The sequence below is a fragment of the Cynocephalus volans genome, chromosome 1, assembly GCF_027409185.1.
Source record: "Cynocephalus volans isolate mCynVol1 chromosome 1, mCynVol1.pri, whole genome shotgun sequence".
NCBI classification, from domain to species: Eukaryota; Metazoa; Chordata; class Mammalia; order Dermoptera; family Cynocephalidae; genus Cynocephalus; species Cynocephalus volans.
In genome coordinates, this window is record NC_084460.1 from 90,847,885 (window position 1) to 90,992,063 (window position 144,179).

Below are 144,179 nucleotides of genomic sequence, written 5' to 3' on the forward strand. Positions count from 1 at the left end.
TTCTTGTGATATAGATCTACACTGTAGAAATGAAAAAAAAAAAAAAAAAAAAAAACTATGTAGATTCACTCTAAGAAAGCCTAAAACAAAAGCCTTCACAGTCTAAGGGATATAAAGCAATGATTTCACTGCCTGGCAGAAAAACTGTTAAGACGAAGAAAAATCAAGACTTCCTATAACATATTATCCATAATATTTAGTATGTAATTAAAACTTACTAGACATGTGAGGAAACAAGAAAATATAATTTATATTAAAAAAGAAACAAGTTAATAGAAAACCAGATGCCACATGTATTGGAATTAACAGACAAGAACATCAATATAACCATGATAAATATGTGAAATAATTTACCAGAAAATAATAAATATAATGGTGAATATATAAGGAATTTGAGGAGAGATACAAAATATTTTTTAAAAGTACCAAACGAATCTTAAAACTGAAAATGCACAATATTTGAATTAAAGGCATTGGATTGGACTGATAGCAGACAAGACATTACAGAGAAAAAAAAATCAGTGTACCTGAAGATCAGTTAATACAAACTAACTAATCTGAAGCACAATGTGATGGTTAATATAGGTGTCAATTTGACTAGATTAAGGGATTCCTAGATAACTGATAAGAATTATTTCTGGGTGTGTTTATGAGCATGTTTCCCTAGGAGATTAGTGTGATTCAGCGAACTAAGTAGGAAAAATCTGCCCTCAATGTGGGCAAGCACCGTCCAATTGGTTGGGTGCCTGGATAGAACAAAAAGGCAGAGGAAAAGCAATTTTGCTCTTTCTCTTTCCTGGATCTGGGTCACCCTTCTTCTTCTGCCCCTGGATATTAGAACTCTGGGTTCTCCTGCTGTTGGGCTCTAGAACTTGCACCAGCAGCCCTCCGTGTTCTCAGGCCTTGTGCTTTGAACTTAGAATTAGACCACTGGCTTCCCTGGTTCTGAGGCCTTAAAACTTGGATTGAGCCATGCTACTAGGATCTGTGGTTTGCCAGCTTGCAAAAGATCTATTGTGGGACTTCTAGCCTACATAATCACATAATCCAATCTCCTAATAAATCCGCTATCTTCTATCTATCTATCTATCTATCTATCTATCTATCTATCTATCTATCTATCTATCTATCTATCTATCTATCTATGCTACTGGTTCTGTTCTCTGGAGAACCTTAATACACACAAATAGAAAAAAAAGATTGAAAGAAGTAAACAGATCCTCATTACTTAGGAGATAATAAAAAGACTAAAAAACATGGTATCTCAGAAGGAGAAGAGAAAATAAGGGGAAAAATATAAACACTGGCTAAAAATTTCAAAGGTTTTTAAAACGTCAACCCACACATCCAAGAAGAAAGAAAATCTCGAGCTGCATAAATACAATGAAATCTATGCCAGGTTACAGCATAGTCAAACTACTAAAAATCAGATATACAGAGAACATCTTGAAAGCAGCCATTAAAAACAAAGAGGAAGAAGCACAATTGCACAATAAACGAGACAGCTAATTTCTCAGCAAAAGTAATGGAAGAAAGAAGGCAATGAAATGACATTTTAAAAGTGCTTCAAAACCACAACAACAAAAAAGACAAAGCAACAACAACAACAACAAAAAACCCATTTACTTCAAATTTTGTATGCAATGAAATAATCCCTCAAAAATGAAACCAAAACAAAAAAACTTTCAGACGACTGACCAGCTGTATAGGAACCACTACAGAAAGTGAATCAGGTGGGAGAAAATGAGATTAGAAATAACTGTGATCTATAAGTGCTTGCATGCAGTTTATATGAAGTGGTATGATATTAATTCAAGATAGATGAGAAATTACAAAAGCATCCTGTAATCTCTAAAGTAGCCACCATGAAACTAATTGAAAGAGTTACTAAAATGCCATATAGGAGACCAATGGAATGGTAAAAATACGCTATTATTTTATTTTATTTTTGTGACACACAACTGAAATTTCAGTCATTTATTTCAGCCAGTTCATAACCCTAAATAATGTTAATGCCATTCTCCCAATTTCTAAAACTCTGATATGCTCAAGAAATATTGTTCAATAAGTGAATGAATAGAATGAATGAATATATGGGAGCAAAGAAAATGTTCAATATGTGAATAACCTAAAATAATTTGGAAAATTGTTTTTTTATTAAAACATATTGATTATACATATTCATGGAGTACAGAGTGGAATATCAATACCTGTGTACAATATGTGATGATCAAACTAGGATAATTAGTCTATTCATCATTACAAAACATAATCATTCTTTGTGAACCTTTACCAATCTCTTGCTAAACCCCATCCTTCTCCCCCTTTCCCACCTCTTGTAACCACAGTTCTGTTCTCTCCCAGTGAAAGTTCAATGTATCATTGTAATTGTTATATCTTTCTTTCTTTCTTTTTTATTTATTTTTTAGCTCCCACACATGAATGAGGACATGCGGTATTTCTTTTTCTGTGCCTGGCTTATTTCACTTAACATAATTTTCTCCAAGTGCATCCACGTTGCTGCAAATGACAGAATTTCATTCTTATTTATGGCTAAGTAGTTTTCCATTGTGTATATACACCACATTTTCCCTGTGGAGTCATCCATCAATAAACATTTAAGTTGGTTCCATCTGTTGGCTACTGTAAATAGATCTGTGTTAAGGAGTGCAGGTATGCCTTTGACATGATTTCCATTCCTTAGAGTATGCACCCAGCAGTGGGATTTCTGGATCATACGGCAGTTCTATCTGCAGCTGTTTGAGGAATATCCATATTATTTCCCATGATGGCTGTACAAATTTACAGTGCCACCAACAGTGTGGGAGTGTTCCCCTTTCTCCACATCCTCACCAGCACAGATTATTCTATGCCTTTTTGATAATAGTCAGTCTCGCAAGGGTGAGATGATATGGCATTGTGGTTTTGATTTGCATTTCCCTGGTGCTTAGTGATGTTGCACATTTTTACGTGTATCTGTTGGCCATTTTTGTATCTTCCTTTCAGAAATGCCTATTCAGCTCCTTTGCCCGTTTTTTAATCAGGTTGCTAGTTTGTTTCACTGTTAACTTGTTTGAGTTCCTTGTATATTCAGGATATTAATCCCTTGTCAGATGCATAGCTTGCAAATATTTTCCTTATTCTGTAGGTTGTGTTTTCATTCTGTTAATTGTTTCCTTTGCTGTGCAGAAGCTTTTTAGTTTGATATAATCCCTTTTGTTTATTTTTTTCTTTGCTACCTGTCTGTGCTTTTCTGGTATTTTTCACAAAGTTTTTGTCTGATCCTGTATCCTGAAGTGTTTCTCCTATTTTTTCTTCTAGGAGTTTTACAGTTTCAGGTCTTATATTTAAGTCTTTAACCCATTTTGAGTTGATTTTGGTGTGTGACAATATGAATGGGTCTAGTTTCATTTTTCTACACATGGATGTCTGGTTTTCCCAGCACCATTTATTGAGGAAGCTCTCCTTTCCCCATTGTAAGTTCTTTTTGCTTTTGCCAAAGATTGGTCAGCTGTAAGTGTTTGGATTCATGTCTTGGTTCTCTATTCTGTTTCATTGGTCAATGTGTGTATTTTTATGCTAGCACCATGCTGTTTTGATCAATTCAGCTTTGTAGTATAATTTGAAGTCATAATGTAATGCCTCCAGCTTTACTTATGTATCTATTTTTGTTCAGGATTTCTTTGACTACTCAGGGTCTTTTGTTGCCCCTTATGAATGTTAGGATTGTTTTTTCTATTTCTGTAAAGAATGTCATTGATATTTTGGTGGGGATTGCATTGAATATGTAGATCACTTTAGGTAGTATGGACATTCTCACATTGTTAATTATTCCAATCTATGAGCATGGAATGTCTTTCCATCTTTTTAGGTCCTTTTTAATTTCTTTCAGTGGTACTTTGTAGTTTTCATTGTAAAGGTCTTTTACCTCCTGGGTTAAATTTATTCCTAGGTATTTTATTTTGGGGGTAACTATTGTGCATGTGTTTGCTTTTTTGATTGCCTTTTCTGCTAGTTCATTGTTGGAGTATAAAAACAGTACTAATTTTTGCATGTTCATTTTGTATCCTACATCTTTACTGAAATCATTTATCGGTTCTAAGAGCTTTTTGGTAGAATCATTAGGTTTTTCTATATATAGGATCATGTCATCTGCTTTAGATTTTTCTACATATAGGATGACATCTGCAAACAGGGACAATTTGACTTCATCTTTTCCAGTTTGGATGCCCTTTATTTATTTTTCTTGCCTGATTTCTCTGGTTAATATTTCCAGTACTACGTTAAATGGGAGTGGTGAGAGTAGGCGTCCTTGTCTTCTTACTGTTCTTAAAGGAAAAGTTTTCAACTTTTTGTCATCCAGGATAATGTTGGTGGTGGGTTTATCATATATGGCTTTTATTGTATTGAGACATTTTTGTTTTATACCTAATTTGTTGGCAGTCATTATCATGCAGAAATGCTCAATTTTGTTAAATGCTTTTTCTGCATCTACTGAAATAATCATATGGTTTTTGTACTTGATTTCATTGATGTGGTATATCAGATTTATTGGCTTTTGTATGTTGAACCGTCCTGTGTCCCTGGGATGAATCCCACTTGATTGTGATGTATAATCTTTTTGATGTGTTGCTGAGCAGAACTAAATGAAATAGAGACTAAAAAATGATACAAGCGTCAGTGAAACAAAAAGTTGGTTTCTTTGAGAAGATAAACAAAATAGACTAACCATTAGTTAGACTAACAACAACAACAAAAAAGACTGAAGACCAAAATAACAAAAATCACGAATGAAAAGTGTACATTACAACCGATACTACAGAAATACAAAGAATCACTAGAGACTATTATGAACATCTCTATGCGAACAAATTTGAAAACCTGCAGGAAATGGACAAATTTCTGGACACATACAAACTACCAAGACTAAACGAAGAAGAAATTAAAAAATCTGAACAGAACAATAATGAACAATTTGATGGGGGCAGTAATCAGCAGTGTCCCAACAAAGAAAGGCCCAGGACCAGATTGCTTTACTGCTGAATTCTACCAAACCTTTAAAGAAAAATTAATACCAATTTTCTTCAAACTATTCCAAAAAATTGAAACAGAGGCCATTCTCCCAAACTCATTCCATGAGTCCAGCATCACCCTGTTACCAAAATTAGACAAATATATAGCAAAAAAAAAAAAAAAAAGAAAGAATACTTAACAAAATACTAGCAAACTCCCTATCACTTTAAAAGAAGGCAGCAACAATGGAACAATGGAACAAAGAAAGGAGATTTTAAAAATGAAAGGCAAATAATAAGAAGGTCTAATTAAATCCAAATATATCAAAAATTATTTTAAATATAAATTCACTTAATGATCCATAAGATCACAGATTGTCAAATTGGAAAAGTAAGGCAGACTTGTTTATGTGCATTTACAAGACATGCATCTTAAATATGAAAACATAGGAAACTAGAGAGTAAAAAATATAGGAAAATGTACACTATGTAAACACAGAGCTTAATAAAGCTGGCATGGCTATACTAATACTAGATAAAGGATAATTCACTACATGGGATGTTACCAGGTATTAGGACCATTCTTAATGTTATGAAGCAATTTAACAATATAATCTAAAAATGTTAAACTTGTATATAACTAATAATAGAGCTCCAACAAAACGTTAAGCAGTAACTGGCTAGGGAGAACTAAAGAAATACACAATTATTGTTGGAGAAACACACTGTATAATTTTATTTTCATAAATTTCTAAAGCATCAAATACTAATCTAGTCTGAGACAAATCTTGGTAGTGGTTGCCTTTGGTGAGGATTTGACTGTAAGGAGACAAATGTTATTTTCTTCAGGTGATGAAAATTTTTTTTGTCTTTGAGTGGTTGTTTCACAGGTGTATACGTTTATCACACTTCTCAGGCTATACACTTAAATCTGTGCATTTCATTGCATGTAACTCTGTCTGAACAATACTTCAAACCACTGCCCAGTATTCTACATAATACCCTTTAGTCTCTCACAAAGTTTAATACTGTAGTATCTATATATTATTATGCATTATTTCCCCCATTGAAATTTTAGGGTCTTGCCTGATTTACTTATTTACTTTTGCAAGTCTTTGGTGCCTTGCCCAATTCAGATAATCAATAAATGTTAATTGAGTAAAGAAAATTACTATAAATATGAACTATAAGAAAAAAATGAACATTTTAAATGTAATTAACTTCATTTTGGAATGTGGAATGGGGTTTGGCAAATTATGGCCCACAGACTAAATTCAGCCGTTTTTGTACGACCCATAAGATGGGAATGGTTTTTACATCTTAATTGGGAAAAAAAAGCAAAAGAAGAAATTGTTTTATGACGCAAAAAAGCATGAAATTCCAACATCAGAGTCCATAAGTAAGGTTTTATTAGAATACAGGATAGTTGAAAATAGAAGGATGAAAAGGGATATACCATGCCAGCACTGTGCATGATGAAGTTGATATGGTTATACAAGTGTTATATTTACAAGGAGAACTGATGAAGTTACAAGTTAAATGTGCTGTTGTCCGTGCTGGGAAAGGGCCCAGGAATCTGGATGGTAATAAACCCTCAAGCCCTCTGTAACAAAACCTGCTGTGGTATAATTAGAATAACAAAATAATTCCTAGTCATGGCCCATACAAATACTCAGCAATTTCATAAGATACAAAGTAACAGATGGGGGTCAAACAGAATTAGTAAGAGGCAATATAAGTGATTATGTAGGCTACAGGAGTGGACACAATTTGGAAGGCTGTGAGATAAGGAGAAAACTGGTTTCTGCCTACACAGTTTTAGCAGCTTTGCAAAGACGAGATTTATAAATACTTTATAAATTAAAGAAATTAACTACAGCATCACTAAACTGAAAGTACCACCTACACCACTTGCACAGTTTTCTATTAATAGCACTTGAAACATTAGCTGCCAAGGCCCTGGAATAAATTATTACGGAATTAGAGCTTGCAGAGATAAGTTATTACCTCTCATATGCACATTGCTTGTAGAAAGAAAATGCCATATTTGGAGTCAATGTCGTGTAGTGTCCAAAAGCTATGCACAGTAACAATGACATGAGAGCTTAGACTTATAGCCTTATTAATGTTTTATAGAAACATGGTGGAGAAGATAAAATGGATAATAATTTCAATAAGATGAGACAGTTCTTCTATACTTCTTGATTCCTTTTTTTGGTTTCACATCTACTTCTAAGAGTACAAGCAGGCATTCCTTGCTTTAGGAGAAACTCATTATTCCACAGCATTATTTATTAAGAAGGGAATAAATTCAGTGTTAATTACATGAAAGATTATTGTTAGAAAATGTTGAGGTCCATACATAAAAAGTTTTTATGTATCTACAAAGTAGGGTAAAAGAAAGTTTAAGATCAGGATCATCCATCTATAATTAATATATAATGATTATAATTCTTTACTGAGAAATAAACCAATTGTGAAATGCTTAATCAACAACAACAACAACAACAACAACAACAAAACACAGAAAATTTATTACTGGAATAGACTATAAGAGTATTTCACAATTCACAAAGGTGTCATGTGTCCAGGCCTGAGGAAAATAAGTGAAACCGCCAATGTGATTGCCACCAGGGCTTTTTCTTCAATTATCACTTTGTCCTCCGTTCTTCTTCAGTCTTACTGCTGACCAACTTCCTCTCAAAGCTGAAAAAGGCTGCCTTTAGATTTCAGGTTTAGACTTCTTCATTGTAAAGGGGGACAGTAATAGAGATTACATGTCTAGAATCCTTGCTAAGGAATTATTTGGCCCAGTTTGTGTCAGTTGGGGATCACCCCTCGACTGACCAAACAGGCCCTGCAGCCCGGCTACTGTGTCCAGAGGCCCAGACCTCCTGTTCTCATCTGACTCACTAGGAACTCACTACTCAAACCAGAAAATATGATGCTACTGCCAAGTTCACATTGTAATAGCTGTCAAAAAAATTCCCTTATTCATAATATAAGAATGTTTTGTTTACCTTGTGTCAAATGATAAGTAGTACACACATTGGTCTCTGCCCCCAGTCCCTGGCAAACAGATGCTAAAACCTTTGTAAATTCCTGAGCAAGAGGGGTACTGGGAGAATCTTTCATCATAGTATTTGGTCTTTGACCCTGGTTCCTGACACAGTGCCTATATACCTTGGAAGTTCCTGAGTGATAGGAGCATATTTGGTTCTAATGAGGTGTGATTCTTGGTGGGCTTCTGGATGAGAGCTGATTACCAGAAAGACCAAACCATGATTTTAAGCTTGGAGCCCCCATTTTCTGGAGAGGAGACAGGGGCTGAAAATGGAATTAATAATTGATCATGCCTACATGATGAAGCCTCTATAAAAATCCCTGAATTATAGGGTTCTCAGAGCTTCTGGGTGGGCAAACACATCTGTATGCTGGGAGGATGGCACGACCCAACTCCATGCGGACAGAAGTTCCTGGACCTGGGATCCTCCCAGACCTCACCATGTTAATATGTATTCTGGCTGTTAATATGTATTCTTTATTATATCCTTTACTAATAAGCTAGTAAATGTGTTTCCCTGAGTTTGTGAGCCATCCTAGCAAACTGATTAAACCTGAGGAGGTGGTTGTGGAAACCCCAATTTAGAGCCAGATGGTCAGAAGTAAAGATGACAACCTACTACTTGTGACTGGCACCTGAAGTGGGGGCAGTTTTGTGGGACTGAACCCTCAACCTGTGAGATTGGACACTATCTGCAGGAAGATTGTGTCAGCATTGAATGATAGGACATCTAGCAAGTGTCTTTTGGAAACTCTTGTGTCAGAAGTATTGTGCTGAGTGGCATATGAGTAGGGAATGCACACTGTTGTTTTCCCTTTCTGTATACATCCTGGATATGACTTTATAGAATTGCTGAGCAGAAAAATTAAATTACGTATGTTTAATGAATACTTGCAATTTTTTGGTGTAAATCATATGAACTTCATTTCAATATTTAGAGAATTCCTATATGGTTTTTGTTGAGAAGCTAAGCTCCACCCATACACTATAAAAGCTGAAAAATGATAGATTCTTAACGTTTAGAGTCTCCCTAACACATCAGCATGAATATATGACCTAAGTGGGCCAGTAAGAAGCATCCACCAGGAACTGTGCATCACAAGGTAGAGTTACCTTGGGATACAGTAAACTCATTTTGGTGGTGGACCATGACAGCCTAGGTAGTTTTGTCACCATGACCTCATCCTAGACACTGGTAGGTAGCAGTGGTGCCTGTGGCAGTACCCAGGGTCTGTTACACTGCGTCTTCACTGACTAGGTTTAATGATCCTGGTAATTACCTTGGTCCTTGCTTCCATTCATTCCATTCATTCTTGTTAGGCTTCCTGGTGCTTTTTTCTATGCTCTTCTATTGAAACATGTAAACTCAATAGATTTTCATTGATTTATTTTTTTCTGCTCAGGCAGTAAAGGTTTAGTTCCACCTGGTTTGGTATCTGTTGTTTACAACTTCAAACTCTAATTAATGTAAATTGTGAAAGTGCTCTTAAAATGCAATTCATTAACGTTGACTAACTTTCATTTATAGCCCTCAATCCACCAACATGGAAAGACAATGAGAAAATAACAATAAAAAGATGAGCTTAATATGAGCTCAGATCCTATTAATATTAACATCTAGCTGCATTTGTCAGAATTCATTAAAAGGAGCATTAAAAATTTATGCATTCAATTTTATGCAAAATTTACCTCAAAAACTACAATGACAAAAAGCACTGAAACCAAGTATTGAACTCTAGTTAAGAATATGCATGTTGAAGTATGTGTAAGGATATACACTGATGCTTGGACATTTTTTTGGAAGTGCATCAGAAACTAAGACAGATGAATTGATGGTTAGAGGGATGTTTCGTTAAGTATAGATGTATAGATACGTGATAAAGTAAGTACAGTAAAATGTTAATTGCAGAACTGACAGTGTATATATGAATGTTTACTGTACAATTATTCCAACTTTTCTGTATATTTGAAAACTGTCCTAATGAAATTTTGGAAAAAATTAACACCTAGTAAATCAGCACCACCTAAGATGAAGCATGCATTCTCAGTACACTTCTATGCACTTAACAATCTAGAAGACTCTTTATTCTTACTACTTTCATGGTAGTATTTTGTATTGCTTTAAACTCATTTAACTTTGGAGTATCAAAGTATCTAGTTCAATGTGTACCTTGTTCACTATTTATAGTGGGTAATACTAAATGTTCCTTTCAAGTTTGAATTCCATGATAAATAGATATATATTTTAGAAACACAGAAGTGCAAAAATTTGAAATGTAAATTATGGGTATACTCACTACTTTGAGATATTGTACATTCTTCTAGAATTTGTCTTAATAAATTCCCTTTTAAAAGTTGAAGAGACTAAAGCAAACATATGGGAGGCATGTATTATCTTTGTCATTTAATTAATCTGGCCAGAAACCCTGCTTCTTAAAATTCAAATTTATCTTTTCCCACCTGTACTTTATCATGACACATATTTGTTTTTATCCTTCAGATTTCTCATTGACCTATTCTATGGCTATTTTATGTTTTATTGATTTTCTCAGCTAGTACAGTATTATACATGCACTTTATAATACAATAGTATTGGATTGTACTGTCTCAATAGCTTAGGCACTGAGATGTTTATCAAGTGTTGACTAATAGGCACCATTATGAATAGTGCCACAAAAATGATATAAAGGAAATAAAACTTATTTTGAGAAATGTTAAATAGGATGTTTTGCTGAATGATTTAGATAGGTAACTTCTCTGAGCTCCCATTTTCTAACCTTAAAAGCTTTAAGAGGATTAAAATAAAATACTTGCAGCACCTCGGCCAATGCCTGGCATATGCTCAGAAATCTATGTGATAATTACTGTTAGTGTATTATTTTTGATTTGCACATTAGCATATTGACACATTAAAATGTGCAGAAAAGTTTTGTCTTCAAAAGAAATTATAACATTTCCCCATAAATATTTTTCACATTATTGATATTTTTATTAAGCCCTTTTTCATTGATAATGCAGCTGTAACTTCAGCTTAGACAAGTTCTCATGTCAAAAACAAATATTTTTGAGTCTCAGGGAGATATTTATTATTTAAGAATCTAAGATGATGATTTGGATTCTTCTAACGTTTTGGATTCTTCAATAAGATGTCATTCCTTTACCTTTTTACTGGACTAGTGACACTGGTATTCCAATTGTACAAGGAAGTAAAGGCTTTGTTCCTCAAATTATACAAGATTATTATTATTATTTTTTAATTAAAGTTTTCCCTTTTGTCATGTAACAGCCATTACTGATCTTTTCTAATCATTTGTAAAATTCTTGCTTTCCATCAGTGTTTGCTTTATTTTTTCAATCACAAAGAAGAGTGAATGATACAATAATTTTGCTGTCTTCCTTATTTAATGGAATTTTCTTTCCAACCCACTTTGTGTGAGTCAACTGACATGTGGCAAGTACTGGCCTCACAGATGGATCAGTAATGGCAATCACACAATTGCTGAGTTTTGCAACACAGGTGCTTGGATTGGCTTTGCTTGCCTACAGCAATATACAGATTTCTGGCATTCCGCCATGGTTGTAAAAAGAAGCAGAGAGAGCATACACTCATTCAGTTGGCGCCCATCCTTCTCCACAAAGGGTCCTACAGTCAAGTCAGACTCACTGCCATCTTTGCATCTTAGTCCCTGAATCACTGTCAGATTCTTGACCCATATTGGCAACTTGAGAGGAAACTATTTTGGTTTAATTACACATGTTTAAATTTAGTGTGGAAATAATGTCTTTTATACAATGTCTACTACCAACAAAGGAGTGGAAAGTGAGAAAACTTGAAGACAGTACTTCTACTTCTCCATCTAAAATGAAATGTTTCTACAATAAAAATACATTTAAGAAAAGGTTTGGCTTTATAAAAAGCCACATTTTTGCCATTACTTTTCAAATCATACATTTATTTTTCCAACTATTCCTTTGTCCTTTCTACTTGAAGAGGTACCTGGAGAGAGTGATTACCATTTATATATGTCAGAAGATCTGAAAATACTGCTTGTGAACTGTTTTCAGCATGCATGCTTATGAACGTTTTTAGTGAGAATTTATGAACAGAGCTAGTTTCCAGAAACACTAAAATAAATTAGATATAGACTCACCCTTAAGAACTCATGGTAGAGCTGGTGAAAATGTCAGTGTGATGCCTTCTACTAAAAACTATGAACAGAGTGAAATAATACTGCTGGGCAGAAGAGATTGTGCATGAAAAGGAACACAGAAAGCTACGGAAGGAAACTGGTGTTTCTATCACTTCATTAGGAAAGTATGCAGATATAAGTAGCTTGGACAAAGAAAAATAGAATAGCAGTTTGCTTTGGAAGACTGAATTTATGTACGTTTGTTGGGATTAACTAGAGCTGTGGTTGGAGAGATAATCTTGGATCAGAATTGAAGATCTAACAACATATCCTAAGTAGTATGGGGTTTATTTTAGTATAAGCAATGTAAATTATAATCATGTTCAAAACAGAACACTTGAATTCCACCCTCAAACAACAAATTTGTTCCACTTCCTGGGCTTTCCCATCTCAGCTTCCCTCTCTCATCTCAGGGCAATATGCTGAGTTAATCAAACTAAAAATCTCAGTCATTCTCTAAGACTCATTTTCTTCACTCCCCATATTCAACACATTAAAAAGCTCTTGTGATTTCATCTCCAAAGCATATTCTATTTTCTTATCTGAACCTTTACTACTGCTATTATCTTTCAAGCCACAATCATTCAAGCCCATATCATTTGTTGTCTATGTTATTTCAACAGCCTTATTGGTCTCCCTGTTTTTACTAGCCTCTCACTGGCCTCCCTGCTCCTGCTGGGACTGCCTTTCCCAGGAATCTATTTGGCACATAGCAGTCAGAGTGATCTTTTCAAATCAGATTATGTCATCTCCGTGCTTATTATCATCCTAATAGTTCTCCATTAAACTTAGAATAAAATGCAAAGGCCTAAGGAACATATAAGACCCTACATGGCTCAACTTCATTTCCTGCGGCTCTTCCTACCATTTTTAAACTCCATTTTTTTCCTTGAATACAATGAACTTATTTTTGCTTTGGGGTTTTTACTCTAGCCTAGAATGCTCTTCCTCTGATCTTCACACGGCATGTCGTTTTCATCTCAGATTTAAGTATCACTGACTACGGGACCCTTTATGACCTGCCACGCTAAAGGCAGGCATAAACTATCACAGCAACGTAAGATCTGAGTAGCTGGAAATTTAAAAAGAACTGCAAAAAAATTGTCAAAAACCAATAAATGAAATACACCAACTCAAAAAAAAAAAAAAAGAAAGAAAGAAAGAAGTAACATGAGCCAGAATGTAAAGCAAGGCATTTCTTTATTGAGAAAGTCTTTCTCTATATCAAAAAATGTCAACTGTACTACAGTATCTTATGTGTAAGAGTCATACTTGCTTTACTCAGAAGCTACAGAAGCCAGTATGGTAAAAATTCTGCTAAGAGGCAGATCTATTTTGATCAGAAAACAGATCTGATAATGTGCCAAAGAATCTAGGCATGATATTCTGACTTTTTTGCCCTTTGTTACTCCTTCCCCTTATATCTTATCAATGGGGAAAAGAAGGAAATATGTATGGATAACATGAGGTTAAAGAAATTCTGTCATGGTATGGTTATGATTCCAAAATTTTGGTGCTTTTTTCCCTTTAACTTATGAGAGGGGTGAAAGGAATGGATATTAGGCAGGTCCTTGTGTTCCAACATTCTAGGATGTAGATACATTCAGATATTGATTGAAGTGAACTATAAGTGGCTATTTTAACATTCCTTTATAGAAATAAAAGAATATAAGTTGTATCTTCATTTAAGGAGTCCTATTGACTATTTTTCTTCCCTGCAAAAGAATCCATGCCTTGGTTGAGATCCCAGAGTTTTACACCACAGAACTTGGAAAAGCCATTTTGGCCTGGAAATGTTAAGGGCAGGTGTTACCAGTTTTTGAAGAATTCTTGCCAAATGCATAATTTTAAGTAGCACAGCTGTCATGGGTCTTCCAAGATTAGTTAGCAGCAAAATAATTCTACAAGCAAGTTGAAGGTATTAACATGTTGGATAGAGCCATTTAGCATTATCCATTATAATGCTGAACAATACCTGCCAAAAGCAACAGTATGAGTATTCAGTTATTGACACATTTTTTCCCCTAGTAATACTTAAACAACAGGTTTGGGTGCCTTTTTAAAATTAAAGTTTATGATTTGTTTTGAATAGGTAGTATATGCACGTGCTACAAAGTAAAAAGGCACTCAAAGACAGAACACGAGAAATCATTCTCAGTCCCACATCTGTATCACAGACATCCAGCTCCCTCCCCAGAGGCACACACTTCTGTACTTTTTAAATGTGTTCCTCCAGAGGCAATCTATGCAGATTTGAGCAAAAAAATCCCCATGTATATTGTTTTTTAAATAGAAATCATAATATATCTATAATATGCTGCCATTGATTTTTCTAATTAAAACAATCGTAGAGATTTTCTACATTAGCACATAAAGAGTTACTTCATCTAACAGCAACATAATATTCCATTCTAGGAATGAACCAAATTAACGTTAATTCTTTCCTATTGGTTGATATTTTTGGTTGTTTTCTAATCTTTCTGAGAAAAAAAATAATTTTTAAAAGTCTGGTAGCATTCCAAGGACATGCGTAATACCCTAAAGATTTTTTCCCCTCAGAAATAATGCTTTTTTAAGATTTATAAATAAAAACTTAAATAGTTAAATAGCTTCCTCTACACACACAGTTGCCCCGTATAGTCTAGTCTCCAACGAGCCATAGTGATGCTTCCATCACTCTGTAAAGTGTGTTAACATGACCGCATTAGTCATCTGATCAAAGCTGTTCAATGGCTTCCAATCTGCTCCTCTCTCACTCCCTGACCTCATCACCTACCACTCTCCATTGTTTCCTTGATTCCTCCAGAAGCATATGCCTCCTTGCTGTTTTTCCTAAACACTGTTAATAAGGAGAAAGCATCCCCAGGGCCTTCTTGTTTATTCTTCTGCCTGAAGTGCTCTTCCCCTAGATGCTTGCATGGCTTGCTGCCTTACTTCCTTGAGCTTTGGCTGACATATCATCTGTTAATATAGCAGATAGGTCTTGCCCCACTGTAAATCTCCATTTCCTTACTCTGCCACATTTTGTTTGTAGCCCTGACTTTATGTAATTAGATAGTTCTTTGTCTTTTGTCTTACTGTGTATTCCATACCAGGAGAAGGTGAGCTCCACGAGAGCAGAAGCTTTTCGTTTTGAACATAGCTGTATCTCCAGTGTCTGAAACTATACATGAAAAATAATAATGATAGCTGCTAAATGATAAATAAATTATCCTAAGACATATTTTTAAAAATATGTATGTATATATAAATATACATATGCATTTTATATACAGTTGATTGACCCTTAAACACCATGGGTTTGAACTGTGCAAGTCCACTTACACCAGATTTTTTTTAATACATATATAAATAGCTACTTAACAGTAGACTACTAGTAGATTATTAGTAGATAATTAGTTAAGTTTTGGGAGAGTTAAAAGTTACAAGTGGATTTTTAAATGTGCCTTGGGGGGGGGAGTCAGAGTTCCTAACCCCAGCATTGTCCAAAGGTCAACTGAATGTATGAGAGTACTTCAAAAAGTTCATGGAAATATTTGTACTATCTTTCAATCTTATTTTTCTATGAACTTTCTTACTTTTTACTAAGTACCTTAGTATGGATGTCTGTGTATATATACGTATTATACATATACATATATGTGCATTGTATACATTTATGTAATTTGATGAAATACAAAAATTTATTAATATGTTTATATGGAAATACTCTGAAAAAGTAGAGGTTATCTCTGGTTTATATGATTCCAATTTTTTTTCTTTTTAAATATTTGTAAGAGTTTTTTTTCAATGGACACATTTTTTAGGATTTATACTATTAGCATTGTTTTTCTTTTTACAGATAAATAAAGCAGAAAAAGAGAGAACAATTAACTTATATGAATATATAGCCATCAAATTGTTTTGAAGATGGAGGGCCTCTGGTACCATCTTCTTATATGGAGAAAAGGAGTCCTCCTCTAAGGCTCCTTTTAAAAGTCTGTTTAGTAGGAGTAACTTAAGTGGGAAAATTTCCCAAAAGATTCACTACTGGATTTATTTAGATAAGATTAAAGTTAGACTCACTTTACTAAAATTGGTACCTTATGCACTGGAGTGCTAATAGTGATAAATCAGTTTTCATTAGGACGTTAGTATAAAATCGTTTGAATTTTTGTTCCTCTATGGGATAATGACAGTTAAAAAGAGTCTGAAATGACCGTTAGTTTAAAGAGATCTTAGAAAAATAATGTTTTTCAGGCACTGAAAAATACACGTGAAATGGCGGAATTCCATATGGCAGTGCCAAGCAATGATCAAGAGCCATAGGTGCTTTGGGATTTGAGGCTTTCCTTGGTAGCCTTTTATCCACTGTAAGGTAAGTAAATGGCTGCCTCTAGCTGGCTGCTATGCCAGATGAACTGAGGGGAATGGCAGGGTACTCACTATTTGTCACTGAAAGCTTCCAAAATCTGAAAAGGGGAGAAAGAGTGTTCTGTTAGAATACTCACTTAATATTTTGCACATAACTTCAAAGGAACAACTCCAAGGGAGTTTATTAAAATTTTAGCTTTCATGGTTATGTGAAAATGTTAATTCACTTACCAAAGAGAATATTATGCACACATTCGTTTTAAAATTGAAATGCCATAGCAGATGTTAGCATTTGAGTTTTTCATTCACTTATTACCTCGCACAAAGATAGTAACTTCAAAATCATCATATTACAATGTTGTAAAACAAAGATAGCACATTTCGATGAAAGAAAATCAGGGAGATGTCTTTAAAAGCAGTGGGAGAGAAAGCATTCTTTAGGACTTAAAATGTTTTGTGCCTGGGGCTATAGACTAAAGACACCACGTTTTCATTGATGTGAAAAACAACAGCTAAACGAAATTCTGTGCATTTTGAAACTCAGACTCTTTTGGGAACCCTCTTTAAGAATAATAATAACATAAAATTACAAATATAAAATTATATACATTGCCTTCAAAGTGGTCCTTGCAAGCTTAAGTTATATTACCTTCATGATAAATCTTTCTCTGGGAGAATGTTATTTTCTAGGGCCTGTCCCCGAAAGCCTAAGAATAATGAAAATGTGTAAGATGTAAGTGTAATCCTTTCAACCACCAGTGACTCGTAGACCACAACACAACAGAAAGATTTCTAGCTATTCCTTTGCACTAATAGAAAAATTATAAAAAGAAAAAAAAAAAAAAAGTAGGAGAAGAGGGAAGAAAGGAAAAGAAAGAAACTCTATATGCAAAATAAAAACATCCATTTGTTCAGAGTCAGAAAAACAATATGAACACAAAAACTTAAATTTGATGTAGAAGGGAAAAAGGAAAAAAACAAAACAAAACAAACAGTAAAACCCTCTGAAGACATTAAGAAATACCAAAAAATGAAAAATGCCAAGAACTTGAGATTAACACAGGTATGCAAATTATTATCTGCCTGGGGTCTAAGGGACAGCAGGAAAAGATTGTCGAAAAATTAGGTACTCAACACTTCTTATAAATTCACGTTCTGCTACCTACTTCATTAGATTGTCAAGGGAATCACTATTTCTGAAGGAATTCTGCTGCAGGCAAGTATTTTTATTTTCTGATATGGTAATATAAAATTGGTAGAATTTAGAGGTGCCCTAGGCACTTTGAGAAGTGTTGGATTTGGGTTACTGTCAAAGTAAAAGTTGCTCTAGACAAAGTTAAACAGGCAAGGAAGACTTTATTTAAGACTATTGCAGTAAGAAAGAGGAAAGAGACTGACCTCAACTCCACTGAAACAAAAGATAAGAGGTTTTTAAGTGCTGATGTGAACTAGTGAAAAACTGCTGGAGGACATTAAGGAGAATATTGATCAACAGAATGGAATGTGTTGAGCACATTAAGTTATTCCTAAGTTTCCAAATGTTTTTCTCTGTTGATTGGGCCATCTGTGTTTGGTAGTTGGTGCTCATGGAAGTTAGGCTCTTACCTCCTCACTTAAACTGGAAGATGGGGGCACTATTTCTTTCAATGTTTACGTTTCAAAGTGTTGGTTCCCAGGTTCATGAGAAAGACTTAATATCCTTGGTAATAAAACTGGCAAGAGGCTGGGAGAATATTTACATACATTTCAAAGAGGCAGATCCACAGGGCAGCTCATTAGGGAAAAAAAATAAAAAAAGAACAAATGTTCAGAGAAAGTACTAACAATTGCAAGTTTTCTAAAGTAACTGATCTAAGAAAAGAGAAGTCAAGGGCTGGGAGGGAAAAAAAAAAAAAAGAAACTTTCTAAATTTTAGGCCAGTTGAGGGGAAAGTTAAGGCTATCTTGATCAAGGCCAATAATTTTGAATCTGTAGTCCAGAATTGCCTTAGATATATCAGTAACATTCTTTTGTTTTGTTTTAATTTTCTCATTCAAAAATTGGGATTGGCTATCATAGATAGATAGATTGATTATCTTTGCACATTCGCTTCAACAATTTTAGACTGTTTAACATTCTTAAAAATATGTTTACACTTTATTCTCCAGAGACTTCTTTGATAGGTTTTTTTTTTTTTTTTCCTCTTCTTTTCCCTGAACTGTTGAGGGAAATCAAAAACAATAAAAGAAAATGAAAGTTCTCAGTCCAGGAAAACAAGGTGATAGAATAATCGCCTCAAGCAAAAAACTTCTGGCAATACTTTCGAGATCACAAACAATTCTTAATACTCATCTACTTAGTTCAATAATCATTAAGTAATTAATATTAACAACATCTCTTTATGAACCTGTTTCGGATGACTTGTATTTGTGAGCATTCACTAGACAGTCAATACTCTTTACAGAAGTACAATGGAAAATAGGAATTAAAATTAGAAATAATATCCTGAAAAGATAACTTTCTACTGTAGCAGTCTTGGAGAAAAAGCATACAACCCAAATTTATTATTAGCATTCAGTAATCTTTGTTACAGTTTCTTGCTCAGAGAAAAAGTTAGTTGCTAGATATTAGTAACAAGTACATTTCTTTCTTACATAAAATTGCAGGTTTTATTGTTATCTGTTCATGAGTACTAAAACAGTATGAATATTTCCCCAGTTCTGTAAATTCACCATCTAGAATGGTTCATTGGTTCTCAAACTTTGTTGCACATTGGAACCAATTAGGAATCATAAAGAAATACTGATTCCTGTCTCTCACTCTCACATTGTGATTTAATCAGTAGGGGGTGTGGCATAGATATCGGAAATTTTAATAACTTCTTAGTTGTTTCTAATATGTATGTAACAAAGTTTGGGAACTACTGACCTAGGATTTATAATTTCTTCTCTAGGGAAAACATTGCCCTTTTTAAACCGGTCAAGACAGACTATGCTGCCATAGAAAAGTAGATCAGCGGTTCTTCACCTGATGAAATCAGAATCGCCTAGGAAACTTAACACTGATGTTTAGGCTCTATTCCCTGAGATCCTAGCTTATTTAACCCAGTGTGCAGCAATCCTAAATTATCCGCAGGGATTCTAATGTATAGTTAAAGTTAGAGGTCGAGAATCACTGAGTTAAATGCCCCATATATTTAAGTGAAATTATTTGTTGTGTAATCTGCAATTCCCTGTCTCAACACTCTTCTACCCTGTAACCCTCAAGTGCGTAGACAACCCACCTGGATAAATTCAGTTTCAAGTGACTGCAGTGTCTCCCTTCCCTCCACCCGTCTTCCACCCACCACTTTCCTCCTCTTTCTCCTACTTTTTTCTCATATTTTCTCGTGGATCCCCAAAGATTCACAATGCCATTTTCTTCCTGCACAGTAGAACTGAACTCCACGGTGTCTTATCCTTCCATTTATCCACTCAATCAACAAGCACCAAAAACACTGCAAGCAGCTGCTAACTGGGGACCCAAGGATGGATCTCACAAAATAGAGACATTGACAGTTGATTGCTTCGAAATTAGTGTTTTTTTTTTTCTTTCCATCTTTAGGTAAGCATAAAAGATTAAACGAAGCTAAGAAAATGGACAATGTCTGTAGGAGAAATCAGCCTTCTTTTGGTGAGATATATGAGTTTTTGTGTTGTGTATATAGGGCTATTTGTATTAGAATTCACCTCTGAAATCATTATACCACTTCTGTTGCCTTATTATCTCACCTATTGGTAACTCTAACAATATAATTTTAGACAAGGGACATGAGAAATTAAGGTAAACTACTGCATGGAATATGGGTACAACTATTGAATGAAATTTTTTTCTTCTTTTTCTTTTCCCTTCCTTCCTTCCTTCCCACCTTCTTCATTTTCTTTCTTCTCTTTCTTTACTTTCCAGAAATTGTGAATGTTGTTCACATGTGGATGTAGTAGCAGACTTGTAGTGTGGCGATGTGGAAGTTTTATCATTTCTGCTCCTGCAAACCTGTAATACCTTCTCCATGTTTTGTTTAACAATATTTTTTACTCAATTACTGCCAATATAATTGATCTAATATTTCTCTCATGAATTATTGTGACTAAAATGCTTTCCAATTACAGCCGCATTTACCACGATGTATCAAGTGACTATTGTTTTATCACAATTTGCCCTAACATAATATGTAATATATGTTGTTTTAAATATTATTTATATATTATGTGTGTATACACAATAAATGTTTATGTAACATATTTTTTGTATTATTTTACATTACTTTTAAAGCTTAACTAGATGACCCTCATATGTCCATCATGCATTCTCCCTTTCTAGTACTGAAAAACCTCTAATTTTTTTCCCCCTGTGGAGCCATCTAGTGAGTTTCTTCTCTGCTCTGCCTAGCTGGACATTTATAGGCTCCTGTATGTATAAATGTATGTTAGCATGCATGTACATGTGTCTGTATGTGTGTATTTTTAAGTCTGGTGGGTTTGGCTATATTCTTTGGCAGTCTGAAGGTTTCACTGAGATTGTATTGGTAAATAGGACTTTTGGTTTACATTTACATTAAGTACATTTGGTCAAAAACGTTGATTTCTTATTTTTCTGACCATCCTCATTTAAAAATGAACTCTTTATAAAAAGAACACTTTTGTTGAATTCAGTATGGCTACAGCTGCAAAAGGACATTTTACTAATTAAATTTGTCACCCTTCCTCAGCAATGTCAGAAAGTTTCCATTTATTAGAATATTAGGTTAAAAATGTCACAGCTGAAGTTATGTTAAGATTTATTCATAAAATTTAGTTTCAGATTGGCCAAAAATGAATTACCTTATCTTTAAAAATTATACCTTTCATGCTGATAATATTCTGCAGCCAATTTTTGGAAAAATAAAACTAACTATAATAGTATTATTGTTAAGGTGTGTGACTTGTTACCTTAATCCTTATAAATATTACATGAACACCAAACCGTAAAGGAAAATCACTTATCAGTACTTTAGTAATTGATCAAACTAAACATTGTGACACTGGTTGGACTTACTACATTTGTTCTGTTGTAACTTTAGACACTATTATCTATTATAGTTTTGAGAAATATACTTAAAAATGTTACCCAAATTAGGTGATGGCCCTGGTAGCTTTGGGTATTTATGCTTAGATAGTATCTCCCCACACTCTGCCCTATTGGAAGGGTTTTATGTCATTTGGGTGTTTTAATACTTACACACTATTAACATTTCAGTTGCACAAACCCTTTTTCATCTGTGGACCTGCCAAAGTACAAATCTCCAAGGAGGAGTCAGAGATATTGGTTTCTACTTCTTCTTCTCTTGGCTTGGGGGTCCATGAATCAGACTCCTCCATCTAAACTGCTCTTTAAATGGCAATCACAGGCAATCACAGCAAGTGAAACATATAGACTATTATATACATTTTTTGTTATTGTTGTTTTAAAGTCTCAACCTAGTTTCCTGCATTGGTGCTGGATACAATAGATTCACGTTAGTTTATTTACAGAACAAACATGGAGCGGTTTCGGTGTTTACTAACACTTCTTGTTGCATTTGGATAAATGCTTCAGAGTAAGTCAGTGAGTATCTAGGGTATAATACAAGAACGAACCAATTGTTTGTTCAAGGTGAGACAAAGTGGTCCATGAGATCTTTTCATTACTGGGACTTGTCATATGAGGCAGGTTTACAAGTGTTCTACAAACCTTGTTATGTTTTCCTAATTATTGATCTTGCCAAGTGGATTTTTATAGGGACTTCAGAGCTGTTGAACAGGTATCATACTTTTGTTTCAAACGTCAGAGGATTCTATATGAAAAGAAGGTTCAAATGATTCAGAGAAATATACTGGACTCCTGGATAAATGGCACCTGATACCAAGATGGTTGTATAGAATAAAAAGCTAATAATTCATCTATCATTTGTGTCGTTTCTTCTCAGGATGAGGGATGAAATAGAAAGCAAAAATTTCCATTTACAGTAGCACTTAAGTGATATCAAAACCACCTCGGCTTTTATCACTCTGATTGAGGATAGTGGACACACTGGATCTAACTGCAGACACGTTTATGAGCAATGAGTGATGGGACTTACAGGCCCACTTTGTCCTGTCCTGCATGCTAGCTTTCAATGCTTAATTAGCATAACCAACATGAACTCACCTTTTCTGGAACTGAAGATCCCCTGACTTCTTCTTCCCTTTAGAGAACTACTCAGTGAATATTCACTGGTATGTGTTCCCTTGTCAGCCATGTCAGTAAATACAGCTTTGTAATTTTTAAATTGTGAAAATAATATAGTTTGTCTGCAGAAAGTATAAATGTTTTTTCCTGAAACTGAACAATTTTCCAATTAAAATCTTAATGTTTGTAGGTGCAGGCAAGTGTTCCCCCAACTCAGATAATACATGAATTCTGAGTGTAGACTTCTGCTCATCCAACTTTTTTATTTTAAGTCACAGTAAGGGTAATTTACATTTGTACATGTTTAGGGAGAGTTGGGAATGGAGGGGTTGAGGAAGAGCAAAAGTTGAAAGAATAAAAAATATAATTTGAGGACTATAAGCATACATATTTTTAAACATACGTAATAGAAATAATCATATCCTTTTGTACTTTGTCTCTTGGTAGCAACGTTTTGTTTCTATCATAAAGTGTTTCCAAGTGGCTGAGGCTCTTCTAAGATTCTCTCTTGACTTTATATAAAAAACAGAGGGGGACAATTATTTTCTGGGTTATTTTAATATCTCATATTGACATTAAATTCATAAACTGATTAGAATAAATATTTTAAACTGAGTATTCAGTGTTTCATGATTTAATTCATTTTAAAAAGATACGTTTTTTAGAAGTGGTAATGGAAATACACATGTGACTAAAAACAGAATACTGGTAATTTAGAGAAAAGAATCTTCATGTTATTCAGGAAAGAGAGAGATTAAAGCAGCACATCTTTTTAATGTGCATATAATTAATTGTAAAACTTTATTTTGTGAAATTTAATTAAACGTGTTCCAGGCATTTGGACTTTGAAATGCTAAGTAAAATACTAAGTGCAAGATATGAGGAATCGATATTATCCTTCTGGCATTTTTGTTTCAGTGATATAATAGCTTTCTTAGTAGGTGTGTAAGAGAGCTACTGATATTTTTGCCTTGGTCTACAGGAAAACGAACATTCTGTAAAGGGTAAATCTATTAATTAGAGACCCGCACAGTGTTCCTTCTTGCTGGTGTAATCGTTAAATTGATTTTTCCAGTCCATCATGTAATTGCTCCAGCGATGGAATCCTGCTTTCCAGTCTTGTTCTGCTTCATCGATATTTCCTGTAAAACATGGAATAAGCTGTATTAATCTAAATTCTTATCTCTGTTTACATTAATTGAAAAATAATTTTGATTACGGATGCCATTTTCTCCAAATACACTGCACAGAATTTTTTTAGTCTTCATTATTATCAGATTCTCTCTCTAACTGAAATGCTTTTAATAAAACTTGTATACATTATATGAAAATGTTGAAAATGTAAATAATATGTACGTGTAAAATATATACGAAGTTTAAGAATATATAAAATAAAAAATAAGTTTATATATTATATTACATCAAATTATATCACATTACATATATTAGTTTTGGTTTCTAAGAAGATATATAGATATTAGTCTCTTTTCTTGAACTCTTTTTACATAAAAATCTCAGTGCATCTCATATAGACATATAATTATACAGCAGAGTATTATTTCTGATGAAAATGTACATATATAAATATTAATGCATAAGAATAACTTTGTAATGTCATTTCATATAGATTTTACAATATATTTTTAATTGTAAAAAATATCTAGTCATCATTACAACCAGGTACTCTGTGAAAGCAGTTTATTTATTGCTTTGTGGAATAAAAAGACCAAGACGATCTCTGCTTTCAAGTAGTTTACAAAGTATTTGTATGTGTCAGGGAGAGGAGTGTTTATCACAGAAACAATGTGAGGCACCGAACCCAAAAATGTCCATGTTCTACAGAAAACGCGATTTATAGAAAGTATATTATTTAAAAAAATAAACTTTGTGAAGAGTAGAAACTCTTAAATTATAAACTTTTAAATCTATATATGTTCTTGATATAAATAGATATGATAAGAGTAGAAGAAGGAAAATTGTTTCGATCTATAAGCATTTTATACATTTGTGGTTCTTTTATAAAACTTTTTGGATATTAAGCTATAGTCACCAAATTAAAAACAAAATTTTAAGTTATTTCAATTATCCTGAAAATAGGGACTGACAAATTTTTTTAATATGTACTTTTCCATTAGAAACCTTTAAAATTAATTATAACTTTGTAAGACATTAATTTGGTGAACACAATTCAGTGATTTATTTTTAGTTTATATGACAATCAAAATATTTAAAATATTTGTATGGCCTTAAAAAATCCCTTGTAATGTAGGATATATTTAGGTTTGAAATATTCATAATGCTTGGACATTGGACAAATATTTGAGAATTTATATAAAATGTAAAAATGGCTTTAAAAAGGTCCATGACTATAATTTTTTTGTGAATAATAGAACTTTTCTAAAGCGTCAAAAAACATTAGACATGGAAGGAGAGTGTTAAATATACTAAATGATCTATTTTTATGCTTTTTAAAAATGATAATTACATGCCATTTTAAATGTTATTTACACAAAATAAGGACTCTAAAGTTCAGAAAGAATAAAATTTTTTATAACGAATAAATTATTGGTAATTTAGAATTTAGACCATGAATTTTAATACTTATAGAAAAGTTATGAGATCTGATTTTTCTTTTCTTGTTCATGGAATGATACCAAATCCATCAATTCATATTAATGTAAATTTATTTCCCTATGTGTCATAATCAAATGTCAATAAAATTTTGTGCTTTGAAATCTTTTTAGTGCACAAATACTCTGTAACCCTGAGTACTTTTTTCTTTAGAAGTACTGAGCATTGATTGAAATAATAAAATATGAAATATTTAATTATTTTCAGCAGAATCCAGATGAAGTGAACACACCGTATTATTAAGATAATAAAAGCTTTGAGTCCAGGGAATAAATCAAAACCAAAATTGGAAATTTTTCTCCTCCCCCTCTTTCTCTTCTTCTTCTTCTCTTTCTTTCTTTCTTTCTTTCTTTCTTTTTTTCTTTTCTCATTTCTTATTGGCTTGTTTATTGCTAAGAGGATAAAATCCAGTAACAAGTCAACATTTCCATTTTTTCAGCATCAGCAATGTTAGTGATAAAACCATGTAACTTAAATGGGCTGGCATATCACAAACAAAAAATTTAGGGCTGGTCAATCACAAACAAGGATTAAACATGATTTAGTGAATTTTGATTTATTTCAAATTGGGGAGAGGAAAGGCCATTGTAGTGAACAATGTGTTTATTCTATAGTTGATCAATTTGAAAGTTATATCTTAAAATAATCAGGCTGCTCAATCAATTTGAGTTTCCCAGATTGCAATCTTAACCAAACTGCAAGATTTTAACTAAATCTACATTTGTTAAGGGCATCAACATATATTTCATATGAACTTAGAGGCATCAAGGAAGAATATTCCTGCCTTGAGATGTTTCTCTGCAAGACCAATGGTTTCTCTAAGCCCACAAATGTACAGATGATAGCAACATTAATCATCATTTCCTAAGTGTAAGTATTCCTTGTAATAAATGAAAAAAATACTAAAATTTTGAATGATTGAGAGAAAAAAGGGAATTATATTTACTTAACCTTGCTAATAAAAAATAATATTTTTCAAAATGTGTTGCTATATTAACCACTCCCCCCAAAAACTCATTACATTTGAATTTATAAAATAAGAAACTATATAATCTATTTTTATAATATAAAAATTTATTCCAAAATTTAAAATTATAACATAGATATAAGCTAAAAAATTCTCATACTTAAGATACTATGTGAATACTTATAACGTGTGTGAATAGATATATAGAGTTTTTTTTAAAAAATCCCTCTATATCAAATCCATGTGTGCAAAGAAAAAGCAAACTTGCAAGTGCAGATATTTTAGAAGAAAAAGCAAAGAAATATATACATATTTGCAAACTTTTGGGATATTTCAAATTTGCATTCAGAGGCAAATTTGATGTTGAATACTTTTACACTGAAACAGGAAAAAGCACTTTTAGAATAATTTAAAGAATAAATAAAATAAGTAAAATTAAAGTATAAAATATAAATAAATAAAATAAATCTGAGAAGCTAGCATATTCCTGATACAATCCAACAAACATAGCTACTTAGACAAATGGTATTACCTCAGAAATACAATTACTATGTTGGTGCCATATAATACTCTTACAAACTCTAAAGAGGGAGACTAGGTAGAAAAACTCTCTTGTATGCAATGAAAACTAGTACATTTATGAATCGATAACCAGAACATGTCAATCTCGCTTTAAAATTACTAAATGGCTTTGCTTAAGACAGAATTTAAATTCCTTAACATTACACACAAGACACTTCATCTCCGGTTCCTGCTTATCTGGCTTCTCTCAAATTTGCCTTCGTGTTAAGATAACAGTGCAGATATCTTCTCTTCTTAAAAGCTTTCCATGGCTCCAGACTGTAACTCTACCACCTTACTGTGAGTGGACCCTGCCATTTTCTTTTGTGTATCTGCAAGTGCATTTCCTAGGACACGATAGCACAGCATAGGCTCTGTAAAGGTTTATCAAATTAATTGATAAAAAAATGAAAAAAAGGGAAAAATCATATTTTTACTAGGTATTTTGGTATACATCTGATAACATGTCCTAAAAAAATGCTCAGAAATTAGTCAGCTGCTAACTACCTACAAAAGATAATCCACTCCAAACCACTGCAAATGTCTAGTTGTTTAGAAATTATTTTCCTCTTCCCAGTTTTTATATATTCAGTGGTAATTGATATTAGGAAAATTTCTTTTTTATTTCCATTAATAATCATTTTGCATTAGTTTTATATTAGTTTTTTTTAAAATGTCAATTTCAAAAGCAACACTCTTCCTCTACCCACTCACCCCTATCCCCTAAAAAATCAATTACTTACATTTGCTTCAACAAAAATGTTAAGTGATATTTTGGTGAGCGAGTTATACCAGCATTACTTATATTTGTGTAATTTTGACATTATTATTAATCTCATACTATGGTACAAATTCATTTTGTACTCTGCAGGGAAAGAACTGTTTAAAAATCCTGTAAAGAAACAATGGCTAAGTAAGCAAGAATAAAGTTAAATTTTGGCAGATTATTTTTATTATTAAGTGATATAAAAATAATAAATAAAGGAGTTTTTATTTATTTATTTTTTAATTGCCTAATGGTAGAATGGCACATACACACAGAAAAGATAAATACGTATGACAGAATATGCATAAATAAATTTAACTTAACTCATATGTTGGCCTGAGTATTACTTGAGAAAAGGGTAATTATTTATATGTAGGCTACCAATTTTAATATAATTTTTAAGGTATAGTAAAGAATATAAGTCTACTAAGAGGCTAGAGGATCTACATATAAATATGAATAATGTAATATATATATGCTCTTTGATACACATGACCTACTAATTTCTTGTTATTTTTATTATTTTCACCTTCCTATGTCTGGATTAAATAAATTTTTAATTTCATTTTTAACCCACTTGTTTTATGAGTGATTTAACTACTTTAAAATTATTTCAAATAGCATACAGTCTTTTCCTGAATGTACAACAGAACAACTTGTTTTGAGTTTGGGGAAATTATAAAAGAAAAAAATCTTTCTTTTTTTTTTTTTTTTTCTTGGTGATTCACAAGGGAAAGGTAAGGGAATAGTCATGGTAGGCAGTATATGAAAATGTAAGTTTATAAACATATTGACATAACTTTCCTGGTTTACTTTCTGTGCGATCTTTGGTTTGTACACATTATCTCCTTTGGGGAAAAAATCGGGTTTTCTTTCCCATGAAAAGAATAATAATAATAAAGATTTTTTATTTTTTTTTTTAAATATCTTGCCAATAAGAAAGAGTGAGCAAATCTTCCACATAGCTGAGTCTAGTTGGTCAAGACTGAAGAATTAAGAGATAATGTCTGTTTGGGCAGCTTTAACAAAATATCAAAATCTGGGTTGCTTATAAACAATGGAAATTTATTTCTTGCATTTCTGAAGGTTAAGAAGTACAAGATCAAGGCACCAGCAGATTTGGTGTCTGATGGGGCCAACTTCCTAGTTCGTAGACGGTGGCCTCATTTCTGTGTCCTCATATGGACAAGCAAGGGAGTCCTCTTTGGCCTTTTTTATAAAGGCATTAATCCCGTTGATGAAGGATCTGTCACCTTCAGAGAACTTCACCTTCTATATCATCACCTTGAGGATAAGGATTTTAATATCGGCATTTTAGGGGGAAACAAACATTCAGACCATAGCAGGAGAGAACACTAAGAGAGGTGAATCAATCCCAAATTGCTAATGGAGGTGAAGTTAGAAGAGAATAAATTGATTTTGAATTGTGTGGAGTATCATAATGAAAAAAAACACTATAATTCGTGTATTTGAGAGTTCATTGAAAATCACTTCTTTCTCCATCACACGCTTATTTCCCTGTTTGTTGACCAGTTATTGAAATAATCAGGGAATGCATAATTCTTTACGCAGTAGATCACAAACCTATTCGTTGTTATAATTTTGAGTGTAGGGCGAGAGAGTACAGTGAACTACTGTAAAGTCAGGCTTAGGCTTTGTGAAGACTTCATATATTTTAAAGTTAAACAAACACTGTAGCTAATTTGATTTATCAAGCTACCCCCAAATCTGCTGTTTGTTTTCTTTTGCTTTTAATTGGAAATGGAGAATTTAAACATAGTGAGACAGGAAAGGTAGTTTGATTTTTTTTCTCCCAATCATCTTTCCACTCTCTCATCTTTGGTTGCCAGTCTTGCTAACTGATTAGCAAATAGCATCAAATGATTCTCCAAAGTGACCAGTCTAAAGGGTATCTGGGCTCTCACATTGATATGTGGTCATCTTTAGTTTCGGCAAGCAACAATGTTCCATAATTTATTACAAGGACAGTGAAGAAACCACTGGATCTAATGTTTTTCCTTATTGGGATGATGCAAAAGTCAATTTTTTTTTCTTTAAATAAAAGTACTCTTTCATTTTTAGTGAAAAAAATATTGATGTCATCAACAATGAATGGGTCATTTCCCTATTTCCCTTTCTTTTTCCAAATAAGTAGGAAATACTTTGTGTACAGTTTCATTCTTAGTGAAAATCTGAATTTGATAACATTTTTTATGAATATTGTGTATTTTATTTCTTGCAGATGCTTGCAATAACAGCACAGGCATGGGCTGAAGTATATTATGAAAGTTAGGTGGTGGAATTTGTGTGTTTAAACAAGTCTTAAGAATCATTTTATTTAAGAATATTTATTGCTCAAATATAAACTGATGTTGAAGTGGTACTTAAAAAGCTTATTTGGCTTCCATCTAGAGTAAGGTAAACATTTCTCCTCTTTCGAAAGCCAGCCAGTAGTTATTCTTTGGAATTTTCCTTTACTTGTAAACCTGGCTAAAAAATAATTCTACAAAACCTTCAGTCCAGGTCATCTGAATAATCCCGATTTTCAAAACTCTAAAGCTGAAAACATTAGCAGTTTTGTGACTTGAAAAATATAAGGTTTGACAAGAAAATGTGTTATTAATCTTTTTAATCTCTCTACATTATTTATTTATAAATCCTTAAAACATGTAACTTTAAACTGGTTTTGTTTGTTTAAATAAAACAATTTTTGATTATTAACGAATACATTATTGATGTTGCAACAATCATACCACGCATTTACTTTAAAATTTATAAAATGTATTTAATTTGAAAATTTGGGGGGAATTATTTGAAAATAAATAGTGCCAAAATATAAAATTATGTTTTCAAAACACATTGAACCTAGCCCTAAGCATGGTACTAACCCAGAGCAAGGTGTAGTATTTCCATAGAGCTCAGCTTTGCTTGAGCTAGGAAGTTGTTCATCGTTGTGTAGGAAGGAGCAGCAGCTGGCCAGAAAGTATGGAATTTATTTATTCAATCTGCTTTATGGCAGGTAAGCATTTAGAGACAGAGATTTTAGCAGCGTATCTTCAAATATTTCTGGTATTCATATTTTGTTGTATCAACGAATACATTAAAATAAATTGCATGTGTTTGAACCAGAACTACTTAGTTTGGCTTATAATAAATGTTATTTAAAATCATCCCCTTATCTTCCCTCAAATTATGACCCTCTCACTTAAAAATATTGTAAATAAAGATTAAGAATCTGTAGTCTGTAATATGTTAAATGGTATCTCTTTGGGTATGTTGGCAGATTAAATAAGTTACCTCATTGTTATTCACACTCAGAGGACACAAGGACAGCACTGTTGTTCTGCCAAGGGATGCAAAAGCTCATCTCTGGATATACATTATGTCACAGAACATTTGGTAATGCACAGAGCATTGGTATATCAGAAACATCTCCAAAACAGATGGAGTACATAAAATATAATTTTGTTGAGTAATGTCAGATAATCAAAAGGCATCTTAAACCATCAAATACAGCTCTGAGATGGCCATATTTGCCTGAAACTAACCTCCAACTTCTCAAAACAAGAAACTGAAAACATCTACTATTTTCTGATATCTAACATGTAGCCTGAAAATTGCAAAGTGTGCTATGATGAGCAGAAGGGCAACCTCTAAAGGGACTCGCCAGAGATATGTCTGATGGTTGAAAGTTAATTATTTTTATTTGAAAAATAAAAGTAGAAAATAGACTTGAGAAACCATCTGGATTACAAACAGCTGGGCATTTAAAAACTAGGCAGTGAGTTGGATATGGATGCCAGTTTTCTCACAGAAGATCAAAGTAAAATGATATATATTTGACCACTCAAGTTGATGAAAATATTTTCTTAATAATGAATATTGAAATAATATGATAATTTGAACCATTTTTTCTGGTATTTTCTTATATACTTGTAAACAATCACATCCTGAAATATGAGTTAATAAATTACTGTTTCTTATATTATGTAATTTATATATTATATATGTGTTAGATAAATATTTCCAAGCTCAGAATATTTAGAAATATTTGGATTGTGTTAAATATGTAAATTTTGGATTTTTTCCTCTCTAGAAATTAAGTGTTCTACTATTTATCAATAAATTTATTTTTTATCTATTTTATTTACTTGTTTTTATTTCTACACATTGTTTAGTTTATATATTTATTTATTCATTTATCCACTAATTAATTCCACAAAGATTGACTGAATTGCAAGTAGGGTCCCATTTTAGTTCTCCAGCTAGACTTCATGCTTCTCTAGAGGGAAATTTATATTTTAGTTTTCTTTATTTAACTAATAAAGTTCTGCTCATACAGTAAATGCTCAAAATATATCTAAACCTTCCAGAAGAAAGTTGTTAAAATAGTGTACACATTGTAGTCAAGTAACTGTAACGTCAAAGGTAAGTATTTAACACCATTACCATGCTTTGATTAGTATACTTTTTCCTCCTTTTACATAATTAACAACCTATTAATTAATCAAACACTAATAAAAACACACACACACACACCTGTCATTTCCAAGACTTTGGGAAAAAATAGTGTCCAGAATCGACACTGTTGAGCTCGTAGTTTAGTGTATATTCTTGGTGACTCAGTATTCAGGGTTAGATACTTTTGTTCAGTGCTTTTGAAGACTGGCCATCTTGTGCTATTGGTCTGGATCCCATTCGGATTTCTAAGTAATTAAACAGAGACATTATAGTTCTTTGAAATCATTGTTCGATAAAAAAGAATATTTTTCTACAAAACTGCTAACAAGAGCTTTTAAACAGTCAGAAAAACATTTGGATATGTATTGATGATGTCAAATGTAAGTAAACTGGGTTGACTGCTTTTATTACCTTGAAGCACTATGATAAAAATTGCAGGGATTAAACTAAAAAATGAATTATTACATGTATATCTGTTTAACATACAGGAAGAAAAAAATATTGTCTAGCTCAGTAAACTATTTCTTCATTCAAACTTAAGCATACTCAAACGGGCAGTGTTAACTTTTCTTTCCTTCTCTTCCTTTGTTCCGGGCGCAATGTTTTTACAATGAACAATTGATACTATCCACTCAAGATCTCTCGCATCTATTTCATTCTATATATTCTTATCAATACTGCTTGAGTATGGGACTGATTACACATCCCTTTATTATGTAATAACTTCACTACTTTAGGAAACTGCTTTCAGTCTCACTTTTAAGTTCATATTACATTCTCATAGACCCGCTCGCTAATTTTCCAAGCTTATTTTCAGACATTCTTTTCACGAACCAACCAATAGAAATTAGAGACACTTCCCTAGTAATTTCCTCCTCTATGCCACTTACTTGTCTTTGCTCCAGCTATTACTTCTGCTTCGCATGACTTTATTCCCCATCTGATGGGTCCTAAGCCCATTCAGAACCTTCATATTATCTTTTTTTTTTTTTTTTTTTGCTATTTCCCATATTTATAATTGTGAATTTTAAATCAAAAGCTATTGATTCTATTTCTTAGATATTTATAGTTTTGGGTTCATTACACCTTTATAGCAGTCAATAATATGTTATTACCAAGGCCACACAAACAGAAACTCAGAGCTATTTAAAGTGGCACTATGACGTCAGTCACCGGCAATTCTATAGATTTCCCTTTAATATATCTTTATTTTATATTTTTAAAGATATATTGTAACGTAAACTGATCTAGGCTCTAGAAATATAAATATTTAGTAATATAAATATAAGTATGAGAGACTTAGTTTCCCTTGGGGAGCTTTTAAGCAAGAACATCCATGAAAACAAAGAACCAGTGATGTATGATAGCTACACCACGTCTAAACAAAGGGGCACTGATTGTCAGAAGAGGGAGCGTTCACTACATGCTTGAAAAGAAATCACCTGAAGAAATAGGATTCCGACTGAAGTAAAGAGAGGAAATAAAGAACTGAACCAGAAAGAAAAGTCGGGAAAACTAGAGAAAGCAAACAGAATTAACACAGACATAAAAAATGAGTCTGTTTTTCAGTTCAAATAATGATGGAAAAAAAACTAGTTCTCTTGTATTCTAGGATAGAGTTACTCCAATAGTACCCCCTTCTATCCTAGAATATAAGATATTAGTCTTATCAATTAAGATTTGACGGCCTAGGAAAATGGTTTAGACTTTAGCTTGTAGGCATGTACTACTCTCGAGGGAGTTTCAACTAAATGGTTATTCTGGACATAATATTTTAGAAATAGTGACCTGAAGGTGGTATTTGTGGTATTTAGAATAATCAGGAAACCTATAAAGGAGCCCCAGCTACTCCTACCATAAACAAAGAGTAAAGTGATATGAATAAGTAATTATTTCAAATGCATTCTATGATTAAGTAAAATCATATAAGACAAACTCCAGTTTAACTTTTCTAAAAGTTCAGCACACAAAATTCTTCATTATTCAGATAGCTTCTGTAGATTATTAATAGATAGAAATTTGGTAGTTTTATTAGCAGATAAAAGGTTTTTTGTTGTTGTTGTTTGTTTTAGTTTTGATTTGTTTTGCCAAAAGTCTCTGTAGAGTTTGGAAAGAGAAGCAGACATTCATTCAGCCTGGTTATCTAGAGGCAGATTTGGTCACCAAGAATTTGTATTGAATAAGCACCATAAATTCATATTTTGTCATAGAAGCAGGCATAATCAACCATGAATTCAGGAGCTTTAGAGACAAATAGCTTCCTGATGGACTGGTTGATTTTATGTAGGAATTGGATGATTTAATAAGAATTATTAATAACAAGAGCTATTCGAGCTAAACCAATATTATAGCAGGAGTGAAATCTCCTGCTTTCGGGTACTATTTGAGAGAGGTCAAGAAGAAAATTTCTCCAGATCACAGATGGTACACTTGTCTAGGTGAATTATGTCGTCTTTTCTTTTCTTGTAAAGCTTTAGAAACTAACAAGTACAGCTGCTAGAAGCTGGATATTAAACCAGGAGAACAATTCATTGGTCTGATTCGGTACAGCAATTCTTATGTTTCTAAAATGACCACTTTCTTTCTAATTTCACTCTAATTAACTTATGGCACCCTTTTAACTGCACGTTCATTTCTGGCTTCTGCAAATGGTGACTTAAACAGAGCTGACTCGTACTTGAGTTCCAGACCAAAGTACTAATGGCACTGCCAGTGTTCATTTAACAAACTTTGTTGTATGAAATAACTCATGACATTCCAAATTATAATTCAGAGATTAAAAAAAAAAAAATTCCTTTGGCTTTGGATGCAGATATAGTTTGCAAAAATGACTGAAAAATAGCTATTGAAATGATGGAGTATTTTATTCTATAATTTGAAGAAATCTCCAAAGACTAAAACTTAACAAGAGATACATTTCTCTTCCCATCTGTATCAATTAAAATCTTCGTGATATACAACATATTTCCCAGATGCACAATTCTGAAGCACTATGCAATTCTGATCTTAAAATTATAAGATAAATTTAAACATCTTGACTTTGCTTTTTCTGAGAAACATTTTCTGTTCTTATCACAAAATAAAAACTTCAAAGTGTTAATACCTAAAATCCCTCATTAAACAGAGAAGCATATGCTGTGTTTTTACTATCAGCTTCTTTTTCTACTTTGTGGTATACCAAAATGGTCTAAGATAATCCATTACAGTTTTATTTTAACGTAGAGTTAAAAGATTTTAAGAAAGATTACTTAACCAAAAAAGTCAAAGTCCTAACATCTGTGTTACAGAAAATTACCTGCTTGTAATTAATATTTAGCATTTTATTAACAGATTAAAGAAAAAGACATTAATTGACTCAGGATGCCCTGATATAAAAAAGAAGTATGCATTTAGGTTTTTGAATAAAGATTTTGGGGGGATTATAGAATCTCCGTCTTGCCTTTCTCGTCCTAACACAGGAACAAAGATTCTCCTTGATTAAGAATTTGAAGGCAGTTATTTCTAAGTAAGCTGTAGAGTGATTTTTAAAGTGAATACATTTCAATATGCTTTAAAATATAGTAAAATGAAGCCATGGTTAGTAGTTATAAATTGAAAGGCCAGCTAAAATATTTCACTATCATAAGAGAATGGAAGGGAAACAGTTTATGGCGGATAATTTTAAAATATGCAAATATTCATAAATTCATATTCCATGTCAGGTTACAATTAAATACAGTTTTATTTTAATTTAATGAATAGAGGGGCTATAACAGAATATAAATTTAGAAAACACTTTCCTTTATTCATCCAACCAATATTTATTGATTATATATTACGTCAGACATTATTTGAGTCTCAGGAGATTCAAAAACGGCAAAGCAGAAATTCCTGCACCTTGCAATTTTCATTGTATGAGAAAAATAGACAAAAAAGAAGATCAATAAAAAGTGTGGCTCATGAAATTTAAGGAAAGAAGCCGTCTCTGTAATATAAAAGTGCAGGTGAAGCAGTAAGTACTGATATAGAAGCTGCAGCAAGTGATCTGGGAGATCTAGCTAAGATCATTGATGAAGGCGGACAAACTACGCAACAGACTTTTAATGTAGATGAAACAGCCAAATATTGGAAAAAGATAACAACTAGAACTTTCATGGCTAGAGAGGAGACATCAATGCCTGGCTTCAAAGCTTCAAAGGACAGTCTGACTTTCCATTAGGGACATGCAGCTGGTGATTTTAAGTTGAGGGCAACGCTCATTTACCATTCCGAAATTCCTAGTGCCCTTTAGAATTATGCTAAATCTACTCTGCCTGTGCTCTATAAATGGAAGAACAAAACCTGGATGATAGAACATATGTTTATAGCATGGTTTACTAAATATTTTAAGCCCACTGTTGAGGACTACTACTCAGAAAAAAGGATTCCTGTGGAAACGTTACTGCTCATCGACAATGCACCTAGTCACCCAAGAGCTCTGATGGAGAAGTACAAGAAGATAAAGTTGTTTTCATGCCTGATACCATTTTGCAGCCCATGGATCAAGGAGTAATTTTGTCATTCAAGTCTTATGATTTAAGAAATACATTTCATACGGCTGTAGCTGCTATAGACAGTGATTCCTCTGATGGACCTGGGCAAAGTAAATTGAAAACCTTCTGGAAAGAATTTACTCCTCCAGATGCTATTTAGAACATCTGTGATTCATGGGAGGAGGTCAAAATATCAACATTAACAGGAGCTTGAAAAAAGTTGATTCCAACCCTCATGGGTGACTTTGAGAGGTTGAAGACTTCAGTGGAGGAAGTAACTGCAGATGTGATGCAAACAGCAAGAGAACTAGAATTAGAAGTGGAACCTGAAGATGTGACTGAATTGCTTCAATCTCATGATAAAACAACAGGTGCAAACATATGCCATCTACCGTAAGTGAATCATTGTGCAGTATATGTACATATTGAAACAACACACTGTATACCACAAATATGTACAGGTAAATGTCAAGATAAAAAAATAAGTAAAAAAAAAATATTTAATGGATGAGGATTTGCTTCTTATGAATGAGCAAAGAAAGTGGTTTCTTGAGATGGAATCTTCTCCTAGTGAAGATGCTGTGAACATTGTTAAAATGATAACAAAGTATTTAGAATATGACATAAACTTAGCTGATAAAGCAGTTGCAGGTTTTGGGAGAATTTATTCCAGTTTTGAAAGAAGTTCTACTGTGGGTAAAATGATGTCAAACAGCATCTCAGGCTACAAAGAAACCTTTTGTGAAAGGAAGAGTTGATTTATGGGGCAAACTTCATTGTTGCCTTACTTTAAAAAATTGCCACAGCCACTCCAACCTTTAGCAATAAATATCCTGATCCATCAGTGGCTATTAACATAGAGGCAAGACCCTCTACCAGCAAAAATAATTATGACTTGCTGAAGACTTGATCGTTAACATTTTTTAGCAATAAATTATTTTAAAATTAAGGTATTACCTTTTTTTAGACATAATGCCATTGCACATTTAATAGACCACAGTATAGTGTAAACATAACTTCTATATGTACTAGGAAACCAAAAAATAGGTATGACTCACTTTATTTAGATACTTGCTTTATTGTGGTGGTCTGAAACAGAATCTGCAATATCTCCAAGTACAAGCTGTATTTCACAGATGATAATTTCTCCATTTTTAGGAAAGTCAATATTCTGAGCTAAATAATGTAAAATTCTGCAGCTATTTACTGTAGCCATCAGATCCCCAGAGACAATTTTAACTTGTGCTTCATATATAAACTATTTTTATCATGATAGCTTAATATTCAAATAAAAATAATTGATAACATAGCATATAACCTGTGCCCAATGGGCCCACATTTAAGAAAATAGATGTGCAGATTTAATATTCTTAGGAAAAATTAGACACCAATTGAGCAAAAAAGATAATACAAAGGAGCTATTCATTTATTATCATTATTAGTAGTGGTAGCAGCAAATAAAAATGTTCACAAGTTGCTTCTGTTATTCTGACATATTTATATGAAAGACAGACAAAGCAATTTTCACGTAGTAAAAAATTTGCTCTGTATTTAAGCATTAAATAAATTTCAAAGTAGGTTTTGATTCCTTGTAGAAGAATTTTCTTTGACTAAAATATATTTATAAATTTGACCAAGTTCCATTATAGATGTCACTTAATTGATCAAAAATCTGTGCAGACTTTGAAACCAAAGGTCATTTTCTTATATTAAATAAATTAATTGTAACATTTATTCTTAATTGTATTCTCAACTAAAATCAGTTTAATATCCACTAAATTGTATTAAAGCAATTTAGCAACTCCATCAATGCATTACCAATAATTCAATCATACTGGATCCATTTTAATCCACATGGCAATATACTAGGTTGATTGATTAGTTTTATAAAACTTCTTATCCTGAACTTCATAGTTTTCTACAGGCTGCAAAGATGAATCTTTAAAGGCAAATGAAATCCTTGAAATAAGTTTTTCTTTTGATACATACAAACGTACGCATACTGTCTTAGTTTGTTTAAGTTGCTATAATGGAATAGTGGGTGGCTTATAAACAACAGAAATTTATTTCTCACAATTTTGGAGGCTGGGAAATCCAAGATCAAGGTGCCGGCTGATTTGGTATCTGCTGAGTGCCCACTTTCTTTGTTTTTACAGACAGCGATCTTCTCTCTGTGTCCTTACATGGCAGAAAGGGGAAGGGAGTTCTTTCAGGTCTCTGATATAAGGGCAGTAATACCATCCATGAGGGTCCCACCTTCATGATCTAATCACCTTTCAAATACTTCTCTTCCTAATACCATCACATTAGAAATCAGAATTTCAACGTATGAGTTTTACAGGGACACAAACTTTCAGTCTATAGAACACACAAACACACATATATGTATATTTGTATATGTATTCTGCAACTTGAATATTCGGGATAACAAAAACAATTGAACAAATATCAATTGTATTAAAAATTAACATCTCATAATTTCATACTAATGCTACTCACTATAACAGTGCTAAGTTATGTAAAGATGAATTATATTTTGACCTTCAGAGCAATCACATCTTATTTATTTCTTTATGCTTAACACCTATCATAAGCCTGATCAAGAAGTATATGTTCAAAAAATGTTGAAATAAGAACTAAGTAAATAGTCTTCAGATCTTTGGATGCATTTTGGATCAATTTATTATCAGTTAGGAAATATTAATCTTCACAGTATGAAAAGAGAGAAATTTGCTTTATTCTCATGGGTTGAGAAAAAAAAGTCTTGTGAATATTACTATTCTAAGATTAAAAACTTGGAAAATCACATTGATTCTCCAAGCACCCTGAAGTAGTAATGCATTTGATGTCAATGTTCTAATCAGCTGGTAAGGAGTCATTATACACATGAGTTTCTCTTAAGTCTGCTTACAAACTGATTTTCACAAGGCCCACTTATGTTCTCCATCTTGACTTGCTATAGTTTGTTAGGAAAGTTTTTATGATCATACTATTTTCCTTCTGGCTATAATGAGGGTGAAAAAATAGTTACCAAAGCAATACAGACTCTATAATAATGCAGTTGTGCACCGACAATTTTTATAGGTAGATTATTTGCAATTTAGATTTTATTTAATGCAAATATGTAAATCTAGTTCATTTTTGTTATTTGCTTCCTCCCATCTCCTGATGTTTCTATTGCAAACTGTGGAAATGAGAGATATAATTTTTAAAAAACAATTCTCAAGATTCATTAGTTAGTTTCCTTTTTAGTTAAACATTAAGGTTTGTTCTACTAAGCAGGAATCTAGGTACTCAGAAGAACAGGATTGTAATAACACACCTTAGAAATGTGCAATAATTCAGAAATTCACTAATGATGACTTCTTGGATCTAAATACATGGTGCAAGTAGAGCCCATGGTCAAGTTGGTTATTAAATTTTTACGTTTCATCATTTCTAACTAGTGGATTGGAATACATTCTGAACTTCACAGAGAAATAGCAACATAGACTTTTATGAGAAAAAGAAGAGAGTAGAAAAAAAGAGAAGAGAAGAATCCCAAAGTAAATATGTAAGTGTACAATCTTGTTACCAAAGTTGATCAAAAGGCTAAAGACATCAATGTGCTAAACTTTCCAGGAAGGAAAAGAAAAAGACAGATGAAGGCTTATTTTTACTCATCATTAATAAAGAGAATAAATTATATTTCAGTTAAATAAATATTAAGAAGATGAGATATATTTAACTGCAGATCAATTTCTAACTTTAAGAATAATTAGTGGCTGTAGTAAGTGGAGTCATGCAGAATATGGGATGAGGTTTCAGCACTAGCAATAAGCAAAGGCCAATTATGATATAATGTAGCTAGATATGTGCTATGAAAGTAGATGCTTCATAAGTAAGAAAGAAACATTTGGTCTGAAAGATGGGAAAAAACCAATAAAGCAGTAATCCCTGGTGTCAGAAAACTTATCTCACTGTAATAATTATATATATAATTATGTAGGTGCAAATATTATTTATTGTTTAAGTAATATTATTTTTTATCTAAACTAGCACCTAACAAAGAGCCTTGAACAGTTTGTCAATCAGTGTTGTTGAACTCAATTATATTTAAAAATTAATGTATCACAAAATGCCTTCAACACACACAAACATGTTGCTATTTTTAATCCAAATCTAAATCTTCCAAACTAATTTTCACTATTGCTGAGATGTAGGTTTTTTCCTTTTATCATAAATCTATAACTGGGAATCAGGTGCCTACATTAAAGCATATTTTATGTATTTTGTTAGAACATTTAAATCTTAATTAGTATTTAAAAGAGGTTTGTGTACTTAACTCACTCGCCTAAATACTTCACTAAAGTGGTTGGATAGAGTCATGAAAATAAATTGATTCCCAGTGCACAGTTCTCTTTTAGTAATTAGGTTGCACTGCACATCCTCAGTTGTTCATCAGCTGAAAGGGCAAAGGTTTTCCAGACAAAAGATCTCTAAGATCTTTAGTATATTGTTGGTATGATGGATGAACAAAGCCTTCATGGTCTGAAAGATTATTCTTTTTTCTTTCCACTGCATTGTTTGGACAGTGGGGTTTGTGTAATTAGCTGGGAGTTAAAGAGAAATACCAGGCAATGTTTAGCTTCCTCCAGATCTCTAGAACATGAACTGGGCTGAATACTAGATCAATTTAAAAAGAATCAGAAAATTTTCCTTCCTCCCTCTCTTCCTTGTTCCCTTCTTTGCTTCTTTCCTTCCATGTTTCATTTTTCATTATCTTGGCAAGTACATCCAAATGTCTTACCTAACTTCTAAGTGTGAAGATGCATTATATGTATACCTATTTTGTTTACTAGTGACAGCAAAGCAACTGCTATCATTTGGATGCAATCATGAGTCCCAGAGGAGCTACAGCTCAATGGTCTGTAGAAAGTTCAAATGAACTTTCACATAATGGTACTGGGACATTTATTTTAATAAGGGGGCAAACTTGGCATTAATTATGGATAAGAAAATAATCCCAAACTTGAAACAAATTAGATTTTCTTTTGAGTCTTCCAAATTCTATCAGTTTTGCTCTCATTCATGTCTGTTTGCTCTAGTCTGTGCCATAAAGTTGATGGCAGTAAGCCCACAGTTTCAGGAATGAGCCTAGGAAATGCCAAGAAAAAGCCCTGAAAACTTAGTTTTGTAGTAGCATATATGAATCTTAAAATAGCTCGATTTTAAGGGAATATTTGAATATTAGAAAGGACTTGGGAAAACAAATGCTCTAAAAAATTATATAAAACCTTAATTATTGTGATTTTTTAATGGGCAGTTTGAGCATATCCAGTAATTCTTCTTGAATTCAGTTATTTTATTTATAGCACTATCCAGTGACAGTCCCTATACTTGACTAATCACTTCCATTAGACTATAAAGCTTCATAAGAACACATAACATGCCTTTTATGTTCACTCCTGTAGCTGATCATAGAGTCAGTGCTCAATAAAAGGCTGCTTGGTAAATGTTTTACCTACCAGAGGACTTGTTCAAGTACATAAAGCATTAGACTTATTGTAGTAGAATGAATCTTTAAAGTGATCTGAATTAAACTGAATACAATTATAAATTACAGCCTGTCTTTTAAAATAAAAGAACACAATTTTTTTTCTCTCCTAAACAACTGATATGATATATTAAGGTTATTTGAAATCTGTTTCAGAGGTTCATGAATGAATAAGAACAACATATTTTGACAAACCTTTATTGGAAACATTGCATCTATTAGAAACTGGTGTAAACATTTTCTGTGTGGTAACTCAGTTAATCTTCACAATAATTCTTTGAAGGAAGTAAATTTATTATTCAGATTTTATAGATGTACAGAGATTGACTTGTCCAAGATCACAAAACTAGAATGGACAAGTTAGACTTCAAACTCAGAAGGGTGAATTCAGTGATCTCAAAGTCCACAATCCCCAAAGCATAAGTCTGATGTTTTTATGGTTTTAACTACATGCCTCAATACGAACATCTAAAGATTATAATACTCTTTCCTAATCAAAAGCAGTCTTATCCAGTTTTTGAAAACTAGATTATATAGTTGCATACAGTACTAAAAATGAGGTTGCTATGGGTCAAATGTATCCCCTAATGAATTGTGAAAATTATGTCCTCCATTCATGGATTAATGAGTTATCATGGGAGTGGAACAGTAGCCACATATAAGAAGCACATGAAAGAGCTCTTTCTTATGCCATTCTCGCCATGTGATACCCTGCATTGCCACAGGACTCTGTAGGGAGTCCCCACAAAGAAGAAGCCCGTCACCTGGACCATGGACTTCCTAGCCCCCAAAACTGTAAAAAATAAATTTCATTTTGCTATAAATTACCCAGATTTAGGTATTATGTTATAAGCAGCAGAATACAAAAAATTTGTACCAAGAAGTGGGGTGTTGCTCATAACAAATACCTGAAAATGTGGAAGAAGCTTTGGGACTGGGTATTGCAGAGAGGCTAGAAGAATTTGGAGGCACAGGATAGCAAACACCTAGTTTCTGTTGAGGTCTTAGAAGACAAGAGGGCCAGGGAACATTTGCTTAAGTGTTGGTGACCAGAGTGCTGATAGAAATATGGACAGTAAAGGATATTCTGAGATCTCAGTTTGTAAACATGAAGGAACTTATTGGAAACTGGGCAAAGATCACCTTTATTACGAACTAGGAAAGAACTTGGCTGAATTGTGTCCATACTGGAGGGCTTTATGGAATGTGGAACTTAAAAGTGATAAACCAGGGTATTTGGCTGGAGAAATAGCTAAGCAGCAAAACCATCAGGCAGCTGCATGGATACTTGTAACAGCCTACACTGAATTGTGGCAGCAAGGGCATGACATAAAGCCAAAATTTATAATTAAAAGGGAAACAGAGGGTAAAAAATTGGAAAACTCAGCCTGGCCACATAAAGAGTGAAAAAGCGTGTTCAGGAGAGGAAACCAAGTGTGCAGACCCAGTGATCATCTGCTATGGATAGAAGGGAGAAATCATCAAAAGAATGGAAGAAAGACTCCACAGGCATTTCAGAGATCATCGAGGTTGCCCTTCTCATCACAGGCCTGGAGGCCTAGGAAGACAGAATGCTTTCAGGGAACAGGCTTTGGATGTTGCTCCCTGCACCCAGTTGTTCCACTGCTCCAGCTGTGGCTAAATTGGCTCCAGGTGTGGCTGGACCCACAGCTTTGAAAGAAACAAGCCAGAAGCCTTGGCGGCATTCATGTAGTGTTGTTTTCAGGCTTGCAAAATGCAAGAGCTGTGAAGGCATGACAGCCTTCATTCAGATTTCTAAGGAAGTACGGAAAAGCCTGGGGACCCAGGACGAGATTTGTCACAGGGGTAGAGTCACTGCAGAGAGCCTTCACTAGAGCAATGCCTATCAGAAATGTGGGTTGGAGCTGCAGCAGAACAGCTCCACCACAGCCATTCCTAGTGGAGCCGTGCCATCACCAAGGCCCCAGAACTATAGAGCTACCAGGGTGTAACATCAGCCTGGGAGATCTGAAGTGTGGGCTGAGCCCAGGAAAGCCATAGGACAGGGGCTACCTGAGGACTTGGAAGGTCAACCCCCTCACAAATCTGCAGAGGATGGACAACATTGAGCCAAGGGAGATTGTTCTCCAGCTCTAAGATTTAATGCTTGCCATGCTGGGTTTCGAAAATGCTTAAGACCTTTTACCCTTTCTTTTGGCCTGTCACCTTTTTTTTTAGACAATTTATTATACATACATGTGAGGTACAACGTTGATTTTCAATAATTGGGTACAATGTGTGGTGGTTAGATCAGTATAGTTAGCTTATTCATCATTACAATAATTCCTTGTGTCTGTTGACCAATTTCTCATTAGCCCCCCTCCCTCCTCCACTACCCTCCCCTTTTCCACGTCTAATTTTTTAAAAGTTCAATGTATGTATTACTGTGATTATTGTTTCTTTATTTCTTTCTCTCTTTCTCTCTTTATTGTTCATTTGTTTATTTATGGATTTAGTTCCCGGTTATGAGTGAGAACAATGCAGTATTTCTTTTTCTGTATGTGGATGAGCCTGGAGAAAATTATTCTATTTGTCCCTTTTTGAATGAAAATATGTACCCTATGCTTGTCTCACCATTGTATCGTGGAAGTCGATAACTTGTTTGATTTCACAGATGAGACTTTGGACTTCTGAGATCGAATGAATGTATTTATGTGTGAGAAGGACATGAACTTTGAGGACTGGGGTGGAATGCTGTGGGTCAATGTGCTCCCCAAAAGTTCATGTGTTGGAAATTTGATCCCATCATAACAGAATTAAGAGGGTAGGAAATCTGATTATGATATTTGAAGGGTGGGGCCTTTGAGAGATGATTAGATAGAGACAACTCTGCCCTTGTTAATGGATTAATTCATCCATGGAGTAATGAGTATCATGGGTGTGGGCTGGTGGCTTTATAAGGAGCACATGATAGAACTCCTGCTCATGCCAATCTTGCCATGTGATACCCTGTGTTGTCATGGGACCTTGAGAGTTCCCACTCAGAAGAAGGCCCTCAATGAATGTGCCCCTGGACCTTGAACTTTGCAGTCTCAGAAACTGTAAGAAATAAATTTACCCAATTTCAGGTATTCTGATTTAAACAACAAAAACAAACTAATACAGAGGTATAACAACATTTCATTTTCAATGATAGAACCTGAAATTATATAGTTTTTAGTATGTTGTGGCTATGGGTGACTATCTCACCTTCATATTGCTTCACAATTTATTCAAAATACATATCCATATTATACTACAGAATATTTGGTAAATTGTGATAAACAAAACATTTTTCAAATTATAAGTTGAAACATTATATCATTTTCCCCCTATTTTATTGAAAGTCTTTACAAAAGCCCAATCAAGTTTTCAAAATATGTTCTCTCCATTTAATGTTGTACTATCTTTCAAATGGCACAGATCTCATTTTGGAATTATAAGATTATCATTACCCTACATATTCTTCAATAAAAGCTGTTTGCTATTTCAGTTGAACTTCCTTTCTTAAACTTATACTCCTGCCTAGTACTAATAAATTATGAATTGAATTTAGGTTAAAATTTTTGCAGTATTGAACCCAGTGTAATTTTATGTATAAATATATACAATATCTAATTTGCAAAGAAAGGGTTTAGGTAACATGATGAATATAGTGCAAACTAAAATTTTAAACATATCTTTGTGTATTTGATTTTATTTGTATATCTACATAAATTACATTATTTCTAGGAAAGGTAAGGTGAAACAATCAGATATGGCATGTTAAAGTGTGGAGTATGCAAAAAGCAAATGTACTTCACAGGGCCTGGTTTTCCAAAGCCTTGCAGTTTCAGATATTGACCTTGCAAAAGACAGGACATCTCTGTTATAAGATAAAGAATTGTAACACAGCAAGGTTTCTGGCTCAAAGATAGACAGGTTACTGATTGATATGTAAAGATACTGGGAAATTGCTGTAAGAAAAGAGTGCTTGCTAAGATCAAGCTTTTGTTGGTGGATCAACTTAACTTCTTGAAAATTACATTATAAAAGGTCACCTTGCTTGTCTTACTGAATGTTACCAGCTTCTATTGTTAAACTTGTTAAACTATACTTAGCAAAAACCCCACCTATGTTCTCTTCCTGTAACTTGCCAGTCTGGAGAATGAATGCAGGAAGAGAACCCGAATTTGTGGTTAATTTCCTCAATGAAAGGAATGCTTTTCTCTTGAGGGTTCTGGGAGATCAACCCCTTTTCGGGGCTTCTCACTGCTCAGAAGAAGATGGGCTTTGAATAATCTTTGGTGGCTCCATCACCCAGGGGACAAGGGGTGACAAATCCGTGGGAGGCAAAACAACATTAAAGTGCATAGACAGCAATGACTATTTTTGAAGGATCATTTCAGCACAACAAACATTTTAAGTCAGTTTTATTGCAACTCACATATGTACAGAATGGAGCCCAAATTATGCCTAATGATTTTTTTTTCAAATTGAGCATCCAAGCAAATTGAATTTCTAGCCATTAAAATAGTGATATATGTATGAAATAATCTTACCTCATTTTAATGATCAATTTCAGACACTTTGCTAATTGGTGAAAACTTTTGACCAAATAATATTAAGTCTATATTAATATTGGAGGTAACAATAAATACATGTTTGCTACCTACCATATAAAATGTCATGCTGTTTTTGTAATAATTATTCTATTTTACTATTTGACTGATAATTAGTAAATTAAAAATTATCATGTCCGTATTTCCCATTATTTGAAACTTTTACAATGTCACATTTCAGCCTTCAATTATTTCCATTGACCCATCCTATTTTATTAGCATATAGTCAGAAGAATTTTACAATCAAAGATTTTCTATTCTTAAATTGTTTACGTTACCTCTTTTCTGGGTATTTGTTTCTAGCTTTTCTATTACTTAATTTTTATTTTTTACCAAAAATAAATATTATGCTCTTTAAATAAAGTCAAAGTTTCCTTAAAGTAATGTCTAATCTCCCATTCAGTGTCATATTCTCTCTAGAATATCTGTGTAAAGCTATTCTAACTTCTGTTTGTTCACTTTCCATAATTGGATGTGTATCACATTCTGGACAAGGTCATTCTAATCCCTGACAATTTTATTCATTACTAAATCTAGTTGGTCAAACAAACCTTCATTCAGGCCCTACTAGGATTTCAGGCACCATGGCTATTGCTAATTTTTTCTCAAAGCCAAATACGTCTTTTTAAATACTAAGCTAAAAACTCTCTTTCTATAAATTTTACCCATAGGTTGTCAGCTTTGTGTCCACATAGGTTATATCTAAGTTCTCTTTTATGATATAATTTTAGCTGTACTTAAGCCAGATATATTTGCCACCACCCCCCTTTTTTTGTTTTGTTTTGTTTTGTTTTCCAGCCTAAAGGCTGTCTCTTTATTTGTGAAAAAATTAAGTTACTCTTTTCTGGAGATTTATCACATGACAGCCAGTATTCTGTTGGCTTTTTAAAAAAATCCACAATAAAAAAAGAACTGATTTTTTTCAGGAAGCCATAATGTTATTCATTAATTGAATTTTATTGCATACCGTGTGCCAGGAACTTGTCTATGGGCAATGGATATAACAGTGAACAGAACTGATCAGGTCCCTGATCTCAGAGATCCATCAATTTAACGAGTGGTGATAGATGGTAAATAAAAAATTAATAGATACTGTGTATTTAGATAGTAATACTGTCTATGAAGAACAGACAAGCAGGGTAACCAAATATCTTTACAAAGCATATGGTAATTCAGAGCTGACTATTGAGTCACAGAAAAGAGTTGTGAGCTGAACTTGAAGGTTATTGAAAGCAGACCTTCCTTCCTGCCCTTCTTGGCCACAGCTTTCTGGCTTTTACTTAGAAACAGAAACCGGAGAAGGATGAACAGGCTGGACTTTGCAGTTCTCACAAATGCTAAATATAGCTCAGGCAATTCCTTTTAAACTCTTCTTTAGTGACAGTGATACATGTGATTTCTGAACTACTTGCTAATTGCAACTAAGTCAGTCACAGGATTTTACTTCTTATGTCTAAGGCAGATGTGCCATAATACAAACTGCAAGAATAATAATTTTGCACCGAGAAGTATTATTTAATAACCTGTTAATTAATTAACTAAATGATTAATTTTAATAACTTGTGAATTTAAAGGCAGTGTACCTTAGATACTCATGAACTGTATGCACAAATATCTATCTGAGGGAGTGCTGATGACTTGAAAGCATCTCTTCTATAATATTGTATACTATTTTATAATTAGAGCTACAGAAATATTGTTATGATCAGATATATTTTTAACATTTTATATGAATACATAATTATGAAACATGAATTAAATTATGAAATATAAAATATAAAAATAAATATTATTTTTTAAAATTAGAAATCTTAAAATGTCTTTAAACTCTAGAGTGGGATAAAAGTTTATTTAGTACATCATTGAATATGGTGGTTTTATAAAGAATATGAGTAGTATTCTTGCCACAAATATATTCATCTTATGCTTTAAAGTTGTTCCCCCTTCCCCCGTCTCGGTTATAGGCATTCTAAAGTGTCATTTTGGGTTTCATAATTTAAAAACAATTGTACAATCAAGAAACTGAGGTGAAAAAAGTATTTATTAAAATTATTATTTGTTGTGTGAGTTTGGGCAATTTTCTTAAATTTTTCAATCATCAGTGGTTTTGTTTGTAAAATAGGAATATGAATGCATAGAGTGATTGCATTACATACATAGAGTGATTGGAAAAGAATATATACAATATCTAAGTAGAATGTTTAGAATTCTGCCTGGATCTTAATAAAATATTTAATAATTGGAAACTACAATGATAAAGAGGACGAAGGCAAAGAAGGAAACAATGACATTAGGCAAGACAGTAACAACACTGTCCTATAACCAGCACAGCCAACATAGCTGTGGCTTATGGACATATCCATACATATATCCATATCTATATATACTCACGGTAGAATGAATATTACCCACTGGACAAGTTTTCACAATAAACATGTGACTTAGGCTTTATGAGGAAAACAGACACACCAAAGGATTAATTAGTTTGGCAAGTATGTGGTAAACACGGGCTTCAATATCAAGTGTGTGTTCCTCTAATCCCATGCGCAATTTGGTGCATTACAGTATTTTGGAAGTTCAGTTAAAAAGCCTTTTCTGTGAAGGTGAAAAAAACAGGAAATCTACACTTACATGCATGTTTAGATTTCCAGCTTATAACATGATTTACTATAGCATTTTTAGGATTAAGATGTAATTAACATGTAATAGTATTGCATCTTCTAAAAAGTTCATAATTTAAAAAACCATTATCCCAATTTCTTTTTTAGGAAATACATTCCTTCACACATGCACTTACAAGCAATTCATATTATTATTCATATTGTTTGTACAGTGATGAGTGGCTAGAGTATAGTGAACAGGGAGAGGATCACCAAAGAATATGTCATATAGGCCTATTTAGATAATGATATGATATTTGGATTTTATTCTAGATAACATGAGAAGTGACCAGAGAATTCTTATTCAAGCAGTGATAAAATCTGGTTTACATTTTGAAAAATTAACTCCAACCATACTGAGGAGAATAAACCACAGGGAGGCAAGGGTGCAATCAGAGAGGGTGGCTATTGCAATAAACCAGAAAAGATACTTTGGCTGCTAAGATTAAGTTTGCAGCTCTGAAGGCAATGACATCTAAGTCATTTTGATATGTATTTTGAAGGTAGAACTGATAGAAGTTGCTTGTGTAGAATGGAGAAAGGATTTAGAAACAGCAAAGATTTGGGTTTTTAGCAATTTAAAAATGAAGAAGAAATTTACAAAAGATAAACAGAATTTATGAGTATATATATGGTATTTAATGTCATGGAAACACATGAGATTACTTAGGGAAGAGTAAAGAAAAAGAGAGGGAAAAGAGAATGAAAGAGATCTTCGAACTGAGCTCCAGGGAGATTTAGCAGACAGAAAGTGAGATGAATCCATTCAATTACTCATTTGCAAAACAATTATTCATTGACTACCTATTATGTACCCGACAATGTTGTAAGTACTGGGAATACAGCTTTGGACAAAATAAGCAAGTAATCCTTTTCTTCTGGAGTTTATATATTGGTGGGAGAGAAAGAGAGATGATGATGATGCCCAAGATCAGTCAGTAAATAATACACACTAAGGGAATAAAAACAAAGCAGAGAAGGGAAATGTTAAGTGTGTAGGAACTTGCAGTGCATTTCTAGATGTTTTTATTTATTTATTTGTTTTCTGCTGTAGTACAGACATCACAATATTGTACAGCTAAGCAATTCAGCATACATTAAAAAAAGAACATGTTTCTACTTAGCCAAAGCAATATTTACACCTAATAAATTTAACCATAATCTTTTAGTATCACCTAATGCCAAGACTATATTTATAACTATTCCAGATTACAAAATATGGAACACACATAACAATCATAAGCAATGTGTACTCTTGGAGAGAATTTTAGCTGGGTTATTTTTTTAAAAAGTCAAGTTGAAAGAATTTACTGATAAACGGGCTGTGGGGAATGATAAAAAAGGAGACAGCAATATGCAGGAGAATGAAACTAGACCCATACCTTTCACCATACACTAAAGTCAACTCAAAATGGATTAAGGAATTAAATATACACCCTGAAACAATAAAACTTCTTAAAGAAAACATAGGAGAAACACTTCAGGAAGTAGGACTGGACACAGACTTCATGAATATGACTCCAAAAGCACGGGCAATCAAAGCAAAAATAAACAAATGGGATTATATCAAACTAAAAAGCTTCTGCACAGCAAAAGAAACAATTAACAGAGTTAAAAGACAACCAACAGAGTGGGAGAAAATATTTGCAAAGTATACATCTGACAAAGGATTAATATCCAGAATATACAAGGAACTCAAACAACTTTACAAGAAAAAAACAAGCAACACAATTAAAAAATGGGCAAAAGAGCTAAGTAGGCATTTCTCTAAGGAAGATATACGAATGGCCAACAGACATATGAAAATATGCTCAACATCACTCAGCATTCAGGAAATGCAAATCAAAACCACACTGAGATACCATCTCACCCCAGTTAGGATGGCTAAAATCCAAAAGACTCCGAATGATAAATGCTGGCGAGGTTGTGGAGGAAAAGGAACTCTCATACATTATTGGTGGGACTGCAAAATGGTGCAGCCTCTATGGAAAATGGTATGGAGGTTCCTCAAACAATTGCAGATAGATCTACCATATGACCCAGCTATCCCACTGCTGGAAATATACGCAGAAGAATGGAAATCATCAAGTCGAAGGTATACCCGTTCCCCAATGTTCATCACAGCACTCTTTACAATAGCCAAGAGTTGGAACCAGCCCAAATGTCCATCATCAGATGAGTGGATACTGAAAATGTGGTATATTTACACAATGGAATACTACTCAGCTATAAAAAAGAATGAAATACTGCCATTGCAACGACATGGATGGACCTAGAGAGAATTATATTAAGTGAAACAAGTCAGGCACAGAAAGAGAAATATCACGTTTTCACTTATTGGTGGGAGCTAAAAATAAATAAATAAATTCACACACACACACACACACACACACACACACACACACACACACACACACACTAAAAAAAATGGGGCGGGGGAAGAAGACATAACAATTGCTATTCCTTGAAGTTGATACGACAAGCAAACAGAAAGGACATTGTTGGGAGGGAGGGGGAAGAATAAGGAGGGAGAGAGGTTTCGGTAATGGGCCACAATAATCAACCACATTGTATATCGACAAAATAAAATAAAATATATATGTAAAAAAAAGGAGACTGCAATGTTGATTCCAAGATTTCTGGCATAAGCAAGTGGAAGAATGGAGTTGTTTTTCACTGAGAAGGAGAAGCTTATGAGGAGAATACTTAAGGTAAATTATGAATATATAAAGTTTGGGAGACATTAAATATTTAAGTGAATATGTACATAAGGCTCAGAGGCTCAGGGAGATATCTGGGCTGTAGATATAACTTTGGAAGTTATCAGAATGTAGATGGTATTTACTTACATCAATAAAACAAAATGATATCTCCTATGGAATATGTACAAAAAAGAGAAGATGTCTAAGTACTGAGCTTTGGAATACTACAACATTTAGAGATGAGAAGACTAGGAGAAACAGCAAAGAAAATTAAAATGGCAGGTCCCAAAAAAGTTACACAAAATCTGGTGATTTACAGGTTTCCATGACTCAGCTGAAGAAGATGCTTCAAGAAGAAGACAGTGCACAGATAATGAACACTGATGATAGGTTAACTACAATGTTGGATAAATGATCACATAATTTGGCAAAGTGGAAGTAATTGCTGACCACTATGAGAGTAATCAGCATGAGGTGATTGATATAGCGGAATAGTGTAAATATAGAATGAGAGGAGAAAAGTAGGCAATTGGTTGAGATAAATTATTTCATTGGTTTTGCTGTCAAGGTGAATGGAAAAATGGAGAAGTAGCTATTGAACAATGTGAGGTCATTTTTTTTAAGATTAGTAAGCCTATGAGAATGATATGATAGAGAGCAAAAAAAAAAAAAAAAAAAAAAAAAAGAAATGGTGATGAAGAAGAGAAGGGAAATAATTTTAGAAGTTAAGTTCTTGCATAGTCATGAGTGGATGGGCTCTACAGGGTCCCACAACAGTAGAGATGGGAGACAAGGACAGAATAGACATTGCAACAGGAGAGCAGGAGAGAGTATTTGGTCATGGATTTTGATAGGTTAGTTGATTTGGTGAGCTTACTAATTTGTTTTGTTTTGTTGTATTTTTGTTTTTGTTTTGATGTAAAAAGTAAGTATATAACTGAAAGTGTGACTTGAAGGGGAATTTCTGAGCTTTGAGAAGAGAGAAAAAGTTACATAAATATTCTTTAGAAAACTTGGGAGAATGAATCGACTAGCGACATTTAAAGACTCTTGAGTTTAGAGTCTTGAATTTATAAGCACATTTATGCACGTGGGTATTTCAAAAAATTAATGGAAAAATTTGTATTATCTTTCAATTTTATTTTTCCACGAACTTTTTGAAGTACCCTCATATGCATGTGTGTGCATGTCCATGCACATTAAGCTGTTTGGAAAGAATCACATAGCTAGACAAAAATAAGGTTGTGATACTTGCAGGTAAGAAAGATTGAGAGGGACCAAACATTGGATAGATTATTGATATGAACACTGAAATAATTAGAAATGCTTACATGATTTATGATAAGGAGAAGGAAAGCAAGCTAGTTGCTAAAAATACAAATGAGGGGCCGACCCTGTGGCTCACTCGGGAGAGTGCGGCGCTGGGAGCGCAGCAGCGCTCCCGGCGCAGGTTCGGATCCTAAATAGAGATGGCCGGTGGCTCCCTGGCTGAGCGGGGTGCGGATGACACCAAGCCAAGGGTTGCAGTTCCCTTACCGGTCACAAAAAAAGGACAAAAAATAAAATAAAATAAAAATAAAAAAATAAAAATAAAAATGAGTAGAATTCAGCTGGATTTAAGCAGATGACTGAAGCAAGAATGGGAAATGAATGGTATAATCTGATAGAATCTACCTCAAGAGAGTTTACTTTGAGAGAGGAGGGAGGAATAATGTTTTAGAAATGATAATACCTGCTCAGATGGACAAATATATGACTCTGGTACACAAGTAATGGAATAAAAACAACCCTTACTTGAGAGGACTGAAGGTGAAATAGAACCTTCAGGATCAGCCAGATATCAATTAAAGCCAAAGAGTAAAGGACATGTTCAAAAGTTGAGACTGCAGTGAATTTCACTGCTAGACCAGGAATCTCAGAAGAAATAGTTGAATGGGTTTGGAAGTTCAGAAAATATGGAAATTTGATTAGTGTATATTTCAATATAGGTTATTAAAAGAACACAAATATATTTCCAAAAGGATTTTTAAAAATTTTATTAGAGGCATAAGATGTTTTGTTACATATTTTGAATACTTAACATGATGTTCACATATATATGCATATAGGTAGCCAGAGATATATCTCTCTCTTCATATGATTCTGGAAGATCTAAGAGGCAGAACAGATGCATGACAGCAATAAACTCAATCATTAAATATAAAGGTTATATTTTCAGTATTTACTTTGCCATTTTTTTCCTTTCTTTTTGAGAAACTTACTTTCATTGCTTTCAAAGATATAATATATAGAATGCAATTTCTACAATTCAAATTTGATAGCATTCTCATCTGACATTAAAAAAGAAAGGAAGGCACCCTTGACATGTAATCTAAAACTAACATGATTTATAAATTCACAACGTGGTTTCTTCATTCCTGTCCACATTCATGTTCCCCCCACCTGCCTTCTCAGTTTCTCTTGCTTTATTACCTCTTGGTCTTTGCATATACTGTTTCATCTTCCCAAAGGGCTTTTTATCTCCTCGAGAAAGGTTTCTGCAGCTTCTAGTACTAGATTGAGATTCTCCTGTTTAATTTCCCAAGTCAATAGTTAGTCTTGGTAGAGTCCTCATTACACTGTTCAGTAAATTGCTTATTCGCTGCTCTCTTCCAGAGGTAAGAGGTAAACTCCGTGAAGGGAGGTCTACATTTTATTCCATAATAAATTCATACTGACTCCACAGCATTAGCCCTAGTGCATGGCTCATAATTGGTACTCAATAAATATTTGTTAAATGAATTAAGTTCTAAAATATTATACAAATATGAGGCAAAATTTAATATCAAATATTTGATTTTATATAATCATCATTTATGTTCATAATGTTGAATAAAACAAAAAAGGACTAGAACCAGATGCCCAAATAATGAGATAATCACATCTTTATCATAATAATTATGGAGTTTATTTTAATCAGCCTGAATAACAGTCAAAATGGATGAAATATTGTTCTAATTGTTTTAATGACCAAATTGGGTTCTTTTCATGCCAGTATTGATTGGTTATGCGAACTCAGTTAAATTAGAGAGAGAAAAAATGGTATGACTAGATCTCTGTAATCTTATAGAAACAACTATAGGTAATGATACCATGTCTCTGAAAGAATATATTAAACGAATAGAATTAAAATTTCTACTTTTAAAATAACTACAATCTATCATATTTTTCTTAAGTCATTACTTTTTGTTTTTGGTTGGTAGAGTGGAGAAGAAAACAAATTGTATGAAAAATTCACTTTTTTAAAAAACTTTTTGAGCTAAAAGATTACAAAAACAATGAACATGTTTTCATTAGGTTCCCCATTTTAATTTATTAAAATTTTCCAGCATCTGGAATTTTTTATAAGTTCATAAAAAAAACCCTGCAGATTGAGATAAATTATAGTTAAAGTATTATAATGTTTGTCTACCTTTATGGCATTACACAAGATTCATCTTTGTTAGCAATATCTCATAATAAAGGTAATTTTTAAAGTTAAGTAATATTTTTGGAGACTTATTTATCCAATAAAATTTCCTAGGCAAGATAGTTGAAGGCATCTCTATATGAAACATAAAAATATTTTAATACACTTAAAACAGTGATAGTTGTTTTCAAAAACCAGTTATCATCAGCTTCCTAGTACCCCAAGATATTTACCTAAAAGTGCTTGAGGTCAAGATGAATAAATTTTATTATTAGATTTTTTAAATATAAAGAGTATTTACTCATATAAAATTTTTATGCATATCATTTTGTTGAGCTGAATTTCTTTAAGACAAACTGACAACCTCATATAATCTTGCACATTTTAAATTAAGTATTCTAACACCAGCTATTGAAAAAAGGAGTGATAGATATGACCAATGTTATTTATAAATTCATACATTCTAATGAAAAATAGATTTCAAGATATATCAAATATATACTTAATCTTTGTATGCCAGTAACATATATCAAGGAAACAATAAGAAAAGCTTACATGTTACTTTTTCATCTTTTATTTTTTTGACCAGTAAGGGGATCACAACCCTCGGCACAGTGTGGTCTGCACCACGCTCAGCCAGTGAGTGCACGGCCATCCCTATATAGGATCCGAACCTGCGGCCTCGGCCTTACCAGTGCCACACTCTCCCGGGAGAGCCATGGGGCCGGCCCTACATATTCTTTTTATTAAATTTTGATATGCTTAATGTGTAATACTCCAGTGATATTTTATGAACAAATGCTACCTAATCTGCTGTGTGATAAAATGTCTTTAGGAAATATCCTCCATTTTAATGGAATATCAATTTGATCATCTTTAAACATGATAAATAAATGTTTAATTTTAAAGGCTATGACTATGTTGTGGTTACTTTATTTCTGTTACAACTCAAGAAGGCTAATTTTTGAATAATATTTAGACTGCAATAAATATACTTCTTAAATGACATCGATATTTACAAAACAGGGTCATATACTACAGAATGTTAAATATAATGTTAAATATAATCTTATCTCTGTATAAATTAAGAAAATAAAACCTAAGAAAAAAGAAAACTATAATCAATTATGGAGTGATTCACTTACAGTTATTTATTCCTTTTGACTTTAAATATAATATTAAGTTTAAACACTAAGAAAACCAAGAACTGTCTTTGTCTTATGTAGAAGAAACATATCTTAACACAGTAAAGGCTGCGTATGACAAATCTATGGCTAATATCACACTAAACAGGGAAAAGCTAAAGACAAAGAAGCCCACTCTTACTACTCTTATTCAACAGAGTGCTGGAAGTCCTAGTCAGAGCAATTAGGCATGAAAATAAATAAAGAAAAGAAATAAAGAGCATCCAAATTGGAAAGGAGGGTGCCAAATTGTCCCTGTTTGCATACAACATAATTTTGTATAGAGAGAAACCTAAGGACTCTGCCAACAATCACTTTGACCTGATAAATTCAGTAAAGTTGCCAAAGACAAAACTAATGTACAAAAATCAGTAGCATTTCTATATATCAACAACAAACTAGAAGAAAAAAGAATCAAGAAAGCAGTCTCACTTACAATAGAGATACAAACAAACAAACAAAAATACCTATGAATACATTTAACCAAGAAGATGAAAGATGTCTACAAGGAAATATAAAACACTGATTAAAGAAATTATAGAAGACACAAAATGAAAAGATATTCCACGTTCATGGATTGGAAGAATCAATATTGTTAACATGAACATACTACCCAAAGTGATCTATAGATTCAATGCAATTCCCATTAAATTACCAATGACATACATCATAGAAATAGAAAAAGCAATATACAAATTTATATGGAACAACAAAGGACCCTGAATAGCCAAAGCAATCATGAGTAAAAAGAGCAAAGTGGGAGGCATCAAAATCCCTGACTTCAAAGTATATTACAATGCTGTAGTAATCAAAACGCATGGTACTGGCACAAAGGCAGACACAATGACCAATGAAAAGAATAGAGAATTCAGAAATAAATCAATGTGAGTCTTAGGCCCCAGAGAGAAGCACCCACAGGCCCAGCCGGTGCCGAGGTGAGTTGAGACCTGCATGGCACCAGGGCTCAGCCTAAGGCATTGAGGGAAGTGCTCACAGCCACAGTTGCCATGGAGGTAAGCCAAGACCCATGTGGCATTGGGGCTCAGTCTTAGGCCCTTGAGGGAAGCCCCACAGATAGGGCAGCCACTGAAGTGAGCCAAAACTCATGCAGCACTGGAGTTCAGTCTTAGGCCCTGGAGGGAAGCATCCACAGGCCCAGCAGGTGCTGAGGTGAGCTGAGACCCATGTGGCACTGGGGCTCAGTCTTAGGCCCTGGAAGGAAGTGCTGGAGCCACCAGCTGCTGGAGCCACCAAGGTGAGCCAAGACTCACATGGCACCAGGGCTCAATCTAAGGCCCAGAGGGAAGTAACCAAAGCTGCAGCAGCCACCCAGGTGAGCCAAGACCCTTGTGGCACGGGGGGCTCAGTCTACACCCATGGTTTCCAGAACAGGAAACAAAGTGGTGGAAAATAGCACCTGCCACGACTAATGTCACCACAAGGACAGTTCACCACCACTGTAGCAGCCAGGGCCACACTACAGGCAACCTGAAACTCACTCAATCTCATGGATAGAAGAAGAGTCAGCAGTAGAGCCAGCAAATAGAGGAAGAAAATTTTATCTCATAGCTAACCCCAGAGAAACAGAAGCAAGTCCTCAATAGATGACGAAACATCAACAAAACAATATTAGAACTACAAACAACCAAGAAGATATGACAACATTGAAGGGATACAGTAATGTTCAAATTTCAGAATCCATAGAACAGGGAATCTATGAAATGTCTGCAAAGGAATTCTCAGCAATGATCTTAAGAAAACTCAAAGAGATAAAAGAAGACTCAGAGAACACAATGAAACAAGAAATAATATCCAGAATATGATGGAGGAAATTTACAAAGAGATTAGTGCCTTTAAAAAAGTGTAGCAGAACTCATAGAAATGAAAGATTCACTTAATGGAATAAAAAACACAACAGAGAGCTTGAACAGCAGGCTAGAGCAAGCAGAAGAAGAAATTTCTGATCTCAAAGACAGTCCTTTCGAAATAACCCAAGCATCAAAAAAAAAAAAAAAAAAAAAAAGGAAAAAAGAATTAAAAATAATGAAGAAAATCTAAGAGAGATAGCAGACAGCCTCAACCACTCTAATATCTGAATTGAGGGTATTCCAGAGGGGGAAGAGAAAAGAAAAGGTATTGAAAACCTATTCAAGGAAATAGTAACAGAAAACTTCCCAGGTGTAGGGAGAGATGCAGACCTTCACTTCCAGGAAGCTCGGAGGTCCCCAAACAGAGTCAATCCAAAAAACACCTCCCAAAGACACATTATAGTCAAGTTTTCAAAGGTCAAAGATAAAGAGAGGATTCTAAAAGCAGCTAGAGAAAAGTGTCAAGTCACCTATAGGGGTATCCCCATCAGAGTAATAGCAGCCTTCTCAACTGAAACCCTACAGGTCAGAAGAAACTGGAGTGTTACATTCAAAATAACAAAAGAAAAAAGATTGCCAGCCAAGAATTCTTTACTCAGCAAGGCTCTCCTACAGAAATGAGAGAGAAGTAGTGTATTTACCAGACAAATAAAAATTGCTGGAGTTTGCCACCACATGAACAGCCCAGCAAGAAATTCTCAATGGAGTTCTTCATCTGGAATCTGAATAATGATGATCACTATTGTGGATACACAAAAAAGAGCAAAACTAGCTGTTAAAACGAAAATGTCAGTGAGAAAGAGAAAGAAGGTAAATCATGCCACCTCAAATTTCCAACTGACATTGAAGAAGAGAAATAAAAGGTGAAATAATGATCAAAAGATATTTAAATCATCTAAACAAAAAGCAATTAAATAACAGGAATTAAACAATACGTGTCAATAATGACCCTAAACATGAATGGATTAAACTCCTCATTGAAAAGATACAGACTGATTGACTGAATTAAAAAGCTAGACCCAAGTATATGCTGTCTTCAAGAGACCCACCTCACTTTTAGAGACACACACAGACTAAAAGGGAAGGGATAGAAAAAGATATACCGTGCAACTGGAAACCAAAAATGAGGAGGAATAGCTATTCTTATATCAGATAAAATAGACTTTAAAACAAAGAACATAAACAGACAAAGAAGGCCACTATATAATGATAAAAGATCTATCCAGTTGGAAGACAAAACAAACATAAATATGCATGTACCCAATATTGGAGCATCCAGATATATAGAGCAAACACTCTTAGAGCTAAAGAAAGAAATAGGACCTAATATTGCTAATAGTGGGTGACCTGAAAACCCCTCTCTCAATATGTGACAGATCTTCCAGGTAATGAATCAACAAAGAGACACAGGATTTAAACTACACCTTAGACTAGCTGGACCTAGCAGATATATACAGAACATTTCACCCAACAACTAAAGAATATACTTTTTTCTCATCAACACATGGAACATTCTCCAGGATAGACCACATCTTAGGTCCAAAAAATGAAATCATTCCAAGTATCTCTTCAGACCACAATGGACTAAAACTGGAAATTAATAACATGCAAAACTCTGGAAACTATACAAAAACATGGAAACTAAACAATAGGCTCCTGAATGACCTATGGGTCCAAGGAGAAATTAAACAGGAAATCAAAACATTTCTAGAAACTAATGAAATTAAAGACATATCCTACCAAAACTTGTGGGATACTGCCAAAGCAGTTCTGAGAGGGAAATTCATTGCAAAAACACTTACACCAAAAAAATGGAAAGACTTCAGATAAACAACCTAACAATACCCCTCAAAGGACTAGAAAAACCACAACAATCCAATCCTAAAGTAGTAGATGGAAAGAATTTATTAAGATCAGAGCTGAACTTAATGAAATACAGACCCAAAAAACAATAAAAAAGATCAACAAAACAAAAAGTTGGCTTTTCAAGAAGATAAATAAAATAGACAAATCACTAGCTAGGTTAGCAAAAAAAAGAAGACAGAAGATACAAATAGGAAAAATCAGAAATGAAAAGGGAGACATTACAATGGATACCACAGTAATATGAAGAATCATTAGAGACTATTATAAACAACTGAATGACAACAAATATGAAAACCTAGAAGATATCAATAAGCTCTGGACACATACAAACTACCCAGACTGAAACAAGAAGAGATAGAAAACCTGAACAGGCCAAAACAAGCAACGAGATAAAGTGGTAATCAGCAATCTTCCAATGAAGAATAGCCTAGGTTCAGATGGCTTTACAGCTGAATTCTATCAAACTTTTAAGGAGGAATTAATACCAATTCTCCTCAAACTATTCCAAAAATTTGAAACAGAAGCCACTCTCTGAAACTCACTCTATGAAGCCAACATAACTCTGATACCAAAACCAGGTAAAGACACACGCAAAAAAGAAAATTACAGGCCAATATCCTTTATGTACATAGAAGCAAAAATCCTCAACAAAATATTAGCAATCAGAATACAGCAACACATTAAAAAAATTATACACCATGATCAAGTGGGATTCATCCCAGTGATGCAAGGATGGTTCAATATATGAAAGTCAATAAATGTGATACACCACATCAACAAGCTTAAGGATGAAGACCATATGATTATCTCAATAGATGCTGAAAAAGCCTCTGACAAAATTCAACATCCCTTCATGATAAAGACTCTCAACAAATTAGGTCTAAAAGGAAAATATCTCAACACAATAAAAGCCATTTATGACAGGCTCACCACCAGTATCATTCTGAGTGGGGAAAAAGTGAAGGCTTTTTCCTTAAGAACAGGAACAAGACAAGGATGCCCATTCTCACCACCTCTATTTAACACAGCACTGGAAGTACTAGCCGGAACAATCAGGCAAGAGAAAGAAAGAAAGGGCATCCAGATTGGAAAAGATAAAGTCAAACGGTCCCTATCTGCAGATGACATGATACTATATCAGAAAAATATAGATATAGATACTATATACAGAAAATATAGATATTATATACAGAAAAACCTGAAAACTCTATCAAAAAACTCCTAGAGCTGGTTAATAATTTCAGTAACATTGTAGGATACAAAATAAATGCCCCCAAATCAGTCACATTTATATTCTCTAATAATGAACTAACAGAAAGAGAAATCAAGAAAGTAAGCCAATTTAAAACAGTCACAAAAAAATAAAATACCTAGCACTCAATTTAACCAAGGATGTGAAAGATCTCTACAATGAGAACTACAAACTAGTGAAAGAAATTGAAGAAGACACAAAAAGATGGACAGATGTTCCATGCTCTTGGATTGGAAGAATTAACACTGGGAAAATGTCTAACCAAAGCAATCTACAGATTCAATGAATACCCATCCAATTACCAGTGACATTCTTCACAGAAATGAAAAAAAAAAATAATAATCTTAACATTCATATGGAACAAAAAAAAAAAAAAAAAAAAAAAAAAGACCTCTAATAGCCAAAGCAATCCTGAGTAAAAAAATAATAATAATAAAGCTGGAGGCATAACACTACCTGGCTTCAAATTGTACCACAAAGCTAAAGAAACCAAAGCAGCATGGTACTGGCATAAAAATAGTCACTCAGACAAGCGGAGCAGAATAGAGAACCAAGAAATCACACCTCACGTTACACCAATATGATATTTGACCAATGCAACCAAACGTACATTGGGGAAAAGACTGCCTGTTTCCATAATGGCTGTACTAATTTACATTCCCACCAACATGTATAAAAGTTCCTCTTTCTCTGCATCTTTGCCAGCATTTCTTTTATTTCCATTTTTTTTTTCCTCTTTTTGATAATAGCTGTTTTAACGATAGTGAGATGATATCACATTGTGGTTTTGATTTGCGTTTCCCTGATGATCAGTGACGTTGAGCATTTTTGGCCATTTGTATGTCTTCTTTTGAGAAATGTCTGTTCAGCTCCTTTGCCCATATTTTAAATTGGATTATATGTTTTCCTCACTGTTGAGTTGTTTGAGTCCCTAGTACATTCTGGATATTATAGGATATTATTCCCTTGGAGAATAAAATAGTTTGCTCTAATAATTTACACATATTACTGTGCATTTTTATAATCCAAAGATAACATACTTTCATATTATAGTACCTTCCAAAAAAAGTGCATAATATGATAACGTATACAAGTTTTCTAAGAGAAGTAGCATGGTTTTTATGATAATTAAACTTACATTGTAACAGCAGCGGACTTTAAACACATCTAGGATATCATCTTCCATCTTTCTTAGTTAAATTTCACTATCAAACTATTAAAAGAAAAAGTGTTGTCAATGTAAGAATTATTTTAACATAATTTATTGGGAAAGGTTCCTATTTCTTTAGTGTTTTAGAGCAGTAGGGTTTTGCACATTCCTAGAAAGTTTCTATATGTTTATGATTATTAGTAATATATGTTATTGAAATTACTATTCCTCGTCATGTTTACTATGTGAATGGAAGGTAAGTTTTGTGATAAATATTATATTAGGTGATTTAAATAATTCTCTATTTTCACCCAAATTAAAGAATTTGAGATTTATTTTGGAAACAAAAAAGTAAGTTTTAGATAGGCTATCTATGTGTTTACTGAAATCTTAAAATAGATATCTGGTAATGAAAATTAGCTGTGAGTATTAGCTATGCTCAATGTGAGTAAAATGATATTTTTCTGTTCAAGTTGTGAATTTCTAGCAGCAGTTTCTAATTTAGAGAAAATGTTTAAGAAAGTTATCCATGCCATCCCCTACTCAGAAGATTATGCTTACTTAAAATATCTCAGTAGACACCATGATGTCATAATGTCCCAGAAGACTGCAGATTCCAGGACATGTATTTCCTTCCTGTGTGTACTGAAAGTGGTATTTTAAGGGACTGACTGAGTCCTTTGCATGACATCATCCCTGTATAACCTCTGTTGCCATTTGTCGTTGGGCATGCTATTTTGTTGCCAGTTTTCCACTTTGAGGCCAGGCTGGGATATTGGGACATCCAAATCGTGTACTGAAATCACCACAAAAACCTTAGGAAACAGGAAAAATAAGAAAACTAACACCAGCAGTCAAATTGCTGCTGGAAGTGAGGGTGCCTTGTTTTCATCAGCACGTCTTTGGTGGTCATCTGAAGAACCAAGTTACTCCATTTGAAATTAATGACAAGATGTTAGATATTGGTTTCCTTAGTGTTTGAAGCAAGCTGTTATTCTTTTTCTCTCTTTTTAAATTTTTTTTCTTCAGTATATCATTAAATAAAGAACTGGTACGGTGCTTTCATCTCAAAGGACACGGTGTTACAAGACTAGCATATAAGACTGAGGGAAAACTGGAAGAACAGAAGTATCTGGCTCCAGATTAATACATTAAAACTCTGACTAAAACATTCAGTTGAGTGAAGCAGCCTTTGCTTTTTTTTTGTTTGTTTTGCATTTTATTTGCGTAATAAGTTAAATTGACTTAAATGTACTGCACAGAGATGATAAAAATAAAGCTTTAAGATGAAATAAGTTTTAAAGCATTCCGTTCCATTCTCTTGTTTGTCCAGATTATGGTTCACAACTTTTTTAACAAAGAAAAAAGTATAGTAAAAAAGAGAGTTTACTGTGCATTAAACACCACGAATTGTGAAGTTATAATAAATCAGTGGTCTGTGGAAAACTGTTAAATGAGACTATTTACTAATAAATTTAAAAGATACTTTAATGTGTAGGTGGAATAATTATGTTCATCATTTTATTACAATTACCTTTTAATCTCTTTTCTTTTTTGGTTTAATAATTTCTAGTTCTTAAATCCCTAAAGATTGAAGATGAATTTTGAATTTTCATCATCTTAGTATTTTCCATTTGCAGATATTGGAGTGTAAGTTTATATATAGAGAAGGTTCCCAATGGAAAAACATACCTATAGCAAAACAATATTTTATAAAACCTATATTACTTTACAAAGTAATAGCTATTAACCCTATTGCTATTATTGTGAATGGTTGAGAATGTGTTCTGTTTATATCATAATTGATCCTACCATTTAGATTCACTTACATCAAAATCTTTCCCTAGTCCAAAAAACGAAGAAAAGTTAAATCAATAAAAATAAATGTATGAGTTTAAAGCAAATTTTCTGTAAGTTGCAAGCATAGAAAAGAGCAATTGTAAAGATGAAGTTGTTTTATATTTAGAAGTTAATAATTTTTCTCACTTTAATATTACTTATTCATTACATATAAATAATATCCATCACACTAAAGGAAAAAAAATAATGTAATTAAAATAGAGAAAGGTAGAAAACAAATGTGGCTGCCTACTCATAAATTAAGGTAGAGACTAAAAACAAAACAAAACAAAAGAAAACAAAACCTGTCTTAATTTACACATAGTCTGCTATAAGCCTGAGTAGCTAACAAAATATCTGTACGTAAAGTTGATGAAGTCAAGATTGGGATTTGCACATCCTGAAATTGTTAGGTTTCTTTGACTTCCACAGGTTGCCCAGAAGATAGGTATTAGGACTCCCATTTTAGAGATATGGAAACTAAGGGCAAAATGGATACAATTGTTTGCTCTTTCCCTTCCTCAGTGGTACTAATAAAAATTCTCATAGGTAGAGAGCAAAGTTTAGAGAAGATGTACCTGGGTTCCTCCATCAGACCAGAGTTCACTCCGGAGCTCTGGTGTTTATTAACAGCTGTGGAATTTGGAACAGCTTCTGCTCTTTAAGCCTCAATACCCTTATCACCACCATTGATGGTAATACTTCTTCAGAGTGTTGCTGTGATAATGAGAGTGAAATCCTGCACATGGAGCTAGCCCATGTTAGCAGGTAATAAATTTAATTGATCTTATTATTAATAGTAACAATACCATAGGTGTAAAAGCAATAAATAATCCAAAGGCTACTTGGTCACTACTGTCATAAGAATATTCTGACCACACAATAGTCTAAATTGTTATTGTTTTTATATTACATGAGAAGTATATTCCTTAATGGCTCAGTTATTTTTATTTTTATAATAACCATACTCACTTTATTTTAACAAATTATCTTTCTAATGGACATTACATAACACTTCCCTGAATGTTCCAGGACACATGGAGGGCACTACATAACATGTTTTGTGGTATCAGGGTCAATATTTTGTCCTATATTCTTACACCAGCTTGCTTATGAGAGGATATATTTCCCCCAGCTTATCTTGCTGCAAGTCTGTGACCTCTCAGTTCTATTGCAAAGCTACTTACCTCCTGCCTAAGCCTTCTTAGACAATGCTGCTTCTGATTTGTCTTTCAACTTAAGAAATAAAGGAGTAGTTCTCTTAGAATTTAGGGCACCTTACAAGTCAACAGGTTTCAATACAACCTTTTCTGTGGAATAAATATCAAAGAAATTCTTCTGTGATAGCTTTTACAGAAGTTCAAAATATCTGGGGGGTACCTACTCTATTTTCCCTTTGCTCCTGTCTCTTGATTCCACCTTATTTGAGCTCCACATAGTCCAAATTAGTGACAGCCTAAGTTCCAATCGAGGGGCGTGCATTGTATGTGCAGATATTGTTTTCTCAAAAGAAAATAAATGAAATTAGGTAGACAGTTACGATGCTTACAGAAAACCAAATTAATCACATTAATCACTGTTCCATTCCCATCAGCACACAAATATGTTGCAATATTCCTCATAAAAAAGCAAAAACAGTCAAAAAACCTCTCAGTCTCTTTTGTCCCCACATCACCTGACTTGACTTCCCTGTTCCACTTCAAAGTAAAGCTCTTTGAGTTTCTTCAAATTGCAATGTCTAATTCTCCTCTTCCCATTCTCTTTTGAATATCCATGAAGGTTTTAGTTGCCACCATCCCATCAAAACATTACCTGTCTTTGCCACTAATAATGGTCACATTTCCAAACCCACAATTACACAGTTTCACATAGTTTTCATCGTACTGATTCTATATTTGATACAGATATTCACTCCCTCATTGAAATACTTTCTTGAGAGGATACCTTGTTCTCCTAGCTGCCATTCCCACTCATTTGACTATTCCATTCTCTCTGGAGGATTCTCTTCCTCCGCCTGCCTTCTAACCTTGGAGTGCTCACACATCTCATCTTCAACCTCTACAAGTGTTATAACCCCATGTCATGGATTTAAATACCATCTTCATGCTGTTAGACACCAAATTCATATTGGTAGCCTCTATCTCTCCCTTGAATTTCAGACCTCTTTGTCAGAATATTAATTTAAATGGTCCATATGTCTTCAAAATAGGCCCCTTAAACTTAAAATGTCTAAAATAGCACTATTGATTACACTACCCCAACCACATCCTCCAATACTTGTCCCTGTTTCAGAAAATGGTACCTCTACTGTTCTGGTGGCTCAAGTCAAAAGTCTTGGGTCTCCCTGTTTTCATTTATTCTCTCATATCCCACATTCAGTCTATCAGGACATCCTGTCAGATCTTCCTTCAAAGTGTATCCTGAATTTGACCATTTCTTTCCACTTAAAACTAATCCAAGAACCATCATTTCTCACCAGGATTGCTGTACTGGTCTCCTAGCTCTCCTGTCTGCTTCATCCTTATGTACCTTCCAGCCAGAGACCTCTTTACAAAGTTTGAGTCAAATTATGCCACGTAAATGCCCTGCATCTTTCACAGCTTAACATCTCACTCAGACTAGATTCCAAAGATTAACCCAAGCTTTAAATCCTATACATCACTCTCTGTACTACTCTGAACTGACCTCTTACCAGTTTCCCTTCACATACCTTTGTGGCTACACTAGCTTTCTTGCTGTTTCTGCAACATCCTAAATACTCTAGTCTTAGACCTGGTTCTTGCTACTCTGTCTTCTGAGAAAACTTTTCCCCTAGCTATCTGCATGATTTACTCTTTCAGTCTGCCCTAATATAACTTTGTCAGAGATTTTCATGACCACTCTAAATCACATCTCATGTCATCCACATAATGAATGCTCTATGCTCCTATTTTAATACTTTTTAAAAGCTCTCATCACTATAAGACACATTATATATGTATTTGTTTTATGTGTTTTTCCTTTTATTAGATTGTAAGGCCCTTGGAGGTGGAGATTTTCATTTACTCTTTCCTTTTTTCCTATGTGTGTTTTCTTTATTACTGAATCCTCACCGGCTCAATAATGCTTAACACATAAGGCATTTGAAAATATTTGTTGAGTGAATAATTAGAAAAATGAATAAAATAAATTACCATAATAAGTGACCCAATCATACAAAATGATGTTAATTTGTGAGATTAGCAAATGCTCTATAAAACCTGTAGATTTTTATTTCAAGGATTTTGAAAAAAAATGTATAATTTTCACGCTTCCAGAAACCCTACCCAACCACCAAAAGTGTGATTGGTGTTATAGCTTTTAAGCAAAACCTGAAATTCTAACACTTATGACATTATTGGGTTATTTTACTTTTTAATGGTTAATTTAAGAATATATTTCCCAATTAATATTCTGTTAGACTTTGTTTGACTTTTGTTATGAAACAAATATTATTTGACATATTTCTTCGAGGTACGCCAAAATAATTTAATTTGTATAAAATAAAATTTAATTTGTATAAAATAAAAATTCAAGTGTTTCTATATCATAGAGGTCTGTGGACAAGTTAATATTAACATTTTACTTACTATAAGTATATAGATCATCTTTCATGTTAACAGTACCTATCACAATAATAAAAAAGATAAAACATTAACACAGAAAATAAAGGGGAGTGGATTTATGCATTTAGCACTCTGATCTTGAGTTTTATTGACTAGAAAAGAAAGTTAAAGAATAATTTCTTGGAACTCTTCAATCTGACCAAACATATTTTAATTATATTTGATTGTGAAAGTTGGAAAAATGTAGTTTTTTTATTCAGTAAAATATTTAAATTCACATTTTGGTTATTGTACTTTGCTATTTTGCAATATTTGAAACTATTACTTTGAATCTGACAGGTCTTTTGAAACATTACATTTATATATATATATTCCTGAAGTTATGACTTTGATTTCCTAAAAAAAAAAAAAAGAAAAAGAAAAGAAAAAGCAATTGATTGATTAATTCTAACAATTTACATTAGGTTAGGTTACTTCCAAGTAAATATGGTTTCCCATGTTTTAATGACCCTCATGTTAAGAAAACATCAGTTTTCACCTATTGAACTGTGATAGAGTATTCTAAAATATTTGGTCAACCATATCTTAGTTTTATAGTTCTTTTCATAGATTCGGCCCTCTGGGGCATCTGGTTTCTTCATCTCATTCCACTGTTATTGATGGTAAAATACTGCTGCACTCTGAAATGGTTTTGCAAAAGATCTTATGTACACTTTAAATTGTCCCATAATGTAATTCTTCCCTTTCAAATAAATCACACTGATGTGTATCACTTTTTTTATCTACATTTATATTCTATCTATTAAACATAGGGTAAGTTACAGGAATGCTGCAGTTAGCATTTCTTGCTTTATTCACTTCTGAGTCCTCACCTAATATAATACCTAAGGGGGAAAAAGGATTGGATGTTATAGAACACTGATGCTGTCATGATAGCAATAAAATAACTCTAAGGGGATTTGAGCCCTAACCCTTCTGCAAAGTCATCAAAATGTTCCAGTTGAGTTAATTATGATAATGTACCTTAAATAATTATAGAATCATAGGTAAGACTTTTCTTCTTAACTCTGGAAACCACATGAACTATTATCTGTCAGAAAATCTAATTATAAGTCTGATAATAATTGGACTAGATGGCCAGTTGACAGTCTCTCACAAACTTAAACTTGTCTCCGTATCTTATAATGTCTAATTTTAGTCTGTTCTCTGGCCTTAACTCTGTAACATTAACCAGGCAGGTATCAGCATGCTAACATGTTAAAATTACAGGCTTGCAACCAAATGCATTTTACAAGTATATTTAATGACTGCTTTTAATAATCCATGGTGAAGGCAGCCTTGTAAATGTATAATACAAGGAAATGAAAGTTAATAGTCTTGAGTCCTAGTTAATCTTTGTTCTGTCACCTATTAGCTGCAATTCTCTTTTCTTCTATGCACCACAATTTTCTCATCTGAAAAATGTTAGATAGTCTCATCATTTTACCATTTTTTTCTTTCTAATAATAGACTCCATATACCTCATACCTTGTCAGTGTGATGGTGCTGTTCATGGTGAAAGTATGTTTAACTGATATCATTTTGGTATATTAAGGACACTTCCTATTAAGAAATGTATTGTAGTGAACTTCCAGAATACTTATTTTATTAAGTTGAAAAATATAATGGAAAGTAAATTCAAGTGTAATTTGAGAACTAATTTCTTAGTGAAGGGATTTTCACAAATGTTATATAATAAGTACAGCTACATGCTAAGTTCCTACACAGAGATTTAGAATGAAGAAGCACCTGTTGTTCTCCACTTATAATTTATTTGACTTTCTCCCCGTCTTCCTGTGGTCTTTTGAAAACATAAAATGAGATTCCAGGAGAAAAAAAAGAGCAGACCAAGAAAATATGCCCATCTTGAAAATAAGTAGAGTTAAAATATTGCTATTTTAATCACTTTACTTCTTGTGTCTTATATAAGTAAATAGAATACAAATATATCAATTAAATTATAAATATTATTAGAGTATTACCAGTACTATAATAAAGTTTGGCTATCTATATGGAGCACATTTCCCTTTGTGTGTGTGTGTGTGTGTGTGTGTGTGTGTGTGGGTGTGTGTGTGTGTGTTTGTGGGTGTGTATTTCAAATAAGAAACAAAATTTATTGCTTTAGAAATCTATCAAATCTGTAATTTCTTATAATTACAATTACAATCTAGTTCACGAAGCATGTGTATTTTTTAATTGTCCCAATTACTTTAAAAAATTCTTGTACACTAACAAAATGTGGTTTAGATTTAATTTAATCTCACCTATCCATCATTACAAAAGTCAAGAACTGTTCTTATTTATTTTTTTCTAAACAGTTAACCACGGCACAGACAAGTTTAGTAGCACATATTTGTTCTGTTCCCATTTAATAAATTGCTCCTTCTGTGTTGAAGTTCATTAAAGTATAAGAGAATAAAGAGTAAATAAATAAAATACTGTGCTACAAGAATAGCAGCAGATGTGCTGTAATGTTACTCATAAATTACTGTGTTAAGTAACTTTTTGGACTCATGATATCAAAATAGGACAAAATAAAAATGACATGTTATAACGTTTATTTCTGGCAAAAAAGCATTAGGAAACATTAACCATTTTAGAGAGGCTCTGAATAAATGAATTATCACTAAAACTATGGAAGCAAATTAATTGCCTCAATTTGGAAGTTACCTTTATTTGTTTAAAAGCTTAATTGATTAATTAACTAGCTTTCAGCCAGGAAATTAAACAATTATACACTTTTTAGGGGAAGATGAGTTTAACCTTAGGTGAGAATAAATTGAAGTGGTCTATACCTGTTAGTAAAAACTATGAATTTTTTAATGAAGAGGAGGAATACAATCCCTTGTCAGTGATAAGTTATATTTCAATATGTCAGTGAGGTAAGTATATTTAAATTCCCATTTTACAGATAAGAAAAAACAGGAGGGAATTTTTAGTAACCTGATTAAGGTTATATATACAAAGGATCTGTAGTAAGATTAACACTGGGCACATCAGTGTGGATAACACACATGATCTGGAAGACTAACTGCACTGTGGATGGCTCCGCCAGGAATTGTACAAGGGATAATATAATAAACAAAATATTCTCTGCAAGAGTAGGAAGGAAATTGCATTTTGGCTTACTTTCTTTCTTTATTGTTTTGTTCTCTATGATAAACCAGGTTTGATTTCAACAATTTCCTGTATTACTAAAGTAGTGCTGATGATATGTCATTAAGTGCTGCTAAAGCTTTTGGCCAACAAATTATTGCTTGGATGATGATTGGTGGACATATACACTGTATTGATATTTCAACATATTATTATAGGATATTGGATGTAATGCACATATGGATCTGTGTGCTATTTTGGTAAGGTTTTAAATTTATTTCCACAGATGGGATTATGAGAAGAGCAGGAGCAAGCAAAGTGTAATTCCAATTAGCTAATGCCTAAATTATATTGTGGCTTCTATTTTGTGAGAAGTTTTAAACACTGCAACTAAAGATACCAAATTTGAATACCATTTAGTGTTATCACAGAATAATTTTTTCTTTATTTTTGCCAGGAAATCAAACATAAAATGTTTTCATATATCTTCAACAAAATATTTTAAAGAAATCTTTTAAAAATGAGTTCTGAGGGCCGAGCCCGTGGTGCACTCGGGAGAGTGCGGCGCTAGGCGTGCGGTGACGCTCCCGCCGTGAGTTCGGATCCTATATAGGAATGGCCGGTGCGCTCACTGGCTGAGTACCGGTCACGAAAAAGATAAAAATGAGTTCTGTATAGCTGAATGAGATATATTAGGGTTAGGATTCCCTTAAAGTACAAATTGGGGTAGGGAAGTGTTGAGTTTTTACTTTCATCTATGATGAAGTGATTAAAACTGGATTAGCTAGCTCTCTCATCATAAACAATTATAATGTTGGGCAACACAAAAAAGGCAATTAATTTTAGGAACTGGATAAAAGACAGCACAAGCCTATGACATTTGAAAGAAGGGGAACTCAGAGGTGAGTTTGTGTTTACTGAGGTTTCTCACTTGAGGAAAAGTTCTCGTCTAAGATGCAGACAGCTTGAGCCTAAGCAGAGTAAAGTAGCTCCACGGAGGTTGTGAGATAGAAATCGGAGTTCTGGCCTGCTGAAGAATCTAGAATCTGGAGGCAGGTCTCCAGAGAGGAGAGAGAAAGTCAAAGAGGTAAGGTGAAATTCTCTGCAGAGTTTCCCTACAGATCTTTGGCTGGTGACTGGGCTGAATATATAGAAAGTACGAGTAAGAAAAGCGGACCAGAGAGTGGATGATGCTGGACTGAGAGCAGAAAAGACATGTCAAGCAGTGCAAGGAAAAGCTGGAGATTAAATGAATATAAGACTTCTGAACACTTTGTTTATGTCTCATTAGTATGTCATTAATACTCAGAATCCAGTTGATTAGAGGACATACTTTGGGAGTAAGAAACGTAATGAGGCCTGATCTATCCTCACCCTAACTGACCCTTAAAACAAGTTCTGCAGTATCCTCAGTGGAGACAGACTTTTGAATTTAATTCCTGCCAAGTTGGAGGGTGTATAAAATATCTTGGATCTATGGATCCAGTCTAACAAACTAAGCCTATACACATACATATACATATATGAGACAAAACCAAGTCTATACACATCTTTTATTAATTGAACTCTGTAGTGAAGTAAAAATAAACATTCTTTAGTGGAAGTATACACTCTTCAGAGGATAAAATAATATAGAATTTCTTCTGTATGTCATCCAAAAATTCTATTACAAATCTGAAAGTTACTAGACATGCAAAATAATAGGAAAATGGAAACTGAACCCACGATGACCCAGATATTAGATGAGCAAACGCACATTTTAAATTAGTTATGTAAAGTATGATTAAGAACTAAAAGAATAATATGTTCATAAGTAGTAAACAAGAAAGGGCTCTCCAACAGAATGAAACTACTTTAAAAAAAAAGAGAAAATTTTAGATTGAAAACTAAAATAAGTGAAATAAAAAATTATTGAATGGGTTCAACCGCAGCTTGGAGAAAGTAGAAGAAAGGGCCAGTGATCTTCCAGAGAAATCAATAAAGAGTATCTTATTTGAAAAAGAGAAACAAAATTGATGAAAAGGGAACAGAACCTTAGTGACCTGTAGAACAGTACTAAACACCCTGGCATGTTGGTAATTGAAGTCGTAGAAGGATATGAAAGTGAGAATGGGAAAGAAGGAATACTTGATAAGAACTAACCCCAAATTTCCCAAATGTGACATAAAATATCAACTTAGGAAGAATGTTAGTTAACTTTAGACTACCCGCTCCCTGACTCCCCAGCCCCTGCCAAAAACATAAATCATACTTGGAAACAACATGAACAAACTACTGAAAACTAAAGATAAAGAGAAAATTTTGAAATCAGCCAGAGAAAATTTTAAAAAGACATTGCATATAGGGAGACAATAATAAGAATAAAGGCTTATTTCACTTCAGAACTGAAGAGACAGGAAAATAATGAAACACATCTTTAAACTGTTGAAAAAATAACAGATCAACTTATAATTCTATATCCTTAGAAATATCCTTCAATTGAAACAAAAAGTTTGGCATTTTTAATTAAAAGAAAGCTGAATTTGTAACCAGCTAACCTGTACAATGAGAAATCCTAAAGGGTGTTCTTTAGCATTCCAGACCACAAAACTAGAAACCACAAGAAGAGTAAGGAACAGGGGAAATGGCAAACACGTGGATAGATATAAAAAACTATTTTTTTTTGTTTTCTTTTACGAATTTACTTACATATGATGATTTCAAGCAAATAATGTACTGTAGAGGAGTTTCTGTTAATACTTTGGTAAAAGTGTATGACCACAATAGGAAAAACATAGAGGAGAATACATGAAACTATATCGAGTTTCAATATTTTGTGAAGTGGTTAAGTGTGAAGTGGAAAACGGGAACCATGAAGTGGAAAAGTGGGAAGTGTCAGATGTGAAGTGTGAATTGGTCCAATATTAACTCTAAGTATGGTGTCATAAATTTAAGAAACAATTGTTAGCCCCAAAGTAATCACTGAGAAACGATTTAAAGGAAAAACTAACATCTATATAAAAATAAAATGTAACACTAAAAAACATACATTTAATGCAAAAAAAAGCTGCAAAGAAGCCATAAGAAAGATGAATTAAAAATAGTAAGATGGGGGCTGGCTAGTTTGCTCAGTTGGTTAGAGTGCTGTGTTTTAACACCTAAGTCAAAGGTTCAGATACCAGTACTGGCCAGCTGCCAAAATAAAACAATTAATTAAATTTTAAAAAATAGCAAGACAGTAGACTTCAACACGGCTCTATTGGTAATTACATTAAATGTTACATGGATTAATCAGGCCAACTTTAAGGAAGGTTTTTTACAAAATATAGATAGGTTGAAAATAAATTGATGGAACAAAATGTACCATGCAAACATAACCCTGAGAAACTTGGAATGCCCATCTTAATATTAGAAAAAGCTAATTCAGAAAAAAGGTAGGCATTTTATAATGATAAAACATTCAATTAATCAGGAATACATAATACTAAATGTGCATGAAACTAATAATATAGGTTGTAAATATTAAAAGGAAAATTAGCAGAGCTAAATGGAGAAAAAATAGATAAAAATTATAGTTGGAGATGTTAACAACTCTCTCTCAGTATTTGAAACAAGTAGACAAAAATATTAGAAAGAATATTAGAAAACATTAACAACCACTAACTAATTAATTTACAGAACTCATCATACTAAATGACTGAAGAACACACATTCCTTTCATGAATACATTAAATATTTACCCAGATGGATCATGTGCCGGGTCATAAAACAATTTTCAGTATATTTCAAAGACAGAAAGCTTAAAGAGTATATTCTCTTACTGGAACTGAATTAAATTAGAAATCCACAACAGTAAGATATCTAGAAATCCTTCAAATGTTGGAAATTAAATAATAGACTACTAAACAACCCATAGACAAAATTTAAAATCACAAAGGAAAATTCAGAATTATTTTAAGCTTAATCATAATGAAAACTACAACAAACTATAATTTGCAGCACGAAGCTAAGTAATGCTTAGATGCACAGAGAAAAACTTATAATTTAAATATCTATATTAGGAAACAAGTTTAAAAATTATTTTTATTTACACATTAAGAAAAAGAGGAGCAAAATAAATCCTAATAAGTAGAAGAACAATTATTAAAAAATAGATATAAACAAAAAATTACTAAAGTCAAAAAAGGCAGAAAATTAGCAAAGGCAAAAGATATTTATTTCAAAAAATTAATAGGATTGATAAAATTCAAGCAAAAATAATCTAGAGAAAAATAGAAAATAAAATGAACAATATTCAGAATGAAAGCAAAATGTTCACAAACCCTATGAATATTGAAAGTGTAATAATGGTAATAATGGGATATTATGAACAATTTTATGCCAGTTAATTTGATAACTTTGATTAATTAAGGAAAAAATCATTGAAAAACATATCCTCCCAAAAATGAATCAAGGAGAAATAAATATTTAGACAGCCCTATATCCATTGAAGTGTTAGATTTATAATAAAAACTTTCCCACAAGGAAAACTCCAATTTCAAATTTTCACTGGTAAAGTGTATTAAATATTTCAGGACTAAATAATGCCAATGGTATGCAAAATCAAAAAAGTGAAGCAGAAGAAATATTACTCTGATACTAAAATCTTACAAAGATATTAAAGAGAATTAAATGCTGATATCTCATGAATAAGAGAAAAACTTAACAAATTATATTATTATTAGCAAATCAATTCAGAAACCTATAAAAAGATACTATTTTATGGCAAAGTGGTTTTTATCTCAGGAATGCAAGATTGTTTCAACATTCAAAAAATGAATCAATATAATTCATCACATTAACATAATTACTGAGAAAATCACACAAAAAGGCACGATCTTGTCAATAGAAGCAGAAAGAGCATTTGTCACAATTTAATATTCATTTGTAATAAAGACTCTCAAGAAACTAGAAAAGAGGGGAATATCCTAAGTTTGATTCAGGGCAAATCTACAGTTAATATGGACAATAGTAAAATAATGAACACATTTTCCCTAAGATTTGAAACAAGACTATATGCTAGCACCTCTGTTATTCCATATTGTGCTAAAAGTCCTAGAGAATGCAATAACAAAATCAGCAACAGGAAAACAACAAACATAAAATTTGTAAAGGAAGTAGCCAACTATCTGTCACAATTCACTGAAAATAGGTTTTTTTCCCTTAATATAGAGATTTTTAATAAAAAATAATAGGAAAATGGAATTTTATGTAGATTTTTAATCTACAAAAATGATTAAAATTAATAAGCGAAATTAGCAAGAATTCATGGTAATAGGCAAGTATAAAAATAAATTGTATTGCTTGATATTAGCAAAAACTAAATTGGAAAACTAATTTTAAAAGTACATAAAACTCTCAGAGATAAACTGAATTAAATATATGCAAAACCTCTACACATAAAACTTTCAAACATTTTTTAGAAACTAAAAAACAACAAAATAAAAAGAAAGATACACCATGTTCATGAATTTAAAAAGCAGTTATGTTAAGATGACCATTATCTTCAAATTGACCAATAATTTCAACAACCTATCAGTTTTTGTGGAAACTGATAAGCTCATTCTAAACTTTATTTGGAAATGCAAACCCAAATAGACATAATAAATTTTTTCAAATCAAAAATTTTGGTTTTGAAAACAAAGTGTACTACTTTAAACTACCTAATTTTAAATCAGACTGTGTAGACTTACTACTGAAAACACTCTGGTACTGACATAAGAATAAACATTAGATCACTTAATAGAACAGAGTAAAGTGTCCTCAGTCATATCCACACATACCCGCTGAACTGATTTTCAAAAAGTTGCCAAGGTAAATCAAAAGTGATTGAATATCTAAATATTTATATGGAAAAAAAAATGAACCTCAACTTTTACTTTGAAAGTTTACAGATAGTAATTCAAATGGATTACAGATCAAAATGCTAAAAGCTAAAACTATAAAACATGAAAAAAAAAGCAGAAAAAATATCTACAAATTTTGGTGTAGGCAAAGATTTATTAGACAGGACAGAAAGAAATTAATAAGTTGGGATTCATTTGAATTAATAAGTTCTGCTCTTCTACATATTAAGGAAGCATTAAGAAAATTTCAAAAATACAATGTCAAGATGCGGATTGGGAGAAGGTATTCAAAATACATAGGATTTGTATATTAAATATATGAAAAATCCTTAAATTCAATAAGTAAAAACCAATAAAAATAGGCAAAAGACTGAAGCAGATACTTCAAAATAAGACACATGCAAATGACCACTAAGCACATGAAAAATGCTCTACATCATTAGATATCAGGGAAATACAAAGTAAAACTAGAATGAAATGCCACTACAAAGTCAGTAGAAGAGCTAAATTTAAAAAGACTGATCATTCCACATGTTGCCAAGGATGTGGAGCAACTGGAGCTCTGGTACATTTCATCTGGAAGCATAAAATTCTCAACTAAGGAAAATAGTTGGACAGCTTCTTAAAAAGATAAGCATGCATTTATCTTTTATGTGTTGCAACAATCCCTCTCCACTCAACAGAAGAGAAAAGATATAGCAATAGAAGTCTTACGTAAAAATATTCACAGCAGCTTTATTCATAACATTCTCAGACAGGAAATAACCTATAGGTGAATGGATAAACAAACTGTGGTATAATCTCCCATGAGAAATAGTATTCAGCAACTACCCAAAGTGATATACAAATTCAATGCAATCCCCATCAAAATTCCAGAGACATTTTTCTCAGAAACGGAAAAAACTATCCAGTCATTTATATGGAACAATAAAAGACCACGCATAGCCAAAGCAATGCTGAGCAAAAAAAATAAAGCTGGAGGCATAACACTACCTGACTTTAAGCTATACTACAAAGCTATAATAACCAAAACAGTATGGTACTGGCATAAAAACAGACACACTGACCAATGGAATAGAATAGAGAATCCAGAAATCAATCCACACACTTACTGCCATCTGATCTTTGACAAAGGCACCAAGCCTATTCAGTGGCGAAGGGACTGCCTCTTCAGCAAATGGTTCTGGGATAACTGGATATCCATATGCAGGAGAAGGAAACTAGATCCATACCTCTCACCGTATACTAAAATCAACTCAAAATGGATTAAGGATTTAAATATACACCCTGAAACAATAAAACTTCTTAAAGAAAACATAGGAGAAACACTCCAGGAAATAGGACTGGACACAGACTTCATGAATACGACCCCAAAAGCACGGGCAACCAAAGGAAAAATAAACAAATGGGATTATATCAAACTAAAAAGCTTCTGCACAGCAAAAGAAACAATTAAAAGAGTTAAAAGACAACCAACAGAGTGGGAGAAAATATTTGCAAAATATACATCTGACAAAGGATTAATATCCAGAATATATAAGGAACTCAAACAACTGTACAAGAAGAAAACAAGCAACCCGATTAAAAAATGGGCAAAAGAGCTAAGTAGGCATTTCTCTAAGGAAGATATACAAATGGCCAACAGACATATGAAAAAATGCTCAACATCACTCAGCATCCGGGAAATGCAAATCAAAACCACATTGAGATACCATCTAACCCCAGTTAGGATGGCTAAAATCCAAAAGACTATGAACGATAAATGCTGGCGAGGCTGCGGAGAAAAAGGAACTCTCATACATTGTTGGTGGGACTGCAAAAGGGTGCAGCCTCTATGGAAAATGGTATGGAGGTTCCTCAAACAATTGCAGATAGATCTACCATACGACCCAGCTATCCCACTGTTGGGAATATACCCAGAGGAATGGAAATCATCAAGTCGAAGGTATACCTGTTTCCCAATGTTTATCGCAGCACTCTTTACAATAGCCAAGAGTTGGAACCAGCCCAAATGCCCATCATCGGATGAGTGGATACGGAAAATGTGGTACATCTACACAATGGAATACTACTCAGCTATAAAAACGAATGAAATACTGCCATTTGCAACAACATGGATGGACCTTGAGAGAATTATATTAAGTGAAACAAGTCAGGCACAGAAAGAGAAATACCACATGTTCTCACTTATTGGTGGGAGCTAAAAATTAATATATAAATTCACACACACATACAAACCGGGGGGGGGGGAGAAGATATAACAACCACAATTATTTGAAGTTGATACGACAAGCAAACAGAAAGGACATTGTTGGGGGGGAGGGGGGGAGGGAGAAGGGAGGGAGGTTTTGGTGATGGGGAGCAATAATCAGCCACTATGTACACTATGTATATCGACAAAATAAAATTTAAAAAAAAAAAAAAAAGAAAATTACTTACTAAAATAACATCTTGTTATGGCTACACTACTTTACAATGTTTACTTTAACCCTTTATGGTTTATAATTTCTACTATATGAAGTTATAATTGTAATTAAAATGTCAACTTTCATTTATTTCCTATTAAAATATATTAAGCATAGAAGTACTAGATTAAGATTAAACAATTTATTCTAATTGAAAAAGATTCTCTTCTTTCATCTGCTGCTGTTTGTGTCAAAAACAAGACATTTACATTTGATTCTCAGTGTTTTCCACTGTGACGTGAGAAAACATAAATTCCTTGATTTCAATATACAAAATATGAAGTCCTTTAAAAATTTCAGGCATCAGTAATTTTAAGAAATATTTTTCCTTAAATTATTTACAATCTCTAGAATTGTAAGAAAGAATTAAAAACTTATTCAAATGATTAAATTTGGATACAGCTTTTAGGGAGAGAATGAAACCTAAGTAAATCTAATGCAGCTCTAAAAATAAGATGATCCTTTTTTTTTTTTTTGAACAGAGATTTAGGCTGATGTTGAGAAGGCATGAAATATTTCACAGCCACAGATAAAATAATAACCAACATATCTTGAAAAAACAGTAAAAATATATTTGTAACTCACACTAGCTTTTACTAGCTCTCATTCAAGCGTTAACAAATATTTGTTAAATATTATTTATACCCATCTCAGTATTTTATTCAACAAAGCCACAGTTTCTGTATCAAGAAGCTAGTTTAGTATATTTGACGAGGATCAGCTCACAATCAAAGATAGGATATAGACAAATTACAGTTAACTTCTGTGAGAGTGAAAAAAAGGTCTGAAGCAATTGCAACACTAGCAATTGTACAAACGCTCAATAGGACTGGTAGTTGGTCAGGACCTTAAAAACAAGTAGGATTTATGTCATTAAAAAGGAAAGGGGTAAGTGTTCTAGACAGGGTACTTAGTGATAATAGAGCTCTAAGGTGCAGTTGCACTTGAAATCTTTGGCATTTGTGAGATAAGTGGCCTACAAAGCATCCAGGTGTTGTTGGGTAGTGTGGACTGTGGCAAGACTGTAGAGTCCCCTTAAAGCTAGGGGGAAGAATTTTAACTTTGTACACAGTGGGTGAATATCTAACAATTTTGAACAGAATTCTATCATATAACTGATATTGTAGAAATATACATATAGTAAGATGGAGTACAAGGAATTCCAAATGGAGGGTGGAAAAGAAAACTGTAAAGCAATACTATCACCATCAGCATTCTGATTTATCATAAAAGACAGTATGAGACACTGGGCTACAGCATCAATAATTTTGTGATTGATTAAGCACTCCTTTAAAAAATAGATTCTTGAGTTTCTATTTGTTTTTTATTATACACATTGGTACAATTACTCCCATGTCTAAAATTCATTTTGGAGTTACAAATGTACTGGGGGGGGAATAAAAAAACGAAACAACTTAGTTTCTATAGATATACACACATTTAGAAAATATATTCCAAATGGTTAATTTCTTCTGACTCTTGAGGACATAATTATACAATATTCATAACATACTCACATGAGAGAAAATAAGTTCTTGTGTAATGTCACTGATTATCTAATGTCAACTATAAGTCTGCTCAAGTGGAGAACAGCTTCGTTAAACATGAGGACCCTCACAGCTCTTGTCAAACACAGATTATCTAAGAGTTCTGAACAAACCTATTAGGGAAAAATATTGATAAAATAGCAAATGTTGTGTAGTTTGGGTAATCTGAGGGCCAGCCCATCACCATCACGCCCCTTCATTTTCCTGAGCAGAGACTTAAGAGCATGAGAAGATATATTCCTACTCTTTTCTAAATCTGTGAACGCAAACTCACAGGTTAAAAAACATTGTCAAAAGAATGTTAGTTCTCAAGGTAAATATCTATCTCCATAGAAACTTTGGCTAGCATTGTTAAAGTACTTTGCAATTTGGGGGGCATAAAATCAGAAAATATTTTTCATAAAGATAATATGATGATTTCTTTGAAGCACTCTGACACAAGGAATTGAAATTTACTACACAATAAAAAACAAAGTGATCTTAAGTACAAAGAGAACAAATCATTTAAACTTTTTCTGTGCCTTTAATGAACTCTACACCACAGAACAAGCAAAGCTAAGCAGAACAAAACAAAAACAGAGAAGAATAACTACAAAAATCAACACTTACCCATATTTTGCAAAATTTGCCCAGCGTTTCATTATGAATCTACTCAAAATTTCCTCAGCTTTTGTATAATTAACTCTTCTTTCCAGAGGTAAACCAAAGACAAATTCAATTTCATAGCCATGCATTACTCCCATCCATTCTGGCCAAGGAAGTTTAGAGGATCGGTGTTCAAAATAGTAGAAAAAGGCAGTATTTCCCACTTCTGAGAACTTCTTGGTGAACTCCAAGGCAGGGCATATGATATTGTAATCCCCAACCACATCATCCAAGGCCTCACGGTAGTTTTCAGGTCTTTGATCATCTAACCAGTCTGCATAATGGAAAAGGATCGATTCCCTCCCAAATTCACTCACTCCTGGAAAAAATATTTTTAAACCTTCTTGAAATTCTTTTCTGCTTATGATACTGTTGTTATCTTTGCTGAAACCAGGAGCACCGTACACTAAAAAAGCTGTACCTTCATCTTTATTAACACCCACCAAGATCTGGGTTTTTTTGAATTGTCCAAGTTGGAGTAACGTGTCCGGCATGTCAATGAGAAAATCACCATCCACAGTTGGACCAAAGTTTACTGACAAAAGAGTACCATAGGGGACAACAAACACCTCATTCAGAAGAATTTCTTGGGGATTTTTATTTCGAAGGCACTTGATTATTTCAGTCTCATTCTCTCTAGAGCAACCAATAAACTTAGATAAAGCCAGTGTTCTGTTCTTAGCTTCATAAGGAGACATTACTGCCCAAGGAACATTAGAAGATCCACTCTGCAGAATGGCTCGGGTGAACAACGGGTGGCTTCTAGGACAAAGCAAATGAAGGCTGACTGAAGCTGCTCCTGCACTTTCTCCAAAGAGAGTTACACTTTTAGGGTTTCCACCAAAGGCTGCTATATTTTTTTGGACCCACTGAAGTGCCAACTGTTGATCAAATAAACCCATATTCCCTGGTGCCTCAGGATTTCCTGGTAAAGCTAAGAATCCTAGGGCACCCACCCTATAGTTCATTGAAACTACAATAACTCTTTCAACTCGAGCCAGAAACTTGCCATCATAAACATGTAAAGATGATGTTCCAGTTTGAAAACCACCACCATAGATCCATATCATCACTGTGGCATTTTTTGGTTTAGGTGCTGGAATCCACACATTCAGATATAAACAGTCTTCACTGAGGTCAGTATTTGGGTTCCACATCTCGGATCCTTGAAAGCCTGGAAAACTTTGATCTGTGTTCTGATAGCAAGAATTTGCATATTTTGTGGCATTCCAAATATCAGACCACTTGGTCAGGGATTGTGGCTTTTTGAATCGAAGTCTACCAAGAGGTGGTTGTGCATAGGGAATTCCAAGAAAGGCTGTTACCGTGCCACCGAGAACTGGCAGGTTCATCCCTCTGACCTTTCCATTCTCCGTTGTAATTATGGTATCATCCTCAGTGTGTGACTTCCCAATAAGCATGAAAAGCAGAAGAAACAACAAGAGAAATCTGATGTATGTCACTGTGCCCTTGCACTGCATTTTGATTTCTGAAAGACAGGTAAGTAGGAAGTTTGATCAGCCTCATGCTTTTATTGATAATAATTACCTAAAATATAGTAGTTCTTATTAATCCTACAAATTATGAAAGCAAATAAATCTGCTACCATTATAAAGGTCTATGTAGGAAAAAAATAGAAAACACTCGGAAGTATTTCAGTTTCAATTTAGAAAAGAAATAAATAGAATGGAATGTAGATATTATTTGTTTGGGGATAATCATTATCAAATCTCTGTAAGGAAGAATTAATATTTTAAAAATAAAGTTTATCCCAAGCATATATAATATTATTTCTGTACAATACACAATCCCACCTAAAGCAGCAATAAGTGGTAGTCTACTTATGTTAGATATAATTTCTACTTTGGTTAGAGGAGAAAATACAACCTCACGTATTCTCTAAAATATCATGGGCTCTTGATAGAACTCTAAAGTAGGTTGAGAACACGTAAAGATCTGTATACTTCTATCATTATCCTTTTCTGTCTCATTACCCCTTCTGTGATTCTTTTTGCCTAGTGCTTTCTTACTCTATGCAATCCCAGTCTATGGTCAGAAGAGAATTTAGACAACTTATTCATAGGATGTTAAGAAACAAAGCTATAGTAGCTGCAATTGATTCTACAAATTACAAAAACTAAAAAAGATGCTATCACTATAAAGGCCTATGGGGAAAAATAGAAAAGTGAGGACTGGGATACATGCTAGGTAATTTATCAAAAATTTAATAACCATGAAGGGCTTCTCTACCTGAATTGCAATGTCAATGTTGAGAACCAGTGGCTGGTATTATAATGTGTGGGAGAAGATGCTGGCTTAGAAGGAATTTTACACTCATGGATTACTCAATGAATATCCATCAATTTGTTAATTGATTAAAGTATATACAACTAGTAAAGTTAGATGTGTTAGCATAGACATAGTTAACTGTATTTTGATGAAGCCAGAGGACCAAACCTGAGAAATTACTGGACAAGTGGGGGAAGGAAAAATAATCTTGTTGACTTACAAAATCACAAGTATTTGACATTTTATTAAGTAATATTTCTTTGGTGACATAAAGAGATTATCTGGGGAGATCAAAGTTTCACCAAACCTGAGTTTCTTTTAAAGAAAAAAAGAAAAAAAAAAAAGAAATTAAAAATCAGATCATGAAACTCCACATGGCAAAGAGGGACTGAAAAATGTAACAAAATATCACTTAAAAGAACTGGCATCTTTATATAGATGCAAGAAACCCAAATAAGAAGTCAATTACAAAGACTGGCTGTCATCATAATAAACTAAGGTCCATAAATGCACGGTCTTTCCTTTATTATTATTACTGATGCTGTAATTGTAAATCCAACTTATGTGACCAAGAAAATAATCCTATGAGCATTGATCATTTCTATTAGTTTTTGTTTTTTTGTTTGTCTAATTTGGATTGCCTTAGAATTCAGAGAATAAGGAAATATCCTGATACCGATGCCTCAGCCCTAGAATATTCATCTTTTAGATCAGTGTCATTCACCACTGCTCATAGGACAGCTAGTGATCAATAAATATTTTTTGCTCCCAACAAATATCTGAATAAATTAATCCATGGTATATAATATTTTGTTCAGGGCTTGATACTTAGTGCATATGTGTGTGTGTATATATATATGGCTATGTCTAATTCTATCAATATCCATATATATATGCATATACTTATATATCTATATATAAAATGATTGCTATCATAATAAGGTTTTTAAAAAATCAAGCCACAAGACTATTATTTATGTTCTCAATTTTGATACAATTGTATATGTCCTAAGATCAACAACATATATTACTGCAGTACAATATACTATAGTATATACTATATATACTATAATAGTAAAGTAACACTTTCTATACTCATGATATCTAGTTATTATTATAATTGTAACAAATGTAATTTGTTATATCATAAATAATGATAACAAATAAAATGCAATAATAATGTAAAGGTTCCTATAACTTGACACTTATCTAATGAAATTTTATATTTCTGACAGAATAGGAGTTTTAGAGACGCTGCTACTACAGTCCTTTCCTTTCCTTTTTTTTTTTTTGTTTTGTTTTGTTTTGTTTTTCCTGATAATTACCAAGCCCTTACTCTTAAATAAATTTAGGTGGACATTTGGAGAAGAACAAAGTGCTGTGATGGATTTTGTTTTGTCTTTTGAAAACCTGCTTTGGAAAGGAAAAAGGAATAAGCTACAAAGTTGGCTTACTCTGAGCTGCATTTCAGTGAATTTATTGCAGCATCCCTAGCTGCACTCATTCCTTCTTCTTGTCAGGGGCAGTCAATGTTCTTCTGAGTCTAACGTAATGATCGTCTGTGGTTTTTGTATTTTATTGGTTTTATTGAAATATTATTTTGTTGTTCAAAACTAAACACCAAATCCTAATTACTTTGGTCTGAAAGTTTATAAATTATTGTTCTATGGGTAGTTTATTAATTGTATTGTAAAGCAAATATAATCACTCAAATATGTTTGATTTGTATATAATTAATATATGTAATAATTTTTATGGTTTAAAATAACTGCTATAACATCTAAAAGTTTGTAATATCATTCCCATGTAACTTAGTTTGATATACACAAGTATTTCTTAATGTTTTTATTTATATTTTGTGCTGAATAGAGTTTAATGTTATATAGTACTATTTATATGAATTAGAATTGTTGTTTTTTCAACAATTATATCTGTGAACCATCACCTTGTAAATACTGTAATTAGTAACATTCAAAACAATCTTTGTAAGCATGCATTCATTGCAAGAATGGCAATATAATTCCAGTTTACCTCTACCTGCTGAAGAGTGTTATATACCATATTATTAAATCTGTACATGAATATGAAAATATGCATATGTTCACATACTCATCAGTGTAAGCTAATATTTTTATGTTAAGCTGTAGATATCAACCTAAGAGCAGATTCAACTTTCAAAGAAGGCCTGCAAAGTCTGTCTAAATTATTTAAATAAGCATCACTTTGTTCTCTTTATAATCTGGTATTCTCTATTCTAACATGTTTCTCTGTAGGATTTCCATTGAAAGAAGTTTAAATTTTTAGAATATGTTTATCACATGATTAAAGAATCAAAAGAGAAATAAAAAAAGGAGACAAAGAAAATGTTATTAGTTTTTAATCTCTAAATCTTTATTAATAATTAAAATATTAAATTAAATAATTGTTTTCTCTTCTATAAATACTGGTGCAATTGGTTACTGTCACATGAAGTAAACAATTATACTCTGAGAGTACGTGAAATGTTTACCGTAAAGAATGAGGCAAATTTTCACATCAAGTGCAATTGAGTATCTGAATTTAGACCAATCAACTTATTAAAACACTATTAAATATTTGAAAGAAAGACGGGAGTCTTTGAAATTGCAAAAGAAAATGAATGATGGCCATGTGAGGGGGGAAAACCTGAAGGATTATAGATATAGTTTTCCAAGTTTGTCAGTTGCTCCGAGATATTGATATTTACTGGCGATTTTTGGAAAACTCTAAACTTTAATAACTTTCAAAATAAATATGGCAAAATATCATTTTCTTCTTTTTGCATCTTTAGTTCAATTTTGAAAATAGTATCAAAATTCCCCAGCCAATTTTAAGAAGAAATATACAATGCTATGCTGTAAGTTGTGGGTGTGATAAAATGATTGATATAAAGAGCTATTTATTTGCCATCCAGCTGCCAAAAAAAAAATTTGCCATCTAAGATTTGCCATAATTAGATATCAACCACATTTTCAAAATAATGGGCCAGCCGGGGACTTTTTAAAGGAGGGTCAAGCAAATATTTACAATAGCTTTCCCTGTGTATAGAGTATTTTTCAGTTTTTAAAAAAGTTACAATAAAATACATATTTTTATTTGGAAATTAATCTTCTTAAAATGGTGGAGGAAGAGCCATCTAGACAATATTAATATGATCTAGAGCAAACGCTACTAATATATATTTGGTCAAATCAAAACAACTAAGTCTTTATACCGAACCTAAAAAGTTTGTTTTGTTTCAGGCTAAGTGAAGTGGAGAATTGAGAAAGTCTGTCTATAAATAGACTATACCACTGTCTTTCAGGGATCCTTTGGATATCTATTAGGTGCTAAAAGAATTTGTGCAGATAGAAGCCACTATATGAGGTATGGGACACATAAGATCTGATCTGTCCTCAAACAGGAAGACCATTCACAAACTTCATTGTGTGAATAATTTGAATATCTAATTATTAGACAGATTTTGCCGATCTTCTTTGAAAGTTCAGTCGTTCAGTCTGCTCTTAGGTTCATATCTACTTAATTACAGTTCTCTAACATTTGGGATGATCCAGTTTTAGTAAGAAAGAACAGATTTTGGCATGAAAGCATTAAAATGAAGACAACATATAATTTAGATATGTATTATTGATTGCTACCAAGAAACGAATCATATCAGGAACTAAATTTGTAGATGAGATGTAACTTGTTAAAATATTATTAGCTTATATTTCATAAAAATGCAATGCATAGAAGATCCCAAATAATTTCTTTTTACAATTAAAGATGTAGTACGTTGCAAACAATCAACAGCAAAATAATCTAAGAGAATAAAAAACAGAACTTCAAAAATCCAATTAGAAATTTTATTTGGCATCCATGTTATTTCGTATACACAGATAATTCTAAAGATTTTCATTTAAATTATGGAGCCATGCTTTAAATGCTCATACTTATCCTTAAACAAAGCAACTATTAATATAAGTGAAATACAATTGTATTTATCGCTACTATGAGATAGTTCATATTAAGGAAGACATTACACAGACTAGTGATAACAACTCTTAATTGCATTTATTATCATGAAATATTCATAAAAATATAGAAGACAACCTCGTAAAATAAAAATTTATATAACAAATAAAAATTATAAACAATGAAATGATTTTGTTCATATTTCAGTTTACTTGAATCATTCTTACATCTTATACTCTTAATGTTTAATCTCCTTGTTAAACTAGAACCAATGTCATCTAAATAATGATAGATTTATGAGATTATAGAAGGAGCACAAAGTCTGTATTTTCTTATTTCTATAATAATTAAAATGATAGCAAATGTAAGAAATTTTGCTACAGTTTAAACACACATATAAAAAGAAAGAGGACAAACAGGGCAAAGGAGACAAGTTCATAAATAAAATTAGGAAATAGGTTTTCCTTTTACATTTAAGAAACTTTGATCTGTCATTTGCCAACTGATACTGTGAAAGTTTCAGATGATGAAATGTTGATTGGGAAAAGTATCCTGTTAAGCAAAATAGTAAGAGAGCTATTAATTTCATGACACTTAAAAAAAAAAAAAAAAAGAAAGGAGAAAAGAAAAAGAAAAAAAAAAAGAGCGAGACTGATCAAAGACTACTTTTGTTCTTTTAAGAAGAGATTCACTAAACAATGCATTTATGAGTAGAACAACATAAAATGTTTTTCTTTAAGGTGCGCACGGGGATTCCACAAGTGCTATTGTTCTTTATACAAAGTTGAACAAATGGATTATTTCCCCAGCCGTTAGATGGACTGAGTCTGCGTCCCCTAAATAATAAGATTTGATGCATGTGTCTGCTCGCCTGCTTCATCTGTCCCATTTGCAAGCTTCAGTGACTGTCCTCCACAGAGCACCAAAGGGGCACAGCAAACACGTGAAGAGATCCCACTCCTCCCACGGAATGAGCTTCACTTGCATCCCTACACGAAGGTGTAAATTCAGAGCAACTTACCCGACTCTCTAAAGTTTGCAAGGAGTGGAAATCATGTAATGCTTCAGGGAAATGCAGGATGCAGCTGCTGCTCCAGCCTGTAAATTAGACTGCGCTGACATTACTATCAACTGTTACTGACAAAGCTCGCGAGAGTTGGCAGCAGCAACTTGATCTAGAGGCAGCCAATCTTTACTTTCTGACATCTGTTCAGAGGCTAATGGTATGAATGCAATAGTGATTCATTTACAAAAGTCTTGCATTACCGGATTTATGTCTTACAATTTCAGGCATTCTTCTAAGAGTGAAGAAATAAAGGTATAGGAGCTTCTCTAAAAGAAGCTGCAATGTAATAGAAAATGCACGGATTTACTTTTTTCTTAACACTATCAGAACTTTTAAGATTTTGTTTTCTTTTTTATAGAATGCACATTTTTCTTATGCTTGAGACTTAAAGATGCACATATTGTTTTAAAGAAACGCTGTTATTGAAATCCATTGTGCCTTCCATTGGTGTGAACCGTGTAGTTACAGAGGATAGTGAAAGAGAAAATAGGGAATAAAATAATTACTCTGTAGATAGAAGCTTTGGAAATCAAAACATCAGTTATATTAATTGAATGGATGTTTCTGGTATGTACCCCTTCCAAGCCCCGCACGTCAACATTTATTTAGGTCATACAAATCTCAACGTTGGTAATTTCTTATTCAGGGGGCTCTGCAGGCAGTCTTTTGTAGTGAAAGGACACAGTTTTCTGGTCAAGACAAGCAGAATACAAGTAAAGATCTTCACCAAACTCTATAGAAAAGATACGTTTGTCTGCTGGCAGTGCAGGCTTCTTTTCCTTGAAACAGATATTTGGTAAATTAAAAAAAAAAAAAAATGAACTGTTTAGTTCCTGATTTTTCATTGTGGTTACATTTTAAATCTCTTGTAAATGATAGTTTCACTTTCAAATTTCCAAATTTGGGGCTCACTGTGGACTAACCAGAGGCATACATTTGTAAGTAAGCCCATTTTTGGTTTGTAATACTGTGTTAAAATTTCAAACATGCAAATATAAGAACTGGAATTTGTTGTGATTCTACCTTGTGTCAGTCATTATAATTGACAACTTACATAAAATATTTTATATCATTCCAACAAATATATGAGTTAAATATTGTTAACCACATATTCAGATGAGGAAACTTAAGGCTTACAAAAACCAGAAACTTGCTATGTATTCTACCACTGGTAGCTGTGGGAATCAGAATTTTAACCTTATTTGTATCATGTCATTTCATGTCAACTGCTGCAAAGATACTAGCCATAATGTTCCTTCCTGCAAAAAATTGCCGCTTAGGCAGTATTGATTAGATAATAAACCTCCCAATCACAATGATCTTGCAATGTATTTAGAATAGAGTTTATGTGATGACTACCTAGTTACACAAAAATTACAGAATACCTGGTCTATCTAAAAGGAGGAAAAGGCATTTGAAAAGGGAGTACACTGACAATTTTGCAATGGTTTGTAAAGTGATGCCGTTTCTGTTTAAGGTATGGCCATTCTGGTGGCCCACATGACAATACATTGGTTTAATATATGTGATTTTTTTTTATCCAAATGTCAAAATTCTCTCCAACACAACTCCACCGTAATGTTTTCTATGCTAGCATGTAGTGGGTCTTATTCACAAACCTTGCAATTGTTAAGGGATGTTTTTTGGTGTTAGTGAACTCAGCAGCAGAGACCATATATTCCTAATATCCAGCCGCCACTATGTAAAATATATCACATATATACACATGTTTAATTTCATCTTTAAACAGAAAATTAAGCAATAAAATAATCAGTCACAAGCAGACTTTTTTTTTAACACCTGTTTAAACTGGCTGACTAGCAACATCATCTGATTACAAAACCTGGCAATTTTTCTTCTGTACAGTGTTTCCATTTCAGTAAACCACGTTTAGATACTCTCCCTTTAGTTAAGTTTTCTCTCATGCAATACTATTGGATACATTATTTCAGTGCATCCTGAAAGCATTTCTTCTTCCTGTCTTACTTGAGAGTATCTTCCTTTGTGGCTCAAAGTACCACAGCTGCTTGGCTTCTACGGTGTCATCATTTTCTCACGCACATCCAGCAGGAGGATGTAGGTCACACAAAGTGAGCTTGTTTCACCTTAGTAGGCAAGTGTTATTCCATTACCTCACAGCCTGGAAAGGTAATGATCCTGCTGTTAAATGTTTAGTATGCCTTGTAAGAGACACCGATGAAATACCACAAGGCACTTGGCAGGGCGTTGATGCTGCTCAGATTTTGCAATCATGTATGCTGAAGCTTGACAACCATTAGACAGGACAACCATTAGATTCTTGGCTCTATGATCACTTTCAGTTAGCCAGTCACAGTGTCTTTTTGCTTTTAAGATTTTATTGTAACTCAGTTACCACTGGGCTAGCTGTTTTACAGACAGCAGAATTCAAGGAGATTTGAGGGAATGTGGGAAACATTAATCCTATATTATACATTAGTCATCCTCAGGCATACTGATACCACAAAAGCACCCTAAATTTTATTAATACTTTCTTTCTTTTACAAGAGCAATGCATTCTCTGAAATAATATGGATTACAAAGAAGAGCATATTTCTACATTTTACATATCAGAGAGAGGGAAAAGATCATTTGGTGTATTCCATTTAAATTTTTTAAATCTGTGTACGTAGTTATACTTATACAGTTGTATATTACAGTAATCAAATGGTTTATCATAATTTTTCATGGTTTTTTAATGATAGTTATTTTCTATTAAAATATTTTAACTACTGAGTGGTGTATTATCATATGGCTATACTATAATTTATTGCATCTTTTGTTACTTAAATGATGATAATAATAATGTTAGGTGATAAATTCTATTTGCAAATATTACTCTAAGTATTTTGAATATATTAATTTATTTAAAACTCACCATCACCTTTAAAGTAAGTACTACTATTATTCTTATTTTACAGTTGAAGAAATTTAACTGCAAAGGGTTTAAGTAACTTGTCTCAAATCATAGGTACTAAAGTTATTTTCTAATATTCACATAAACACTAGTTACAATATCGTTTTTGTATATAGACATTTAGACGCATCATTTGCTTATTTTCTTGATTTATTTTCCCAGAAGTAAAATGAATAAATACGTCCATTACAAAGTAGATTTTCAATCTTCTGAGATCCTCTACAGACTGTTGAATAAGAATGTTTCCAGCAATTCTGGGAGAAAGGGGAAATGTTTTTAATCAGATTAAATCTCAACTAGTCTCTGGAGCCAAGGGACTAGACATTGTTAATACTCAGCTGTGGCAATTGTTTGAAGGTGGATTTCTCAGCAGACATTAGAAGTGGGACCAGCCCTGCAAATAATAAAATTGTTTGAGAATATGATGGCAGCTGATACAGAAATGCCTGCAGGCAGAGACTTAAGTAAGGGATAACACACTTTTGGAGTTAAAAGAGTGTAAGTGATGGGAAGTCTGTGCTGCTTTTTGTATGGGAACACAGGTAGTTTGGGTAAAGGAGTTCTGGAAAGAGATTTATAGGCACCAAAAATTTGATTAGAGTATAGAACACTAGACTCTAAGAAGACAATCAAAATTAAGAAAGAGCCCATCTTCAAAGAGAATGTGGGTGCCAAGCAGATTTTTATGGAAGTGGCAAAGGCAGGAGAATCAAACCGTGAAACTAGATTGCACAGGGCTTGAGTATAGAAATAAAGAGAAACTCATTTTTTAAAATAAATAGAAAAGAGAGAAAGAAGCAGCAAGCTTATACTTGGCTTATATTTACTCTTGTCAAACACTTGATTAGTCTTGGAGTTCTACTTTCAGGAAAAATTGTACATTAGAATGTCATTGAATCAGTCAGAATGCTATGAGTGCTATTTAAAAATGCAGATTTCTAGGCTACATCTCTGGGCTTTGGCTTCTGTAGATCTAGGAGGGATCTTTTAAACTGGCTTCCTATGTGAGACAGTTTGGGGAAGTTCACACTCTAAGAGGCAAAGTCCTGGAGTCTGGTTCTAAAGGAAATCATTATCCTACCATGGAAGAGTGTACTTCAAAAAATTCATTGAAAAAACCACATCATCTTTCAATTCTACTTTTCCAGGCAATTTTTGAAGTACCCTTATATTTGCCTTATGTTTTTTCTTCCTTTCATTCATGTGCAATAACAGATTTTACTTCAAGCCTATTGGGAAATGTGTCATATATACCCTTTTATGGCCTACTTTCACATAGCACCTCTTACACTTTTTCAAAATCACGCTATCAAATATTTTTCTTCAACTTCATTTTATTGTCTGTGTATTAATTCTTTTTATGGACGTACTAAAATTTAGTTAGCTCACTTTTGCTGAAAAGGTAGATCATTTTAAATTTATCATGGAAATATTAACATAAAAATGTACAAAACAATTGTAAATATTTTTGAACATTTCTAATTTTTTGGTGGAATAATTAATGAAATCAAAGTTATTCAAAAGGTATGTATACTTATATGGCCAAGACATATAGGGCCAACCAGTTCCACAAAATATTAGCAATTTCTGTGCTCACCAGCTATCTAGGAAAATGTTTCTTTTATGCTCAAAAGACAATTTATTCTTGCATATTTTCCAATTTTTCTATTTCATTTGATAAGCATATGGCTTTTATGTTTAATTCATTTGCTTATTACTGTGATTGACTATGTTTTAATGTGATTATTAGTTTTCTGAAATGTAACTTTTCGTTCATATATAATTTCAAATTTATGGAAAGGTTTCAAGTCAGTGCATACAACTCTCAGATATCTTTATCCAGATTCACTACATATTACTATATTGACCCATTTTCAATATCATTCTTTCTTTGTGTATGTGTGTGTGTGTGTGTGTGTGTGTGTGTGTGTGTTTGTATACACATATGCATATTATTTATATCTGAACTATTTTAGAGTTATTTTCAGTACCATACTTCTTTTTCCCTAAACACACCATTAAGATCTATGGAAATCTGCCTGCTCTCTGGCTGAAGATATAATAAGTGAATTTAGTCAGCAATCTGGTAAATAGAATACAAAACTAAATATCTTTGTTATTGAGGATCAATTGTAATTTAAAGAACAACAACTAATATATGTAGAAGGAATAATATTTTAGAAAGAAAAATTTCCCAAACCGTGATGAAAATATTGATTCAGGCAAGAATTAACAATTGATGTTAAAATCACTAGGTACGTAATTGATGGGGAACTAGATATTTGATATTCCTGAAAAACCACACAGATTATATTCAGAATTTCATAATTTAAGCAAAGGGTCAACATATTATAATGAATGGTGGAATCAATGAAATATTAGACACACAAAATCACTTATTCTATCTAAAAACTTCCAATTTGAATCTTTTATCAAGTTTTAAGGTGTGACTTACACTTTACACAAATAACTGAACTGAACAAATTGTATTCCAATAAAGTAACCAGACAGCTTCTGAAAGTGGGATATTCTGGCCTGGCCGTTTCAACAAAACAGTGAGAGAAAGGTTCTGTGTAAGACTGGACAGAACGTAAGAGACATAATCAGGGGCAGTGTGTGGTTCATTTCCAGAAATGGGTTTGGGTATCAGAAGAATATTTTGGGAGCCGATTTTGGAAATTTGAATAATTTCTGGGTATTAGCTTTGGTGAGAATAACAGAAGTGAAATTTCTTGATTAAGAGAAGCAGATTGCAGAACATTATGATCTGCAATATGATCCTACATACACACACATATATACACAGAAAGATTTGAAAGGATATGCATCAAATTATTGATGGTGGTTACTATTATATAGTGAGTGTATAAAATAATTTATTTCTAAATGTTTGCTGTTCTCTTTTTTCCAATTTTCTGTAATGCAAATGTACTGTGGCTGTAATCATTATTTACATATAACTGAATAGAAAGTCACACTTAAATAAATAACAGTCAAATATTCTGTCCTGTACTTCATGCTAAGATGATCTATCAAGAGATTTTTACTCCAAATTATGTAAACAATTAATTTTTTATCTTGTATTATGTTTTAGAGAATCAGGAAGAGGCGGAGCTGCCCAATTACTGAAATGATATAAACTTCATGACAAAAAAGTTAAGGACAATAAAATGTAAGGAAAGATAAGGTAGAGATTCAAGAAGCTGTGCCAAATGGATTTTAAGGAACAAGGTAAATAAAGAGAAAGGCAGATACAAGATAAAGAAAAGGAGAAATATGGGAAGCCACACTGAAGAGTAAAAGTGTTGGGGAGGTAGATGTATCATAAAGACTTTTAGGGAGGTATTTGTAGTGAGATGTAAATCCCTTCTGAGAATCCTCAAATCTGTTAATAGAAATTAACATCATTTTTCAATGGTCCTGGAGCAAATGTGCATGTGTGTCTGTGTGTGCCTGTGTGAGTCTGTGTCTGCACGTGTGCAGGTGCTAGAGAGACAATGGCTGCAAAAATATGCAGAGCTGGGTCTAAGGAGAAAAAAAGCAGGGTTTTATTTAGCATAAAATAAAATTGTTATGCTACTATATTTGTGAGGTAGGGAATTATAAAATTTCGCATTCCTTTTTCATATCTGTAATTTGAAGAGTTTCCTAATTTGCACAAAATAGGTTTAAATTAAAAAAAAGCTTCTCATAAAATAAATATAATTGTCATAAGAGCACATTCTGGAGTCATGCAGTGACTTCTGAGATGAGTAAAAAACAGTAACCCATGGTACCTTCCACAGCAGAGTCTCACCTTTAAAGCCAAGGGAATCTGGCCCTGTCTCCTCAGATTTTGTTTTTCCTTTGGCAATCTTTTTGTCTTCTATGACTTCTTTTGCTTTATCTTCCTTGCAATATTTTCAGATACCTGACTTTCTGTTGTTTCTTTGAAACATTATTTTATTGCCTCAGAATGACTTTGCAAGTGACAAAATTTAAATCTTGTTATTTGGGAGAGTAGAGAGAAATATAGCAAAAAGCCACAATGCAGAAGTTGTGAACCTCAGAGATTCACCTCTGTTTTGGAACTGGATTTCCAGTGCCAAGTAATCTGACATTTAGCTAAGCACTGGGTTGCTGGTGTGTTTCTGCAGTTACTAAATATAATCAGGCAAATAATAATTAATCTTACTATGTCTTAGTACAGTGTTTTTCTTAAAATTGTTCTTTAGTCTGTTCATATTTGGTGATTACATTTGCAGCATAATTTTATCATGCAAAGGAGATTTACTCAGAGTCTATTCCTAAATAAATAGCTTATTTTTTTGGCCATGAGAAAACATCACAATCACTTACAGCCTCCAGGTAATGGTTTTACCTTTGACTTCCTCCTTAAACCCATCAGATGATACTTTAGCCCTTTTCTGTATCACTGTTCTCCTGCTGTAAGACTTTTTGCTCTGTTTAAATGATTAACGTGACATAAAACATAGATTAGTGTTACAAATCCCAAAAAACCACGACTTGAAGAACTGACCTATGTGTTGGCCATAAAAGTACTCTTCTACAAATAGACATTTATATCTATCTTATTTTTATACACAACTTGTTAAAACTATGGCTATATTTGTAAATCTATATCAGTGGACATAGAAAAGACATAAAGATCCCTGTGATGGTTAATTTTATGTGTCAACTTGACTGGGTTAAGAAATGCCCCTATAGCTGGTAAAACATCGCTTATGTGTGTGTCTGTGTTTCAGTACATTAGTAAAGACTATCTCTCCCGTGTGGCAGAGTATCATACAATTCCTTGAGGGCCTGCCAATAGATCAAAAAGGCAGAGGAAGAGCAAATTTTTCTCTTTTCTTGACCTGGCACATTTATTTTCTGCCCTTGGACATGGAAGCTCCTGGTTCTCTACTCTGGGATTTACGTAATCTTCTATATAGTTCTCAGGCCTTTGACCTTGAAGTGGAAATTACACCGTGAGTCAACTGTTCTGGGTCTCAGGCCTTCAGACTCAGACTGAGTTACACCACCAGCTTTTCTGGTTCTCCACCTTACACATGGCATATTGTGGGACTTCTTTGCCTCCATAATCACATGAGTCAATTTCCATGATAAATGCCTTCCTAAATGTCCATATACATGTATATCGTATTGGTTCTGATTCTCTGAGAAACCCTGACTAATACAAGCTCCCAAGAGAGAATATGCATTTTTGTCTTGCCTATTTCATTATATTTTGAGAAAAATAACATGAGGCAATCCATGAAAAAGCTTGTAATAAATTATAATGTTGTCTTATATTTTTATAGTGCCTTAGTTTATATAAATACATAGAATGTGTACATATTTATATTTTTATATATGTGTTTATTTATACACACACACACACACACACACACACACACAAGGGGACATCAAAAAGCTTGTGGAAAATGGAATTAAAAGATAAAAAATTAAAATATAAACTTTATTTCTCAACATAAGCTCCATCAAGTTCAGGATACTTTTCTAAGTTTTTGTAACCTCAGGACTCAATGCCCAGGGCTGCATCAGATCTCTGCTCCCTGCACCCTGGCACAGCACTGCTTGGTCACCCCAGCTGTGGCTCAAATGGGCCCAGGTTGTCTTGGGCCACTGCTCTGGAAGGCACAAGAAGTGAGCCTTGGAGGTGTCCACATTGTGCTTATTCTGCAGGTATACAGAATGCAAGAGCTGTGGAAGCATGGCTACCTCCACTTAAATTTAAAGCATATTTCGACAGCCTCAGGGCCCAGGTAAAGACCTGCACTAGTGGTAGAGCCACCACAGAAAGTTTCCACTGAGGCAACACCTAGTAGAGCTATGGGAGCAAAAGAATAATGTAGAAATTTTGAGAGCACAGAATGAAAAAAATGTATACATGACAAATGGTAATTAAAATAGAGCTATGTAACAATATATGTAAGACCAAAAAACAGAATTAGGGATAAAGAAGATAATTATAGAATCATAGAAACATCAATTTCATCAAAATATACAATCAATTGGAATAGAACCCAGAAATATAAGTTATAAAAATATAAAGCATACTATGGTAGTAGCTGGGATATTTTGACAGGTACAGGTTATACACATATCTCTGAGAAACTGACCCATTATACAGATGAAAAGAGGAATCTGGATGATTTTAAAAAGCATAATAGAAAAACTGATCTAATAGAAATATATAAACTCTGAGTTCCCAAAGTAGGGAGAAAATCTCCACTTTCAAGTACAGAGGAATCTGCAATTAAGTTCTTACTAGATCCCAAAAAGTATCATAGCAAACACCAAATAGTACAGGCCGTATTCTCTGATGGTAATTTAATATAATTAGAAATAAAAACCAAAATAATTGCTCCATTAGTTTGGGAATGTGAAAACTACCTGTAAACTATTCCTGCATCAAAAAATGAGTCAAATCCATAGCACAAAATGTATGCAAGAACTGAGGAAAAGAGTGATAAAGACAAATAAAGCATAAGAAAATGTAGTAATGAGCACAGAAATTAATGAATAGAAGATAGTGTTTATAGCAAAGGCAACAGCAAAGGCAGAAGCAAAAGCAGAGCTAAGTTCTTTGTTCTTTGGGTTTTTTTCTGTTTGTTTTTTAAACATATTCCTGAAAATGGTTTATTCAAAGCAGATCTGTCAACCCAAAAGCAAACCATAAGATTAGAATACTGATGAGTCCAACAATAAAAAAAAAGTTAAACAAGCTCAATCTTTAAGTACTAATTTGGAGCCAAGCTGTATTAAGCAAAAATAACAAGCAGCAGACAGTGTGTGGTTTTGCTATTTGTGTTAAAAGAGGGGAAAGAATATGTATGTGTTCTATATATTTATATGTTATATATACCCTATATGTACATGGACATACATTATGTGTATGTGCTTACATAATCCTGTGCTACCCCTGGAAAGACACAATTACACTGGTGTACTAGTGCCTCAGAAGACGGAAGTGGTGACTTTGGGACAGGGATGGGGGGACACTTCACTACGTAATATTTTTTATCTTTTAGCTTTGAACCATGTGCAATCATTATCTATTGAAAAATGAATTAAAAACTGAAAGCCAAATCTACCCCCAAAAGCAGCAAGAAAACCATTAAAAAACATACATTAAGTTCATCACAATCCAGAGTATATTGGAAGCTGCCCATGGTACTGGTGGCTTATACTGCCGTATTTAAGAAAAAGAAAATAATCTTATGAGTTCCTCTCAATCTCAATTCCTGACCTCAAATCCACATGTCACAAAGAAATGAACGAAGTACTAAAGCTGGATGGTTTCTTTAAATGAAGCCCTGTGGTGGCCCTGGGGTCTGGCAGTCCTCTAGGTGAGGTTCCCGGGCTGGGCCAATTGGTCCTCGAGCCCTTGCCCAAACTTTGCAGCGAAGAGCGAGGTGTTGAAGTCATCTCCAATTTCAGAGCCAGGTCGTAGGCTGTGTGGCGTCTTGTATTCGTTTTTTGGATGCTTGCGTTGCATGCCAGTAAAGTGGCGACGCTCTCCCTTTCTGTCAGGCCAGGCAGAGTTGCTTCACGAAGAGCTGTATTTTTGAGCATTCCCCACTGTGATCGATGTCTGTTCCTCTCTGCGTGGTGCATATTCACAACAGCGTGATTATAACAGGACGACCTTCATTATCACTGCACTTGGGGTCTGCTCCTTCACCCAGCAGCTGTTCAATCACAGAGACTCTCCTTCCCCTGTTGGACCGACTGCCTTCAGCAGAAGTCTGTCTTCAGGTGTAAGCTGCTCCTTCTTTTCTTGAAATTTTTCGTCTTGAAATTCATTATCCTCTTGACTTTTCAGAGGTAGCTGTGGTAATGCAGCTCTAGACAACCATGCTGGACCTGCTACTGCACGGGGCGCATTACCACCCTCAGTGACACTGATCAGAAAGTGGTTGCTGAAATCCACTCCCTTGTTTAAGTAAAAGTCTTGATTGAGTCCTGAATATAATGCAGTCTGATGCTATTTTCACAGCATCTTCATGGACAGTTGTAGAGATAAACTTTCCCATCTTGGGCTCTGCAATCAAGGCCTGGAATTCAGGGGTTGTTATGAGCATAAGAACTGAGATGAGCAGAGACCTGATCCAACAGTTTTCTCTGGTGTCAGTTCCAGAGGCTGGAAGTCCAAGATCATGATGCCCGCAGTTCAGTGTCTGGTGAAGGTCAGATCTCTCTGCTCCCAAGGTGGTGCTTTATTGCCTTCTCATCCAGAGGAGAAAAACTGTGTGTTCTTGCATGGTGGAAGGGTGGATGAGCTAAGAAAAGGCCAGAACAAAGTTTTTTGAAATAGCTCTGTAAGGTGCCTGGAATAATTATAACAAAATATGAAATTTGTATGATAAATATGTTTCAACTTTAAGTATATACATAGAAGATTGCCACTCTCCCAAATGGAGAAATACAATCTATCTTGTCCATAAGTGGGAAAACTCAATACTGTAAAGATGCCCATTCTTTCTCTGCAATTGTTAGGCAATTCCAAATAAATTCCCTCCAGAAATTTAATAACTTGAAAACTCATTTGACAGATTATAAAACTTAAAGAGCTCAAAATAGACAATATATTTTAAAAAGTGAAATAAAGGGAAACAATGTCCTCACTAGATATAGGTACTTAGTATTGAGTTTTAATGATTAAAATCATGTTGCATTTGTATAGTGATAAATAATCTTATAGAACAGGCTAGAGAGTCTACATTCCCAGTAGAACATGGGATTATACTATATGAGACAGGAGTGTTAGGACATGACCCATTCAATAAATAAGATGCAATAACTGCTGATTATATAGAAAATATTCTGATTAGGTTTCTACTTTCGCCATAAACCCTAACAAAAATTTTCAACTTGAAGACCTGAGTATGAAAAGCAAAATTTTTATACTTAAAAAATTTGTTAGATTATTTCAAATGACATTGTGGTAGGGAAATTCTTCAACATAAGACACAAAAAGCACAAACATTATAGAAAAAGATTAATTAATTTGAATAGTTAAATTTTAAAAATTACCAACAAAAATCTCCATAAAAACTTAAAAAGAATAAAATAGACACAGATAGAAAGACACATATAACCAACAAATAAATATATCCAGAATATATAAAAAACTGGAAATTAAGGACAAGAAGACAACTCAAGAGAAAAAAAAATGGTCAAAGACTATGAAGAAGCGATTGACTGAAAAGAAAAGCCAATAAACATGGAAAATCTAAATATATGTAATAACCATGAATATAAAAATTAGAAAATCAATGAAATACTAATCCACACAAATAAAAGCTGTCAAAACTGTAAAAGTCTAATATTGCCCAGCATTACCCAAGAAGAGAATCAGGAACTTAGAGACATGCTACTGGAGATTATGCTGGTATAACCACTTTGAAGTATTATTGAATATATATATGCACCTTAACATAAATCAAAATTCTAGGCATATACACCAATGCAACTTATGCCTATATACACAAAAGTTACGTAAAAATATCTTCAATGTTTCACTTTTTTTAATAATATGCAGATGCTGGAAAAAAACTGAGTAGACAAATTTCCATAGTCATGCAGTAGAATAATATGTGACAGTTAAAAATAAACATCGACACTACAGGTTGAGTTAAAAAAAAGTATATGTAATGACATCATTTTCATAAATTTTATTTACCATTTATTGTATGAACATGTTTTTGGTTAAATAAATGCAATATTTGAAGAGTTGCTATTTCTGGAGAGGGGTAATATATCTGTAACATATCCATATCTATGGGAGTTTCCTACCTTTGAATCCTTACCACAGTCCTTAAAAAGTTGTGAATAATAAACTTATTTGTATGTTTATTTAGTTATTTATTTTTTACTGTCTCTTTCTCCTAGTCTTAGACAGACATAATGAGGACAAGGATCACGTTTAATTTACTGGTCACTTGGGCTCAGGCCTAACAGTGTGGCTCAGGTGTTTATTAGATATTGATGGAATGAGTATCCTATACTCTCAACCACACTTAATATTATATTTACCTAATCATTGTATAGTTGGTAATTAAAATATTCTGTCTTTTAACAATTTACATTTATTTAACAATTATAATGTACATTTATATGTTTTCGATATTCTGTAAAGGACTTCCCTAGCCCATTTCAGTTAAATCTTAATCTATATTTTCTTCTTTTTTTTTAAATTTAAAATATTTGTATATTATTACTTTTTCTCTCTGGTGTTCAGTAGAGAACTAGCATAGTTGTTATGAAAAACTTTGTAATCTTAATTTATCATCATTCTCATTTCTTGATGTGGCACATTCATCCTATGAAATATGTCTTTGTCTATTGACTCCCTTTTGTGCTGTGTATTACTCTATTTTTTCTTTTTTTATATTGAAGCATAGTTGAATATATATATATATTTGTGGAATGCAAAGTTAACTGTCAATACTTGTGTACACTGTGTGATGTTCAAAACAGGATAGTTAGCTTATTCGTCATTACAATATGTAATCAGTCGTCATATCTCTTAACCAATCTCACTAACTTCTCATTAATCTCACTCCCTCTCCGTCTCCTCCTCCCTGTTTCCATTTCTAGTACCATAAGTTCTGTTTTTTTCTTCTAAAAGTTCAATGTATTATTGTGATTTTTCTTTCTTTCTCTCTCTCTTTATTGGTTCTTTGCTTATTTATTAATTCAGCTCCCACTTGAGTGAGGACATGCAATATTTTTCTTTCTGTGCCTGGGTTATTTTACTTAACATAATTTTGTCCAAGCTCATCCACATTGCTGCAAATGACAGAATTTCATCCTTTTTATGGCTGAGTAGTATTCCATTGTGTATATAAACCATATTTTCCTTATCTAGTAGTTCACCAATGGGCATTTAGGTTGATTCCATAGCCTGGCTATTGTATACAGAGCTGCGATAAACATGGGAGTGCAGGTATTCCTTCGATTTGATGATTTCCATTGCTTTAGATATTTACCCAGTAATGGGACTGCTGGATCATATAGTAGCTCTATCTATAGCTGTTTAAGTTACCTCCACACTGTTCTCCATTTCGCTTGTGCTAGTTTACAGTCTCACCAACAATGCAGAAGTGTACACCTTTCTCTACATCTTTGCCAGCATTTGTTATTCTTTGTCTTTTTGATAATAGCCAGTCTAACTGGGGTGAGATGACATCCCAAAGTGGTTTTAATTTCCCTGATGGTTAGTGATGTTGAGCATTTTTTATATACCTGTTAGCCATTTGTATGTCTTCCTTTGGGAGATGTATATTTTGCTCACTTTTTAATAGGATTATTTGTTTTTTTACTGTAAAGTTGAGTTCCATGTATATTCTTGATAATAAACCCTTGTCTGATTTATAGTTTGCAAATACTTTCTCCCATTCTGTAGGCTGTCTTTCCACTCTGTTGATTGCTTCTTTTGCTGTGCAGAAGCTTTTTAGTTTGATGAAATCCCATTTGTCTTTTTAAATTTTCTTTTCTGTGCTTTTGGGGTCATATTCATAAAGTCTTTGACCAGACCTGCATCCTGGAATGTTTCCCTTATGTTTTCTTCAAGGAGTTTTAAAGTTTATTGTCTTACGTTTAACTATTTAATACTTTTTGAGTTGATTTTAGCATATGACAAGAGGTAAGGATCTAGTTTCATTCTTCCATATATGGAAATCCAGTTTTCCCAGCACTATTTATTGAAGCTGCTCTCCTTTCCCCATTGTATGTTCTTGGTGCCCTGTCTAAAATCCATTAGCTGTAAATATGTGGTTTGATTTCTGGGTTCTCTATTCTGTTCCATTGGTCTAAGTGTCTGTTTTTACACCAGTATCATGCTGTTTTGGTTACTATAGCTTTCTAATATAATTTGAAGTCAGGAAGATTAATGCCTCTGGCATTACTTTTTTTTTTCCTAATGATTGTTTTGACTATTCAGGGTCTTTTGTTGTTCCATATGAATTTTAGGATTTTTTTTTCTTTCTGGGAAGAATGTCATCGGTATTTTGATGGAGATCACATTGAATCTGTAGACGGATTTGCGTAGAATGGACATTTTCACTATGCTGACTCTTCTAATCCATGAACAAAGAATTTCTATCTTTTTGTGTCCTCTTTAATTTCTTTCAGCAGTGATTTGTAGTTCTTGTTGTAGAGATCTTTCATCTCCTTGGTTAGATTTATTTCTAGATTGTTCTCTTTTTGGTGACTATTGCAAATGGTTTTCCTTTCTTGATTTGTTTTTTTGCTAGTTTGTTGCTGGAGTATAAAAATGCTACTGATTTTCGTATATTGAGTTTTTATCATGCAACATTATTGAATTCATTTATCAACTCTAAGAGTTTTTTGGTAGAGGCTCTCAGGTTTTGTATATATAGGATCATGTCACCTAAAAACAGGGACAATTTGGTTTCAACTTTTCCAATTTGGATGCCCCTTATTTCTTTCTCCTGCCTGCTTGCTCTGGCCGGTACTTTCAGTACTATGTTAAATAGGAGTGGTGAGAGTGTGCACTCTTGCTCCTGTAATTAAAGGAAAAGCTTTCAGCTTTTCCCCATTCAGGATGATATTGGCAGTGGGTTTGTTGAAGTTGGCTTTAATTGTGTTCAGATACTTTTCTTCTATACCTGAGAATCTCTGTCATGAAAGGATGTTGAATTTTGCAAAGTCCTTTTCTGCATCTATTGAGATTATCATATGGCTTTTGTTCTTGACTTTTTTGACATGGTGTATCACATTTCTTGACTCGCATATGTTGAACTATGCTTACATTCCCAGGATGAATCTCACCTGATCATGATGTATAATCGTTTTGATGTGCTGCTGCATTCTGTTTGCTAATATTTTGTTGAGGATTTTTGCGTCTATGTTCACCAAGGATATCAGCCTGTAGTTTTCTTTTTTTATTTTGTCTTTGTCTAATTTTAGTATGGATCCTGAATCCTGTATATGTTTTATGTATCTTTAGTTAACTTCTCACTAATTGGTAATTCTTTATAAATATAAATGACCAGAAAAATATTTTGATTTCTACTGTTAATCATATTCTGTTTTCCAAAGCACAAGTGTAGTGCCAATAATGATTAGGTCCCACTCTTCTCACTTGCCTGTAAATGGAGGATTTCCAAAAGCAGCAAGCTCAAAATAAGAATAAACCTAAACATATTTAAGGCAAGTCACAATGATGTTGAGGAAAAATGGCCATATTACAAGAATATATTATTTTTTAAGCAAGGATATTAAAATAGAAAGGATAAGTCTTATTTCTATTTTTCTACCCTGTCTTCTGCATCACTCAAATAATAAGCATTTTTAAAGTTAAGGTTGCACTCAGTACTTAACTCTGTTCAAACATCCAAATAGGCTGGAGTAAGTAGTCAGAGAAATAAGAGAAGGGATGCTCTCAGAGTAAACATCTCACTGTTTCTTAAATGTTATTTTCCTTGTGTCACACTGCTGCATTTCACTTTATAGAAGGGACCTCATTTTGTTTATCTTTGTGTTCACAGGACCTTGTAAATTTCCTGGTACATGGTAGATACTTTATAAAAATTTGGTAGCTGCTTGAATATATTAATAAATGTATAAAACATGTAGATTATTTTTCTTAAAACTTCTTTAAATGTGTAGTGTGCCTCTTTAAGAGTTTCATTGTTAGAAAGAGAAAGCACACATTTAAAAAAAATGTTTCTCATCACTGGGGATATCTTTTGAAGCCGTTCATCTGTTAGAGGTGGTTATCTACTATGAGGATTTGTCAGCACCTTTCCCCAAGATGTTTTCTGAACCAGTTTTATCCAGCTGAACACAATCATTGAAATAATTTATTTGCAGGTGAGACATGACTCTTTTGTCTAAGGAAAGCAATAGAAGATCTGAAATATCAAATTCAGGAAGATGTTCCTGAATGAGCTGTACATATTCCTAAGGTGGATTGTGCTGATTGTGATAGTGTGAAATACAATAGCAAATAGATAGTTCATGAAATGTATAGGCGAACTTATGTGTTAGTGATTCTAACTGCAATCAACCCCTTACTGTTCTTGCTTCAAGGAAGATTTGTACAAAATTTTACCACACCCAAGCTTAACAACAGCTGCTTATTTAGGATATGTTAAAAGGAAATCATTAGTATGTTGAGAACAATTTTGATCAGAGCTTAAGTTTCTACTTGAATTTTACAATATTTAATGGGACTTTATTTTCAGAAACGTGGACTTGAACTTTACTCATCAGGTCCAATCTTGGTATATGCCTGTTTTCCTTGCATAATTTTTAATAATGCCAGTTTTTACTCTAAGACATTTAATGACAAATTATATAGGCCCTACTGACAGCTGAAAATGAGTCAATGAGAAATATATTTTTCAGTGATAAAGAACAAACATGAATTTAGAGGTATTTTAATATAATGATGTAGCTATTACTGACTTCTATATATTCAATCCAAGAAAAGAACAGTGTTCTTACGAGATCACTCTGTAAACAAGGTAAGAACTTCAGAATCTCATTAGAGTTATTACTTTCCATCATATTTTTTTTCAGATGAATTGCCAAGGCATTTCATCACCTAAGTAGGATTAAGCAGTTCATAGTATTAGCCTGGCATATAGAGGAAGGATTTATTGACTGTCTGGTCTGGATGGCTCCATAGTGATGAACATAAACCCTGTTCCTTGCCACTCACACGTCACCTTACAGTGTTGCAACTGTGCTTAGCAACAGAATGCCAGATGGCACTGAGACATCAATTGATTATTACTCAAGAACAATGTCACCTACCAGAATGGACTACAGGCAAATTGACAAAGACGATGCTCTGTTTGCAGGCCTGGATGAAGAAGCCCTTTAAATAGATTTATTTACAGCTGCATTTTAAAAATGTGTACTGTTTAGAAACTTTTGTCTAAGGATAAGGCCACAAACATAATTACATAACTATGAATGTTTTGCCAGAATCTTTTCTTTAATGCTTAGATTTCTTTACTTGTTCACACACCAGAATGATAATATAACATATTGAAGATCTTTGTTGTAAGCCATTGAAAATCCAAAATTATCTAAACTCTGCTTTTAAAGTGCATCGTTTTGTGAAGATTAGTTAACATTACAAACTTGAGCCAGAGAGAAATCCATTAGAAAAACTGCCTGAAGAACCCTGGAATTCACAAGCTGTCAGCATGAGTTATCTGTCCACAAAGAATGTGTTTTTTTGAGTAAGTCTTGTTTTTATAGAAGGCATTTATTATCACATTTGGCATAATTTTATGTAGCATATCTTGGGTTGTTTGCACTAAAACCTTGGCTACATGCTATATCTGATGGCCAGGAATGGATGCCAATATTTGAAAAACACACATGCCAGATTATTCAGCTTAGCTTTGGTAAAAAAGTCCTATTGATTTTTTAAAAATATTCCTTGGAAACTTTTTGATTGTTTTAGTTTCTTATCATATTTATTTGAAAAGATGTTATAGAAAGATATCAAAAATTCTATTTCAACAAATACAGTTTAATGCTTCTTTTATGCAATGCTTGAATTGCCCATATCTACTGTTTCTGTTAAAGAGTACATTTACTTAAGTGCAAATATAATATTACTTTGGGCAGAAAATTGTTCTGTTCATCTGAGCTGTTACCCAAGTGCTTCACTAGCTGAAAGAAGGGCATTACTTGGAAGACCTAAGAAGATCATTAGAAAAGATAGATCCATGGATTCTGACTCCTTCTGTGTTAAGTTACATATTTTAACTCTGGAAATATAACTTTGTTGTCTATAACTGACCTCATTGTCTCTTGGAACACACATTCCTGCTGGTAGATGACAGAGGAATGGACCTCCCACTTGCTAATTAAATATAATTTGATCTCTTCTGATTTAAAAATAGCAGCTTTGACTTAAATATTTTGTCAATATAAAGTTAAAACATACTATCAGGACTATTTTCTCTTTCACAGGGTCTCTTCCTGCCATGACTTTCCTGAGTTTGGTACCTTGGTTCAAGGTAAAGTTTCTAATATCCATGGAAAGTATTCTCTATCCACATTTTCTCGTCCTCACTGAACTCTGCACTGGTAGTCAGTCCTGAGCTGATATCTGCCGATGTGCCCTTGGTTCTGCCTGCTTTTAGACCATCAGGCTAGTACCCACTGATTATGACTGTGTAGCTCCTTACTGCCTCAGATCACAAGGTTACCAGAATCTGCTGTTCCCTTATTCCAACTTAGGGCACCTCACACGTCACAGGTCCTCTTGGCATTACCGCATCCTCAAGAGAGAATGAGGAACTTCTGCAGCTCTTCCATGTCCCAAGCAAGCTCTCAGATCTCTGTGGCACTCACTCTGCTTCTCCTTGTGCCTGTGCACAGCAGGCCGCTCTGTCTAGTCTTCTGTAGTTATCATGAGCCTCAGGTACAAGGTTTTTCTTTCAGCTCGCTCCTTGCCTACCTTGGATTTGTTTTATCTTTTCCCCTCCCCAACTGGGGGCTTTAGTCCCTTATCTGAGACTTCCTTAATAACAAGCTTCTATTCTGTGAATATATATTCCTGTCACTGCTCAAACATTTATTTTTTTCTGAGTCATGGTAAATCTGTCCCAATATCATTTTTATACTATGTCCTCTTTACACTTTTGTTTTGGGAAAAAACTAGGTAAATATTTCTAAATTTTATCTTGATATTTGAAAAGAAGCTTCCAAAATGTATGGGGGAAAATGAACAATGTCTATCTATTATCTTCCTCAAGACCAAAAAAAGATGTATAATTTGAAACTCAAAATTGAACAAGAAATGCTTTATTTGGACTGTATTTGACCTGTCTCTGATACAAGGTGTACCTTTATTCCAATAGGTGTTAAAGCCAGTGTACAAGTGACATTATTGGAGATAAAATTCTATTATTTTAATCTGCAAAATATTATCTCAATTTCATTATCCCCCAGTGAAACTTAGCTCCCCTGTAAAAAAAAACCACTTACTCCACGTAAGGGTGCCATTTAATCCTAGAAATTGAATGCTGAATATTGTCAACCTTGATTTTTCTCACTTGCCATCTCTCCCAGTTTGGCTAGATAAAATCTGGGAGCTAGATGTTATTATCACATACGAACACTAGAGGGCACTATGTCTTACCCCGGGACGGTCTACAGTCGTTCTCAAAGTAATTGTGCATCAGGATTATCTGAAGGGCATATGAAAGCAGATTTTCGGGCTCTATCCCACAGTCTCTGATCAGTAGGTCTGGGGTGGGCCGGATAATTTGCATTTCCTTCACCAGCAGCTTTGCTACCAGAACAGGCAGAGGTTTCTTTGGGAAGTTGTACATCATTGTCAAGCTGTTAGACACATCTGCATTTGGTTCAAGAGTGATGCAGGTGTCCTCATATCCTCAACAGTGACAAGACTCAGTGTGATTTCCTTCCTTGGCTTTCAAAGACTTCTACAATGTGACATAGGGTCCATATTTTCAGCTGCAAATTTTCTTTGCGGGCTAGATATCAAGTCTAGTCTTTTCCTACAAATTCTAGCCCTTTCAAATATTTCTAGGCCACAACACTTAGAGCTTAAGCCGTTGCTGTGGAAATTGGTATTCTCTAGCTGAAAAGAGGATTCATATTTTGAAAATTCAGAGTCAAAGAAAGAAGATTTAAAGATTATTTTGCATATGTTTTTCTCCATTTAATTTTTATTTATTGTTTCTGAATATCCTTTCTTCCTTGGTGTGTGTGATGTGTGTGTGTGTGTGTGTGTGTGTGTGTGTGTGTGTGTGTGTGTGTTCCTAAAGGGTCATGACCTCAAGTTCAAGTGACTAAGCTTCCACTTTTTATTCTAGGGATTGGTAATGATTCTGCGGTATGGATATGAATCCTTATGAATAACAGGTCAGGGACTGGACTCCACAGTTCAGTCACTAAGGTCTTTCCTATATGTGCCATTCTAACTTCATGATACTTCTGGTGTTTTTCAAAGAACTTGCAAGAGTTCTGAATGTAAATATTGGAGTGTCCACATTGGCAATTTTGAATGGAGTTCAGAAAAATCTTGCAGCATGGATAAGAATCACTTCTGTGGGGTGATGGTTGTGCAACCTGCAGAAAAGTGTTGATGAAAGCCCCAGGTAGGCAACCATGAGAAGCATAACCTCAGCCCAGCATATGTGAGGCACGTGCTCACGTGGGACTGATATGCTTCAAGCCTGGACGTGGTTCCCACGCAGCTCCCTGAGGGTGATATAGCCTGTGCCAGCCAGGGTTATGATGCTGCATCTGCTTCTACATCCATTGTCTCTGTAAGTCTCATCCCTTATTGCAGGTTTCATTGTCTTCTTCTAAACCCCATTTCAGGCCAAGTGAGCTATGTCTTTCTGGGGACAGGTCACACGTCTTCTTCTATCACTTCTCCAATTCTTGTTGTGTCATAACCTATGTACTGCTATATTATTTTCCTTGCCTTTTGCTTTTCAGGAATATTTCATTCTTGTAACAAAGCTCCACTTTTATAGATCAAAGTCTTTGACTTTAAATTAGACCCTCAAAAAGCACCATAGTAAGGAGATATTTTTTTTCTTTTCTTTTTCTGTTCCTGCCATAATAAACTTCAAATTTTTGAGGCAGTGTGCAAAGACACGAAGCAACTGGGACCTAGTGCAACTCAGGCAGCAGGATCTTAGGCATAAGAAGGCAGTCACCTTGATTCATTGCTATGTTTCCAGATTAAAAAAAAATAGCTAAGGAATAATAATTAATTTAAAAATGCAAAAAGCAGTACTCAGTAAATAATGCTGTGTATCAGAAACATGCTGCAATGTTACAAGAAAATGACACCTTTTTAGTGGTTAGAAAAATATGGTAATTCCAGGACACTTTTCTTCTGAGATAGACATGCGGTCATATGGACCATTTTGGCCTCACTGTTTAGCACACTAATTTGAATAATAAAATTCTCAATATATTTTCATTGAATACGTAAATAAAAGAAGGAGATGCACATACTAGGGCATCCTAGTTACTTTAAGTTTTCATATTTATATGGAAAATGGCAATAATCTCAGGTATTAGGGATCAATCCAGGGCAGAAGTTTCCAAAGTTATGGGGCTTCGGACTTTTTTATGTACTTAAAAATGTTGAGGATTCCAATAGTTTTCTAATGTAAGCTATATGTATCAGTATTTACAGTATTAGAATTTAAAACAGAAATTTTAAAAATCTTTATGCATTTATTTAAAATCAGTAATAAACTTAAAAAACATTTTTTGTAAAATAACTACATTTCTAATATCAGAAAATTCAGTCAGAAAAATGGCATCGCTTTACGGTTTTGAAAATTCTTTTTTATGTCTACCTTAAAAGAAGGCAGCTAGATTCTCAAATCTACTTCTGAGTTCAGTCAAGTGTGATATCACATGTTATGTATCCTCTTGAAAACTCCACTGTACACTCATGAAATAATGAATATGAAAAGGCAAAGAAGGCCTCAGTATTATAAAAATAATTTGACTTTATGAAACCCCCAAAAGGGTCTCAGAGAAATCCAGGGATCCCCAGAACACGTTTTGAAAGCTGATGGCCTGATTATTCATGGATAGTTCTGTTGTTTTGTGACAGTTGCTAAACACAATATTTCAACATAAAAAAAAATAAGTTAAAGTAAATAGTGAAGAAATAAAAACTTAGAAAAATACAGAGAAAAACTCTTCCTTCTCTCCATGTCTACTTAATTCATCCCTCATAAATTTTCCTTAACCAGAGTATATTTAATTTGAAGTACAAACTGAAGGAAGAAAAATTTAGCTCACACAATTTTGTATTGATCCAATAAGCAATTATTATATTTTTCTTAATGAGAAAAAAGAAAAATTGCAGTTTGGGGTGGTGGGCATGTTGACAGCATTGATCTGATCAGCACATCTTGGGCACAGGTGTTGATGGTCAGCTCTGTGCACCATGAATATGTATTTAAAAAAAAAAAAAAAAAAAAAAAAAAAAAAAAAAGGGCCGACCCAGTGGCGCACTCCGGAGAGTGCAGCGCTGGGGGCGCAGCAGTGCTGCCCCCGCGGGTTCGGATCCTATATGAGGATGACCGGTGCGCACACTGGCTGAGCGCGGTGCAGCCCGTCACAAAAATGACAAAAAAAAGAAAAAAGGGGAAAAAAAGGTCCAAACTAACATTACTAACATTTAGTACCATTTTGGGCATAAATAAAGCAGACAATAAAGTTTTTAAACAACAAAAATTAAAAATAAAAAGGAAGTTTCAAAATACTGTGGAATTCCAAATTCCAGTTTTAATACCATCACTTTTACTTTCAATAAAAGTCCCTGTATTAGAATTTTTATAATAGAGACATCAAATTTATTATATGTTCACCAAATTTATACCTAGTTCAAGCAACTCTCAAACGTGCCTAGGTAAAAAGTGTTTATAATTGGGGTTAGAGATATAAAACTGAAAGACACATGGTGCATCATTTGGTATGTGATTCGTCAGCACTGAATTATAGACAAAGTTCAGTAATAACTGCCAATATACTAAGTGTGTAGATAGATGAGAATATCTTGTGTATAGCTTAGAAATATAAAGTTTAAAATGAAGTTAAAATATTCAGTAATATTTGTGCATGATCCAAAGATTCCATATATGCTTTCACTGAATTTTTAGAAAGTCTCTTTGTTTATGAGAAACAGAGATTGAATATAAATAAGATAGGGTCTAGAATATGCTAGAACCTGTATGTTTTTCTCCATATTTAAGCCAGAAAAACTCAGTATTTGCATTCAGAGTTGAGACACAGACATTCAAATATTAGAGATTCAAATATTTAGTATTGAGGAACCAAGAAATACATTGTTATGATCTTTGTTTCTGCCAGTTATTTGTATTCACATTATGTCAAGTGATTTATCTGCTTTCTTTGGGAATCATCACTCAACATTCCAAGTCACTAGTTCCCTATTTATATTATCTTAAGATCCTTTACAACTTACTTGATTAGCCTTGTGCCTTTGAATAAAAGCTTTTCTTCCTGAATGGTCCATTTTACCTGTTATTCTGTAACTGTATTTCAAGGAGAATCCACATAAACCACAATTTGTACATCATGATATCAACATTTATTTTTCACTTGAAACAATATTTTCTCCATATAAGAAAATGAGGTTTTTCTCCTGATAGCGTGGAGAGGTCTGTGATTGAAAATTAAAATTGTATTGAGATCTGGAGAGCTAGTTTTGTAAACACATTTAAACTCAGAGTACTTTCAGCTTCTTTTATTAAAATGAATAAACTTTAAATTGATCTTTCACATCAAAATTTTCTCAGAAATATTTTATCATAAATATTGAAACCACTAAATATAATAAATATATTTACTACGAAATACATCATCCTTAAAGCAAAACAGCACCACTAAATGTTGCTAAAAGAAACCTCACCATATAAACGATTTTCACAACAGAAGGTCTGTCATTCCCTGAATGTACAACTGGTATGTGATCGTGTATATCTCATTATAAGCATCTGAGCAAAGTTTCCAGATTTATGCTATGATTCCTACATATTGGATAATTTATCATAGTGCCATCTGCTTAAAAACATAGTTGCCAACATGGATGGATTATCAGAGAAATAAATTATTTTGTGTCTTTATGTAAATGCTTTTAATGATATATGCATGAAAATTTTGCATAGATCATTAGCTTTTAAAAGCAAAATAACATTGTAAAGATGGAACAGTCATTGAAAATAATATAATTTCAACCAAAGCAATGACTCTGAACCAAAATGATAACCAATGATCACTTGCTATGGTCAGTTCCTGAAAAGAAAAATGTATTAAAATAACTAACAACGTGGTCTTTTTTGGGGGGGGAAAATCTATTTATCTAGATTTTTTTAAAGTAACCTATTTATCTAGATCTTTAAAAATCTCTAGCCATTCATGCTGGTATCATGTAGATATATATATTTTTTGAACATAGTATATACACATGGTTATTTAAGTTGCATGTGAAATTTCCATTTATAACTTATATGCAATTGCAACTATTGTCCCTTAGCATTGACTAAAGAATATATTGTAAGTGATCAACAATGGAAGTAGAATACAGCTTATTCAAGCTCTTCTATCTCACAGTTTTTTGAGAAAATGACCCTAAATTGTAGTTCACTGAAAACTTGGCTGTAAGAGTTTTGAAGTCACCTAGTCCAATGCCCTTATTTTATGAATGAAAAGTTGTTATTCAGAGTGGTTAAGTGTTCACTGTGACTGAATTGTATTAGGGTATACACATATGTATACACATACATATATATACACACACACATATATACAAATATATACATACACACATACACAGATTCTAAAGAATTGGCTCATATGATTGTGGAGGTGCATATCTAAAATCTGCATGGCTGGCCAGCAGGCTGGAGACTCAAGAAACAATTGCAGCAGGAGTACAAAGGTAGTCATTCTTGCTCAGGGGAGGTAAGTCTTTGTTGCATCCACGTTATCAGGTAATCTGCTTTATTCAAAGTCCAACAATTTAAATGTTAATCTCATTCAAAAAGTACCTTCACAGAAACATCCAGAATAGAGTTTGACCAAATATCTGGGCATCATGGTCAAGCCAATTTGACACAAAAATTAATCATCACACTAGTGTTTATGCAGCATCTTCAATGTTCTATTAACAATGCTTGGGGAACTCTTTGGATATTTACATATTTCCTTCTGTAGTATTTTTTACACAATGCTCTTTCTTCATGAAATTCAATATGAAATTGCCATTACGAATCATATTTCTAAAAATGTAATACATACATGACTTCCCTGTCAACTGGACTAAGATGACTATTTGAGTTAAATAACCAGTTTTACAATGTTAGATAGATAACAGATAATAAGTTTGTCTAGAATTTTTTATACTGGTTACAAATTTAAATAAGATCTTGTATTAGTCCGTTTATGTTGCTTGTAACAAAATACCTGTTGCTGGGTGATTTTTAAAGAAAAAAGACATTTATTGCTTATAGTTTCTGAGGCTGGGATGACCAAAGTCCATTTAGTGGTGGCTACAGTGACCCAGGGGTCTCACATTGTGAGATGGTGGAAGAGGGAGAGAGAGAGAGAGAGAGAGAGAGAGAGAGAGAGAGAGAGAGAGAGAGAGAGACTGACTCTCCTCTTCTCAGAACCATGCCCCTGAACACCATTTTTAATCCATTCACTACCACACAGTCCTACAATCCAATCACCTCTTCAAGGCTCCACCTTTCAATTACCAGAATAGGATTTCCCACCTTCTTAACAGTCACAGTGGGGGTCAAATTTCTAATACATAAAACTTGGGAAACAACTCAAGCTTCAATAGTTTTGGGGGATATAATTCAATTCACTACAGATCTTAACTCTAGATCTATTGTAAAAGAAAAAAAAAAAAAGCACATTAGTTTCTTAAAGTAAAAGTAATTACTAAAAGTTTTGCACCACCAATACTAGAAGGAACCTTCTTGAATAGTGACTTGATGATGAAATATTTTTCAAAACATGCGTATTAGTCCTTAACATACTGTTCTTTTACACTTCTCTGTCTTCATTCCCACTAGTCCTTCTCTGATTTTCAGCTCGTGCTTATTCTCCAAAACAAAACTTAGCCATCACCTACTTTTCTGATTATTTTCTGGTGGCTCCCTGTCTCTATGCTCCCAAAGCAACTTGTTAGTACTTCCATCTGCTATTCTCCTGTAATATAGGCTTAAGTGGTTCAGTATTATTTTCTATAATAAAATTATAACATGGTTATTTCCCCATAACAAGTATTTACATTCTCAAAGTTCTAAGTCAAAAATTTCTGGAACCATGAAAGGAAACCTTTTAATATTTTAGAATTGGTTGCTTGGCAATTTTATTAACTAAAATAGAACTCAACTTTCTGATGATTTTCACTGTGAAAATGAATATGTAAATATTTGTTAACTTTTCTCTTTTTTCCTTATTAAAAAAGATAATGTCTACTCCAATGTTATATTTTCAGATCTGATATCAAATTTTCTTTCAAGGTTTTCTCATTTACTAATAGTAGGAATGTGTAGCTTTTGGTTATATTAATTTTAATCAAGGCCAAGTCCAATATATTTGGGATATATAATATTTCTCTAGAAGAGAAATATTTGAAAAAAGGCACTGTGCCTTATTTACCTTTTATCTGTGGCACCTGTCATCTTCAATAATAGGTACTACTCAATAATTGTTATTTTAAAAACAATAAATAAATCAGGTACACTATGTGACTGCTAGTAAAACCTAATTTTGGATTTCTATCAAAGCTAACTACAAAAAAAAATACAAATTTATTTTTCTGTGTCTTTAGTACCATTTTTATATGCCCATTTTGCTACTAATACACTTTTATACTTCACTAAATTTAGGGACCCCATGCTGTCTTTGCTTCTTCCCATCAGAAAGAATTCTGATTTAAAAAGCTCTCACAAGAGAATATTTAATATAAATGGATACATCACTAAAGATTTTTTAAAAATCCACCTAACATAGGAATATCAACACAATCCAGTAGGGATAAATATAAATCCATGTTAAGTATGAACTGCTACATTTGACCTTTTGTTCTGAAAGTCATAATGATTACAATAAAATGTTAATACTTTATATGTGGACAGTGCTGCACATTATGGTAAACATGTCCATACACATTCTCAAAATTTACCCTCTCCCCAAATATCTGTGAGACGTTTAGGGTACTTCTTAGTTTCTAATGCAAAGAAAACGTAATTGGCTCAGTTTAATTTTCAACTAGTATTACCAAGGTCACAACATCTCTTAGTTTAGAATGTGGCTGGGAAGGTAGGAGAAATAGTCTCATCCAGTAAGAACCAAGGCTCTTGGTGGGGCTGTTGATATTACAACATTCTTTTTTGGTTTTTGGCATGAGGAAGCCACTAGGTCTTAGTTCTCTGTTGCTGTGCAGCAAATTACCACAAACCTAGGGGCTTAAAACAACACAATTTATTATCTCAAACTTTCTGTGGGCCAGGAGTCTAGACCCAGCTTAGCTAGCATGTTCTCTTAGGTCTCATAAGGCTGTAGTAAAAGTTATCCAGAGCTGCATTCTCATCTGAAGGCTTGACTGGAAAAAATCTCTTTTCAAGCTTACTCATGTTTTTGGCAGAATTCATTTTCTTGCACCTGTAGGACTGAGTGCCCCACCTTCTGCAGGTGGGTCATCCTCAGTTGCTAAAGGCTGCCCCTAGTTTCTACAGGCTGTTGCCTTCCCTGCCATGTTGGCTTAGCCAGCATGTCTGTTTACTTCCTCAAATCAGCAAGGAGTGTCTCTAGAGCAAGTCTGCTAGCAAGATAGAGTCATATAATACACCATAACTACAGGAGTGAAATCTCATCACCAACCCTTGGCAACCTCTATTGATTAGAAGCAAATTATAGCTCCTGTTCAAAAGCAAGGGAAGATGATTACACAAAGGCCTGAACCCCAGGAGACTGAGATCATGGCAGGGCAGTGGGAAGACCTCAGGGTTTGTGGGCTGCATTCAGTACAGACAGGTTGTATCAGTCCCAGATGAAAACAGCAGAGATACAAATTTCTCTAAAGTGTTAACACCACTAGCAAACGATGACACTAATACTTAAAAATAAAACTTTTTTGTTCCCAGAATTAAAACCTCAATATGATGAAAAGTTTATATCTGGCTCTTTTTCTTGGCTCCTTGACTTCCGTTGTGCAGCTCAGCCACAAGAGCCAGTTCATCTCTGGCTGCAATCCCCTTCCCGGCTTCATCCCTGGCCTCCACTCAGTGTTCACCCCTGTACGTCTTTGGCAGATTCTGTGTTTCAGATGGCCGCACTCCACACCTGCTTCTGAAATTTGACACACAGAGAGGCAGAGCATGGGAAATAGGCCCACAGGACACTGTCTGGGAAGAGACACCCCAAGGCAAGCAGAAAGTAACTCAATAGAAAGCGAGGAAAATTGAAGAGCAGAGAAAATAAGATGACAAAATGAAGAAAATGGATTTTAAAAAGCCTCTCCTCCTTATGTTCTACATATCATATCTGGGATTTTTTTTAAAAAAATTACAGACATGGATTTAAGTATAAAATTGTAGGTGGCAAATTGCTACCCTGAAGGCTGCATATTTTAAGAATGTAAATGTGAAGCAGACTGCTGTCTGCTCCTGCATTAGGAAGGATAGCAGAGGTGATTCTGGATGGATGGTGAGCGAGGATGTAATATAAAGGCTTAGATGGAAGGAAAAGACGTCCGAGTGCAGCCCTAACCAATCATCAACACGAAGGGACAGAAACTGAGGTTTCTGAGTCCTGCGGTATAAAGCCAAGGATCAGAGACAGGATCAGAGAGAGAGCAACACAGTGAGGCTTTTAGAGTATTATTCTGGGAAAAAGCTAACAAGGAGGCTTGCTTGAGGATGATCCTTGCTGCTTGGTGAGCTGGCTGCATGGGTCAGGAGTATAATAGACTGTAGCAGACAGAAGACATATATCCTGCAGCATCAGAATACATATCTTCTGAATGTACATAACCCTGAAAGCCCTTTGCTTTAATCATCCTACATGAGGCTACTCATTTATTCATCGGATAGAGCAGTGGATAAAAAAGACAGAACTACTTCCTCTTGTAGAATTTATATTCCACTTGGGGAATTAGACTTTAACATAATGCATAAGTACATTATATGGTTATAGGTGATGAATTCCATGGAAAACAAGTAATAGGGAAATGGGGCCTAGGTCTTCACTGAGAGTGTGACACAAACAGATTCTTGAAGGAAGGGGAAGTACGAGTTATACAGATGTGCTATGAGGTGAAGCCATGCCCGCTGTCTCTAAGCAACGGCATGGAGGAGAATGTGCCTGGGATGGCTTGAACAACAGGGTAAGTAGGTAGTTGTAGATGGGGACAGAAAGGTGAAGGGAGCCTTATCATGTAGGACCTTGTAGGCCTTTAGCAGAGATTTGGGTTTTTTCCTTGAGTGAAATGAGAAGCCATTTGACAGTTTAAACAGGTAACAGGGAGCCTGGAGGTTTCATTTGTAGTATGCAGCACCTATAAGCAGGCTTGGGTGTCCTCCTCAGTGACAGAGTTCTGTCCCTACTCTTTCCTACCTCCAATTAATAATAACTCTATCAAACTTATGCCTAACCTGGTATTTGTCCTTAATTCCAGAGGTAGATAACCTCTTGTGTTCTTTTAACATGGTCTAGGAAATAATATAAAGGGATTGACAAACATCTTTTTTACCAATCAGTACCTCATGGACTCTTTTGTCATTTTATTTTATTATTTTATTTTATTTTAATTTTCATGTTGATGTTCTGGTAATGGAGCAACATAAAAACAACAACAACAACAACAACAACAAAAAACCGTCTGAGTCTGCAAAGTACTCTTCTGATGTATTTGTAGATCACCAAAATCCCATGATAGTATGATATGCTCTGCATGATGTCAGGTCCTGGCCTAAGGCCAGTGTTGACTACAGGTCATATCCTGATTTCAAATGTTTTCAGTATATGCCTTTTAATTCTTTGTTAAATAGGGAATGACCTAACATCACACGTCTGATTTCAGTGTTCTTTAAACACTCTTTTTCTCTTTGCCCATGCCTTTTGTACACACGGGTTTAAGCAATTACCTGGTTGCTGAGCAAAAACTATTGGCATGCATTTTTCTATTGACAAAGCTAATCTACCAAATTATATAAGCACTGGGGATTTTTTTCTCTTCTTCCATCTCCATCTCAAACCAGTGTAAGACACAGAACAGAATGAGAGTATTTGCTTTACAAACTTAAACCCTTTCCCAAGTGGGATCTGCCAGGACTAGACTGAAGTTCAGGAGATAAGCAGCTCATTTGGCTCTCATTTAAAATATATCCACCAAGTTAGCATTGTAAAGTTGATGTTTTGGCCTTTATTGTCTTTCTGTCAATTTGTTAAGAATATTGAGGATGGTTAGCAACATTTACCTATTCCCTTCAAACCCTGGATACTCTTTATTGATTAAATTAGACTTTGGTCTTGAGATAATATAAGAAACCAGAAACTGAGGTATAGTGTTGTGAAAACATAACTTTCCATTGTTTTCAGCATTGTGCTGGAATTTTCCTTGTAAATCCCATTCTTGCAATGATAATATGCTGCTGCCAGGTGACGATGATGCCACATGTTCTGGACTTCAAGCTTAATCCCTTCTGATTGAGCCAGAAGTGAGCACATAGTCTTCGTTAATATAGAGCAACAAGCAAAAAATGACCAGTGTAAAACTCTTAAAATGCAAATAAAAAAACACCAACATACATTACTTTTTTATCAAAGGAGAAAAATTTATGTCCAGGGCATTTATGCATGATGTCAATTGTATAAGAGGAGTCCACAAAAAGATCAAATTTTGTTTTTCCATGAACTTTTTGAAGTTCGCTCCTAGTTAAATGAGTTTTCACTACTGTATATTCTCATATCATAAAACCAGCCCCCAATCAAAATAGAGAACACTTCTGTTACCTCAGGATGGAACTTTCACAGGATGTGATTTTCAAGGGGATTGCATAGGAATGTGAGTGGGGAAACACCCACTTTAGAAGAAAATTAAGATATCCAGTATTAGGTATAGTTCAAAAAGCGTTCCTCCTCATAAATCACATGGGAAGGTGGAAGTGTTTGTCCTACCTCTGCCTTTAGAGTATTACTTATGAGATTGAGTTGTGCAAGCAAATGCTTAAGAGTGGAAAAAATTGGTGAAAAGCCTACAACATTTAATGAAATAAGCATCTAGAAGCAATATGGCACCATCTTCAGGTTTTCTCAGTGTCCTTTGTTGAATCGTCAATCTCAAACACCCATTCACCCATTGTCAATTTGAAGGCAAACGTTTTCTCCCCTGGGACCTGTGCTTAAGTTCAGTGCTTCAGGTTGCTTTTACCTTGTTGGAAGACCAAATTACTATATGTATATAGTTTAGTTACGTGATCAGGGTACCTCTCCAAATTGCCAATTGTCTCATGTAGAAATAACAAGAGAATAAAGAGTTATTTATTTGAATCCTCTTTATATGAGAACTTCTAACAGCCATGGAATGTTTGCTTTTATCATGAGGAAGAAAATATAACTTTACTTCTGAAGATAAATTAATTACCCACTCTTCCTAGACATTTTAGCTGGATATTTCCAGATAATTATAATTTGATATTTTATTTTTTGCTCCCCTATAATGGCTTAGCAATCTGCAACATTTACAAAAATTCAAATTGCTTCAGTAAAATAGCTCCAAAGATTTTATGTCTTGGGAAAACAAAACGATCTATCACAAAAACAAGACAAAACTAAAACAACATATAAGCAAATGGAATTTTAAATAATGTTTTATCAAAATTTAAATGAAATTTTAAATATTATAAAATCAAAAGAAATAGTAAGCATTAAGGGAAGCTTCTTTTGGTATCTTTAATATAGAATTCTATGCTATATGTATTCCATAATGATGATGATGGTAGTGATGGTGACAGCAGAACTTTATAGCTTCCTCCTGGTATCAGCCTCTGGGCTAAATGCTGTGCATGCATAACCTCACTGCATGTTCACAATGGCTCTAGGAAATAGGAACCATATTATTCCTGGCTTGCAGTTAAGTAAGCTGAGATTTAACACATTAAGCTAGTAAATCCCCAGATATCTCAGCTGAAAAAGTGACAGACCCAGCGTTTAAAACCAAACAGTATGAATACAAAAACCTTGAACTCAATTCCCTCAGCAACATTTCTGCAAGTATGAAGGATGAAACATTTATGTCAGTGCCAGTGAAAAATGCCAGGTTTGGGTACTGACATCAATCCTTCTATGTGTATGTCCAATACTAACAATTATAATTGATCAAGCTCATGGCATTTCTTAAAACACAATTTCAATATGCACATTTTCCTAACAGACGAATATGTCTGCAAAGGCAAAGACTGTATAAAAGAACCATTTAATTAATACGATCAGTTTTTGGAATGTAATAAAAATTATTTGTATCTATTTTCACTTTTTATGAAAATTGCCCAAATATTATGACATCAAAAGAGAATGACTTATCTTTACTAAATGCGAAATTATTTTTATATATTACGATGTCATAATTTTCAACCATTTGCCTGTTTCTCCGTGCAGCTAAGGACTAAAATGCAGTTCTGTCAGAGTGGCTGACTAAAACAATGATCTAGGAAGAAAAATAAGGTATGGGAAAAAGAACTGTGTGTGTCAGGGTGGGGATGGTTAATTAAAAAATTCTTAACTCCTGATTTAGTTGAGAATCCTTGATGCCATTTTTGTCAACTGTGGCTATTGCTAATTTCAACAATTTGCTGTTTTGAAAACTGATGGAAAGAAATCACAGAATATATTACAATACTAGAAGTATTCATAAAAATACTTATTTGTGAGTCAAAAATCACATATATAGTAATGAAAGCACAAAACTTTCATAAATTAGTCATGAAGAGATTTCACTTTATCTTCTTACACTAAAGTGGATCAAAATATTACTTATAATACAACGAGGAAAAAAGTATATTTTTTCAACACATAATTGTGGGTAATACATTTTACTGTGTAGTCAATATTAATGGGAAAAGAGATTTATAATCTATTCTTCATGTTGGCATAGAATATTATTTTCTACATGAATACATAATTTATAGAAAACAAGCTATTTCAGAGAGTATTTTACTTTCTATCACTATAAGCTCTAAATATTTTGATAATGAAAAATCCATGATCAGTTCTAGCTTAGACTGACAGATGTCACCAAATTAAGATGTCAGATATTTGAGTTATTCATTCTGAATAGATCCACAATGCCAAATGTTGCTACAGGGTGTGAAGGGAATTGTCATATCAATTAAGAAGAAATCAGTAATAATCTGTATGTTAAAAAGTCATAATTGTCAAGGCTGAGTCAATACTTAGAAATTCGAGTTTTATATGTTCATGAATACATCATTGACATATTAACTATTTTCCTTTTTCTGGGTCTATAAAATGTAGTGATATAAAAGAAGAAAAAAACCTTTTTTGTTAACAAATTTTAAGCATATTTTGAAAAAAGAAAAACCCTAAAACTTACTGCAAATTGATATTTCATACACATCTCTCCATAAGCATGGCTTTACATCTCCACAGGCATGCAAAGATTGTCACAATGGAATGCTGAAAATCATCATTTTCTTTGTATCTTTTATACAGTACACCACCTCTTGAAATATTGTCTGTATTCCAGCTCTCTGTGTGCATCTTTTAGCATCCCTCCTGAACTATAAGCTCTTTGAAGGTAGAGTCATGGTGTTTATCTTTGTTTCTGCACCTGTACATTACAAACTTGACAGTGGTAGATTTTTCAGGAAAAAAAAGTCTGCACTTTCCTAATGCTGCTCTTCCTATAAATGACCTGAACAGAGAGGTTGTGAAAACAGGTTTTCCATTTCCATCATATAGACCATGGAGAGCCAGGACCTGTGGTTTCTACAAGCTGTTATCACAAAAGCAGGCCATTTGTAGCAGTCATAACATTTGCCTTAACAATAGAAAAATTTTAAAAGCATTTCCTCATGTGGATATGACTGCATTATGATTTTCATGTCTCTTTTCCCCAGTACATTGTGAGAATTAAAAAGACTTATTCATCACCTACTATATGCAAGGCACTGAAGAAAGAATAGAGGGAAATATAAGCATGACACTCCTTCAGCACTCACAGAACTTAGCATCTCAGAACTAAAGCTATCAGGATTCAGCCTTAGGTTACTGGGTGAGGTAGGGAAAATTGTCATTTAGGACATAGAGAGTAAGAGGTGCAGTCAGGAATACTAAACATTGCTCTGTGTGCCCTGACAGAGCAATGTTAGGAAGCTGCTATAGAGTAGATTTCTAAGTGCATTGCTTGAAATCATTTTTCTAGTATAAGACTGTGAGTAATGCATTTTAATATGAAGTCAGTTCTCCTTCGTGAACATTTTCAGTTTGAACGGCTTCTATTTTTTCTTAAGGAACTTGCAGTGCAGATTTTATGATAAAAGTAGTAGCGTTGATGTTGGGGGCTGTGTGGGAGGAGAAAGGAGAGAAGGCTGAAATATTAAACCTTCTGATATCTCACCTGACCATGCTTCTAAATGTCCTATGTGTCTGGAATCATGTGACCAGGCCATAATAAGGAAATCTCGAGCAGATTCATATCTCCAAATCTAGCTCGGAGACAAGAGATACGGAAGTACAAAGATGAATTCAGTAAATAGCCTTAAAACTATGTAAATATTCTCAAATATCCTTAATTTAGCTATTTTAATTTATTTGTCAAACCCAAATGAGACTAAAATTTTATATGTTAGTGATCTGAAATTATACTTCCATTCTATGGAAATAACTGTTAACACACAAATAATCAATATCTTCTTACAATTAAGAATTAAGCATGATTAAAAATTGTGAATTAAATTATATGATCTTATATTTCTGTTAACATTAATACTTTGAGTTATTAAACTCCAACATCTTGACATTTCAATTAAATAAAATTTTCTTCTTTGACTGAAAGAGAGCCGTCAAGGAATATATAATAAAAGTAACTGATTTTTAATACCAAACTATAGAATAAGTTTACATTTAACCAGATTACTAAAAACAATATGGAATGGGATACTTAACAACTGTTCAAATGTGAACCTAAGATACTGAAATAACCTGAATTATAATATAGAAATACATTTTATTTATAATATTTTACATACAAAGGTGAAAATGTGGTTTCATATGATTTAGAAGAATGTTCAATGAATACTGAAAAGTGACAAATATTTCTATTTTTTTTTTTTTCTTTTTTCGTGACCGGCACTCAGCCAGTGAGTGCACCGGTCATTCCTATATAGGATCCGAACCCGCAGCGGGAGCGTCGCCGCGCTCCCAGCGCAGCACGCTACCGAGTGCGCCATGGGATCGGCCCCAACAAATATTTCTATTTTAATATAAATGTTCTCAAAGAAAGAAAAGAGTAAGGATTATTTTCTTTTATTAAGAGAAACTAGAATTAGAGAGTTTTCTATGCTAGTCCTTCAACAAGAGTTCACCTCATTTTTTCTGGTATTTTTCTGGATTAGATACCATATATGTTCTGCCTGATTCCAATAAAAGAGAAAGCTACTATGGAATATTTAAATTCAGTTAGCACTGCTAGTTTCCTACAATTTAAATTTTTCTTAATTAAAACATATCTCTTTGTTCCTATGCCTCATCCCATTTAACCCATTTAACACATTAATACTTTGTGCATTTAACTGAAATAAATTGTCCTGATAGTCTGCCATTCTCTTCAATATTGTTAGCATCTAGAAGTCTGACTTGAGAGTCTGTCTTTCTCTTCCTTATATTTCCCACATAATTTATTTTGGGCTCATTAAAAAAGTCATAATTATTAACATCAATTGAAATAATTCCCATTGTTGACCAGCATGGGAACTAGAGTGAGAGGTAAATAAAATAGCATTTGCATGAACTGAATATCATCATTGTCTGAAATGATCCTCAATTAAGAATAAAATGATCCTCAAATAATTAAGAACAAAATAGTTAACAATAAATTAACCATTTTCTTATTCAGAGGCATATCCTTAGAATCAGCTAAACAGAGCCTCCTAATTCTTTTAAGCTTTTATTAATCTACAGGGTTACATTAGAAAAAAAGTTACTGTGACTCTGAGTGAATTAGGTAATTCTACCAAAAAAGGTTGAGTCAGGCTTTGGACTATTCTAAATGATTTGTATTGAAGATGAACTCATTCGCCCCAATGTTTTACCAAAGTACACCTAAATTGTGAGTGTGAAGAGTGTGTTGAAGTTTTTAGTCACATTGAAAAAGGCAGATATAAAATTTAGGTGGAATCAGCCAGTTTTTCCAGTTATTGGTATGGGTGTTTTAAAAAATCTGGACACTGAAAACAAAACTATACTCTATAATAAAATGGTAGAATCTAAATACAGTAAATCAAAGCTGAGTTATACTCTGTCATCTTAAAGGGAAAGGTGATATCAAGGTCTGGTTGGTCACATTAAACTCCATGGATTAAGAATAAAGTGGAAGGTGGTTATTAAAGGAATAACAAAATATCACCAAAGAAAATTGTATTATTACATTTTTGTGTTGCTATAACAGAAATACCTAAGTCTGGATAATTTATAAAGAACAGAGGTTTATTTGGCTTACGATTCTGGGACAGCTGCATCTGACATGGGCCTCAGGCTGCTTCTATTCACAGCAGAAAGTGGCAGGCAGCCGGTGGGTACAAGCAGATCACATGGTGAGAGTAAGCAAGAGAGAGAGAGAGAGAGGAGGTGACAGGGCCCTATAAACAACCAGCTCTCCTGGGAACAAATAGAGCAAGATCTCATTCCTTACTCCCCCCAACTAGGGAGAGCACTGATTCATTCATGAGGGATCCACCCCCCATGACTCAATCAGTTTCCAAGACTACCACATTGGGGATCAAATTTCCACGTGAGTTTTGGAGGGGACAATACATCTAAACTCCATAAAAAATTAATTAATTTACTCTTATGTTTTGTGTTCTAAAGGCTGTGCTAATTTCTGAGGATATAGCAATAAATTGTTTCCCTGTGCTCTTCAAATTGAGTAATAAACAAAATTGAGTGATTAAGCAAATACATAATAAACAAAAAAAATAATAAAATAAGCCTATACATAGAAACATAATGTTAGTGGATGTATGTAACATATATTCAAACAAATTCCTGCATGTTTGTATACACTAGAAGACAAAGTGTGTGAAGGTAACAGGTAACAGAGTATACTACTTTAGACTGGGCAGTCAAGGAACATGGAACATAGCTCTTGGGGGTTAATGTTCATGTTAATATCTGAATGGTGACCAAAAGGTAACCCAAGGAAGTAGGGGAGCATTTCAGGCAAATAGAACAGTAAGTGCAAGAGCCCTGAAGTGAGGCAGAGATAAACCTGTTGAGAACATGTAAAGCAAGTAAGTGTGGCTGGAATGTAGCAAGTAATAATGAGGCAGATGGAAGATAATTTTGTAATTTTTGTGAAAGCTGATAGGAAATTTTCTCTGTCCATCCCATGCTCCTGCTCCCCCCTGTGTTTCATTCAGGCAACTTTCTCCATATGGCAGCAAACATCAGCAGCTCCAGTCCTTAGGGCTCAGAACCTCACGGGCATGACCAGTCTTCAGAAACCTGCTCCTTTGAAGTCTTTCCTATCTGGTTAAAGGGAATTCCTATTATTTTGAATGGGAGGAGGCAAAAATAGTGTCATCTTTGGCTCTTCTCCCACACTCCAAATATAAACTATTAATAATTCTCATAGGAGACAACTTCAAAGTATTTCCAGTATCTGTTTACTTTGACCACACATGTCCCAGCTATTATCATCTTTCACTTGGATTATTACAGTTACACTCAGTGATCTCTCTCTTTTTACTTTTTCTGCTTTAGTCCATTTTTAATGTAACAGCCACTTCTCTGACCACACTGCTGCCTCATCTGTCTTTTCCTTTTGCCCGCACAGCTCCAGTCACTTTATTTTTTTTTTTTATTTATTTATTTTTTTTTTTAAATTTTATTTTATTTTATTTTATTTTATTTTTTTTTTAAATTTTATTTTGTCGATATACATTGTAGCTGATTAATGCTCCCCATCACCAAAACCTCCCTCCCTTCTCCCTCCCCCCCTCCCCCCCAACCATGTCCTTTCTGTTTGTTTGTTGTATCAACTTCAAATAATTGTGGTTGTTATATCTTCTTACCCCCCCCGTTTGTGTGTGTATGTGTGTATGTGTGTGTGTGAATTTATATATTAATTTTTAGCTCCCACCAATAAGTGAGAACATGTGGTATTTCTCTTTCTGTGCCTGACTTGTTTCACTTAATATAATTCTCTCGAGGTCCATCCATGTTGTTGCAAATGGCAGTATTTCATTCGTTTTTATAGCTGAGTAGTATTCCATTGTGTAGATGTACCACATTTTCCGTATCCACTCATCTGATGATGGGCATTTGGGCTGGTTCCAACTCTTGGCTATTGTAAAGAGTGCTGCGATGAACATTGGGGAACAGGTATACCTTCGACTTGATGATTTCCATTCCTCTGGGTATATTCCCAACAGTGGGATGGCTGGGTCGTATGGTAGATCTATTTGCAATTGTTTAAGGAACCTCCATACCATTTTCCATAGAGGCTGCACCATTTTGCAGTCCCACCAACAATGTATGAGAGTTCCTTTTTCTCCGCAGCCTCGCCAGCATTTATCGTTCATAGTCTTTTGGATTTTAGCCATCCTAACTGGGGTTAGATGGTATCTCAATGTGGTTTTGATTTGCATTTCCCGGATGCTGAGTGATGTTGAGCATTTTTTCATATGTCTGTTGGCCATTTGGATATCTTCCTTAGAGAAATGCCTACTTAGCTCTTTTGCCCATTTTTTAATTGGGTTGCTTGTTTTCTTCTTGTAAAGTTGTTTGAGTTCCTTATATATTCTGGATATTAATCCTTTGTCAGATGTATATTTTGCAAATATTTTCTCCCACTCTGTTGGTTGTCTTTTAACTCTTTTAATTGTTTCTTTTGCTGTGCAGAAGCTTTTTAGTTTGATATAATCCCATTTGTTTATTTTTCCTTTGGTTGCCCGTGCTTTTGGGGTCGTATTCATGAAGTCTGTGCCCAGTCCTATTTCCTGAAGTGTTTCCCCTATGTTTTCTTTAAGAAGTTTTATTGTCTCAGGGTGTATATTTAAATCCTTAATCCATTTTGAGTTGATTTTAGTATATGGTGAGAGGTATGGATCTAGTTTCATTCTCCTGCATAACGATATCCAGTTATCCCAGCACCACTTGCTGAAGAGGCAGTCCCTTCCCCAGTGAATAGGCTTGGTGCCTTTGTCAAAGATCAGATGGCAGTAAGTGTGAGGGTTGATTTCTGGATTCTCTATTCTATTCCATTGGTCAGTGTGTCTGTTTTTATGCCAGTACCATACTGTTTTGGTTATTATAGCTTTGTAGTATAGCTTAAAGTCAGGTAGTGTTATGCCTCCAGCTTTATTTTTTTTGCTGAGCATTGCTTTGGCTATTCGTGGTCTTTTATTGTTCCATATAAATGTCTGAATAGTTTTTTCCATTTCTGAGAAAAATGTCTTTGGAATTTTGATGGGGATTGCATTGAATTTGTATATCACTTTGGGTAGTATGGACATTTTCACTATGTTGATTCTGCCAATCCAAGAGCATGGGATATCTTTCCATCTTCTTGTATCCTCTCTAATTTCTCTCAGCAGTGGTTTGTAGTTCTCATTATAGAGATTTTTCACCTCCTTGGTTAACTCAATTCCTAAGTATTTTATTTTTTTGGTGGCTATTGTAAATGGGCAGGCTTTCTTGATTTCTCCTTCTGCATGTTCACTATTGGAGAAAAGAAATGCTACTGATTTTTGTGTGTTGATTTTGTATCCTGCTACTGTGCTGAAATCATTTATCAATTCCAACAGTTTTTTTGTAGAGGTTTTAGGCTGTTCGATATATAGGATCATGTCATCTGCAAACAGGGACAGTTTGACTTCATCTTTTCCAATCTGGATGCCCTTTATTTCCTTCTCTTCTCTGATTGCTCTGGCTAGTACTTCCAACACTATGTTGAATAGGAGTGGTGAGAGTGGGCATCCTTGTCTAGTGCCTGTTCTTAAAGGAAAAGCTTTCAGCTTTTCCCCATTCAGGATGATATTGGCAGTGGGTTTGGCATATATGGCTTTAATTATGTTGAGATACTTTCCCTCTATACCTAACTTATAGAGGGTCTTTGTCATGAATGAGTGCTGAACTTTATCAAATGCTTTTTCAGCATCTATAGAGATGATCATATGGTCCTTGTGTTTGAGTTTATTAATATGGTGTATCACATTTATTGATTTGTGTATGTTGAACCAACCTTGCATCCCTGGGATGAATCCCACTTGATCGTGATGAATAATTTTTCGTATGTGTTGCTGTATTCTGTTTGCTAGTATTTTAGTGAGGATTTTTGCATCTATATTCATCAAGGATATCGGCCTGTAGTTTTCTTTTTTGGTTATATCTTTACCTGGTTTTGGTATCAGGATGATGTTTGCTTCATAGAATGAGTTTGGGAGATTTGCGTCCGTTTCAATCTTTTGGAATAGTTTGTAAAGAATCGGTGTCAATTCCTCTTTGAATGTTTGGTAAAATTCTGCTGTGAATCCATCTGGTCCTGGGCTTTTCTTTGTTGGGAGCCTTCTGATAACAGCTTCAATCTCCTTTATTGTTATTGGTCTGTTCAAATTTTCTACGTCTTCACGGTTCAGTTTTGGGAGCTTGTGTGTGTCCAGAAATTTATCCATTTCCTCCAGATTTTCAAATTTGTTGGCGTATAGTTGTTTATAGTAGTCTCGAATGATTCCTTGTATTTCAGATGAATCAGTTGTAATATCGCCTTTTTCATTTCTAATTTTTGTTATTTGAGTCTTCTCTCTTCTTTTTTTTGTTAGCCATGCTAATGGTTTGTCAATTTTATTTATCTTTTCAAAAAACCAACTTTTTGATTCGTTGATCTTTTGAATTGTTTTTTGGTTTTCAATTTCATTCAGTTCTGCTCTGATCTTAATGATTTCTTTCCGTCTGCTAACTTTAGGATTGGATTGTTCTTGTTTTTCTAGTTCTTTAAGGTGAAGTGTTAGGTTGTTCACTTGTCATCTTTCCATTCTTCTGAAGTGAGCATTTAATGCAATAAATTTTCCCCTCAATACTGCTTTTGCAGTATCCCACAGGTTTTGGTATGATGTATCATTGTTTTCATTAGTTTCAATAAACTTTTTGATTTCCTGCTTGATTTCTTCTTGGACCCATATGTCATTAAGTAGAATGCTGTTTAATTTCCATGTGTTTGTATAGTTTCCAGAGTTTTGTTTGTTATTAATTTCTAGTTTTAATCCATTGTGGTCTGAGAAGATACATGGGATAATTCCAATTTTTTTGAATTTATTGAGACTTGATTTGTGACCTAATATGTGATCTATCTTGGAGAATGATCCATGTGCTGATGAGAAGAATGAATATTCTGAGGTTGTTGGGTGGAATGTTCTGTAGATATCTGCCAATTCCAATTGGTCTAGAGTCTTGTTTAGATCTTGTGTTTCTCTACTGATTCTTTGCCTAGATGATCTGTCTAATATTGACAGTGGAGTGTTCAGGTCCCCTGCTATTATGGTATTAGTGTCTATTTCCTTCTTTAGGTCTAATAGAGTTTGTTTTATAAATCTGGCTGCTCCAACATTGGGTGCGTACATATTTATGATTGTTATGTCTTCTTGATGGATCAGTCCTTTTATCATTAAGTAGTGTCCCTCATTGTCTCTTTTTATGGTTTTTAGTTTAAAGTCTATTTTGTCAGATATAAGAATAGCCACTCCAGCTCGTTTTTCTTTTCTGTTTGCATGGTAAATCTTTTTCCATCCTTTTACTCTTAGTCTGTGTGAATCTTTATGGGTGAGGTGGGTCTCTTGTAGGCAGCATATAGTTGGGTCCTGCTTTTTGATCCAGTCAGCCAGTCTGTGTCTTTTAATTGGGGAATTTAAGCCTTTAACATTAAGAGTTGTTATTGAAAGGTGTTGATTTATTCTTAGCATTTTATTGTTTGTTTGGTTGTCTTAGGTGTCTTTTGTTCCTTGCTTTCTGATTTACTGTTTGGTTTCTTTGTTTGTTGGTTCCTTAGGTTGTAGATAGTGTTTTTGTTAGCTTGTTTTCTCTTCATGAATGCCATTTTTATTGTACTAGCGGGTTTAGATTTTTCTTAGGTTTTTATGGCAGTGGTAGTTATTTTTCAGGAACCAAACCCAGTACTCCCTTGAGGATTTCTTGTAAGGGTGGTCTTGTGGTAGTGAACTCCCGCAGTTTTTGTTTGTCTGAGAAATATACTATTTGCCCCTCATTTCGGAAGGATAGCCTTGCAGGGTAGAGAATTCTTGGCTGGCAATCTTTGTCTTTTAGTATTTTGAAAATATCATCCCATTCCTTTCTGGCTTTTAGGGTTTGTGATGAAAAGTCTGATGTTAACCTGATTGGGGCTCCCTTATAGGTGATTTGACGCTTCTCTCTTGCAGCTTTTAAGATTCTCTCTTTGTCTCTGAGTTTTGCCAATTTGACTATGACATGTCTTGGAGAAGGCCTTTTTGGGTTGAATACGTTTGGAGATCGTTGAGCTTCCTGGATCTGAAGATCTGTGATTTTTCCTATACCTGGGAAGTTTTCTGCCACTATTTTGTTGAATATGTTTTCAATGGAACCTCCATTTTCCTCCCCTTCTGGAATACCCATGACTCGGATATTTGAGCGCTTGAGGTTGTCTGATATCTCTCTCAGATTTTCTTCCATGTCCTTGATTCTTTTTTCTTTCTTTTTGTCTGCTTGTGTTATTTCAAACAGCCCGTCTTCAAGTTCAGAGGTTCTGTCTTCAACTTCGACAAGCCTGCTGGTTAAACTCTCCGTTGTGTTTTTTATTTCGCTGAATAACTTCTTCAGTTCAGCAAGTTCTGCTACATTTTTTTTCAGGACATTGATTTCCTTGTATATTTCCTCTTTCAGATCCTGTATACTTTTCCTCATTTCATCATGATGTCTAGCTGAGTTTTCTTGTATCTCATTCAGTTTCCTTAGAATTATCACTCGAAATTCCTTATCAGTTATTTCAAGGGCTTCTTGTTCTATAGGATCTAGAGTATGAGATTTATTAACTTTTGGTGGTGTACTTTCTTGATTTTTTGTATTTCTGGTGTCTTTTTTTTGGTGTTTATTCATTGTGGCAGGGGGTTTCACAGTCCACCGGTTTAAGACTAATGACTAACTAGGATGTTGCTGTGGTTGCCAATTTGGTATGGCTCCCGCCGTGACTGCTCAGTTGGCCTCTAGTGTCTTGTGTGTGTGGTTGCCTCGGGTCTTGGGCTTCTCCGGGGATCCACCTTTCTGGTCAGCTTGTACTCTGCTGGGCTGGTGGATCACGTACCACAGGGTGTGTGATCTCTGTTGAGCTTTCACTTTCTGTACAGGACTTCTCCCCGTTCCGTGTGCTCTGGCCCAGGCTGTTAGATCGTGCAGTGGCGACCCCACCGGGTGTGTGGTTTCTGTCGAGTCTCCGCCTCCCTGGCCGCACGTCTCCCCCCTCTGTGCACACTGTGCTGGGTTGGGGCGTGTCTTCTGCACCCCTCGTCTATCAGCTGGGCCTTCAAGACCCTGCTCAGCACCGCCTCGCCCAGGAAGTCTACCAGGTTTCTGCTAGGCACAGACGACCAGTCTCTCTGGGTGCCTTTGTAGCACTGTGTAGATCTTTCTCGGGTCTTGTTCACCTTTGTATCCCCCCGGTATAAACCGAGTCTAGTGCCCGCCTGCAGCCTGCTCTCCGGCAGGTTCAAGCAGACCTGGGAACTCTCCTACCACACTATTCCCAACCAGAAATTCGTTAGGCTTTTTTCCAAACTGGTGGTCGCAGAGATGGTATCTGCCTCCCAGTAACAGGAAGTTTACCGGGGCGGAGTCCAGGGTGTGGTGGAGTGACAGTCGGCCCGCCCGTACTTCCTAGCCCTCCCAAAACTGGTCGGGACGCCCCACACCCCCAGCCCTGCCAGAGAACCGTGGAGGGAGTGGGAGAGGAGGTCGGCCCGCAGGGTCCGGAAAGCCCCGCGCCAGGCCAAGCAAATGGGCTCAGTGATGGCCGAGCAGGGCGGAGCTGCCCGCACCTGGGAAAATGGAGGCAGCACCGGGGCAATGAGTGGCCTGGTGGTGCAGGCGGGAGCCGCGTGGGCATCCACCCCCCGAACAGAGCTTTGCCAGGGATCACTCACAGTGCTGTGCCAGGTCGGGCGCTCGCTCTGTCTCTGGTTTGTTGCCTTCTGTGTTCTCGGCGCTGCCGCCTCGGGCTGTTCAGTCGCGGCGCCGCTCGGGCGCTCCCAGGAGTCTTCTTTAATGCCGGCCTGAAACCTCGAATCCTGGATAGGGCAGCTGGCCGCCTTCAGTGCGGCCCCAGCCTCCGGGATCCTGACTGCATCCACAGCAGCCCTGGCGCCGTGTTCCCTGTTTCAAGACTCGCTTTTGCAGCTAAGAATCAGTTCTTTTCCTGCTCCACACTTCAAAGCTGTTGCCTGTAAATGAGGCAGCCTCTCCTGCCGGGGGCAAAGTGGCGTTGAGCCCCCACGACCGGCCAGCAGCAGCAGTTCTCCCTTAAGAGATGGCCAGAGAAAGGTCCACAAGTTTCCCGGCTGCCTGAGGCCCAGTGGCCACCTTTTCCACCTCAGCTACTCCGCGCCAGCCGCCGCAGCCGCCGCCATCTTGAAACTCCCCCCAAGAAAATGGCCTCCAGTCACTTTAAAAAGCCACAATGGTTACACAAATTTTTCTAAGCTTTAATTCATTGGATCTATATCATGAAATTACTTATTAAGAATTATATGAAAACATACATGTAAATGTATTCTACCTTAATTCCCAGGTAATAATTAAATATTAGCAGTTATTGATATTATTGATATTATTGCTGATTATAAATTTTTGTTAATGGAAAAAAATGCCATTCATAAGACTTTTATTGTTCCACTTCTAGCTGTCACCATCAGTTAATACAATACCATTAGAATTTACACAATTCATTTTCTTTTGTAAGGCACCAAGTTAAAAAAAAACCTTATTAATTTTGTATTAATTTTACTGTAAATCTGGACCAAATAGACAAAATATTATTGAAACTCAAGATTTAGATTGTAGATGACTGTAAGGCACACAAATAGCCCCTCTTAAGGAAAGAGACACTATACGCTGTATTAGCACAGGGACTTGACATAGGATATGATTCCTGTGTGTTTATGGAATAGTGAGCAGTAACATGAAGCTCTTAACCTCCACCAACACCAAAGCTGAAGGGTAAATCAAGATGATAGTTCGACAAATCTCTGGTCTTTCTTTATTACTTATTTGTAATTTTTCACTTTGAGTTCCTTATCTTTGTATCTCAAAAGCAGTAAAAAAAGGGACTTGGAGAAAATAAATTACTCCAGAGGGACTCGCCATATCTTATTTCCACCCTTTTTCTTGGTCTCTAGTTTCTTTTTTTCGTGGTATTTTTATTCTTACTACTTAAACAATGGCCAGAAGGCAGCTCATAATAAACCAAATAAATAAATAAATAAATAATGCCATGTGTACAGTAGTATGAACACTATTTTACTTTCTGTACTACTTACTACTTATCTGAAAAAAGCATTGTGGAAATTATGGTCTCATTTTTAAAATTTCAAACCTGGTGAAATATCTCCAGTCTCTATGCACTTAAAAAGTGAGACATCTTATATACTCTATATTCTAAACAATCAATTATTTATGAAATCATAGCATAATGACTGAATAAAGAAAATACGCATAGCAATGTACCTAAACCCCTTTTGGGAAGAATCTCTTGCCAAGAAATAATTGAACTGTATATATAATATTATGAAATATACATTTCTATACACTTCTTTGAACTCTCCAAGAGGAAATGTACAGGCCTGATGACTTTAAGTTATAAATTAAAACTCTAAATCAGAGGGCATTCCTACTCTCAGGTGCTTTATGTGAATTAATGTTCCTTTTCTTGCAAAAATGTAATTTGGTTTAAGTTTTGTTATAATAGATATAATTTATATCTATTGTAAGGCATACTATTTTTTCCAGTGTATTTCATAAAATGCACCATGAAAAAGTACATATCTTAATTTATCCTTGAGTCTGTTTATCTTTCTTTAATAATACTTACATTTTAAAATGTAAATTAAATTATAATTGAATGACATTCATTGTCATTAATAAATGAAGCCATCATTTATTAGTTAGTGAAATTGAAGAATTATGGAGAGGGACCTTATAAAAAATAAAGAGTATAAGAATATAAAAATAATCGATATTAGTATTTTTCAATGTGAGCATGTTACAAGATTTTCTACAGTGTTTCAATATTCTGTCATAATTGGAACATAGAACAATGTGAAAACTTAATCAGGACAGATTCTTACATTCTACAGGAAAGTACATACCTTTTTACAACACGGATAATTTTAGATTAATATTCCTAATTAAGCATTAACTGATTAGATATTTTAACTTGGGTCAGTGAGAATATAAATGTTCAACTTGAAACACTATGAGAAAAAACATGTTTTATATGTGAATATATATATATATATATGTACACACACATATACAAGTATGTATACTCCTGGAAAATGATGACAATACTTAATAATTAAGTTTGTGCTATCCGTATATCTTACACTAAAGATGTAGTCGATTTAGCAGAAATATATTTTGTCATTTTCCTGTTTGTGAACAGGATTGATGGCAATACTTCAGTATTCAATTGACAAAATTTTAGTTAAAACCTAGATAATCTGGGCCCAGTGCTATGTGATGATGGGTTAAATACAGTATAATATTTGATCCTAGAGATCAAAGTTCTCATAATCAGCTTGTGGAAGCAAAACATAAAGGTAAGTATAACGAACTGAAACTCAAATTTGTTCCAGAGCAGACCAATCCTGTAAACTGTCGGTGAGTCTATGACCCGTAAAGGGGCCTGATGTGGAAGCTGAATCCAATTAGAAACATCAGGTACTATCTGGACCATTTTAATTCTCTTCCTCCAGAAATTGAACTGGAGATGTGGAGATAAGGACAGACATTTGGAAACAGAACTGAAAGATAAAGAGAAATGTCAGTGCACAAACACGTGCATCCGTGAAAACCACAGGGATTAGGGCAAGTCAGGCATACACAGAAGCTACCATGAAGCAAAAGCCATGGAGTGGATAAAAGACACACAGAGTGAAAGGGGAAGAGCTAACAGTACCCGCAGGAAAGATGCAGGCAGAGACAAAAAAGAACTGATTCAATTTTAATGCTGAAGTGTGACATTTCCCCACTTGCTGTGGAGATGCATTAAATACATTCAACAATTCATGAGGCAGTTTTAATTCAAGCTTTGGGGGCTGGTTGTGTTCTTGCTCCTGAGGACCAGGACATGACTCCAGGCTGACACCTTTCTTTCTGTTTCTGTGTGCATCTCCACAATGAAGCACCATCTCACTGTTACATGAGCTTACCTCATCTATCAGTTTCCTACTGCTGTTGTACAAATTACCACATACTGAGTTGCTTAAAACAACAATTTATATCTTAAAGTTCTGGAGGATAGCTGTCCTAAAATGTGTCTTACAGAGCTAAAACTGAACTGTTGGCCAGGCTGCTTTCCTTCTGAAAGAAAGGCTGTGTGGGAGAATCCATTCCCTCACATTCTCCAGCTTCAAATTTTCCAATTTCTCTCTCTGACTTTGACCCTCCTGCTACCTTTTAAAAAAACTTCGTGATTACATTAGATCCACCTGGATCACTCAGTATGCTCTCCCTGTGTCAGGATACTTATTCACATCTGCACCGTCCTTTTTGCCATGTAAGGTAACGTATTCACAGGTTTCAAGGATTAGGAGGTGGACATCTTTGGAGGGCTATTATATATGCCTACCACACCCCACATAATGAAACTTCAAGGAACTAATTGACAAATGGTTTTACAGAAGGCTATGCCGTGGGAGTTTATTAGTAGGAGAAAAACCTTTGGGTTTGGCCTGCCATAGAAATCTTTACAGAAGAGAAGCAAGTTGGGTAAGATTTTGAAGGTTAGGTGAATTTGAATTGTCAAAGAAAAGGATGAATTCAATTCCAGGGTCATGTAGAGAAGAAAACAGGTTAGCCGGAACAAAGATGGACAAAATGTGGAAGGTTTAAATAGTCTAACAAAAATGTTTTTTATTTTAGCTCATAATCATTGGCTTTCCAATATGGTAATAGTGGTAGACTATGGTGAAAAAAGAGCTGGAGAGAAAAATTCCAAGTAGCTATTGCAGTGTGAGTTCATGAAATTCTAAGTGCATACCTAAACTAATGATGTAGCAAATAGAAAATATAAAACTGCTGAATTGTACCTCAAATTTTAAGAAAGTATTTTATTTGGGGAATATAGATATATGAGATATTTTTCTGGTGTGTTTAGGTAGGTATCATTAAAATGCATTTTATTTTTATTATTATTTGTCAACATTATTGCCAATTAATAAAGGAAGTATTGGTAGGGAAAAATTATAGCAACAAATATAAAGTAATATTTATGTCTAATTATAACTTATAAGTTACATCTTTTATGATTATATGTAAGCATGAATAAATATTTTGAAATTCAGGGTAAAACTTAAGTCTTACAAAAAAAGAGAAGTGTGTTGCTTTTACATTTTGAAACTATTTGGAAGGGCTTATTGTTTTTCTTGGCTTGATATTAATAGTTTAATCTTCACATACAGACTAAGTCAGAGCTTGGTCTATTGCTATGAGAGTAATTTTTCATATCACCACAAAAGTAAGAAAGAACAAAATATGGAATTCTGTTTGGTCTATGAAGCCCCCATTTGGAGCAATTTTTGAACTAGTAATGTAAAGGAATATGTTCATGTCAAACAAGATACCTAACCCCAAATATAAAATAATACTGACTTCTTAGAAACAAGATCTATTTTGAATACTGTTGTCTTTGAAACTAGACAATACATGGTAAGACGCTATAAGAAATGATGGAGAGTGTTTCAAAGAATAATTTATTACGTGCCAGGAACTTTACATATTTAATTCTCACAGCACTGCTGCATTCCTTCTAATGCGAGGATACAACAATTCAGTGAAGTTAAATGTTTGTGGTCACAGAGCTAGAAATTGGTGGTTGGGTGGGGAGATTTAAACATGGTATTTCTTATTTTTGTTACCCAGTTACTGAAACTCTTTACATTAAACAGCATTGCCCTTCTGAAAATTAAAAGTTTGAATTATATGTTCTCTAAGGTCCATTCCAGTACCAACATTCTATAAATATTAGTGTAGCTGGGATAAAAGCATGGCTCCTAGTTATCTCTCTTGCAATAAAATAAAGGATCATTTTATGACATTTGTTTTTTATTTTATGACCATATTCAAGGACAGGCAAGCATAAGCCATGAAGTAAAGCACACTGCTTAGTAACTAAATATTTTGAGTTGATGAATATCTTTCAGAGTCTTTGATATAATTGGTTATAGAGTATACTCTAAATTTAAACACCTGACAAGGCCTTATGGCATTCTAACATGGTAGGAATTTAGCAGTAGACAATGATTCTCTGCACCTCAATGGATGACAAAAATAAAAATAAATAACAACAACAATAAAAATTAATGTGTCAGTTGATTGGTGGTCCATGTTAGTGGTTCTCAAACTTGTCTGTACACTGGACTCATCTAAGGTACTTTTTTAAAGACTGAGATCTGGATCCCTCTACCATGAAATTCTGATTTAATTGGTCTTCCATGATAATTAATGCTCTACATTTTTAAATATCACTTTGCATTTGTATCTATTATGGATACTGCTATAAAAACCTCATTAAAAAATGAGAAAATATGGTTCTCCATCTTGGGAGTGCCACAACATTTATTGTTGTTAAAGTGATTTATTAAGGTAATAATTAATTTTTCAATGAAAAATAGGCATGATAGACATTCCAGAACATGAGAGGTTCTTATTGCATGCTAAAGAAAAGCCCAGGGGCCATATGATAAAAAGACTAGCATGGATTATTTTTTTATGAAGGCCATAGAAACCAGTGCCATTTAAATAATGTGTCTTTTCATTCCATGAACATATATTTTGAAGTTTTCTTTGTTTTTCAGTAGCAGCAATAGATGAAATATTTCTAGATTACATGTTTTCAAATGGGCGACACTGGAAACATTGTACCTGGTTGGCCATTTGTTAGAAGGTGAAAGGCCTTGGGGAGGGAACAGTATAAAGAACTTTTGCTTTTGTTCTCATGATTTACAATTATAGAAGGGTCATGTCTGGCTTGTGCTATGTAAGATGGCCTTATATTTTTAAAGTCTCCTAGACTTCACAGAATGTTGTTTCTCATCCTGTTAAAATTGCGTCAAATAGACAAAAGGAAAATCCAAAATGACATCACTGTTCTTGGACTGGTTCCTTCTAAAGAATGTTCACTTGAGTTTTTGGTTTATAGTTTAGTTATTAATATTGCTATTGCTAACAAATCTCTGTAAAAGCAACTGTACAGAAATACATAAGGCATTTCAGCATATGAATGGATCCCCCCACATGCCAACATCTCCAAGTCTTTAGTTTGTATTTAGGAATTTGCTAGCTCTTGGGATTAACATTCTTAGATGGGTGATGTCTGATCAAGCAAGTTGTTCCAAGTTCAGGACTAACCACCCACTACCTCAGAATATAAAGCAGAATAATTCTTTAAAAAAATAATTGCAGCTGAAAAGCAAATGTTTTTACTGGTCATATAAGCTTTTAATAAGAATCTATCTGAATTTGTTTGGTTTTGTCCTTTTCTATATAATATAGGAATTAGAAAACCAACAGTTTAAAAAGAGTATTAATTTTTCTGCATAAAGGAAACAGTATTTTAAAGCACACTTGAGATAAAGTCAAAGAATGTCATCTTCCTGGCAGAGTGACTTTTTGGGGATAAAACTGTCAAATCAGTAGGCAAGTTCTCTTGATCCCTTGTCCTTCCATCCCACCATCCTGGAAAATTATAAGTCTTTAAACAGAATTAAACCAACCCCCTTGTCCCCAACTGTGCCCTGGCTATTGAGCTTATCTCATAGGTGGGCAAACTGGCACTCTGTGCTCCCCAATATTCTTTGGCAATTTTACATTGATACTGAATTGTAAACTCACATGCCACCTCCCCTTTCATAAGTATTTCAGGTATTCTCCATTCTTCTTATGCTGGTAGTCACTTCACTGTATCCATCCTTGTTAGCAGTTGACTTTGCCATGAGATCAAATTTTCTGTATGTATCCACCCTCATTGCTTTTTTCACATTTTCCTCCTATTATAGTGTAAGGGTGTGATGCACTCTAAGAGCCATCCTGACACCTGTGTTCTGATACCATCTTTTGCTTTGTGTTGCTTTGCCCCACACAGATTTGTCATGCTCTTCTCCTGGGTGAGGGAGATGCAAAGGATTACTCCAATCCCATCTCTTCTGAGCAGTGAGAGACCCTGAAGTGCTTAATCTCCCCTGGAACCCTCAAGCAAGAGGCATCCCTTCCTTGGGAAATTAACCCGGAATTGGGGTTCTCTTCCTGCATTTATTTTCCAGACCAGAAAGCTAAGGGAAGAGAACATAGGTGTGGTTATAGTTTAACAACATAGGCTGGTAACTTTCAGTGAAACAAGCCAGATGACATTCCAGTAGAAAATTAAGTGGTCCTGGAGTTTTTCAAGATGGCGGCGGCTGCGGCGGCTGGCGCGGAGTAGCTGAGGTGGAAAAGGCGGCCACTGGGCCTCAGGCAGCCGGGAAACTTGTGGACCTTCCTCTCACCATCTCTTAAGGGAGGACTGCTGCTGCTGACCGGTCGTGGGGGGTGACCGCCACTTTGCCCCCGGCAGGAGAGGCTGCCTCATTTACAGGCAACAGCTTTGAAGTGTGGAGCAGGAAAAGAACTGTTTCTTAGCTGCAAAAGCGAGTCTCGAAACAGGGAACACGGTGCCAGGGCTGCTGTGGATGCAGCCAGGATCCCGGAGGCCGGGGCCGCGCTGAAGGCGGCCAGCTGCCCTATTCAGGATTCGAGGTTTCAGGCCGGCATAAAGAAGATTCCTGGGAGTGCCCGAGCCGCGCCGTGACTGAACAGCCTGAGGCGGCAGCGGCCGAGAACTGGGAAAGGCGGCAAACCAGAGACAGAGAGTGAGCACCCGACCTGGCACAGCACTGTGAGTGACCCCTGGCACAGCTCTGTTCGGGGGGTGGATGCCCACGCGGCTCCCGCCTGCACCACCAGGCCACTCACCGCCCGGTGCTGCCCCCATTTTCCCAGGTGCGGGCAGCTCCGCCCTGCTCAGCCATCACTGAGCCCTCCCACTTGCTGACCTGGTGCCAGGCTTTCCGGAGCCTGCGGACCGGCCTCCGCTCCCACTCCCTCGGTGGTTCTCTGGCGGGGCTGGTGGCGGGGGGCATCCCGGGCCAGTGTCGGGAGGGCAAGGAAGTACGGGCGGGCTGACTGTCACTCCACCATACCCTGGACTCCGGCCCTAGGTAAACTCCCTGTTACTGGGAGGCAGATACCATCTCTGTGGCCACCAGTTTGGAAAAAAGCCTAACGAATTTCTGGTTGGGAATAGTGTGGTAGGAGAGTTCCCAGGTCCGCTTGAACCTGCCGGAGACCAGGCTGCAGGTGGGCGCTAGACTCGGTTTATACTGGGGGGATACAAAGGTGAACAAGACCCGAGAAAGATCTACATAGTGCTACAAAGGCACCCAGAGAGACCGGTCGTCTGTGCCTAGCAGAAACCTGGTAGACTTCCTGGGCGAGGCGGTGTCGAGCAGGGTCTTGAAGGCCCAGCTGATAGACGAGGAGTGCAGAAGACACACCCCAGCCCAGCACAGTGCGCACAGAGTGGGGAGACGTGCGGCCAGGGAGGCGGAGACTCGACAAAAACCACACACCCGGTGGGGTCGCTACTGCATGATCTAACAGCCTGGGCCAGAGCACACGGAACAGGGAGAAGTCCTGCACAGGATGTGAAAGCTCAACAGAGATCACACACCCTGTGGTACGTGATCCACCAGCCCAGCAGAGTCCAAGCTGACCAGAAAGGTGGCTCCCCGGAGAAGCCCAAGACCCGAGGCAACCACACACACAACGCACTAGAGGCCAACTGAGCAGTCACGGAGCGAGCCATACGAAATTGGCAACCACAGCAACATCCTAGTTAGTCATTAGTCTCAAAACGGTGGACTGTGAAACCCCCGGCCACAATGAATAAACACCAAAAAAAAGATACCAGAAATACAAAAAATCAAGAAAGTACACCACCAAAAGTTAATAAATCTCAAACTCTAGATCCTATAGAACAAGAAGCCCTTGAAATGACGGACAAGGAATTTCGAGTGATAATTCTAAGGAAACTGAATGAGATACAAGAAAACTCAGCTAGACATCATGAAGAAATGAGGAAAAGTATACAGGATCTCAAAGAGGAAATGTACAGGGAAATCAATGTCCTGAAAAAAAATGTAGCAGAACTTGCTGAACTGAAGAAGTTATTCAACGAAATAAAAAACACAACAGAGAGTTTAACCAGCAGGCTTGTCGAAGTTGAAGAGAGAACCTCTGAACTTGAAGATGGGCTGTTTGAAATAACACAAGCAGACAAAAAGAAAGAAAAAAGAATCAAGGACATGGAAGAAAATCTGAGAGAGATATCAGACAACCATAAGCGATCAAATATCCGAGTCATGGGTATTCCAGAAGGGGAGGAACATGGAGATTCCATTGAAAACATATTCAACAAAATAGTGGCAGAAAACTTCCCAGGTATAGGAAAAATCACAAATCTTCAGATCCAGGAAGCTCAACGATCTCCAAATGTATTCAACCCAAAAAGACCTTCTCCAACACATGTCATAGTCAAATTGGCAAAACTCAGAGATAAAGAGAGAATCTTAAAAGCTGCAAGAGAGAAGCGTCAAATCACCTATAAGGGAGCCCCAATCGGGTAAACATCAGACTTTTCATCACAAACCCTAAAAGCTAGAAAGGAATGGGATGATATTTTCAAAATACTAAAAGACAAAGATTGCCAGCCAAGAATACTCTACCCT

The 144,179-nt window shown here is 34.3% G+C and overlaps 1 protein-coding gene across 1 annotated transcript; it reads right to left on the reverse strand.

The window, feature by feature from the left end:
* Nucleotides 1-23,614: 23,614 nt before the first annotated feature.
* On the reverse strand, nucleotides 23,615-89,417 carry BCHE (butyrylcholinesterase). Its single transcript, XM_063111328.1, has 4 exons — nucleotides 89,349-89,417; nucleotides 82,031-83,555; nucleotides 32,288-32,454; nucleotides 23,615-23,965 (listed from the first exon to the last, which is right to left on the reverse strand). The coding sequence occupies exons 2-4, from the start codon at nucleotides 83,545-83,547 to the stop codon at nucleotides 23,841-23,843; spliced, it is 1,809 nt and encodes a 602-aa protein (XP_062967398.1). The 5' UTR covers nucleotides 83,548-83,555; nucleotides 89,349-89,417; the 3' UTR covers nucleotides 23,615-23,840.
* Between the last annotated feature and the right edge of the window lie 54,762 nt (nucleotides 89,418-144,179).

Excerpts from the sequence above, each read along its gene's own strand:
- BCHE (XM_063111328.1), bottom strand. The coding sequence starts at position 83,547 with ATGCAGTGCAAGGGCACAGTGACATACATCAGATTTCTCTTGTTGTTT. Across the intron at positions 32,455-82,030 it reads GCAAATTTTGCAAAATATGG|AAATCCGAATGGGATCCAGA; the intron begins GTAAGTGTTGAT and ends TTAATTACTTAG. Across the intron at positions 23,966-32,287 it reads CAAAGTCTTGGAAATGACAG|GAAATATCGATGAAGCAGAA; the intron begins GTGTGTGTGTGT and ends CATGTTTTACAG.